General features: G+C 32.3%; 5 protein-coding genes, 1 long non-coding RNA gene and 1 pseudogene across 6 annotated transcripts; 1 reads left to right on the forward strand and 6 right to left on the reverse strand.

The window, feature by feature from the left end:
• Positions 1 to 49260: 49260 nt before the first annotated feature.
• On the reverse strand, positions 49261 to 50741 carry LOC132719046 (monocarboxylate transporter 6-like). The gene has a single exon (XM_060702785.1). The coding sequence runs from the start codon at positions 50594 to 50596 to the stop codon at positions 49793 to 49795; it is 804 nt and encodes a 267-aa protein (XP_060558768.1). The 5' UTR covers positions 50597 to 50741; the 3' UTR covers positions 49261 to 49792.
• A 12491-nt stretch (positions 50742 to 63232) lies between these two features.
• Positions 63233 to 64933, reverse strand: LOC132719047 (monocarboxylate transporter 6-like; annotated as a pseudogene).
• Positions 64934 to 77025: 12092 nt separating this feature from the next.
• Positions 77026 to 79322, reverse strand: LOC132719048 (monocarboxylate transporter 6-like). The gene has a single exon (XM_060702786.1). The coding sequence runs from the start codon at positions 78553 to 78555 to the stop codon at positions 77272 to 77274; it is 1284 nt and encodes a 427-aa protein (XP_060558769.1). The 5' UTR covers positions 78556 to 79322; the 3' UTR covers positions 77026 to 77271.
• A 6166-nt stretch (positions 79323 to 85488) lies between these two features.
• LOC132719053 (uncharacterized) lies at positions 85489 to 86546 on the forward strand. Its single transcript, XM_060702791.1, has 2 exons — positions 85489 to 85773; positions 86335 to 86546. The coding sequence occupies exons 1-2, from the start codon at positions 85509 to 85511 to the stop codon at positions 86544 to 86546; spliced, it is 477 nt and encodes a 158-aa protein (XP_060558774.1). The 5' UTR covers positions 85489 to 85508.
• Positions 86547 to 98547: 12001 nt separating this feature from the next.
• LOC132719051 (group XIIA secretory phospholipase A2-like) lies at positions 98548 to 101235 on the reverse strand. Its single transcript, XM_060702789.1, has 4 exons — positions 100860 to 101235; positions 100464 to 100531; positions 99575 to 99746; positions 98548 to 99117 (listed from the first exon to the last, which is right to left on the reverse strand). The coding sequence occupies exons 1-4, from the start codon at positions 101149 to 101151 to the stop codon at positions 98894 to 98896; spliced, it is 756 nt and encodes a 251-aa protein (XP_060558772.1). The 5' UTR covers positions 101152 to 101235; the 3' UTR covers positions 98548 to 98893.
• A 2305-nt stretch (positions 101236 to 103540) lies between these two features.
• LOC132719054 (tether containing UBX domain for GLUT4-like) lies at positions 103541 to 120992 on the reverse strand. Its single transcript, XM_060702792.1, is given in 20 exon segments — positions 103541 to 103994; positions 104336 to 104493; positions 105648 to 105720; positions 110032 to 110083; positions 110504 to 110556; positions 110832 to 110894; positions 111630 to 111778; positions 112722 to 112794; positions 113584 to 113662; positions 114709 to 114733; positions 115104 to 115150; positions 115607 to 115753; positions 116570 to 116691; positions 117984 to 118014; positions 118016 to 118443; positions 118741 to 118901; positions 119873 to 120021; positions 120023 to 120116; positions 120468 to 120526; positions 120829 to 120992. Coding segments are annotated over 20 exon segments (2052 nt in total). The 5' UTR covers positions 120907 to 120992; the 3' UTR covers positions 103541 to 103983.
• On the reverse strand, positions 106510 to 109115 carry LOC132719052 (uncharacterized). The gene is made up of 4 exons (XR_009624163.1): positions 109037 to 109115; positions 107928 to 108038; positions 107404 to 107577; positions 106510 to 107056 (listed from the first exon to the last, which is right to left on the reverse strand). It is a non-coding gene; the product is annotated as an uncharacterized LOC132719052 (long non-coding RNA).
• Positions 120993 to 125616: the final 4624 nt, after the last annotated feature.

Raw genomic sequence — 125616 nt, forward strand, 5'->3', positions numbered from 1 at the left:
AAGCCAACGTAAATATACTAGAATATTTAGGGATTTGGCGGCCATCTTTGACGCCATCTTGGATATCTTAGCTTCGCATCGGGGTTGGGCCAAATGAATATCCATTCCAGAAACTACAGATCCAGACGAACATTTTGGTATATGAAACTTGCTGTTGGCTGACATAGACCACTTACCCCTCTAAATAGGCTAGTAAAATAGGCTGATTTGCAGCACTAATTATATTATCTTCCTTTGTTGCAGTTTGTTGCAGTTCGTCCTATGTACATTGACAAAGATTCTGAAACATTCTTTATGACAGTAGCCCCGTTGAAGAGGTTTATACATTTTGTAAATACTCGTACGAGGTAGGTATTATTTGATGTGTTACATGTATCTGATTTGTATGGAATATAATATGAAAAACAAGATCAACAAGGAAAGGCGGCGTTCAATGAATGCAACCCCCATATGACCCAGCCACAAACTGCTTTTGAAGCCAATATAAAACCAATCGTCTGCCAACATTATGTACTCAGTATTGTGTCACTTAAACTAGATTTTAGACAAGTAATAAATTTTATTCCAGCATGCTTATTTTGTAAATTTAACATTCCCTGAAATAACTCTAAGACTTTTAGTTCATTTTAATTCTATGCGTCTAAAGCAATCCCTTGTTTAAGTTAAAGTAATTAATCAATATCGAAAATGTTAAAAGCAGAGCGGAGCACGAAAGTATATGGGACATTTCCTTGGAAATTATTATATAAAATGTCATATGTAATTGATCAATTGTATTCAATAATATTGCATAAAGACTGGCGAGGCAACTTGTAAAGCATATATGAGTTTAGTTCTGTCAAAGGGCTTAAAGTCACAGAAAGACGATAAAAGAAATTTAGATATACAGGCAAACATGTACAGGCAAATATATTAAGTAATTAGTAATTCAACATTATTCAAGTAGGAATAATGGGATTATTCATGGTCAATATAAATATTCAAAAGGAAGCAAACACAACAATTATGTCGTGCTGAACAATCAAAGTTTAATAGAAGAACTTTTAATTAGTTTGTTCGTATCGAAAACGCTAATTAGTCCCCTACCGGTTTACCGGAGGGGACTTTAGGTTTACCCTCCGTCTGTCTGTCCGTCTGTCCGTCCGTCTGTCTGTCAGTCCGTCAGTCCGTCCGTCCACAAAACTGGATCCCGCGATAACTTGAAAAGTACTGAAAATATTTTTATGAAACTTGGTATATGGATAGATGGCAGTATGGAGATTATGCACGTCTTTTTCTTTACTTCCTATGTTGAAAATTCTGGTTGCTATGGCAACAGATAGGCTGAAAATATGGCAAATTTTTACACATAAACTGGATCCCGCGATAACGCAAAAAGTACTGGAAATATTTTTATGACACTTGACATATGAGTAGATGGCAGTCTTGAGATTATGCACGTCTTTTTCTTTTCTTCCTATGATGAAAATTCTGGTTGCTATGGCAACACATAGACTGAAAATATGGCAAATTTTACACATAAACTGAATCCAGTGAAAACTCAAAAAGTACTGGAAATATTTTTATGAAACTTGACATATGGGTAGATAGCAGTTTTGAGATTATGCATGTCTTATCTGTTCTTCCTATTTTGAAAAAATATCAGTTGCCTTGGCAACAAATAGGCTTAAAACATGGCAAATATAACAATATTTGTGATTAGTCAAAAAGAGCTGAAAATTTTTATGAAATTGCATCTTTAATTCAAGAGATATCTCCTCTTTAAGAATTTTGCTTTTAAAATGTTATATTTTGGTAACAGGGATGTTTCAAATATTAACTTTAGAGTGTCCTTCAGTCCGTCTGTCTGTCTTTTCATAAAAACTGTTTCCTGTGATCACTTTTAAAGAACTTTTCCAACAAATTTACTTAAAATAGAGAAAAATTGAAACACTAGTGAATGGCCAATGGCCCATCAGAATGTTGATGGGGTTCTAACCGGTAGGGGACTTATGGATTGCTTGCAATACTATGATAATTGCTTGTTGTAATAGCAAACAATGTGTGTTTGATACAAGAGTACTACATAACCTTGTGACAAACTTTGTTTTTTGTTGTTTTTTGGGGGGAATGTTTTGTTGCTGTTGTTGTTGCTTTTAAATCGTTTGTAAAAAAAGTGAAATTACACATAAGAAGCCAATTAATTATTGTTAACAAACATTTTCATACGCACCAAACAACCTCATGAAAAAGTCTGGGAAAGTCTGTTAAAAAGTTGGAAAGGATATTTCATGTCTGTGTTTATTTTAGAAACATAAATTATTTATTACCTATGTTGTTCATTGAAGCATAAGTGTATTTTATATCGCTGTTGGTGGTTAAAATTTCTATTATCAAAAGGCGTAAGCATTCAGTCACTAAAACTTTATTTTCTCTTCAAGAAGCAGACACGTATAGGAGGGCAATTACTACGGTGTTTATCACTTGTTTAAATTAATTAAGAACTGTTTGAGAGATTTCATATCGATATTTAAATACACCCATGCGAGTGTATGTTAAACAAATACCCCACCTTCCATGCCCGAAGAGCGCCTGTTTTTTATGGGATATAGGAGAAAAACGAGTAATATCAAATGAATGTTAACACTAACAATGATTTGCCAAAACTGGTTCACATATTTTAAAACTAAGCTTAGAAAAATATTTCGTCTACCATCTGTTGCATCTATTTATTTATAACTCACGAACCTGTTATATTTAATGAGACAAAAGCCATCTTGTTATATGTGGATGAACTTGATTAACCCTGGAGCCGTCTGTTCTAAGAAATTATTATACTCTATAATTACTACCAAACATTTAATTAATAAAGCCGCAGATTGTATATCTATATCCCTAGAGCATTTCTGATTACTAGAACATCAATAACAACCCGACCAGACAGGCAGAAATTTCCCCTTTTCTATGTCATGGAGCTATGGTTGACCTATACGACAACAACTGTGCTTATTAAAAATGTGAAATAGAAACAAAACAACATAAATTGTTTAAAAGATAAAATAAAATAGACATACGTCAGATGAAAAGACTTAAAGATCCTGTAACACATTTTTTTCATGGTTTTATTTCATAAATATGATGCTCAAATTAAGATTTGTCAATATTGTAAGTTCCAATAAGCATTGAAAGTGTAGAAAGCCAAAAAAAATGCTTTGTATTTCTTTGTTGACAGAACATTGTAAATATTATATACATGAAGATTTAAAGGCCTGTTATGACAGAAACTTTTGTATAAAGAACAACATGTTTGTTCAACATAAATGTCCCCAGTCAGAAAAAAAAACAATCTAAAAGGTTTGCCCATTCAATCATTTTCACACAGTTTACAGAGTCAAGTCATTTCGTTGTTGTAAAAAGATGATATGTCATTGTTTCTTGATGAAGTTGGGAAAATATTCAACTTACCAATACAAGTTCGATAAAAAAATGCCTTGACGTTTAATCTAGTGATCAAAAACTCCACTTGAAATTGAAGACCACCTATGGTTATTCGTAAATCCGAAAATTGTTAGCAAAAGGTGACAGTGTGCTTGTGATTCCAACTCTGGTTCATTCTTTTCGAATATTTTCCTACGATTGCCAAAGGATTGGTATTGTTTCCGTAAAAACAACTCAACGTCATTTTGGTAGGTACTTGGTAGTCTATCTAAGCAATAATCGTGAACACATCGCAACAGCATGTGCACTTCTAAACCCATCAAAATTCGTAAATGGCTCAAAACTAAGTGAATAAAAGATGGTGTTGGAAATCATATTTCTACCGTTTGACTGAACTCATCGCAGGTTTACTTCTTCCAATATTGGTGATATGGATGTTCATATGAACCTACACTAAACTGAACCATCATCTACATACAGAAGATTGAAACACAATTAATCAGAGTCAGGAGTACGAAAGACCGATGAGGACATTTTATATTCATTATTCCCGATCTCATTCTCGTGAATTTACAACTTTATCCTCGTGAATTCACGATGAAGATGAAATCGGGAATTCATGAAGTTGAAATGTCAGTCCCTACCGGTCTTTTGCAAAGAAGGCTTCTGATTTTAAATTTTGGTATTTTACCTGGGTGCATATTGGTACCTTTGTGGGGGTCTAAAACTACCTGTACAACTGTAAAAATACTGTGCGACCTAACCTTGAATAGTGTTAAAAAATAACAATGGATTTCTTAACTTTATAGTTGTAAATAAGATTGAGTGAATACATGTATCTAGAAAAAAAATTTGTAAAATGGACGCTGCGGTTAATCAGACACAAACAGAAATGGTGGTACGAACGTAACAACAGCAAATACATGTAGTTTCAACTGTAATACTTAAGGCATCAGTACATCGAAAAGAAATGTTTATATGACTAATAAATTGTTTGGTATTTTTGAGCACAATAAGACTGTTTCCAAATATAATTTATTACCTTCTGTGGAAAACATTTTTATAAAACAATAATACAAGAAATATAAGTTAATGCATCTTCTTTTTATGTTCTTCCGTCGTTACAAATGTATCCAGCAGTTAAACGGAAATGGAAAATCGTGTGTCTATTATTTCATTCAAAGGTATTAGAAGATTATTAACGGTAACTTTACACTGTTTCAAACAAATAAATATGACATAAATACTCTCAGAAAGTTATAAATATTCTCCAAAGCTAAAATATATGCAAATAAAAATCGACATAAAACATTACGTCTTTGTACTTTTGTTATAAAACTTTCTGTGGAAATGAAAATCGACTTGACCGACTTTTCCGAAGTACAAAATCATTACTACTCTAACATAGTTAAGAAATTATGAAAAAGTGAAAGAACATGATATCAAATGAAAATATAATCATTTTCCAAACTAACAACTTTATGCACAAATGTGATATCAAAGCTAAGATGCACGCGCCGTAAAGTAAAGAAAATAATTAAAGTATAACAAACAATGTTGATTTTGGTATAATTTCAATTCTTTGAGTGAACTTAATATCTTAAATAGATAAAACGTTGCTGAAAATATTTGTAATTTATATAAATACACGTGAAAGATATAAAACAATTTAAACGGCTTTTAATGTTCTGAAGACATTTCTTGTCATTTAAAAGAGCTGTTCGAAACGAATTGCTCATTGTGCTGTAACAACGCGCTTTGAGGTCAATGTTTGTGGCCACAAATTAATTGCGGACATATTTATGTATAATGTAGAATACTTTAGATTTACTATTTGAATTTTTCGTAATTTTAATGAAATAACATGTTTGATACCTGACAAAACATAAAAATCATAAAGATTTCAAAACAACAGCTTTTTTCCAAGATAGTTACGGAAATATATTTACTTAAAGGCACTGATCGAGTGATCGTTGTCTTTCCGTAGATGTAAATTGCTTTACAAACAATATTTTCTTCTCAAATTTAAAGAGTTTGTGTACGTTTAAATGAACGATGTCATATGGTCAAGATATTTAGAAAAATCGAAAATTGTAAAATAAGGCTAAAAATGAATTCAAAGCCCTCACGCAACTTTACTCTGATGGATGTTACTTCTAACTTACCTGTTACAAGATTTTATATAGAAATTGAAATGTTTGAAAATAAGATGCAATGAGATGATATTTAATGCATTTTATTACATTCCTATCAAATTTAAATTTGTGGTTCAATATGGCACAAAGACATATCATATAAATGGCTGACAGAACATAATGCTTTTCGAAACATTTGTTATTTTAGGAATACATTTACAATTTAAGTAGTTTGTGATAAAGTCATAGTTTTTATGGTAAAATTCATAAAACATATATCACTTACATTTATTAAGCAATAAACACTTTTTAATTACTGCTAAATCAGAATTTAAATGGCACTTAGTAAAATTATTTGATTACACAGTAATGTAGCTAAGTATCGACCGTAATCTTAAACTCCATAAAATATTTCAAGGTTGCTGATCGAAAATATGTCAATAGACAGTATTTCAGCAGAACACAGTTGTCACCTTTCGAACTTTGGGACCCAAAGTGCGTTGATATGTAGCATAAACTTGGGGTTCATTTTTTCTATTTTAACCCCAAAGTGCGATGTGAAATGTATCCTTTGGAATTTATACTTTGGGTCTTGACCACAAACTACGGTTCACCCAAAAGCGAGTTGTTATATTGCGCTGTAGCTCGATATTCACGTCGAAATTTCGAGAATTCTTGGAATATACATGTACCGAATACATTTCTCAATGTGTAGCGAATTTGTGATTTGAATACACACAGTCATTGACTGCTGTATATGAAAATAATTGGCAAAACCATATATGAGACAAAAGAAATACGGGCTTATACAAAAACTCACACGTTACTTGGTTGTTCTTTGAAAAATATTTTCAGAAAAATTAAGGTTGTTTAAAGTAATGCTTTGCTGTTCGAAGGTAAAAAACGAAATTTGATCCCGGCCTTCAGTCTGTTGAAAATGCACCAAAATCAGACAGAACTAAGCGTGCGATCGCAAATGTAAACGCCGCAAAAGTGAAAGAAATCATTCATTTAAATAAAAGCGAGTAGACAAATACCATTATTGTGATGGCAGAGACCTTCAAATTTTTATAGGACATCGACCTTATTTCCAAGATTCTAAGACGAAAACACATCATGTACAAGTAAATGTCGTTTACAAAAGATTTATTTCGTTTGTCTCGAACAAATCTCTTACGTTTTCCTAAAAACAGAGAATACTATAGACTAAATATCAGAGAATTGTTAAAACAAAAACATTCCCATCGTTGCTGACAGAACATAATGCTTTTCGAAACATTTGTTATTTTAGGAATTATATATCAGTTACATCAGTGACACATAAGACACGTCAGTTAAAGTGTATAAAGCTATGTATCTGCTAATAAATACTACTTTCAAAGATGCCTGTGAAAAAGAAATATGGTAGTACATTGCCTAAAAAGAGAATGGAGATTGTGATTTAATCATTGCTTAATGAATACAACCAACACCATTTTATTCTGTTTACGACAAGTTATGTGTGTCACATAACAGGGACATTTTATGTTACAATTCTTTCAAGAATGAACTGTAATATTATGGAAACAATATAATTTTAATGTTATGATAATTTTTATAAGAAAAATTTAAAAAATATATTTCTATATATTTTATATATTTATTTTATATATTTATATAATTTTTAATGTACATGTATCTTTATATCATTAAAATAAATGTCAAAAGACATGTTTGGTGGAGGGAAACAATAAAATATATTATAAACAAGATCAACAAGGAAAGGCGGCGTTCAATGAACGCAACGCCCACACGACCCAGCAACAAGAACCAGTGGCAAAGAGCCCAGGCGGACCCCAAACAAAAACAGGACAGGGCATAAGACAGAGCACGGACAGGTTAATCACTAAAATTATTATTTGTAACTGATAAGGAATTCAAAGAAAACAAATAAATGATTGAATAATAGGAAATAATTTGTAACTGATAAGGAATTTAAAGAAAACAAATAAATGATTGAATAATATTCCCATAAAGTCAAAGGGCACAGGGGAAGGGGACAGGAGACCCGGGGAAGGGGGGGGTAAAATTAAAGAAATAAAAACTAGGGGCAAAGGGGAAGATACTTACCGTAGACAAGAAAACAAACAACAAGGGACACAAGCAAAGTGTCACCAAAACAGTATGAAAAAACATAGACATACATCTGAGGAACACAAGGGGGCGCCGCCTTGAAACGGTCAGCAGCACAAGTACTGCCGGGGAGTTTAAACCGGTTAATGGTGCACCAAACCTCACTCTTAGCCCCACCATGTTCCTATAAACGAGACAGTATAAATAAAATGAATCCCCGCCATGTGAAATTCTAACAGTTGTTATGGTAACAAAAGGTTAGATAAGTAAAACACCAAAACGATCTTATAGAAACATATAAAAGTAAACACAATGACCATAACAAAAGTACTCAATGTCCTAAAGGAAGACAGGGCAACAAGAGAATTACCTACAAGGGCCCGACGAAGCAAGACAAGTTTGTTCTGAAAAGAAAATATGCAACTTTCAATCCGATCTGTCAGAGGTTGCATTTTTATGGTCTTAAACATTTCAATTTAGTTAAGCTAGCGATAAATGTATGAATGCTAGAAAAAGAAACTCAAATATCCTTACTTTAATTATCAATTGAGTTAAAATAGCATTGTTTCATTTTAATTAATTTACTTTTTACGTCTCTTTCATTAGAGCATGTTAATTATGAAATTTCGTTAACTTTCTTTCATAACATTTCATTACTAATAATTATGTGTTTTAAAATATATATCAAACATGGATTAAAAAGATCTTATTAAATATTATTAATAATATTTAATAGTATTTAATGAACTTATCCGTCTTTACTCTTGACAGAACCATTCTATACCATTTTAGGGCAAATTTCAAAATATGTCCTAGCTGAAAAGCGAACGGTACAGACCATGATCAGAAACTGTAGAAATATATCACCGGTCAGCTTATTTGTTGTAAGAAATCTTACGTGCAAGTATCCGCTTTTTCTTGATAGTATCCTATGAAAGCCATCTCATCTTTATATTGATATATCAACACTTCAAAAAATCCTCTCATAGTGTCATGCATTCCTAATTGTTATAAATTGAGTGTGATGGTTATAAAATCAAATAAATAATTCGTATTATTTATTATCTATGTTTAAATCACGCCTATTTATGAAAATATATTGAGTACTTGCTAATTTTACTGGACGGCATTTTATCTTCTGTAAACAGTTGGTATTACATTTCATTGATTACAATGAATGTTGACAAAATTTTGATAACGTTATCAATCAAGTAAAACATATGTTACTTCCGGTACACATTTTGTACTTTCATTTTCGACTATTGGGCAATATTTGACAGAAATACATTTCTTTCAATTGTCCTTTAGAATGTCGCATTCGACAAGATGTCTATTTTTTATTGATGTTAGTGTTTTTCGATGAAGTGTCGAGATGTCGAATATTCACCTAGAGACATATAATCTAACGTCTCTGATGCACCGCATTAGGACTTCACCGCACGAGTATGACAGCCGAGAATATTCAATAGACAAAACAACGTGGTGAAGAGGGTATGCTGAGTTCTTAAATACTCAAAGTTCAATTACTGGACTTGTGGGCCAAATTGTTAAATTAATAATGACATTGACTGTACAAAATTTTAACGTTCAAATATTCTAAGATAAAATACAACAAAAACATGATTTAATGGTCATTTGTTTATTATAGCATCTGTCTATCGACACTTGCCGTTTCAAGGACACTGTACAATGTACTTATAGAAAATTGTCCTCATTTTATACCAACAACACTAAAAACAACAGAGAACAGGTTTGAATATTCAAAGCAAAAACGGAAATGGAGAGGCGCCTTGTTGTTGTTAATTGTGTATACTCCTTCATTTGAAGGCCCATAAATCATTGTTTACAGTACTATTACACCATTCTAAGCAGTTATGTAGTTATAGATCATTAAACATGACATTAATATTGGGAAAACCCATAAAAATTGCAATAAAAAATCACGTTATGTTATTTACTAATCTGTAGGATTACCACGAAATGTACAGAGAACATGTACAGAGAACATTTCTTGACTAATTTTGTTATAATACTGGTAAAATATGCTGTATATTTGGTGTTATTGTGTCATCATGGGCTATGTAGACCAATTGGATTAAAATAAAATTTGTATGATTTTGTGCCATGGTGGCTGAGTAACGCCTTGTCGGATGTTTGTGTTTTCGCAGCGAAAATGCAAACACACGTAGATAAAAATAAAATTTAATTTTAAATGTGTTTTTGCCTCTAATGTATCTGTCATATTTTTGCATTTTCGCATATTTTACATTTCTGATTTTAGTTTTTATCGCATTGTTAGAATTTCGCTTTTCATTATACATGTAGTTGCTTTGTCGTAAAACTTTTTGCATGGATGTATTTTTACTTTTTTCCTTGTTTTTCACATCTATGCGTCACGGTAACACATCAGCAGATATATTACACATATGACATCGACCGCAGTTGACAACTGATATCCGTCCAAAACATTAACGGTAAAGTTTGCTTTTATTTAATTATCAATTTTTCGACATTTTCACATTTGTTTAAAATGAACCACTATTTTAACAAGTTTTAACAAATTTTATTTACCTCATAGAGGGATACAACTATCTTAAACTAGATCAAATCCTGTACAATAATTTAAAAAAAAAATGTGATCCATATTTAAACAATTAATACTCATGAGTCGTAAATGGCATTAATGTACACTGATATATTTTATCATTTTTCCCCTTTAAAATCTTAATCTACAGTTTGTCGGCCGCTCGTTCGACAACGAAGCAGCCGAGTCTTATATGATTTTTAATATGTCGCATGATTTACTGCGGAATGACACGATTTATTTTGCGTCCTCAATTAAAACACAAATACATAAAACATTCACGTATATCAGCTTTACACTTCAGAACCAATTTTGAATTTCAGGCTTTGTTGTAAAACATTTTTATTTACATCATTTTCAAATGGAAAGACAAGTTCTTCTTGATATCAGACTGGCGTTTCATTAGTTTTACCCATGCTGGCACTCAAAAGAAAACAATCTAAACGGTAAGTTACAATAACAGAAGAGTAAAAGTACAAATATATTAACAATTTGTGCACATCTCAAACTTCTTGATTTATCAATCGTTTTCATCATATTTACCAGAACGCTTTTAAGCCACTGAAACAATAATTTATCGGCGCACTGCACGTGCATCTACATATATTTCGGATCTAATAATATAGGAGTTCTTTGCATCTGTGCCAGACACGGTATTGTGTAAATAGGTTTATTTCAATGAACTATACAAGAATGTAAAACAAAATAAAATGTCTTTTTTACGAAGGCACATACTTTGCAAATGATTGTTTTCAAAGTAAATTTAGCATGCTTCAGAGTGAATTTTCTATTTTTATTTGATATAGCACAAATTGTTCGCTTCCACATTGACAGATATTTTCAGTTTTTTTTCAAGATTTCATTTCCTTGAAACGATGTTGTCCTATAGCAAAACGATGATATATTCAAGCTTCACTTGGCTGAAAAAGACGAAGATTACTTTTTTCAGACAACTTCATATGGGACACGCTGCTATGTTTTACAGAATTATCAAACAAACCATATAATTTAATTTGACAACCAGCCTACTTAATGTGGATGGCAGACTTTAAAAGCTTTAATCTTATTATTCAGAAAAGAATCCATGTACCACATGAAATTGAATATTTTATTGCTCATTTGACTGTAGACTTTTCTTGTTACAACATTAAAAATACTAAACTGGAAGGTTAAGATAGTTCAATGTCATAAAAATATTCAAAAATGTAAGTGATCCTTCTTGAATGAATTTATTGGCATAGATTTGATGATACAATGCCCGTGTCCTATTTCTTGCGTTACAAAGTCAAGGTAAGAGGTCATTGTATCCTAAATTCCAATCAAATTACAGGATAATGTTCACTGTATTATGCAAATTGGAATTTAATGAGAATATTCTTTTTGCAAAAGTCCTATCAAAAACATAAAGAAGAACTTAAATGAAAAACGAATAACCCCATAAAAACATTTTGTCTAAAAATGACAGATATAGTCACTTCACTTATACACATTAAACATTACTACTAGATTAAAAGATAGTGAACTTTTAATATACTTTTGGATTTAGGTATACTAATGATTTATACATTTTTCTGAATGATTTTGAAAGGGACATTGTGACGTAGGGATCCTTTATAAAAATTTAATCAATAATCTACATGATAAACGAAATTTTCTACAAATATTCTTCGGACTGTATCTGTAACGTCCAATTTTACAAAGCCGGGCACTCTTTTTATTATATAAGTCATTTTTAATTATTATAAACATTCTCATTTATCAATTTCGGTCAATCACCATTATAATAGTAAATCTTTTGAAATATAAAACCATCTAATTCAACTCAGTAGAACAGCGAAAACATTGACCATACATACACCCTCAAATATTAAATAATCTGAATCACTAGTAAGAAATAAAATTTATTTTTAATACGAAAAAAAAATTTCTATTAATAACAATATATAAAAGAAGGTAATCTAAGACATAGAGTAATATCATCGTACAAAAAAATAAGAAGGTCTTATTTTAGATTTGACATTTTGAACAATAACAAACCATAAATATATAAACCTCATTGGAGTCTGTTGTTTTAGTATTATCAAACATTTGTTGCATTTTCAAATATTGAATCGATAAAAGGTGGAAGGAAATCCCGATAGCGCCAGGAATTTGGATGGAATTCAACAAATGAACAGTTTTTGTTTCGACAGTTTGGGGCAATAAAATAATAAGAAAAATATTTAATTTTAGGAATGGACGAAAGTAAAATATGTATACATAAAAATAATGTACTTTACTTGACTGCATACATCCTAACTTGTTTCACTTTCGTATTGCAATCAAATGGTTTAAATATAAGCTCGCTCTGTAAATAATAGAACTGACGGTCGGGAATGATAATAACAAACTAATAAGATGTTTGCCCTTTTTGTTCGACTTTCCGGGATAATACGGATTTTCTTTCTAAAATATTCAACAGATGTGTTAGTTACAAGAATGAGAGGGTTATACACTTTAACAATTAAAATGATCAATCCACATGTAACATTAAGAACTGAAAAAAGAAAATCAAATAATCGGTAGCGACCTTTAGGCCAACTTCACAAACATCTTTAGATTAAGCCTTTATCATTTGAAGTTTAACTTATCAAAAGCTACAGTTTGTTTATAAACAATACTATTAACATTTTCAGTAAAAAATAGGAGTGTTACTTATTTCAAATATAGATATTGTAATTTATTTTTACGTTGAAAGATAACTTAATGTGTTTGATACACCACAGTGTACACAATCACGCATACGATATTCACGTAAAAGAAGAACCACCTGTTTCCGGTTAATTGAACAATAACTCTCTGAAGGTATGTTTATAGTTTCCTAAAAAGACTCTTTTAATACTGCAAATGTTATGGAACATTTAACTTGCTTGAATCATGCTGGGAGTAGCTATATTTACCACCACACAATGCGTCGTTTACAGAACTGTATGAATTATATTTCATGTTCTTAAAAGGATTAATGAATGCGGAGCTGATCTGACATCGTGTGAGCTTAAATTAAAACAAATAAAAATTACTAAATTCATTCATGAGTCAGTAATAAAGAAACTTATCTATTTTTTTTAAATATCGTACTTCATCGTTCATACTTAGTAAAGTTTCTTCGCCCTTGAGTACAGACCCCGTGTATGTCACCTGCCATTTTCTTATAAAGACATTATAGAATCCCAAACGATTAATCTGAAAATGTTTTTCAAATGTCAGATACTATCCGTAACATCTTTCTGTATCTGAAGATTTGTCCTCAGTAAGTCAATGGTTAATTGATAATAAGATATCGTTGCACTTAGGTAAAACTGAGTCCATTGTGTTTGGGTCTGAACAAAAACTCAGGTCACATTCCAAATTAAACATAAATTGTAACGGCACTGCAATAGAAGCGTCCACATCCATCAAATATCTTGGGGTTACTATTGATCAGTACCTGTCTTTTGGTTACATGGCAGACTCAGTAATTCAGAAGGCTAACGCCAGGTTAAAGTTCCTTTACCGTAAGAAAGACTTCCTTACACAGCATACCAAAAAACTGCTTGTCAGTTCCTTAATTCAGTGCCACTTTGACTATGCCTGCTGTGTCTGGTATAATGGTTTAACTCAGGTCTTGAAAAATAAATTACAGACAACACAAAATAAAATGATGAGATTTGTTCTAAACCTTGATTCCAGAGTTCATATTGGCCCTTCCCATTTTAAATCCCTTAATTGGTTACCAGTTTGTAAAAGAGTTGAACACATTATGTTATGTCATGTTTTTAAGGTTAAAAACCAAATGGCCCCAGAGTACTTAAGTGATTGTTTTGTTTCTCAGGAATCTATGCATTCTTATTGCACCAGACTGAGTTAAAAAGGAGGGTATTGTCTTCCTAAGGTTAAAGGTTCTGGGTCAAAGTCTTATAGTTTTATTGGTGCTAAACTATGGAAAAGTCTTCCAACTTGTATAACTGAAATTAACAAATTTCATCGTTTTAAGGTAGCCATCAAAAGTCACTTTTTAAGTAGCATGTTAGTGTTTTATATGTTTTCATTTTTTTATTGAATTTTTTTCGGCTCAGGTTTACTGTTTCATTTTTTGAAATTTGTTTTAAATTTTTATTAAGACTTTAAAATCTTTATCTATTTTTGAATAGCGTAATCTATGGCATGTTCTTTCCTAACATACTGTGATATTTTTTTTTAATGTAATCTTTTCTTAATATGTACATGATTATTTCTTAATGTGATACTGACTTTTTATGAATTACATTACTTTACATTTTAAATTGTGATAATTATAAATGAAATCCTTCATTGATGTGATTTTTCTTTTAATTAGTGATATTTTTTTTCTTTTATGAAATACCTCTCTTTGTCATGCCACCAAATGCTAAGGACCAGCTTGCTCTTTATTTATGTTATCCTTGGTTTTGGGAACATGTCATGGTTTACATAATATAGTATTTATTCAATAAATTATTTATTTATTTATTCATTTATTTGTAATTGTTTTAATCTATATTGTGTTTGTTTATCATGTAACATGTTTAACTTGTTGCCGAAATAAATCTATCTATCTACCTATCTATCATAGAAATTGAAGCTAAAATTAGGTAGTAAAGGCTAACATTTAACTACGCTATACATAATGTAAGTACTAAATTTTAGGAATACCATCCATGTTTCTTTAAAAAAAATGTTATGTGTAAAGTTAGAATTTTTACTGGATTATATTATACTCGTGTGCTTTATTCAAATATACTGCGAGCGTATTATGTGTAAATAGGTTTAAATATATAAATCGTTGAAAGCGCTTGTTGAATAAACGTTCACTCAAATAATAATAATAATAATAATAATAATAATAATAATGATGATGATGATGATGATGATGATAACTTTATTTATTTAATAGGAAATTTTCCAGAGTCGTCTTTTTATTTAATTCTAGATCAGCACAAGGAAGCAAACTTTATTTTAGGAAGATTTTAACTATGTATAATCCACTCTGTGAGGGGATGTTAATTAAATAAAATTTCATCATTTCCTTCAACATTTATTTTTATGTTGCCCAAAAGAATCTAATAAATTAATTATATCAAATACTATTAGATCGAAAGGCGAGTAAATTGAATAAAATTGTAACCAAAACAATGTTCAGAGATTTACTTTACACTCCAAATTGATGCTACCTTCCCATTGGACCTCTGCTTCAAAATACTCAAATACAATTTAAGATAATGGTGATATTTATAAGTCTCTCACGAACTAGATCATGTTATTGCAATGCAATTACATTCATAAAATGAACATAATTATTGTCTTTCCTATTAATATTCGGAGAACATTACGATTGTGCCTTTGACCATGATAAAATGTTTACACTGTAACAAAACCCACATTAAAACAGGAACATTTCCACAAATTCATACAATAAACGAATAAAACAGCGGTCAGCTTCCTTTTTATATGAAATCATATTTTGACACTGGTCTATTCTTAGACAATTTATCTGTCTTATATTTCTATAATAATCTTAATGGTGACGTATAAACATTTAAATATCATTTTCACATACTGGGATACATTTCTAAAAGCAATAAAGCATGCCATTATTGCCCTCTTAGAATCATAAAATATATCAAAGAGGGTGATATCATTACACTTGTTAAACCATAAAACAAAGAGGTTTTGGTATTTGATCAAATCATTTTGTTGATACCAAGTTTAACATTTTTCGTTAACTGAAAATACATTATTAATTCTCAATTATTAACGATAAATGTTTGTAGGAGCGAAAGTAAAGGTTGTACGATCAGTTCATTCTTTGCAATACAATTTCCCCTTACTACAGTGAGCCTTGAGAATGTTAAAAATATCAGTACAGTGTATTTAAAGTAAGCTTTATGTTCAAAATAATAAATATGTAGCTTACTTTTACATGATTGATAAAGACTCGAGTCGAGTATTTGAAAATGTCTGAACACAAGTTAAAAAAACACGTGTTTTTAAAGGGACAACAGTAAGATTAATTTTTCAACATGACGTAAGAGGAAATATTTTTCGAGATTTGATACCATTTAATGAAGGTTTATACCTGTAACTTTTGAACAAAATTTCATATCATTCCGTCACTCGGTTTCACAAGAACAATCATTCTTATTATACAAAAAACATAAAATTGAAAAGAGTTTAAACGCTTTTAAGTCAAAGCAGATTTTAGCACCAAACTAAATATCGATTTTTAATTTATTTTTGATAATATTTCTTTATTGTCTTTTTCATATTTTTCCGTTTTAACGCCAAAGTTGCTCAATGTAAGATTTTCTATTTTTATGTTGAAGGATTTTTGGAACTTATTAGAGTTCCTTTAAAGTATTTATTATTTCTATGAGCTGAATCAGAAAGACCATCGTAGACAGTTTGTTGCAATAAAACAATTAAAGATACATGCAAAATTATATATGACGAACACGTACATTTAACTATGTCACGCTCACAAACAAACAACAGTTAATGTAATTGTGTACTCACCAAAACAAGTTCTTTGCTTTTCACTGAAGTTGCTATTTCTTACATTTTTAACGTTTCCGTTGAGTTGACCATATTTTTTCTTAATATTTCATTCATGCAATAACGAGGAGTTAACTCAGTTTAAGATAGAAAATACACGTCTTTATGTTCCTTGGTTTTTCTTGAGCAATAAAATGCAAGGAAATGTTACGATATACGAACAATAAATGTTGTCATTATCCTGATGAAGATGGTACAAATTTTAAATGGCTTTACATTATTGGATATACCGCATTACTTTTGATTGTATTTGATGCAATGAAACAATATCTAGTATAGTTCATACTAGTCTAGAATGGTGCTATTTCAGTTTTGGAGGTAAACACATGTTTTAAAGGAATATCCTGAATTGTGTTTATGGATCTGTGTTTTATACTGACGACGTTGAAAATCTTATTTTGTTTAATTTGACAGTAGTCCAAGGTGCGAGAGATAAGAACATTTAAATGAAATATATTTTGTACAAATAAATATATGCCTCAAGGTTTCATCTGATGAAAAATGATATAACTTTCCTCCTCTGCTTCGCATAAACTAAATCAGGGAATTCAAGATATAAGTATAGCTAGAAATATTCATCAAACGAAATGAAACGTTCGTTTTATCCATTCCACTCAGATTCTTAATTGAAAACATGTCTTGTTTAATCATAAAGTTCCGCTGAAAATGCTTTATTTAGAGTAAACAATTTGAACAAGTCTCGAGGACAGTCTTTAAATGGATTCTTAATCTTTTTCAGTGATAGAACTCATCTTAAATCTAATATAGACTGTCTGTCGTTTATCTTTAGGAGACTTTCGCAACATTTTATACATTTGGATTGTACAAAAGAGTCCCCGAGTGAAAATTGGAAATTTGTCAAATTGAAGAACGTCTAAAATCGCTCGAAGTCATACAGACAAATAAAATTCGTCTGAAACACACACACACAATTATATATATATATATATATATATATATATATATATATATATATATATATATATATATATATGTATATATATATATATATATATATATATATATAGATCTTGGCCATCTTTATACAACAGCTTTTGTTATTTGCAAACATTATTTTTAACGCCTGAAACACGATGTGAATAAAATGTTGCCTTTTTATATCTTAAAAAATGAAAGTCATTTCCAGAGAAATAGCTTGTTGGCTACAACTGTTTGGTAAAATAGAAAACAAGAGGGTCATGGTGACATTATAGGCCACTTGTGGTCAATTGCCAGATAATGTGTAAGCGTCACATTTAAGACAGGAGGAAAATGTAAGTTTTGAGCCATGTAATTTTACACAAAAATTTTTAAAAAGGGGTTTTTTGTGGTAATTAAAAAAAATTTTCAAAACTAGTAGTTGAAATTTTTGAAATAACAAAAAAAATAAAAAAAAATTTCAAAAACCCGTATACCAAAAACACAAAAAAAACTTGAATACGTTAAAAATTTTTTCCAAAAGTGAAAAAAAACGAAAACCAAAACCAGCAACGCACATCAAAAAATGACGCACCACCCTTTTCCGAATTTTTAAAAAACAAGGGGGTACAGACTTGCCACAAAACCCTTTTTTTTAAAAGAAAACAAAAATATGAATTTTTGTTTCTTGCCCTTTAAACAAAGAAACACAAATATCAGAAAAAATAACCAAAAAAAATAAAAAATAAGCAGGGAAAAAACTATAAAAAATATTGAAGACCTTAAAAAAATTTTTCCCCAAAAAAGAAAGTTCGGGGCAAAAATTTTTTGCTTTAAAACTCAAAGGAAATTTTTTTCAATAAATACACCCAAATCAAACCCGGGATAAAACCCAAGTTTTTAATTTCATACTGGGAACAAAACCAAGTTCGTTTTAAACAAAAGCCTTAATAACCAAAAGGTTTTTTAAAAATTTTTCAAAAAACCCAAAGTAAACAGTGTAAAGGGGTTTTAAACAGCAATTTTCAAACACTGGGGATTTTAAATAGATTTTTGGGGCCCGTTTTTAAAACATTTTGCGTGGAAAAACTTTCAGGGAAAAAAACCTAGACATTTTAAAAATTCGGGTGCGGAATAGTCTTTTAGGGGGGGAACCCTTAAAAAAAGTTTTTTTTTGGGGTGAAATAAAAACTGATAATCTTTGACATTTTGATAGGAAAGGCAGAACTAAAACTACATATATCCCATCGATACTGATAAATTTTTTTTAAAAAAGTGTTGATAACTAACCAAATGAATTACTTAAACATCGCATGTGACGGGCCACAAAAAAGTTTAATGAAAAAATATGTTTAAGATCGGCGTAAAAAAACAACAACAAAAAAGTGCTTGGGCCAGCAATTCCCAAACCGGTTTAGAATGCCTGATTACATACTTTTGAACGTCAAATTAATTTTAGAGTTTTTGAAAACATAACTAGGGACCTTTAAAAATGTTCACTCGAATAATTACAAGAGAAAAGTTCGATTTAGAAATATACATGACCCCAAAATGAAAACTTTTCTCTCCATTTTTTTTTTAATATTGATGACTTCATATTTTGTGATTATGTTTTACTTTAAAAGCAATAATTAACGTCTTGCTTATGGGTTTGAAGAGATTTATCTATTGCAGACATCAGTAAAATGCATAATTTAAAAAACAGTTAAGTGAAGGGTTAAAAATGAAAAAATCCAAACGTAAACTATCAGCACATCAATTCGGAGTAAAATAGGAACTAACTGTTACAAAAAAATGCAAAACCCAAAGGAAACCCTTTAGTTTAAAAATTTTAAAAACAATTTCCGAATATATCGCCTCAAAGAAAAAGACGTAAATTGTTTTGTGGGTTTGGGGAAACGTTGCCAATTTTGGGGTGCCCTTTTGGGGGTAATTAACCCAAACCCTTTAAAAATTTTTCTTTTGTTAGAAAGTCATCTAAGCAGCAAAAAAAAGGCCAAAAAAAAAACCCGCCCATCCGCAACCCTAAAAGGGTCCTTTCGAATTTTACACAAAAGTGCACGTTTTGAAGGTTTTCCAAAAATAGAAAGGGCCCAGAAGACTTTCCCACCCCTTTTCCCAAAAACGGGCAAAAATTTCCCGGGGGCTCTTGTGGAAAGAAAACATTATCTGATACAAAATAAAATGCTTTTTATTGAGTAAAAAAACAGAAGAAAAAATACCCAAAATTTTTAAAAGCAAATTGGGAATAAAATTTTTTTGTTTTTCAAAACAAAATTTTTGTTTTGCTTTTCTGTCCGTTTACCGTCCTTTCCGGGGCCCCAATCTGTTTAACCCTCCGTCTTTTTTTTTGCTATTGGCCCGAAAATTATGCTTTTGTTCCCTCTCTCCATTTTCTTCTCCCTACCCTCCCCTTTTTGCAAAAAAATTTTATACATTTTTGGGGATTCATTTTAGATTTTTTTTTTAGCCTTGTAGAAAAATAATCATTTGGGGGATATTTTTCCCCCTGTTTTTAGTCCTGACTTAAAGTAATTTTTTTATGATTCCTTAAAAGCAATAACCCCAAAATTTTAGAAAGAGAACGTTCCCCCCGAAGGGGGAAAATTTTAAAAAAACAAAACAATCCGGATGGGGCAAAAATTAATTGAACCCGGGCCCCAAAATTTTAAAAAAACCCCACAAGGGGAAAGCTGACCTTTTATCTCAGGGTTTTTACTTTTGGGGCGGTTGGGTTTCAATTGGAAAATCGTGTTTACTTCCCAAAATCCCCTTTAATAAGGCTTAAATTAAAGGGCGGACACGGGACTAAAGGGCAACAGACAGAGACATTTTTTTAAAACCTTTTTTTGGGAAAGGGGGACAATAACATAATTTCCGGGCCTTCAAATCAAAGAAAGATGTATTTTTCGGAGGCCCCCCCCCTTTATTTGACACAACATTTTAAAAGTCCCCCTTTCATGAGCAAAAAGGCGGGCCCTTACAAAGTGTAAAATTTTAAAAAAAAGGTTTTTTTCTCCAACAATTTTAAAAATGCCGGTTTAAATTGGAAATGAATCGGGGCCAAACCCCGTTTAGCCTGCAAAAAAAGAAAAATTTTAACCCATAAAGGGGGAAGGGAGAAATTCGTCAATGCAACGAACGTTCCACAAACAAAAAATTTTAAATTTAAAAAATTTGTGTAAAGGTCAGTGCAGTGCGGATAGAAACAATAGATTATATACTAAATACAATATGCAAGTTATTGACAATGAGTATCATTTTAGTTAGTATGTCCATTTTAAATTTCAAATCACGTCGTTTACGAAAATTGATTCCGCTTCTGCATTCATTACATCGTATGAACCCTTAATTACTGAAATTGTTACTATATTCATCACATTATTTGAGCCAAGGAGTTCTGATTCCACTTACTATATTCATCAAATCGTCAAGAAAAAAAAAGGTAACTGATTTGGCTAACTTATATTTTTACCACATCGTTGGAACTCAAGGATACTGATTCCGCTTACTAACATTCTTCACATTGTCGAAACTAACGGCTGAGAGCAGTGTACACGTAACGAGTACGCCTAGGTTACCGAGGATGTTTTTAAATTTTATCCTGCAAACATCATAAGACAGATGTCTGAAGATGGTTCTAATTAAATAAAGTCCATGTCAGACAGTGAAAACAGATATAAATATATTTTTGATCATTCCACATAAGCCTAAAACCTTTGATATTACCTATTTTTACCATTTTATCTACATGGTAACCACAGACTGATTTTAACGTCCCGAAGCTGTGTGTACTCAAAAAGTACTTTGTAAAATTGTACCAGATTTCATACAGTTCCTAGCCCGACCTCAATGTTTTGTTAAAAACTGGAAAGTCAATACTGGAGATTTAAGAAAAAGAACATATGGAGCATTGCCTTGAAGCTTCATCATTACTAAAATCAAGCACGAAATGCATTTAGTTGAATTCAATGTATTGAACGTGTCATGTGAGAAAATGAAGAAGACATTCTAGCAAATTGATTCAAGAATTATCATTTTATTTCGTCAAAAGACTCTTGAAACAAAAATAGAATTTTCTAAAATTACCGATACTCACTGCCATTACATGAAATAAGAAATAGGGTTTTTTGTATTTCAGATAGGCAGTATGTGGTCATCAGCAATACATTATCTTCAAACTTTTCACTTGTCTAAAAGCCATTGACTTACGGTTCATCATCTACAAATAAAACGTTCCTATTGCTAAACAAGCACTTCACTCACCTTGGTTTAAAATCAATTGAATTTAAAAACTAATGTTAATTGCAATACGGTGTTTACTGTTTTGTATCATTTGCGTAACGCCAGCAAAGATCTCAAACTTCTTCAAAAATATCTTTGTAGGTTTCACAAAATTCATTCACAACTTTAACGTTTAAACAGTTTTTCCTTCAACAAACTTTTTGTCTGTGCTCTGTTATGTATACTACTTTCGGGCGAAATTTGTCCAAATTATTTTGTATGTGTGTTTTCTTTTCATGTTTTTTTTTTTTGTTTTTTTTTTGTTCATTTCACCAATTCTACAAATTTCTTTCTTTCCTTACCTTGTATTTCTGCTGTATTATTTATGCGAAATTTATTCAATTATGCCTTGGGTACCGATATTAGCACTATTGTTTCAAGTTAACATATACGTATATATATAGATTTGACCCGTTAAAGCTGCTTTAATGTTCCTCTTGCAGCCCAATCGCCATTTTAAATTGAACTGTGCAACAAATTCCATCATAATAATTTCCATTGCTTTTTTCGAAATATGTTTCAAAGCGCAAGAGAAACATGTTGTAAACATATTTCAATAAATTTTCCATACTTTGATTAGCTTAATATTTCAAACAAAGTCTATAGTGCAAAACATTAAATTCAGTGCAAATATTCAAGAAAGAATTTCACTTGATTATTTTCATTAACAATAAAAAGTGTTCTAATATCAATCTTTGAATGTCTGCTTTCTGGTTCATGAAATTTGTTAATGTCTCATTATAAACCAGCCATCTGTTTCTTGTTTGATAGAACCCATCACCTCTAGTTTTTCTTCCGACAACACATTTTTACCATTGCAAAACAGGATTTTAGTCAATTATTATGAATATACAAGAACTATTTATTAGTATAATATTAAGAAAGAAAATCAACTACATGTATGTTTCGTTTACAGTGTTGTAAACGTTTTTTCATGAGATTTAAAACTTAACAAAAAGAAATTCAAAATATGTGCGAAAAACATGAATAGAATCCCTGTTATTAATATATAATAATATAATGCCTATTTACGTACTTTGTGAATGTACATTGACAGCTGCATTCACATTAATTAATTTATGAATTTACATTGACAACATAATGATCAATTCAATGACAGAATCCCTATAATTTAATATGTGAAAGTACATCCTAAATTATCCAAACATTTCTGCTGTTGAATAATTTACTATAGTATACCTGTTCTGGAAAAGGCTGAGAATGTAAATTAATCAAGTCTGATATTGTCTGTGGTTATCTTAGAAACATTAATTCTCACCTTTGTAAGTATAATTTGCCGAAACCAAAGTATCTATCATTGTTGGTGGTAAAGTCTTACTCTATTAACAGTAAGTACTTCAGTAATTCAGGTAATTGCAACATCGAATATAACGGGTCAAACCGCTTAAGTACACATTACATTGCGGATGAGATTTCATCTAAGCCTGTCTTTTACCTTCTCAAAACACTCTCTGTGGGAATAAGAACTTCCATCTTGAAAAGTAAACCTATCTAAGTACCACTCCCTATAAATACACATAAAAACAGGTGTTTTCGCTTTTACACCGATTAAGTCCCACATTATGGTCAAATTTAGGCAGTCAAACCACCAAGTCAGCTTTCCTGAATATAAAGCCAGTAATCACCTTCTCCGCAAGTAGCCGACTACTTATCTCAGGATTTCTGATTTAGCGGTGGGAGACAAATGACTATTAGACTCAATGTCATGGAGAAATTTCGCTTCGCCCTAGAAAATTTCACTGTGCTTCACCTGGAAAAATTCTTTGTAAGTTCGTTATTAATTTTGTTTAGCAAAAAATACGAAGTTTTCGAAATCAATTGAAAACAAGCTACACTTAGTTATATTATCAAACACTATCATAGAGTGGTCTGACAGACAAAGATGCTAAATGACACTAATAATATAGCGAAATCGTAACGTCATAAATTAATCTTTCAATGACAAAAAATTGAACCAACATTTTTTAGATACTTTAATTTCTTATCTTTTGCTGTACAATGCTTAAATAAACTACCTCTAGATTTTAAAACCGTTATAAAGTTAAACATGAAAGTCTGCAACTTTATTTCTCTACTTACTTTGATTTTTAAGTCATACAAAACTAATAAGATTAAACAACATGTGCAGAATTCACATACGCTAGTATTGGTGCTAAAAGTTAACAATAATATGATATTCTAACGGTTTAATATGTTGAGATTTGACCTTGCATCACTTCACTTCGATAGCTGGTTCAAAAATGTTCTCCTTGCAGGCTAACCATCTGTTTCTATTGAAGTGTGTAACAAATACCATTGCCTTTATATCAAAATAGTTTCATACCGCATCGCAACTCCAACGAGCAATAACTGCTGCACACTTTCATTAGCTTGTTTTTTCAAACGAATAATTTAGTACGAAAACATCTTATATTTAGTGAAAACATCCAAGAAAGCATACCGCTTGATTACTTTCATTAACAATAGAAATATTCCAACATCAATCTTTGAATGTCTGCTTTCTGGCTCATTATTTTTTTGAAAAATGTTTAGGTATTTTGAAGTGAATTCATATAAATCAGCCATCTGTTTCTGGTTGATAAGACCCCATCCTCTCTCTTTTTTCCTCCTCCCAAAAAATTACTTGTATACATGTATTTGTTATTGCAAAACAGTTGATTAGTCAAAAATCATTATTATTTTACCAAAAATATTTATAGGCATCTCAGATAAGAAAAAAATAACAGTTTTTTTGTTTAAAATGCTTTGTAAGTTTTTCATGATATTTAAGAATAAAAAAAATTCAAATAATTTGTGAAGGTACATGAATTGTTTGCTTTCAATAAAGAGTAACAGAATTCTTATTTAATTAATTTGTTTTAGAAAAAAGAAATAACCTCAAAATACGTCATTTCTTTTCTTGCTATGATAAGCTCATCAGTAACTGACATAAATAACAGATATCAAAATAATACTACACTGACATGAACATTACAGTTGTATATCTCTTGTATATCTGTAATCAGACATCTTAAAAGAAATAGAATATATTCTGTAAGCTTGTGAAGCCTTGACTTAATTCCCTTACATTGCAGATAATTTATTGTCTCACTTGTTACGTACAATATAAACTACACGTGCACAAGCTATTCTTTTAAATACTTCAATGGTTGTACGTGTTATACAATATCAAGTTTCAAAGATTGTTCAAGAATGTACAATTTTTAACACGTCACAGAGATAAAAGTAAAAAAAGATTTATATGCAAAATACATTTCTTTTTTGCACATATGTCAAAAGAAAGACACTTCCAATGATGTTCATTAATACAAAATTTATAACATTGTCAAAATTCACGTGAATAAAACGTATAATTGATCAGTTGATTATGTTTACAAATTATATTTTACATGCTCTGCTGTTGACATGTGATGGTCACATAAATTGTGGGAAAAAAGACACACACCAGAAACCAGAATCTTTTCGTACATGTCGTATAACATTCTTTGTTTAATAATACAAACTAATCTAATTAACACCTTCAATATCTGTAGAAACTGAGTGACATGGTTATTAAATCAGAAAGATAAATTATATTATTATCTTTCCCATGTTTAGGTCACGCATATTTATGACGTGCTAATTTTACTGACAGAAATACATTTCTATCAATTGTCCTTTAAAATGCCGCATTCGACAAGATGTCTATTTTTTTATTGTCGTATTCTGGTACGAAGTGTCGAGCTGTCGAATATGCACCGCATAAAGATTTCACCGCCGAGAAGTTTCAATAGACAAAACAACGTGTTGAAAAGGGTATGATAAAATCGCAAACAAATAATATTTTGAGTTCTTACATGCTCAAAGTTCAAATGCTGCGACTTGTGGGGGACAAATTGTTAAATTAATAATGACAATTGAATGTACAAAATTTCAATGTTGTAATTTTCTATGATAAGAAACATTAAAACATGGTTTAATGGTCATTTGTTTATAACATCTTCCTTTTTAAGGACACTGTGCAACGTACGTATGGTAAACTGCCCTCATTCTATACCAACACCAATAATAACAACAGAAAACAGGTTTGAATATTCAAAGCAAAAACGGAAATGGATGTTTGTTAATTGTGTGTACTTCTTCATTTCAAGACCCATAAATCATTGTTTACAGTAATATTACACCATTCTAAGCAAGTAAGGTAGTTATAAATTATTAAACGTGGCATTAATATTGGGAAAACCCATAAAAATTGCAATAAAAAATCACGTTATGTTATTTACTAATCTGTAGGATTACCATGAAATGTACAGAGAACATTTGTTAATACTGGTAAAATATGCTGTATATTTGATATTATTATGTCATCCTGGGATAAGTAGCCCAGTTGAATTGAAATAAAATATGTATGATTTCGTGGCCTTGTTTGAACCACGGTGGCTGAGTGACGCCTTGTCGGATTTTTGTGTTTTAGCCGCATAAAAATGAGAACACACGAAGATACGACAATGTCTAACTTAAAATGTGTTTTTGCCTCTAAATTTTCTGTCGTATCTTTGCATTTTCGCATATTTTACATTTCTTATTTTAGTTTTTATTGCATTGTTAGAATTTCGCTTTTCATAATAGTCGCTTTGTCGTAAAGCTTTTTGCATGGATGTATTTTTACTTTTTTTACTGTTTTTTTTTCACATCTTTGCGTCATGGTTTCACATCAGCAGATATATTACACATATGTCATATCTCACATTATTGACCTAAGTTGACTACAAAAATCCGTCCAAAACCTTAACGGTAAATTTTGCTTTAAAATTTATTTAATTATCAATCTTTCGACATTTTCAATTTTGTTTAAAATGAACCACTATATATCTTTACAAGTTTTATTTACCTAATAGAAGGATACAACTATCTTAAACTAGATCAAATCCTGCACAAGAATTTTTTTAAAATGTGATCCATATTTAAACAATTAATACTCATGAGTCGTAAATGGCATAAATGTACTCTTATATATCTAATCAATTTTTCCCCTTTAAAATCTTAATCTCAATTCCTAATCTACAGTTTGCCGGCCTCTTGTTCGACTGCGATAAAGCCGAGTTTTATATGATTTTGAATAAGTCGCATGATTTACTGCGGAATGACACGATTTATTTTGCGTCGTCAATAAAAACAAAAGTATATAAAACATTCACTTATATCAGCTTTACACTTTAGGATCAATTTTAAATTTCTGGCTTTGTTGAAAATCATTTTTATTTACATTTTCTTCGATGGAAAGACGATGTGTTATTGATATCAGACTGGCGTTTCGTTAGTTTTTTCCCATGCTGGCATCGGGGCGGGGATGCCAGAAGACTCGCCTGCTGTACACACGCTTAGGATGACGTAATTTGACCGTAATAAATAAAGTTGTACTTTCATAGACTGTTATAAGAAAATAGTTACGGGTGTAATGACATAAATTTCCATAGACAATTGTTTTAGTAAGGTAAAAAGTTAAGAATATAATGTAATATGGTAGAACATGTAAGAAAGAAATATCTGACATGTTTGCGGTTCGGATCGGAATATTCGGAAAATTCCCCTCGGGACCTCGCTTTATCAGTTGTTATGGCGTTGTTTCATTTTTTCGCAGCTATTTTACACGTACGTAGTTCAAAAGCCCGCTACTTGCAGAGATATTTGGTATTACTGATAAGTTATCCAGGAAAGCCGAAATCCAGGAAAACGGTAAGTTGCAATAACAGAAGAGAAAAATTACAAACATATTAGCAATTTGTGCACATCTCAAACTTCTTGATTTATCAATCGTTTTCATCATATTTACCAGAACACTTTTACGCCACCGAAACAATTATTTATCAGTGCAGTACACGTGCATCCACATACGTTTCGGATCTAATAATATAAGAGTTCTTTACATCTGTGCCAGACACGGTATTGTGTAAATAGTTTTATTTCAATGAACTCTACAAGAATGTAGAACAAAATAAAATGCATTTTTTACAAACGCACATACTTTTGCAAATGATTGTTTTCAAAGTAAATTTAGCATGCTTCAGAGTAAATTTTTCTTTTTATTTGATAAAGCACAAATTGTTCGCTTCCACATTGATAGAAATTTTCAGTTATTTCAAGATTTCCTTTCCTAGAAACGGAGTTGTCCTATAGCAAAACGATGATATTCAAATTTCACTTGGTTGAAGAAGTCGTGGGGACCTTCATATGGGACATGCTGCAAAATTATCAAACCATAGAATTTAATGTACATATTCGACAACCAGCCTATTTAATGTGGATGGGAGACTTTAAAAGCTTTAATCATATCATTCAGAAAAGAATCAATCTACCACATGAAATTGAATATTTCATTTGCTCATTTGGCTGAAGACTTTCCTAGTTGCATCATTAAATAAAACTAAATTGGAAGGTCAATATTATCAATCTCGTAAAAATATAAATGATCCTTTTTTGAGAGAATTATATGGGATAGATCAACGTGTCCAATTTCTTACGTTTCTTGTGCCCCATTGTATTGATCTTTGTTAATGTACAAACTTACAAATGCATGGTTTTACAAGAGGACATTGCATCCTGAATTCCTATCATATTACAGGATAATGTTCATGATTATGCAAATTGAAATTTAATGAGACGGTTTTTTTCCTGCGAAAGTCCTATCAAAAACATCAAGAAACTCTAAAATGAAAAGTGAATAAACCCATAAAACATCATGTCTAAATATGAAAGATATAGTCACATGCTTTATACACTGCTACTAGATATTAATCTTTTTATATAGTTTTGTATTTAGATATAAACATGACCTATACATTTTTCTGAATGATTTTGAAAGGGGCATTGTGACGAAAGGATCTTTTCCTTTATAACAATTTAATCAATAATCTACGTGACCAACGAAAATTTCTATAAATATCAAAATGTATCAGGAAATACCGATAACAGAAGTCAGGAATCGGGATAGAATTCAACAACTGAACAGTTTTTATTTTGACAATTTTGGGCAATAAAATAATAAGAAAATGATTATTTCGGAAAATGTCGAGAGTAAAACATGAAAAAAATTACTTTATTTGGCAAAAAGTATTGAAGGTCGGAATGATTATTTATTTATTTATTTATTTATTATTTTACTTTAACTTAGTCTTTTGTGATCTGCGTAGGGCAAAAAACCAATCCAAAAGACGGTCCAGGTTTAATTTTCTGCCATAACTTAAAAAGGATAAAGTGTAGTGCCCGCTCATTCTAGTGAGGTACCTATACAAAAAGTGTTGTTGTTTTTTTTCCTTAAAGGCTAACATTTAACTATGCTATAGATAAAGTAGGAATACCATCAATGTTTAATAAAAAAAGTGTTATGTTTTAAGTTAGGAATTTTTACTGGATTATATTATTTTCTTTCTGTCCAGTAGTGTTTTCCAATATACTGCGAGCGCATTATGTTCAAATAGGTTTATATATGTGAATCATTGAAAGCGCTTGTTGAATAAACGTTCTTTCAAATAATAATAATAATAATAATGATATGTGCTAGCACAAGGAAGCAAACTTTATTTCTGTTTATAATATAATGAAGATTTTAACTATGTATAATCCTATAATATGTTTAATTTGTGAGGGGATGTTATTTTTTTCATGTTTTGTTCCAATTATCATTAGTAAGCTAATTATAAAATTTGATAAGCCAAACATAAGAAAATAAATAAAATTTTCAAAATACTCGAAATGCATGCCAGGATGAATTATCGTACCGTGCTTTTTGTATTGTGTTCTTGGTATCGTTTGGTATTGGTACATTCATTATTTGAAATAAACATTTTTGTGAAATAAACTAAATCCAACATTCACACAATCACATAATTTAGTTGAATAAACTTGTACTTTGCTTTAAACATTTGTCCGTTATGTTGCCCAAATGAACTTTATTTCATACTATCAAAAGGCAAAGTAAATAGAATTAAAATCTGACCGAAATAAAATTTCCAAATAATAATATTTGGAGACATTACCATTGTGCCTTTGAACGTGATATAAAACATTTACATTGTAACAAGACCAATATTATAACAGGAACATTTCAACAAATTCATTCAATAAACGAATAAAACAGCGGTCAGCTTCCTTTTATATGAAATCATATTTTAACACTGGTCTATTCTTAGACAATTTATCTTTCTTATATTCCTGTAATAATCTTAATGGTGACGTATAAACACTTAAATATCATCTTCACCTACAGAGATACATTTCTTAAAGCAATAAAGCACGCCATTATTGGCCTCTTAGAATCATAAAAAAACATCAAACAGAATGATTACATTACACTAGTTAAATCATAAAACAAAGAGGTTTAGGTATTTCATCAAATCATTTTGTTGATACCAAGCTTAACATTTTTAGATCTTTATTTATTTGCTCAATTGTATGGTCAGTCCATTCTTTGCATTACCTTTTATTCTTTACTATAGTGAGCTTTGAGTACAGTATAAATACCAGTACACTATATTCGAAGTAAGCTTCATGAACAAAATAATGAATGTGTAGAATCGAGTTTTTGAAAAGGTATGAAAATAAGATAAAAATGAAACACGTGCACTGTAAAGGGACAACACTAAGATAAACATTTTTACATGACGGGAGAGGAAATATTTTTCAAGATTTTAATAGCATATAATAAAGGTTTAAACCTATAACTTCTGAGCAAAAAAAAAAAACAACATATTATTCCGTCACTCGGTTTCACCAGAATACCATTTTATCATTTTTATTGGACAAAATAGTTTAAAGATCTGTTTTCAGGTTGTTACTACAATTAGGTGAAATGTTATATTATGTTTATAATTATGTTATAAAACAATTTTCAAACATCGAAGAATATGTAAAACATGTACTGCAAATATTTGTTAACATTCAATGTAACCATTAAAATATATGCATTAATTTCGTATCATAATATTTGACTTAGACTTTATAGAAAATAAATTTCTAATTACCTCCCTTTATTTACATGAAATGTTAAATTCGGTAATATCTTTATAAATAATGCTTTTGTGAACTTACAATATTGGTAAATCTTAATTTGCGCGTCATATTTATAGTATAAAACTATTAAAAAAATTGTGTTACAGGATCTTTAAACCCTTCTAAATCAAAACAAATATTAGCACAACACTAGATATCGATTTTTAATTTCTGATGATGTTTCTCTATTACCTTTTTCGTATTTTTCCTTTTTTAACGCCAAAGTTGCTCGATGATAATTTTTTAAAATTCGATGTTTTAGGATTTTCGGTCCTTATTGGAGTTTTTTTTTTCAGTCCTATGATAAACATCTATATAAATATTGTAATAAAAACATTGTATATAGTTGAATCAGAAAGACCATCGGAGACAGTTGTTGCAATAAAACAATAAAAGATGCATGTAAATATTGTATATGACGAACACATACATTTTACTACACTCAGAAGCACTTACGGAATGCCGTTAGGGCCATTGCCTATGAATGTGTTGATCTGAAACGCGATAGTCGATAGTACGATGGTGAAAACGCGAAATCACGAAACTACGATGGTGAAAACGCGAAAGCACGATGATGAAAACGCGAAAGTACGATGATGAAAACGCGACAGTACAATACTACGATGATGAAAGCGCGATAAACTATCGTGTTTTCACCATCGTACTGTCGCGTTTTCACCATCGTAGTTTCGTGATTTCGCGTTTTCATCATCGTACTGTCGTGTTTTCATCATCGTACTATCGCGTTTTCACCATCGTACTATCGCGTTTTCACCATCGTACTATCGCGTTTTCACCATCGTACTATCGCGTTTTCATCATCGTACTGTCGTGTTTTCATCATCGTACTATCGCGTTTTCACCATCGTACTGTCGTGATTTCATCATCGTACTATCGCGTTTTCATCATCGTACTATCGCGTTTTCACCATCGTAGTTTCGTGATTTCGTGTTTTCACCATCGTACTATCGACTATCGCGTTTCAGATTAACACATTCATAGGCGATGGCCCTAACGGCATTCCGGAATGCCGTTAAAGGCCATCGCCTACGAATGGTTTAATCTGAAACGCTATACTCGACAGTACGATGATGAAAACGCGAAATCACGAAACTACGATGGTGAAAACGCGACAGTACGATGGTGAAAACACGATAGTTTATCTCGTTTTCATCATCGTAGTATCGTACTGTCGCGATTTCATCATCGTACTATCGCGTTTTCATCATCGTGCTTTCGCGTTTTCACCATCGTAGTTTCGTGATTTCGCGTTTTCACCATCGTACTATCGACTATCGCGTTTTAGACCAACACATTCATAGGCGATGGCCCTAACGTCATTCCGTACTTATATAACCCGACACTTACATTATTCGGTATAAATTGGTTATCTGTGAACGGATTTTGTTCAACTTTGGACATACAAAGTATTAGAACTGGTTAACATACTGATTAAGTGCGATTCAGAGACTTTTCATTTTATTACGATATTTACAGCCATTCTGTGATTTTTCATTTCGCAGTAGCATATTTGTCTTGTTATTTTCTCTATTTTCTTATCAATAAATTGTAATATATAATTCTAAGTAGTAAGTATGATATGTTTAATTTTGTATGGTACAAAATTGAACAAAATCCGTCAACAAATAACTTATTTATACAGAAAAATGTAAGTGTTGGGTTATCTGTAACACAAAAAAAACAATAAATTTAATTGTGTACTCACCATTTTCTCTGTCGTTACTATTTCTTACAAATTTGGTTGAGTTGACCGTGTTTTCTTAATATTTCATGCATGCATTTTTGTTTAGCTTAAAATATAAAGTACAATTCTTTGGGTTCCTTGTTTTTTCTTAAACAATAAAATGTAAGGGAAATTTACGATATATGTACATTGAATGTTGTCATTTTTTAATTACGTTATTGGATATACTGCTTTACTTTTGATTATATTTGATGCAATTAAAATATCTAGTATAGTTCATCTTAGTCTACCAATGGACCTATTTTAGTTTTGAGTGTAAACACGTTTTATAAAAGAATGTCCTATTTTAATGGCATGATTTTACAAATAAGTATATGCTTCAAGGTTTCATCTGATGGAAAATGATATAACTTTCCTTCCCTGCTTCGCATAAACTAAATCAGGGAATTCAAGATGTAAGTATAGATAGAAATACGATATTCATCTAAAAAAACGTTCGTTTTATCCATTCCACTCAGATACTTAATTGAAAACATGTCTCGTTTAATCATAAAGTTTCGCTGAAAATGCTTTATGTAGAGTTAACAATTTGAATTAGTTTCGAGGACAGACTTTAAATGGATTCTTAATCATTTCAGTGATAGAACTCATCTTAAATCTAATAAAGACTGTCTGTCGTCTATCTTTAGGAGACTTTCGCGACATTCTATTCCTTTGGATTTATCAAAGTGTCCCTGATTAAAACTTGGAAATTTGTCACATTGAACAACGTCTAAATTGCTCGAAGTCATACAGACAAATATAATTCGTCTGGAATATAGAACTTTACATGAGCTTTAGGGATTTTCGCAGAAGAACTCGTTTAAAATATAATAAAAGATTGTCTGTCGTTTCTCTCTAGATATTATCTGAAAACATTGGAAAAAATGGTTTTTAAATATATAATAAACAACTTGGCCTTCTTTACAACAATAGCTTTTGATATTGGCAAACAATGTTTTAACGCCTATAAACACAATGTGGATAAAATGTTGTCTTTTTATATTCTAAGAAATGAAAGTCATTTTCAGAGGAAAAGCTTGTTACCTACAATTATTTGGTATTAAGAGAAATAAAATAAAAACTAGAGGATCATGGTGGCCTTATATCGCCTACTTGTGGTCAATTGCCAGCTAATGTTTATACATTTTGTACCTTTCTTTCTTTTCCTATTCGTTTTTTTATAAAAACGACAGTATTGGTATTATAATAAATGTATGCCTTTATTGTAAAACACGACACAATAATATTACAATAACTTGATTACTGACAGATAAATTATGTAAGGCATGATACCTAGCACGGGGAAATAAACAGGGTTACCCAGTTGGGCCTAAAAAACTTTTTTTTATTGCATAATCATTTGTAAGCGTCACATTTAGACAGAGAAGATATATATGTTTTGAGTCACCTTATTTTAAACAAGATTTAAGAGGATTTATGTGTAAACTAGAAAAACCAGAAATCGCCCAATATAGTAGTTGACACTTTTTACAAAATTATCAAATATGAGAATTTCTATATATCCTCTATACATGAAAACGTATTCAAGAACTCGGCATACGCTGGAAGAAAAACACTCAAAGCTAAATTTCTAGCTTGAGGACGTCATCATGATCGCGCCATCTTGATTCTGAGATGTGGCAAACATGTGAGTTGTGATACAGAACTTGCCAAGAACTCGATTGTGACAGTAACATGTAAGTACATGCGTATGCTTTTTGTATAAACTCGCAGTTATCATAACACACCAGATTTAGATTAAAAAATAACCAAAAAATAAAAATTACGGAGAGGATAAAATGCAATAAATAAAAGAAATGTTCAGCAAAAAGTCTTGTTTAATATCTCAAAGGAACTTCTGTCAATAAAATACATCCAAATCAAGCCCGCATGAAATCCTCAGGTATTAATTACATACTAAATCAGCCAGTCTCGTTTTATGTAAAAGCTTTTTTATAACCAAGAGGTTTTATTTTTATTTTTGGACAAAACCACAAAGTGGTATAACAGTAAATGATTTCAGAGACAGCATGTTGTATAACATCTGCGTAGAATTGAACTAGATTTTGTACATTTTAACACATTCAGCTGAGGAATGTACTGTCAAGACAAGTTTTGTACGTGAAGTGAAATAAATTAATGCTAATCTTTTTGACATTTTGATAAGAAAGGGCAGAAACAGAAGCTTAAACGTCTGTCAGATACTGACTATTCTATATATTTGTTGAAAACGAAACAATTATTACTTAAACCCCGCATGTGACGGGCCACAAAGATATGACAAAATGTTTAAGATCGGCGTAAAGAAACATAGAACAAAGAAGTGCTTGCCACAGACAATGTAGCAATCCCCAACCGGTTTACATACTTTGACGTCAAAGAATTTGTTTCATATATTTTAGAGTTGAAAATAACTAGGACTTCAGACTTAAGTGTGACGATTGTTCTATTCTGCCTAGATTCTCTATAATGATATTTAGTGGTTTTATACATAATTGCCGATAAGTTAAATTGTTAAAAAATATGTAATCTTGTGTTAAAGTTGTATAGTTTAATCTTTATAAATAAGAAAAAAAACATAAGAATTAAATGATTAGATTTAACAACTTATTCGTAGCAATTATTTGATATAACGGGCATATTTTTATTATTTCTAAAATATCAGAACAATTCGTCCATAAAATCGTTCGAACTTAATGCCATTCGTACCAAAATTCTACCCATTATCTCTTGGATGCTTGATTTCTTCAACTACAGTAAACGATCATTAAATATAACTACATTATTGGGTATAAATAGAGCTCAAAGCTGCGGACAGTCAGTCTCTGCCCAGCTGCCAAAGTGTCAACATCACATAAATAATTAAATAATATTTTAGTTTAATTACTTGGATTCTTGCACTATTTACGAAGTATAACAATTGCATCAATTTAACATTGCGTTAGGTGTAATTGTTATTACTAAAGTATTGAAAACTCGATATCCATTTTTTTTATATATATATTAAATAGCCTAAAAAGTGTCACCCTAATTTTATATAAAGTTCAAGTAAAGCACATCAACTATATAGGCACGTTACTATTATAAACAACAGTTAATTAAACTTGATTCCAAAGTTTGAATAAATCGTTTTATAATCATTTGTAACCAATCAACTGGCAAAGTAGCCATAAGAAAAATTTACATATAAAAGCTAGCCCGTGCACGTTACATTAGTTATACGGGTAGGTCGACTTAGAAATATACAAAATGAAAACCTTACTCTCCATTCGTTTGTTTTTCAAATATTGATGAATACACATTTTGCGGTTATGTTTATTTTAACAATTATTAAATGTCTTGCTAATAGGTTGTGTGGGTTTTTATCCCTGCAGACATAAGCAAAATGCATATTTGTTTAACAGTTAGTGCCAAGGGTTAAAATGTAAAATCTTGAAAAGATAATTTTAACAGCACATTATTTGGACAAAAATAGAACTTACTGTATACACCTGAATGCTAACCATTGTGACCTTCAATTTAAAAGAATATTGCCTCATAGAAATGACCTAATGTTGTATGAGTGTGTTTGGAAGACGTTGCCAATAGGATTGCATTTCAGAGGTCATTACAACCGTATTAAACCTATGCATTAAGTTATGAATAGTCTGTCTAGAGAAGCTAAAGTAATAACTGTTGAACCTGCTTGCAGCACTGTCATACCATATATATTTTCCGCCGGTTAAGTGAAGCGAATTAGGCGGTAAATAATTTCCTTTGGATTGGATAGATCTTTTGAATGTACCAATCAGAAGTTGTTTTGTTCAATTACGTATGCACGAGTTACTGTGCATTATGAATTGTAATTGAAAGTCATTCAGCTTTGGGTATCGATACTTTATAGTCGCATTAATTTTTAACATGGATCTAACTTGTTGATAAACAAAAGTTCGGGGAAAATATGTTTACTAGTAACAATACGAATGCTTACATGTTTACGGTTTTATATATATTGGTATTAGTTGTTTGAATTGAAACTGTATCATTTATGAAAGTGATGGATGCATTTATTAATAGATTTACTAGTATACTGGTATATGTTTATATATATGTTTGTTGGATTGTAATGGATTGTAAAATCTTTACCCAAGTGCTCGGTACAATATATACTATATATTCAGAATTTTGGTTTTGTTGTTGTTCTATTTAGTTGATACAAATAGATCAGTAAAGGTCAAAGGAAATAGTGATCCTTTCGATTTGAGCACAAAGAGGTGCACTGTTCGAAGTTATTGTCGTATAGAGCTCCTCGAAGATATCTATTCGACGTATATCATCGAGTAGAGCTTCATAATTTGATGAGGCACTGTATCTGGGGCTGTTGTTTTTTGTCGGATAGAGTCCTTAACTATCTGATACAATGCAAAATGCGTTTTTATTGTAGTACAAACACATGAAGACAAGATAAAAAGTTTCGATGCAATCAGATTTTCTGTTTGTTTTACAACAAATTATTTTTCGTCTGACCGTCTTTTGTTTATCGTCCGAGTACCACTCAAGTCGCTGCTAGGGGGCGTGAGGGATATTGCACTTATTCCTTATCCCTCATGGACAGACTCAATCAAACCGAGTCTGAAATTTTCATGTTATTTTGTTGTGATTAATGCTTCCGATAGATCACTTTGTTTCAAGATTGATTTTTATACTTCACAACAGCAGGTGTCAAGTGCAGTGTGGCAGCTGTAAAAAGTTGCCCCGTACTTCACTTCAGTGTTTTTTTATTTTTCTGGTCCTTCGGGATCATTGATGCCAACACCATTAAGTGTTGAGAATTGAGTACCACTCAATCCGGTGCTGTTGCACTTATTCATTATCCCTCATGGACAGACTCCATCAAACCGAGTCTGCAATGTTCATGAATTTTTGTTGTGAATAATGCTTCCGAGGGATCATTTTGTTTCCAGATGTTTTTCTATTTGTCTACCTGGCTGAATATCTGCCTTCTGTCCGTATGTCCGTCTCTCTCTATCTGTCTTTGAAAAAATGATATGACATTTTGGACTTATTCATCCTGAGATATTCTAAGCCTTATGAGAACATATATCTATTCGACTTTTATTATTTGTCCGTCTGTCAATAGTCTTGACTTAAACCTATTAAATTCTTTGAAACGTATCGGAATCGTGATCCTTAACGAGCAGATAATTCGTACTTTCTTAGAATGAATGAGTTGTTTTAACGTTCCCCCGCCTAAAAGAAATTTACATAAATTATACAATTATGCATTGATGAAAAAGATATGGTCCGGATACGAATTATACACTTTGACCTAAGCGATAGGGGTCTATTGTTGCGCATAATATTGATGATAAGTTGTTCCAAAATCCCTTGATGAAAGGCTGAATGAGTAGTAATGGACTAGAAACGTATGACGTATGGACGGACGGACAGACAGTCAGAGCCCGTTTCTATACCTTCTTTTTTCGAAAAGGTGGTGTTTCAATAACATTTTCTGTTGCTATTATTAATATAAACGAGAATTCTTTTGGACGATGATCATGCTTATCGACGTATAGTGCGCCAGAATTTACGGTGGTGTAAACTCCACTACACTTTTCGAAAGGATCCCTATAGTGTGTGACAAAACAGTATATCAAGAGCCCTGATTTCTCTGAGCTTTAGAAAGGCATGTCATAATCATATGTGTAATTATTTGTAAAATATATATTTTTTATCTCTGCTAGCAGGCTATCATAAAAAGTCTTTGTTGACATTGTAAATGAAGCATATTCTGTTGTGCACTTGCAAAGCAAGACAAATATTTCTACCGCTTAATGCCATTATGCACGAAAGCGATTGCATAATCGTCAATGCTAACGAAAAAAATGCTAATACTGTGAAAACATCTTACCAATAACCGTTCAGACAACACAATATCAAAATAAATAAAGTGTAAAGTTACTTTGGTCAGTGCGGTGCGGAACAATAGATAATATACTAAATGCAAAATGCAAGTTATTGACAATGAGTATCATTTTGTGTTAGTATTTCCATTTTAATCTGATTTCAAATCATTCCGTTTACGGATACTGATTCCGCTTACTACATTCATCTCATCGTTTGAACCCTTGATTACTGAAAGTGTTACTATATTCATCACATTGTTTGAGCCAACCGGTTCTGATTCCACTTAATATATTCATCAAATTGTCAGAAAAAAGGTTTACTGATTTAGCTAACTAATATTTTACCACATGGTTGGAACTCAAGGATACTGATTCCATTTACTAATATTCTTGACATCGCTAAATTCATCAGTGAGCACAGTGTACGCGTAACGAGTACGCCTTGATTACCGACGATGTTTTCCAATTATTCCCTGCAAACATCACAAGACAGATGTCTGAAGATGATTGTTATTAAAATGTCAGACAGTGAAAACAGATATAAATATATTCTCGATAATTCCACATAAGCCTGAAACATTTGGTGTATTACCTATTTGTACCATTTTAGCTACATGGAAACCACAGACTGGTGTTAACGTCCCGAAGCTGTGTGTACCATATTGTACCATATTGCATACAATTCCTAGTCCGGCCTCAATGTTTTGTTAAAAACGGGAAAGTCAAAACTGAATATTTAATAAAAAGAGCATATGGAGCATTGCCTTGAAGCTTCATCATTACTAAAATCAAGCACAAAATGTGTTTAGTTGAAACGTATTGAACGTGTCGTGTGAGATGATGAAGAAGACATTCTAGAAAATTGATTCAAGAATTATCATTTTATTTCGTCAAAAGACTCTTGAAACAAAAATAGAATTTTCTAAAATTACCGATACTCACTGCCTTTACATGAAATAATAAATAGTTTTTTTTGTATTTCAGAAACGCAATCTGTGGTCATCAGCAATACATTATCTTCAAACTTAACACTTGTCTAAAAGCCATTGACTTACGGTTCATCATCTACAAATAAAATGTTCCTATTGCTTAACAAGCATTTCACTCACCTTGGTTTAAAAATCAATTAAATTAAAAAAATTATGTTAATTGTAATACAATGTTTACTGTTTTGTATCATTTTCCCTCAATAAAACATTTTTCCTATGTCCTTTTATGTATACTATTTTCGGGCGATTGCTTCTATATTTCTTTGAATTGAATTTCAATCACATTTAAATGAAATATGCTTTAAAATAAAAAAGTTTATGTTCGTTTAATAAGCAAATGCCCTGTTTTTTGTTGTTGTTTTTTCCCATGCCTTTGTTGTTTTTTTTTGCCTTTTTTTTTTTTTGTTTGTTTTTTTCATTTCATGTTTGTTTTTTAAATTCTGAAATTCTACGGATTTCTTTCTTTCTTTACCTTATACTTCTGCTGTATCATTCAAGCGAAATGTATTCAATTATGCTATGGGTACCGATAATAGCATTGGTGCTACAAGTTAACGTATACGTATATATGATGTAATAACGGGTTAATATCTAGAAAATTGACCTTTCATAGCTGTTTTAATGTTCCTCTAGCAGCCAAATCGCCATTTTAATGGAAGTGTGCAACAAATTCAATCGTAATAATTTCCATTGCTTTTTTCAAAATATGTTTCGAAGCGCAAAAGAAACATGATGTAAACATATATCAATAACTGCTCCATACGTTAAAATGCTTAATATTTCATACGAAGTTTATAGTACAAAACATTAAATTCAGTGCAAATACTCAAGAAAGAATTCATCTAGATTATTTTCAGTAACAATAAAAATGTTCCAATATCAATCTTTAAATGTCTGATTTCTGGTTCATGAAATTTGTTAATGTATTTTTATAAAGCAGTCATCTGTTTCTTGTTTGATAGCACCCATCACCTCTTGTTTTTCTTCCGACAACGAATTTGTACCATTGCAAAACAGTACATTAGTCAATTATTATGAATATACTATTTATTGGTATCGCAGTTAAGAGATAAAATAATCTATGTTTCGTTTACAGTGTTGTAAACGTTTTCGATGAAATTTAAAACTAAACAAAAATAAATTCAAGATATATGCGAAGGTACATGAATAGAATCCCTGTTATTAATATATAATAACAGATTGCCTATTTACTTAATTTGTTAATATACATTGACAGCTGCATCCGCATTAATAAATTTATGAATTTACATTGACAACTGAATTATATCAATCTATTTGCACATGCACAATGACAGCATCCCTATCATTTAATTTGTGAAAGTACATCCTAAATTATCCAAACATTTCTTCTGTTTAATAATTTACTATGATATACCTGTTCTAGAAAAGGCTCGGAATGTAAATTAATCTAGTCTGATATTGTCTGTGATTATCTTAGAAACATTAATTCTCACCTTTGTAAGTATAATTTGCCGAAACCAAAGAATGAATCATTTTTAGAGGTAAAGTGATACTCTATCAACAGTAAGTACTTCAGTAATTCAGGTAATTGCAACATCGAATATAACGGGTCAAACCGCTAAGTACACATTACATTGCGGATGAGATTTCATCTAAGCCTGTCTTTTACCTTCTCAAAACACTCTCTGTGGGAATAAGAACTTCCATCTTGAAAAGTAAACCTATCTAAGTACCACTCCCTATAAATACACATAAAAACAGGTGTTTCGCTTTTACACCGATTAAGTCCCACATTATGGTCAAATTTAGGCAGTCAAACCACCAAGTCAGCTTTCCTGAATATAAAGCCAGTAATCACCTTCTCCGCAAGTAGCCGACTACTTATCTCAGAATTTCTGATGTAGCGGTGGGAGACAAATGACTATTAGACTCAATGTCATGGAGAAATTTTGCTTCGCCCTAGAAAATTTCACTGTGCTTCACCTGGAAAATTCTTGTAAGTTCGTTATTAATTTTGTATAGCAATTGATACGATATTTTCGAAATCAATTGAAAACAAGCTACACTTAGTTATATTATCAAACACTATCATAGAGTGGTCTGACAGACAAAGATGCTAAATGACACTAATAATATAGCGAAATCGTAACGTCATAAATTAATCTTTCAATGACAAAAAATTGAACCAACATTTTTTAGATACTTTTATTTCTCATCTTTTGCTGTACAATGCTTAAATGTAAGAACTACCTCTAGATTCTAAAACCGTTATAATGTGAAACATGAAAGTCTGCAACTTTATTTTTACCTTACTTTTTTTTTAAGCCATACAAACCTTATAAAGATTAAACAACATGTGCGGAGTTCACATACGCTAGTATTGGTGCTAAAAGTTAACATAATTATATGAAATTCTAACGGTCTTATGTGTTGAGATTTGACCTAACATCACTTTGATAGCTGGTTCAAAAATGTTCTCCTTGCAGACTAACCATCTGTTTCTATTGAAGAGTGTAAAAATACCATTGCTTTTGTATCAAAATAGTTTTCATTCCGCATCGCAAGTCCAACGAGCAGTAAAAATCTTGCAATAACTGCTGCACACTTTGTTTAGCTTGTTACTTGAAACGAATAATTTAGTACGAAAACATCTAATATTTAGTGCAAATATTCAAGAAAGCTTGATTACTTTCATTAACAATAGAAATATTCCAACATCAATCTTTGGATGTCTGCTTTCTGGTTCATTATTGTTTTGAATTGTTTTAGGTATTTCAAAGTGAATTCATATAAAACAGCCATCTGTTTTTTGTTGATAAGACCTCATCCTCTCTCTTTTTTCTTCCTCCCAACAATTCACTTGTAAACATGTACTTGTTATTGCGAAACAGTGGATTAGTCAAAAATCGTTATCATTCAAAATATTTATAGGTATCTCAAATCAGAAAAAATTATTATTATTATTGAAGAAGGCGAAAGTACAAAACGTTTACCTACTGACATTACTTTGTATTTGTATATCAGTGGGCTTTTATTGTCAGACATATTCATCTTAATTTTACAGAAAAAAAAATTCTAATGTATTCGTTATACACTTCACAAAGATTACACTCTCCGCTTTTGTTTACATGTACATCTATAACTACGCGGTAGAAATACTTTTAAATCGTATAAAGTAAGAGATTATTATGAATATTCGGCGAGGAGTTCCGATTGTCAATTTAAAACAATCACTGAGGTAGTCCTGACAGACAAAGATGCTAAATGACACGACATCATATGGCAAAACGTAACGTCTTTAATTTTCAATGACCAGAAATGGAACCAAAATTTCATAAGATACTTTCCTTATTTTTTTCTGTTGCAATTTATTACTTAAATGTAGAAACTACCACTGTTATAAAGGGAAACATGAAAGTCTGCAACTTTATTTCTCTCCTTACTTTTTCTTATTTTTACGTCATACAAAACTTATAAGATTATACCACATGTGCAGAGTTCACATTCGCTAGAATTGGTGCTAAAAGTTCACATATATAATATAACGGTTTATATGTTGAAATTTGACCTTGAATCAGTCAAGAATGTTCTCCATGCAGACTAACAATCTGTTTCTATTGAAGTGTGTAACAAATACCATCGCCTTTATATCAAAATAGTTTCATATCCAACGACTAGTTAACATCTTGCAATAACTGCTGCACACTTTGATGTTTTTCAAACGAAAAACATAGTACAAAATCATTTTATATTTAGTGCTCATTTTCAAGAAAGAACGCCGCTTAATTATTTTCATTAACAATAGAAAAGTTCCGAATGTCTGCTTTCTGGTTCATTATTGTTTTTGAAAATTGTTTATGTTTTCAACGTGTTTTCATTATAAAGCAGCCATCTGTTTCTTGTTGATAAGACCCAATCCTCTCTCGTTTTCTTTCCTTCGACAAATTACAAGTAATTTTGCGAAACATCGGATTAGTCAAATATCATTATCATTTTACATGAAATATTTATCTCAGTTAAAACAAACGTTTAGTTTCAACTACTGTGTAAGTTTTTCATTAAATTTAAAAGTAAAATTAATTCAAATAATATGCGAAGGTCCATGAATTACCTGCTATAAATAAAGACCAGCAGAAGTTCTGGTTGGTTCAAAGAACGGATTCGAGAGTGTTTCAATACGTTTATAGTTTCCAACACAACCAAACTAAAATAAGTTTGTATAAATTTGTATAAACTAAACATCTAAACGAAACGAAATATATTCTATATGCTTGTGAAGCCTTGACTTTATTCATTTACATTATTGTCCAACTTGATATGTACGATATTAACTACACGTGCACAAGCCATTGTTTTAAATACTTGAATAATTGCACCAATGCTTACACGTGTTATGCAAAAATATTTTAATATATAAGGAAATATTCCATTCGACAACTACAAAATTAACAATTTGACAATAAAGTAATAGTGTAAAGAACAATCTATTTCTCTAGCCAAAATATTTTCTTGCGTTGTGAAAACTTTAAATGATGCCTGCATTTTAAAGTTGTCCTTAAATCAGTAATATGCAGGCTTCGTAAGATCTGACCCCCTTTCAAAATTCCATTGTATTTATTTCCGCCCATTCTTTTTTCTCGTTAAGCACACATGCATTCTTATTTTGGGGGATCATACCCTGCTTTTCATGGAATGGCAAGAAAGTGTCACATTGAACGTTCCATGATAACAGCCGTATGAATACATCTGCAAATGTTTCTAAATTCATAATTTCACAGTTGTTTAAATGTTTAGTCCTGCTAAAACCTGTGCTAGGTTACGTTGATAGTAGCTTGCAAATACCACTGCCGTCCATGAACATTCACAATCAAACCGAGCCTGCAACATTTTCAATTTGGCGGTTGTTTTTTTTTTTTTGGGGGGGGGGGGGGGGGGGTTAAATTGTCTGTCTGTTTCTTTCTCTTTCAGTGTTCCGAGCCAATGCTCTTTACTTTTCATGTAAATGAATTTTGATAACAAAAAAGATAAAAAAAATCTTTATGAATGGTAAGAGCTTCATATTCGTTGAATTCTATAAAAAAAATACTTCGTGAAATATTAAATATTTGAAAACAACTTAACTTTTTCTGATAATCCTGGAGCGTAAGTCAACATTTAGAGAAACCTAACATTTTGTGATTCACCTGTGAAGTATATAGTTGTAACCACATATTAAGTGCCAGTTTGCTTCAGTTTACATCTTTTCTACTCGTACCAAGCAACCCAATAAAGTCTGGGAATGTCTGTAAATACAGGAATCAATTTTGTCGGATATTGTCTGTGGTTACTTGAGAAACATTAATTCTCACCTTTGCGGTTCATGAAAGTATAATTTGCCGAAACCAAAGTATGTATCACTGTTGGTGGCAAAGTTTTACTTTATAAAAAAAAGTAAGTACTCTACTCGTATCACGAATTCATTTAGTTACAAGATCGAATATAAAAGGTCAAACCGCAGAGTATACATTAAGTTGCGGATGAATTTTCATGTCATTCTCCCTTGTACCCTTTAGTCTCGGTAGAACTATCTAAGGACTACTTCCTATGAATACACACAAAAACAGATTTGTCTTCTTTACGCCCATTTTAACACACTTTTAAGTCATATCTTTCCGGTCGGACCTGCTAGTCGGCTTTCCTGGATAAATAATATGCAGCCATCATCAATTTCTCCGCAAATGACCGACTACTTATCACATGATTTCTAAACAAGCGGGGAGATAAAAAAAAATGACTATTAGATTCAATGTCACGGAAAATGTCGCTTCGCCATATAAAATAGCAAACAATCCCATAAGTTAAAAAAAAGTGTCAATAAGTCTTCGGATAAGGACCTCGAGCACAATAGTATGAAAACACAGAACGGATACAGTATTTAAGTCTAACCTTAGCTTAGAAACTAAACATGTTAATAAATATTCTAACACTCCTCGTGATTTTGTCACTATAGACAAAGAAGAAGAAAAACCGGTGTTAAACTGCCAATAAACACTGGTTAAGGACTACTTGTATATGCGGCTGTTATGTATTCTCCCTTGATTATATAGATTACAAAGCCTTTTAAAGCAACAATAAACTTCGTATTTAGTTATAATTGTACATCTATGGGCGTTTTGAAATTGATTATGATTGACAGACATATTTTTACCGAAAAAAATAATTTATTTTCTTTTGGGTATCAAATTTATATTCGTTATACACTATACAAAGATTACACTCCGCGTTTGTTTACATGTACATCTGAAACCACACGGTAGAACTATTTTCTAACAGTATAAAGTCAGAGATTATTAAGAATTTTCGAAGAATATTTGTCGATGAGTTCCGCAAGTTAAAACAAGCTTTACCTAGTTATATTATCATACACTATCATTGAGGTGGTTTTTGACATACAAAGATGCTAAATGTCACTGATTTATACGGCGAAAACGTAACGTCATAAAAATCTGTTTTCCGTTTTAATCTGTTTTATCTTTCAATGACCAGAACTAGGACCAAAATACTAATTCCCTCCTCTCTCTCTCTCTCTCTCTCTCTCCCTCTCTCTCTCTCTCTCTCTCTCTCTCTCTCTCTCTCTCTCTCTCTCTCTCTCTCTCTCTCCATCGTCATATAAAACTTTAATTAAAACACAAGTGTTAAGGTCACATACCTTAGTATTAGTGCTAAAAGTTCACATATATGATATCATAGTTTGACTTTGCAGCACTTCGATAGCTTGTTCAAGAATGTTCCACTTGCAAACTAACCATCTGCTTCTATTGGAGTGTGCAACAAATACCACCATAATCATTTCCCTTGCCTTTGTATCCAAATATTTTTCATACCGTACCGAAAGTCCAACATGCTGTAAACATCTTTCAATAACTGCTGCACACTTTGATTAGCTTATTATTTCAAAGGAAGAATATAGTACGAAAACATTATTCTTTAGTATAAATGTTTAACAAAAACCAACGCCGTTTGAATATTTTCATTAACAATAGAAAAGTTCCGACATCAATCTTTGAATGTCTGTTTCTGTTCATGTTTTTGAAAATTGTTTATGCATTCGTAAGTGTTTTCATTTTAAAGCAGCCATCTGTTTCTTGTTGATTAGACCCCATCCTCTCTCGTTTTTCTTCCTACAATATTTTCCTACAATAAACGACTTGTACTATTGCGAAACAGGGCATTAGTCAATTATAATTACTATATATAATACCAGAAATATTTAAAGGTATCTCAGATAAATAAAATCAACAGCGTTTCGATTACACTTCTCGGTAAGTTTGTTCATGAGATTCAATATTACGAAATGAATTCAAATGATACGCAAATGTTGAGACTTTGTTAATTTATTTGTGAATGTACTATATTTCAGTTGTATTATTTTGCGAATGTGCATTGACAATAACCCTTTGAATTAATTCGTAAATGTACATTTACGACATCCCTATATCAATTAATTTGTAAATATACATTGATAACTTTTTTTAAAGTACATTGATATAATTAATATTAACTAATTTGTAAATGTACATAAAATTTGATAAATTCCGTCTTTTCTAAAATAATTAAAGATCCTGTATGTTTTGTGATTGATATTGTTACTGTGTGTATACTATCTATCTATAGTCTATGTTTAATGAGGGTCCATCCGCCCGCAACGGCACAAAATGCAGCTTTCGCTGTCGAGTACGGACCCCGGACATGTTACCAGTCATGCCCTTAAAGAGTTAATTTTGAAGCACAAAAGTGGTGATAATTTACCTCCAGAGTATTAGCCAAATATATGAATTTTGAGCCAAAAGTAGGTCAATGTACGGCGGTCAATGAGAACCTAAATGTACAGTAACCTGTGACAATATGAAAGGTAAGCCCTGACAAGGGCTGTTTGTGCCAGCAAAAGGCCTGCCATTCAAGCCGTCTAACCGTGCTAAGGGCTCACGCACTTAAGCACACCATTCTCGTCGACCCAAGGGCCTGCTTTGTAGGGCCACTCCCCTCGGCATTAGTCAGGACACCGGCAGCTAGTCCGCAGTTGTTGACGAAGTAGCGGTCCACGGTGGCTTCATTTTAAGTTTACTACCAGCCAAGCTGTAAATCTTCTGCCGATGCCCTCTCAGCGCCGTGCACGCTCCGAGGGGAAGTGAGATGGTCAGTAACTGTGTGTATACCTTTTTTAATGCGTTTATTTAAGGTCGCCGCCGGAAAAAAAGCCCATATGGGCGACCGTACACTCAAGTCGGGCCATCCTAGAGCGTCCCGCCGAGATTTTTTTGTCGATTTTTTTCCAGCTTTTATTGGTGGAGGAAGACCCCAGGTGCCCATCCGGGCAGTATTTCAGACACGAGCGGGCACCTGGGTAGAACCACCGACCTTCCGTAAGCCAACTGGGTGGCTTTCTCACATGAAAGATTTCGACCCGAGTGAGGATCGAACCTACAGCGGTGAGGGACCTGTGATCTCAAGTCAGCGACCACACTTGCAAAACAATTATATATGTATATAATTATGCAAATAAAACAATTTTCAAACATCGAAGAATATGTAAAATGTGTACTGCAAATATTTGTGCACATTATATTTAATCAATGAATTACATGCATTCATTTCTTCTTGAAAAAATTTGACTTAGAATGTATAGAAAATAAATTTCTAATTACCTCCCTTTATTTACATAAACTGTTAAATTGGGTAATATCTTTATAAATAATGCTTATAGGAACTTACAATATTGACAAATCTTAATTTGAGCATCATATTTATGGAAAAAAAAATGAAAAAATTGTGTTACAGGATCTTTAAGGCATAACTAATTTGAATAAAAAAAGTGACGCAGATCACAAATGAATTATTTTATGTTTCGAATGGCTGTATTATTTCCATTTATGATCACAATATCAATGTTTAATGCAAAATTGTGTAAGTCTTACATGTTTTGTGTTTTGTTATGATAAAGACCTTTCTTTACTCGTTTGTTGTAGCAACTTTTTCAAGAATCATACCCATGTTTTGTCACACATTGAAGTAAGTATTGAAATGATTTTCTCTTTAAAATGACTTTTTTCAACATATCATTAACTTGTCACACAAACAGATCTAAATAGCATTTGAATCAGATTCTTAGTATTGAATATATTCATATTTAGTTTCAGGACAATCAAACAAACTTGATATAAAATAAAACTCGAAAATGCAAATTTTCCAAAACGAAGGGCCATAACTCTTAAATCAAAGATTGAATGATTTTTTCTTGCACTTGGTGAACCTCATTTTAGTATAAATATACTTTTATGCAAAGGTTTGATAAAATTTGAACATTTGAGATATTGATCCGTAAGGACGCATGAACAACGCCATTTTCAATATCTCGCTTCGCTTTTAAATGGGCCAGATTAATGAATTCATTGTCATAATCACGGTTTATTAAATAATAATCATATCTTAAGATTTTGGACAAATTTTATCACAATAAACGTGACATTACTATTTTGATTAACATTATCATTTTTGAGGACCACAACGGAAATACATGATAAATTTACGTCCTTCAAACATATGCTGCTTGTTTATTAAAAATCAATACTGGACTTCGTACATCTATTCAAGTTTCTGTAAACACTTAATAATCGCCATCAACACTCCACATAGTAATGCTACCCCAATGGCGATATAAAACGCTAAATCATATCCACCAGTCCAGTCAGCAATCAATCCACCAAAATATCCACAGACAACTAACCCAACTCCACTCACCACGTTACATATCGCTACAGTTCGAGGGAACCTTTTAATACCACGTAGTTCAAGCTGCATCCCTGGTAACAAGCACCAAACCATTCCAATAGAAATTCCACGAACAAATATTCCACCTAACATCCCGTAGAAGTCTAAAAGGTAAACTACGAGAAAATGTCCAAGTGCAAGAAACACGAAAAGATAACGCCAAAGGTATTGCTATCCTAACTTTCGTCCAAACTTTCAGTAAAATAGTTCCAAGCAATCTTCCGCACAATCCGAAGGCGCCGACTAGTGATAACAAAATAGTTTCCTTGTTGACGGTCTAATCCTCTAAGTTCACTCATATCCACTGTAACCAACTCTCTACGGCATTTGTTCCCGGAAATATAAAAGACACTAATATAAGTATTGCATAAGTAACATCTTGTACTGAATTACATTGACACATCTTCTCCTTAACCGAATCTCTATTTACATTTTGGTTTGTTTCTTTAAAGAAAAAATCTTGTGAAAAATGTAAAAGTAGACCACAGGGAATACTATTGAGGACAAGCCCGCCGGATACCATAAATGTTCCTGTCCATCCATATACGTTTATCAAATAGTTTGCAAGATTAGGGAGTAATGTTTGTCCAACAGCAGTTGCCATTGTAAGGAAAGCAAGAGCAGAACGTCTGTTTGAAACAAACATCCAACCTACTGCAACGAATGCACATAAGTAGTTAATACTCATGGCCATCCCTCCAACAAATCCCACAAGAACAATAACCATATAGATATTCACGGAGAATGCGCTGAAAAACAATGCCAGACCACCTAACGCCGATGCAATCATAACAGGTGGGCCTACACCTTTTTTCGTGACAATGCCTGAAAACAAAATCCCTCCGACGTAAGTGAGTCCTTGGAACATACTTTGCATGACAGCTGTTACTGATCGCGCAGAGTTAAATTGACGTATAAGTTCCACGTATATTACTCCAAGAACTGGGACAAATCCGAGTGACATGAAGTGTAAATACATGCATGCTATGAGAACCAAGCATTGACGCCATTTTGAAGGCTGAATCCGAGCTACCCGTAAAGATTCTGATAAAAGAGGTTTTCTTTCGGAAGTCTCCATAAGATCCGGATTAGACGTCATCTCTTTTATGTGATAGTCACAAAAAACGCTATTTGTTTACAACAATATTTAGACTTATACCTATGTTTCTTCCCCCATACCGTTCGTAAGTACGATCTTTGACATAGTGGAACGGTTTGTACGGGTCATCATTATATATGTGGCAAAACATTAGATTTGCAATGTGAGAATTCATGTCACGTTCAGGTACTAAACAAACGTTTTGCAATCTATGTAAACATATGCAACTACATTTTTATATAATTCCTACATATATAAATAGTCATTTTGTATTAAGTTACGCGGACACTATTATATTTGATGAAGATCTGAGGGTCCCTTCGTTCATAGCTCATTTACGAGCGAGCGCCTGCAAAGAACCACTGACCATCTGAAGCTTGATGGGTAACTTTCTCTCATGAAAGAAACCAAAGATCTTGATGGAATTCGAATCTTCAACCGTGAGGGGCAAATAATTTCAAGTCGGCGCTCTAAAACAATCTATTGATTTGAAAATATAACATATTAAAAAGTTATGATATATTATGCAAATTTTAAAAATACAAATTCATAATTACAGGTATAGCAATTAAGAGTACACTAGCCTACTCAAACATTCTACCTAATTGTTTAATCATCACATGACTTCATGCCTTTGCATGTAATTTTACAAGTGTTACAATTCGTTCGTTCCTTTATATTACTAGTTACTTTATCATAAACATGTGAAATATGTATCTGTCTATGTTTTTGTTTTACATTTAATTTATTGCATTGTTCATCTTTAAGAATGACTTTGATGGCCATTATTGGAAGGAAATATGTTATCAGGTGTGTTAATAAAAGAGTTCCATCACCAAGTTATGGTATTTAGATATAACCGTGTCACTTGCTTGCACATGTTTTGATTAAAGAGAAAATTTAGATTAAACGTCAGGTTGACTTTATCGGTTATTAAGGTTATTGGCCGTAAACAAAAACACAAATAAAGGTCATTGTCACATTGCCTTTGATATTGTGATTAAACATGAATATGGAGGTTAGGACTCATTAAGCTGCATCTATGAACCAAGTTCATCGATAATTGATTAACTGGTCAGTTTTATGTTTAGTTATTGTAGATCAAAGTTATCTTGACCTTTGACATGAAAACAGTAGTGGGAGGTCCAATCCATAGATAAATTTCAATGCATAGTACATTTATTGACGTTTATGATCATAAACAAAAACTTAACCAAAAGAGTTCATCAAAGCAGACGTTGCTGCCGCCGAGTAAGTCGCGGCAAGAGCTCTTCTTTCTTATTTTCTTATGATAAAAATGAGATTAAAATAGCAACTTGTGTTGCTATCTTCTTCAAACTTGAAAAATATGTATCTTATTTCAAGCCGCAAGGATCAAGATCAGTTTTACAAAGATTTAAGAAAATCTTTAAATGAATTAAAAGAGATTAAGGAATGTATGAATAATCACATTTAATATAACACTGTACAAGCTATAATGAAAAATAAAATTATATTAACTACAATATAACCTCTGAAAAGTGGTCATTTATAGTGAAATGACTTTGCAGAAACAATATTATTTCTTCCCAAAGTAAATATTTCTAATTTTTTAACATCTGTACAGCAACACCTCCAAGCAACAATCAAAATATATTTGTCTCACAGAATGTGCTTAAACTATAGCTGTATCACCAAATTCCTTTCCATTACTTACGGGGAAATGTCAATTTGAATCATAATTTTTCACATTTTATGCCATTTATTTAAAATTCCTTACATTAGACTAACTTTTGTTCTGGATTTGTGAATAGTCGTAAAGATTAGTATGAATTTGGAGGTTTGTTTCTTAAAATAGATTGAAACATTCATTTTTATCATATTTATATCGTTCCGAAATCTAATATTCTTTGTCCCCAGGACAAATTACGTTATCTTGAATAAGAAAACCTCAGTCGATCTCTAGAATAGAATATTACCGGCTTCTTAAGATACGCAAATAATTCCTAAATTAATTTAAATGTAAAAAGGAAACTCTGATATTCTGTTTCAGAAAATACAAAATCATCAAATTTCTAGACAAATAATCTAATAAGAGATTACATAAGACAGCGCGCTCGACTGCTATTGATACTTGATAGTGGAATATGAACAGGGTCTAAAAGCTCCACTTAATAGGACAATATAAATGGTCTTAAAATCTACATTTGAAAGTGGTAAAACGACAGTACTTTTTAAAAGGTATAAATTTATGTTGGAAAGAAACAGAAAAGACGAAATTATGTCAAAATCTGACAGAGTAATTTCTCTTAACTGGAACTGGTGATGATGGTTATTACTTTACCATGATTCGAATAAAATAAAAAGGTCCGTCAATTTGTTTTAGACAGATCTATGTCCTCTTGCTGAGTGTCAAAGCATATCTCAAAAGGTATAGAAAAGGTGACCCCCGCACACGACTTATCCACAATTGTAACGCCGACGTCCGGTGAGCTCAACAACTTAAATAAATAATTATAACAGTCGAGCCAGAAAACGGAATAAAGATGTAGGCGTTGGGCGAGTTAGGATAAATTTAGAGACAGACATATCCTCAGAATATCGTGTATGTATAATCATCCGCGGGCAATTTAATTACTGCTAAGTGAATGAATCAATTTAAAAAATAAATGATTATTAATGGCCGAGAAGTTTCAACTTGAAGATGAAATGAAAGCTATTTTTAGATGAAATCAGTTGTAATCAGATGAAGATAGTGCCTGTGATTTTTCAAAACAAACGTATTTTGATAAGGTAGGGAAATTTTTAAAAAAATATTTTTTTAAAAAATCAATTTTCAGTAATCATGTCTAATGTGACATTTCAATGTTTCCACAATTATCATAAGATTATTTAGAAATAAAAGCAGCAACAAAAAATTTACATGTACATGTATATCATTTTGGCATATCTATACAACAAGAGTTCAAACACACACTTTCACATGAACGTCATTTGGTTATTTTCATTATTTTCAGTAAAATAGAAATGTTTGAACATCTTCTTTCTGGTAAATGATAGTGCAGTTGTTTGGAAATTAATGCAAAAAGGGTAGAATGGGCAAAAAAAATTAGTTTCATCATATTGTAATAATGTGAATTGCTTAATAGCGCTGAATTGAAACAATTTGTGGTAAAGATAGCAAAATATTAAGAAACTGGTACTTTGACTTACAAAAGATTAAATCACTGTAACAGTACTTATTGCCAAAACGCTAAAAAAGATAGCTCGTGTGAATGATCAATAGGTTACTTTTTACTTAAAAAAAGGAAAATTATAGCGCATTTAGGCCTAATTGACATCATAGTACTTATTGATTCAATCTAATCAGAGTAATAAATTTATCATGCCATTACTATGACAACTGCCTGATAAAGCCTGTCTGAGAACAGCAACCTTTCTCAGTCAGTGACTTGAGAACACTATGTTCCTACGCCAGATCAGCACTGATGATGTTTACTGTTGGTATTGTTTAATTGACTTTGCTGAATATTTATGATAATACACAGTAACACAGTAAATAAATTGTTAAAGCAAATTGTACCAAAAATTGTGTTGTGTTATAAAATTATTGGTAAAAACCCTCGGACTACTTTTTTGGCGTATAACCCTCTTGTGGTTACCATACTTTCAGAAATTAGCGCCCCGAATTAAAAAACTAAGATGCAAAATCATAATAGAGGCATGATAAAAAGAATAACAGGTTACTGTCTTTTGAGAAAGGGATTTCTCAGACTCGGCTAGATATGGTCCGGAAGGGGCTCGGCAAGCCTCGCCCCTTCCAGGACCATATCTAACCTCGTCTGAGACACCCTTTCTCAAAAGACAGTAACCTGTTATTCTCTATATATAAGTTTATACTTAAATCTGTAAGTCGCGATCTTAAACATATTAGATCAAGTAGTTATCGAATTCTTTATCTATTCTCATAACAATCAATTATGATGTCATAAAACTGTGCAGTTAATTGCAGAATAAACATAAAAATACTTTCTATATTTGGAAGGATGAGAGGATGAGTATTCCTTTCTTCAAATATTATCAATCACTTACAAACATGGACACATATCAGTTATATCAGGATACATGTATATGAAAAGGCACTTATGTAGGACTAATTTTGGACCATATTTATATAAAAAAAGAACTTATGCATTAACTTTGTAAGCTTTAAATCTTTTATGTTCAACATTGTTTTCAAATATGTGCAATGAAATATATTTAACGTGTTCTTCGTTTATAGAAAATTATGATAAAATTTAAGCGTATGTTGTAACATACATATAGGATATATCGTGAGAATACTGTTTTTAAAGCCCACTCGATGAAATAAAATTACATCTTACACAACAAACAAACAAATTTTCTTTTTATTTTATGCTTAAAAACAAGTTAAAAAGAAATTTCCATAATATTCACGTTAATATTAAAATCTGTTTTCCCCATTGAGAGCCCCATTTAGTCGGAATTTCTTATTAAATACAAGAAGTCTTGAGCTGAAAAAATAAGTTCGGCAATCAACGTTAAATGACGGTGATATTATTCATTTTATTAAAAAAATTATGAATGTTCGCTTGTTTTAATAATAAAAACAAACAATTCTTGTAGGAGAAAAAGTGCAGTCATCCATCCAAATTTCTGTTACTTACTGCGAATTTATATTAGACCTGGCTTTGTTAAATGTAAGCGGCAGTCATTTTTTAAAGTTGTTTATTTCACGGGAGGAAAATAATTGTGTTTGATTCAGAGGAATATCATTTGGATTTGTTAGTCATACACCTTTTTAAAAGAAAAAAAAATATTTGAGGATTGTAACAGACAAAAAATAAGTGTTGACAGATGTGAAAACATTAAAAAAAAACAGCTAGGAAAATGGAAAACTTGGAAGCTGACTCAGGAACGCTGGGTTGTTTACTTATTCTTCGGCTGATGGCTGTCAATGCTTTTCAATTTTTAATAAAGCATACGGCAGTTATTGCTCGTAGGATACTTTAATATGCCCAAATGTCATCAAGACACGCCCGTTTAACTCACAACGAGTGAAAAATGTCCATCGGTTAAAATGTTGTGAGCAACTTCCGTTCCTCGTTGTGAGCACCCATCTTTGACGTTTGACACGATAAACAAGGTGAGTTTTTCATAATTTTTGAAGATTACAGACATTAATGTAAAAATATCGAAATGCAGTTAGCTAGCGATGTGTTTTCTGAGTATGCACGTGTAAAGATATTGCCTGTTGGTGGACAATTTGATGGAAATACCGTGCGACGCAGTCACTCGGGGTAGCTGGAAAACTGGAGACAACTTCTCTTTGGACCTAATTTAACATTGAAAACGTCGATTCTGGTGACGTTCTGTGCATTCTAACCTAAAACAGATGCCCACAAGTCTTCAGCGTAAATTATTATCTGAAAGTCTTCGTAGAAACGAAGATATACCCTTTTTTGCTTTAATCCTCGTTGTGAGCACCATAACCTCGTTGTGAGCAAGACAAGCCTAGTGCTTGTCTTGTTTTAATATGTAATTCAAATGGCAAGAATACAATTTTCAATCTACCAAAAGCAATCAAAACGTTTTTGTACAATAGTTTTTCTTTGCAATAGTTCTTCTTTTTCTTTTTTTTTAAAAATTATTCTTCATATTCACAAGTCATCAGATTAACAGAAAAACTAATCAGTGGAGGTAAATAAGGTATTTCATTTCGTATACTCTAGTGTGGCACGAGTGAACATCAGGGGTAGTTTATGAATATTTCAACAATTTCACAATCTGTGTGATACACACATACATGTGTTTATCCTGAGCTGAAGACTGACCAAATAATGTCAAACAAGAACTATCACGGTAAGTTGACAAGGCTCCTGACGTGTTGCTTTGTCCTTTGATTTATGCACCAGATAGATTATTTGTTTTTGGATTAGATCTTCAATGTAAAGGTAATTCAAGGTCAAGGTAAAATAAATATAGGTCAGTTGGAAGGTCTTGTCCAAAGGGGCATTGTGTCAAAATATGAATTAATTCCACTTACTTATAATGAAGTTATGACCATTGTTAAAGTTTTTGGATGTTCTAGAAAGTCATTCACGGTACAAGGTAAAAAAAAACAGATCAGTTTGAAGGTCTTGCCTAAAGGGGTGCTGTTTCAAAATATGAGTAGAATCCGTTTACCAATAAGGAAGTTATGACCAATTTTTAAGTTTTTGGACAATTTGACCTTCAAGGTGAAGGTCATTCAGGGGTCGAGGTCAAAAGAATATAGGATAGTTGAAAGGCCTTGTCCAAAAATGTGTTGTGCCTTAACATTATGCCAGGACATTATGGCCAATCTTAAATATTTTTGGAAAATTTGACCTTCAAGGTAAATGCCATTCAGGGGTCAAGGTAAAAAAAATACAGGTCCGTAGGAAGGTGCTAAGGGATGTTGTGTTCAAATATGAATCAACCTTGTTTACTAATAAGGAAGTTATGGCCAATGTTAAAGTTTTCGGACAGCTTGACGGACTGACGGACTGACAGACGGACATTTCAAAACTAATATGCCCCCATTTGGAATATGCATAACGCCTTGCAAAGAAATGCTGCTGTGCAAAAACGTTTTAATTGCTGTGGAAGATTGAAAATTATATTTTCACCATCTGAATTACATATTACAACCATACACGCACTGCTCTTGTCTTGCTCACAACGAGGTTATGGTGCTCACAACGAGGATTAAAGCAAAACAGGGTATATCTTCGTTTCTATGAAGACTTTCACATAATAAGTTACGCTGAAGATTTGTGGGCATCTGTTTTAGGTTAAAATGCACAGAACGTCACCAGAATCGACGTTTTCAATGTTGAATAAGGTCCAAAGAGAAGTTGTCTCCAGTTTTCCAGCTACCCCGAGTGACTGCGTCGCATGGTATTTCCATCAAATTGTCCACCAACAGGCAATATCTTTACAGGTGCATACTCGGAAAACACATCGCTAACTAACTGCATTTCGATATTTTTACATAAATGTCAGTAATCTTCAAAAATTATGAAAAACTCACCTTGTTTATCGTGTCACACGTCAAAGATGGGTGCTCACAACGAGGAACGGAAGTTGCTCACAACATTTTAACCGATGGACATTTTTCACTCGTTGTGAGTTAAACGGGCGTGCAAGAGCAGTTTTGCATGTGGAAGAAATGTATTTTTCAGACTGTAAAAATGAAACAAAAAAATTTAGAGACGAAATTTGGTGATTGGAATTTGAAGGAATAGAAGTAAGTTTTCTTCTTTTTATTACTTTTGACATTTAAGTTATTTATCAATTTCAGCTTTGCTTTTTCTTTGAACAGCCTGACATTGTCAGAATTGTCAGTAAAAATAAAATTGAGGTACCACATGGGGAAAATCTTAAAAAAGTAGTTTCGTCATTGAAAAGTGTGAAATACTATTTTGATAATTTTCACTGTGAAATTATCAAATATAATTTTCACGGATAAATCAGTAATCCGCTGAAAAGCATAAAATAAAATATTTCATATCAAGTCGCTAAAGTTTAAGTATGAGAACAAAAGACATCAGCATGATATTATTTAAACATATTATTTCAAATACATTTAGATTTTGTATCTAAATATAGGAACAATTCACGTCATATCACAATATCATCATACGGCATGCAGCAATATATCCCAAACAAACAACTATAGGCAAACATATTAATTTTTTTAAATAAAAGTCTATCTTTATTTATAATTATAATGAATTATACAGAAATTGGCAAAACATTGAAAAAGAGTGATAATTATAGTAGATAAAGTAACAATGGCTAAAAAGCAAGCACATTACAAAGGTATGATAAAAATTTCTTAATTGACGCTTTGTTCAGCCTTTTAGAAGTATGTGAATTTGGTATGTTTACGCTATCTAAGAATACAATGTCTATAAATTTTAGCAGTGTCAAGCAAAATTACTCTTACAGTAAATGACAACCTTTATTTAGATATTGTATAATGTCATATTGGTCATAAATTGAGAAATGCTACTAACAATTACAATTATAAGATTCAACTGTAGTGAAACATTCTTTATCCTTAAATGTGAATCCAATTAGGCCTACAATGAACATAAATGAAATGATAAATCTGATTTATTTTACTGAACGAAAGGAAAAAAATAAAGTACACCAAACCAAAATAAAACCTTACACATTCAGCTGTTGATAAATTCATATTATGTGTTTGTTTTGTTGCTGTTTTTTATCAATTGTTTAATGGATTGCTTACGGTCTGTGTGGGGTTTTTGCGGGACAGAGCCTTAATTGGTCACGATCATGTCTCTTCATATGACTTATATAATTTACTTACTTCCACGCGAATTGATTAATATACGTAACTAACACGTGTGTTTCAATCGAGCTGAAGTAAATTACATTATCAAAGAAAGTACAAATGTCATCAAAATAAGCGTTTAATTATTGTTATGTTTAACATTTTTATGTACGTATTTACTTTCGTATAAGAGGTAGGTCCATCGCAGCGAAAGTGGAGCATAGGTCGCAGAAGCAATGGATAATTATGGCTTGCAATTTATCTTTCGCTGTAACCGAGTAGTTCAATACCGAGTTATGAAACGTACTTTAATATAAGGTCGTCGGTTCAGCGCGATCATCCGATCCGGTTTGCCAAGTACATCCACCGATCGCAATTCGTGACTTTTCATCTGTGAACCCCGCAAGATCTAATTCACTTGTTATAAACCCTTAACCTTTATTGAAAACTTCAAAGTTAGTCCGAAGAAGTGACTAGTGATAATGAATAACAAAGGAGTACACCTGACGACTATACATACGAGTACATCTTTATTTAAGGTCGTCAGTGACATGCATACATAGTCGTCAGATGGATGTAAAGTCGTCATGGCATTTTTGCTGATTGTGTGCGTGCGTGCGTGCGTGCATGTGTCTGTATGTTGGGGGTGGCTGTTTTTTTTTTCTTTTTCTTTTTTTTTTTTTTTTTTGGGGGGGGGTCTATTTTTTGTAAAATGTACATGATATTGTGTAAATAACAACTCTGCACATTTACACTGCTGAAACGGAATTTAATTTACCAGCATAGAGATACATATAAGCCAGGATGCACATCCGTGCAAACTGAACCGGCTCTGTACTTATGGTTGACTTACTTTAGAAATTTCTATCTTAATATTCTCAGATTGATAGACAGTTCTTAAAAGATGGAAGCTTGAAAAGTGTATTTTACAAATTCAGCATTTTGAGATTAGGCTTGCAAATATGTACAGTCCAAATATTGTCAGAATTGTCGGCTGCTCTAGTCTCTTTGAATTTTTGCAGCCAATTACATTACCCTTTCTATTACAAGTAGGAAAAGCACTGGTGTACAGCGTTCACCGGAAATAGTCCATCAAAACACTGAAAATGAAAGTACATGAAATAAAAAGGCTAATGTAAGGTAATGTGTTATCTTATTTCTCCGTCATAATAGCATTGGTTTTTGTGATGCTGAATGCACCTGGTTTTAGTGCAGTATTTGCTTTTCTCTGCAAATTGAATACTTTTTGTAAAATTGGCGATAAAGTGTAGCGTATTTGTTGACACTAAATCAAGCTTAAAACGCATTTGCTGTTTGAAATTCCGTCTTTTATACAAAATATGTCTTCCATTACTTGAAAATTGAGTTGTCACCGTTCAACTAGAACTGCTGTAAGCAAACTGCGACAAACGGCCTTCCCAGTGTACAGAGTCTAGCAAGAAAAACAAATTTAAGTGAACGGGATGCAGTGGTTGAATGTACAGGGTTTAGTAGAATGTGTACGCAGTCTACTTATTTCCAGTGAACGCTGTATGACAGTGGAAGTCGAATATGCCCTGAGGTAATATTTGCAAACAAAGTGTGAAATATATCTCACATATCGAAATGCCTTTAAAACGTTTTTGAAACGTTTCTGTTTTGCAAACTATAAAATCATTACCGGGTATATTATATACATAAAATGAAAAGTAGAAAAAACTGTAAACTCAAACTTCCCAGGAAATTATATATATATATATATTATAATCTGTTTATAATTTCATAGCGAATTTAAAAACTGATACCCGCTTGGTTTGCGTTACTATTGTTGTATATGCACCATTTCAAGACATACCTGTGAAAATTAGCCTCCTTATCAACAATAAGAAAGATAGTCTGCCCTTTAATGATAGAGAGGACAGCTCCTTGTGCCTTTCTCGTAGGAGAAAGGGAAACCTGTGATGCGTGCATGTGGTCGCACGGTCACTTTCCTTACAGCATGTCCTCGATGCATGTATGTGGTCGCATGATCGCATGATATAATGACAACCTTTTCAAAGTGTTTTTGTACTAAACAGTCTGGTGCAAAACCTTTATTTTCTAAAAGAAATCTGTTTAGCTCATATTAGGAGTTTTAAAATCCTGATAAGGAACTTTTACTTTTATTTAGGAGTAATAAAAGCCTCATTAGGACCTTGTTTCTCCCAATTACAACAAATTATGAATGTTTACAAATAAACCTAATTACAACTTTGCAACTCTTAATAAGGAGACATAAAATCTTAAAAATGACATTGTAAGTCCGTATGAGGAGATTCAAGAGCCTATAATTTGAGTAAATATAACCTAAACATCTACTTTGGACTCTGTAACATCTTATTAGGTTTTTATACAAAATAAATAAGAGTTTTATTTCTCGTAATAAGTTTTAGAATCTACTAATTTGGACATGCAAGGTCCTTATTATTTTTAAAAGTTTAATTTCCGTCTAACGTTTTGCATCAGCAACTTCTTTCACCATTTTTTCGTTTTACTTCATCGACCTTTCTTTGTTGCTTCGCTTTCTTTACTTCTTCCCGCCTTTTTTCTTGCGTTGCGCCTCTTGACCTGTTTATACTCTAGCTTTTGAAGTGTTGCTATTTATCCTTGATTTCTGCTGCCAAATGACAATAAATTTCAAACCTGGAAATCCCTGAAAACCGAAAACCCGATAGAAAAATGTCAAATTATCATCGGCGATGTAGCTGCCCTGCAGCGTTTTCACAGCAGTGGCCCGTTATATGCTCAATGGTGGCGACAAACAAATGGTACGATTGCTAGTCTTAGGGACGACCAGAATGTCAACAATATCTGGTGATATCAATCCGGCACGCACATAAGGATGGAATCAGTAACCTCTTTGGATGAAGGTGTTTTTGTAGTCTGGACAGTGCCCGTTTTGCTAGGCAGACGGAAAGATGTACGGATAGCCAATGACTTTTTTCATTCGGATTTTCGGTTTTCAGTTGGAAATACATTGTCATTTGGCAGATCAAATCCAAGAGGAAACTCATTTTCTTTTTGTTGTCAAATTTAAGTCTAATGCAGAAAGAGCTAACTCTGAAAGACACTCCTGCTCAAAGAGAGAATCATGATATGCAATAGACATTGATTCAGCGTTGTGAAGTATACCTTCGTCGTTGTCAACAATACATATTCTTGGAGAATCGGTAGCATATACTTATCTGTTGACGTACCGGATGCGTGCATGTTTTCGGACACCGTATTACGTCCATGACTTAAGCAATGTACTCATTACAATCAAAATCACCAAATTTTGATGTTTGCTGCACGGGGGATTAAGAGAAGTCTAGGTAAACAGGACATACGATTCCTCTGGTAAAAAATCACATTCTTTTCCATTCTTTTCTATAGAAAGGCCAGTAAACTAACGAAACTTAGGATAGCATTAAATGTCAGTTTCTGCACTTCATCTCGGAAGAAGGGACTAATCGATAGCATTGGAGTCAAGGGGATTAATGCCATATTTTCAAAAGCCCTCTGTGATATATCACATTGTGAAAATAGTCTCAAATATAAGTTTAAACAAGGCACCGACATTTTTCTCAGCGAACCACAAGTCCGATTTAATCTTTTTTGCAGAGTTTATGAATTAAGAGGTTTTAATTTTTGTCTTACGGAATACTGCTACGTCAAATGGTTGGGTAATGTGGGAAGTTTTTGGCGGAAGGGAAATAATATCGTTTGCAATGGTAGATCGAATTAGCGGGCCACTCATGTGGCAAGTTAAGAAGCAATGGGCGGTATTTCACCGCGTGCGGGTTGAACTTTCTCAAACCACTGTTTATAGGGTCTGTGGTCCATGAAACCATTTTCGGAGAATATGTGACTCGCATTTATTGGCCCCTGACGGTGATAAGGCCCACCAGGCAAAATTTTGCTGAATATATTTTCATAGGCGATTTAACTACATTTGCAGCGTTTACACAGCAGTGGATCGTTATATGCTAATTAGTGGCGAATAAACAAAGAATGTACATGTTTATTTCGGACCGAAAGTATTACTTTCTGTCATGCCTTATAAAGGAACAGGGCCGCCTCATCACATACATCTTGGCTTTCACAAGAGACCACAACTTTCTAGTGCATCTTAAAGCAAGAGGAAAAAAATCCTGTAACGCCTCAACATTTGATTTAGTTGCGTGGCCTTTGACCACTGCATTTGGTAACGTCATTTTGCTTCATATGGCCAGTTTTAATTCAACACTTAACTTAATTTAAGGAATTTAAATCTCACTTTGAAGCAAAAAAAATGAAATCTTGAAATTAAGTTATGTGATAAAACACTTATAATTTACAAGTCAATTTCATTTACATTTACTAAAGGCAGAAAATGGTCATTATCAAGATAATGTCAGATAAAAAGAACGTTATGTCAAGTTGAATGTTTATAACAGACATTAACAATTTAACATAAGTGTAACATGAGTATACATGTATATTCAGATTCCTGACTCACTAGGAGTAGATGTATCCAGTAAATTTTTCAAACATGAAGTAAAACTCGATTTTTATCCGTTGCTGGGATTAAGCCATAACTTCTGGGGAACTCTATGACCAACGTGATTAATAAACATTGTTTAACTATCCCACGTGTTTATAGAAGATCCTAAGATTTGTATATCTATTCAAGTTTCTGTAAGCACCTAATAATTGCCATCAACACTCCACATAGTAATGACACTCCAATGGCGATATAGAACGCTAAATCATATCCACCAGTCCAGTCAGCAACTAATCCACCAAGGTATCCGCAGACAACTATCCCCACCCCACTCAAAACGTTACATAGCGCTACTGTCCGAGGAAACCTTTTAATTCCACGCAGTTCAAGCTGCATCCCTGGTAACAAGCACCAAACCATTCCAATAGAAATTCCACGAACAAATATTCCACCTAACATCCCGTAGAAGTCTAAAAGGTAAACTACGAGAAAATGTCCAAGTGCAAGAAACACGAAAGATAACGCCAAAGGTATTGCTATCCTAACTTTCGTCCAAACTTTCAGTAAAATAGTTCCAAGCAATCTTCCGCACAATCCGAAGGCGCCGACTAGTGATAACAAAATAGTTCCTTGTTGACGGTCTAATCCTCTAAGTTCACTCATATCCACTGTAAACCAACTCTCTACGGCATTTGTTCCCGGAAATATAAAAGACACTAATATAAGTATTGCATAAGTAACATCTTGTACTGAATTACATTGACACATCTTCTCCTTAACCGAATCTCTATTTAAATTTTGGTTTGTTTCTTTAAAGAAAAAATCTTGTGAAAAATGTAAAAGTAGGCCACAGGGAATGCTATTGAGGACAAGCCCACCGGCTACCATAAATGTTCCTGTCCATCCATATACGTTTATCAAATAGTTTGCAAGATTAGGGAGTAATGTTTGTCCAACAGCAGTTGCCATTGTAAGGAAAGCAAGAGCAGAACGTCTGTTTGAAACAAACATCCAACCTACTGCAACGAATGCACATAAGTAGTTAATACTCATGGCCATCCCTCCAACAAATCCCACAAGAATAAGAACCATATAGATATTCACCGAGAATGCACTGAAAAACAATGCCAGACCACCTAACGCCGATGCAATCATAACAGGTGGGCCTACACCTTATTTCGTGACAATGCCTGAAAACAAAATCCCTCCGACGTAAGTGAGTCCTTGGAACATACTTTGCATGACAGCTGTTACTGATCGCGCAGAGTTAAATTGACGTATAAGTTCCACGTATATTACTCCAAGAACTGGGACAAATCCGAGTGACATGAAGTGTAAATACATGCATGCTATTAGAACCAAGCATTGACGCCATTTTGAAGGCTGAATCCGAGCTACCCGTAAAGATTCTGACAAAAGAGGTTTTCTTTCGGAAGTCTCCATAAGATCCGGATTAGACGTCATCTCTTTTATGTGATAGTCACAAAAAACGCTATTTGTTTACAACAATATTTAGACTTATACCTATGTTTCTTCCTCAGTATCGTTCGTAAGTACGATCTTTGACATAGTGAAACGGTTTGTACGGGTCATCATTATATATGTGGCAAAACATTAGATTTGCAATGTGAGAATTCATGTCACGTTCAGGTACTAAACAAACGTTTTGCAATCTATGTAAACATATGCAACTACATTTTTATATAATTCCTACATATATAAATAGTCATTTTGTATTAAGTTACGCGGAAACTATTATATTTGATGAAGATCTCAGGGTCCCTTCGTTCATAGCTCATTTACGAGCGAGCGCCTGCGAAAAACCACTGACCATCTGAAGCTTGATGGGTAACTTTCTATCATGAAAGAAACCAAAGATCTTGATGGAATTCGAATCTTCAACCGTGAGGGGCAAATAATTTCAAGTCGGCGCTCTAAAACAATCTATTGATTTAAAAATATAACATATTAAAAAGTTATGATATATTATGCAAATTTTAAAAATACAAATTCATTATAGTATAGCAATTAAACTAGTCTTCCCAAACATTCTACCTAAATGTTTAATCATCACATGACTTCATGCCTTTGCATGTAATTTTACAAGTGTTACAATTCGTTCGTTCCTTTATATTACTAGTTACTTTATCATAAACATGTGAAATATGTATCTGTCTATGTTTTTTTTACATTTAATTTATTGCATTGTTCATCTTTAAGAATAACTTTGATGGCCATTATTGGAAGGAAATATGTTATCAGGTGTGTTAATAAAAGAGTTCCATCATCAAGTTATGGTATTTAGATATCACCGTGTCACTTGCTTGCACATGTTTGAATTAAAGAGAAATTTAGATTAAACGTCAGGTTGACTTTATCGGTTATTGGCCGTAAACAAAAACACAAATAAAGGTCATTGTCACATTGCCTTTGATATTGTGATTAAAAATGAATATGGAGGTAAGGACTCATTAAGCTGCATCTATGTGCCAAGTTCATCGTATATTGATTAACTGGTCAGTTTTATGTTTGGTTATTATAGATCAAAGTGATCTTGACCTTTGACCTGAAAATAGGTGAGGGAGGTCTAACTCCATAAGATACATCCATAGATAAATTTCAATGCATAGCTTTGTAAATACATTTATTGACGTTTATGATCATAAACAAAAAACTTAACCAAAAGTGTTCACCAAAGCAGACGTTGCCGCAGCCGAGTTGCGTTAAGAGCTCTTCTTTCTTATTTTCTTATGATAAAAATGGAGCTTACAATAGCAACTTGTGTTGCTATCTTCTGCAAACTTGAAAAATATATATCTTATTTCAAGCCGCAAGCCTCAAGATCAGTTTTAACAAAGATTTAAGAAAATCTTTAAATGAATTAAAAAAGATTAAGGAATGTATGAATAATCACATTTAATATAACACTGTACAAGCTATAATGAAAAATAAAATTATATTAAACTACAATATAACCTCTGAAAAGTGGTCATTTATAGAGAAATGACTTTGCAGAAACAATATCATTTCTTCCCAAAGTAAATATTTCTAATTTTTTAACATCTGTAGAGCAACACCTCCAAGCAACAATCAAAATATATTTGTCTCACAGAATGTGCTTAAACTATAGCTGTATCACCAATTTCCTTTCCATTACTAACGGGGAAATGTCAATTTGATTCATAATTTTTCACATTTTATGCCATTTATTTAAAATTCCTTACATTAGACTAACTTTTGTTCTGGATTTGTGAATAGTCGTAAAGTTTAGTATGAATTTGGAGGTTTGTTTCTTAAAATAGATTGAAACATTCATTTTTATCCTATTTATATCGTTCCGAAATCTAATATTCTTTGTCCCCCAGACAAATTACGTTATCTTGAATAAGAAAACCTCAGTCGATCTCTAGAATAGAATATTACCGGCTTCTTAAGATACGCAAATAATTCCTAAATTAATTTAAATGTAAAAAGGAAACTCTGATATTCTGTTTCAGAAAATACAAAATCATCAAATTTCTAGACAAATAATCTAATAAGAGATTACATAAGACAGCGCGCTCGACTGCTATTGATACTTGATAGTGGAATATGAACAGGGTCTAAAAGCTCCACTTAATAGGACAATATAAATGGTCTTAAAATCTACATTTGAAAGTGGTAAAACGACAGTACTTTTTAAAAGGTATACATTATGTTGGAAAGAAACAGAAAAGACGAAATTATGTCAAAATCTGACAGAGTAATTTCTCTTAACTGGAAACTGGTGATGATGGTTATTTACTTTACCATGATTCGAATAAAATAAAAAGGTCCGTCAATTTGTTTTAGACAGATCTATGTCCTCTTGCTGAGGATAGGAATGATAGAAACTATTCTAAGTGTCAAAGCATATCTCAAAAGGTATAGAAAAGGTGACCCCCGCACACGACTTATCCACAATTGTAACGCCGACGTCCGGTGAGAAGGATAGCTCAACAAAAATAGCGTTGGGCGAGTTAGGATAAATTTAGAGACAGACATATCCTCAGAATATCGTGTATGTATAATCATCCGCGGGCAATTTAATTACTGCTAAGTGAATGAATCAATTTAAAAAATAAATGATTATTAATGGCCGAGAAGTTTCAACTTGAAGATGAAATGAAAGCTATTTTTAGATGAAATCCGTTGTAATCAGATGAAGATAGTGTCACTGTGTATTTGTCAATATCAATGCTGTATTTTTGATAAGGGCTAGGAAATTGTAAAAAAGTATTTTTATAGAATCAATTTACAGTAATCATGTCTAATAGTGATGCATTGTCAAATGTTCCAGCAATTATCATAAGATTATTTAGAAATAAAAGCAGCAACAAAAAATTTACATGTACATGTATATCATTTTGGCATATCTATACAACAAGAGTTCAGACGGTTATTTTCATTATTTTCAGTAAAATAGAAATGTTTGAATGTCTTCTTTCTGGTACATGACAGTGCAGTTGTTTGGAAATTAATGGAAAAAAGGGTAGAATGGGCAAAAATTAGTTTCATCATGTTGTAATAATGTGAATTGCTTAATAGCGCTGAATTGAAACAATTTGTGGTAAAGATGGCAAAATATTAAGAAACTGGTACTTTGACTTACAAAAGATTAAATCACTATAACAGTACTTATTGCCAAAACGCTAAAAAAGATAGCTCGTGTGAATGATCAATAGGTTACTTTTTACTTTAAAAAAAAGGAAAATTATAGCACATTTAGGCCTAATTGACATCTTAGTACTTGTTGATTCAATCTAATCAGAGTAATAAATATATACGTTTATACTTAAATCTGTAAGTCACGATCTTAAACATATTAAATCAAGTAGTTATCGAATTCTTTATCTATTCTCATAACAATCAATTATGAAGTCATAAAACTGTGCAGTTAATTTGCAGAATAAACATAAAAATACTTTCTATATTTGGAAGGATGAGAGGATGAGTATTCCTTTCTTCAAATATTATCAATCACTTACAAACATGGACACATATCAGTTATATCAGGATACATGTATATGAAAAGGCACTTATGTAGGACTAATGTTGGACCATATTTATATAAAAAAAGAACTTATGCATTAACTTTGTAAGCTTTAAATCCTTTATGTTCAACATTGTTTTCAAATATGTGCAATGAACTTTATTTAACGTGTTCTTCGTTTATAGAAAATTATGATAAAATTTAAGCGTATGTTGTAAAATACATATAGGATATATCGTGAGAATACTGTTTTTAAAGCCGATTCGATGAAATAAAATTACATCTTACACAACAAACAAACAAATTTTCTTTTTATTTTATGCTTAATACAAGTTAAAAAGAAATTTCCATAATATTAACGTTAATATTAAAATCTGTTTTCCCCATTGAGAGCCCCATTTAGTCGGAATTTCTCATTAAATACAAGAAGTCTTGAGCTGAAAAAATAAGTTCGGCAATCAACGTTAAATGACGGTGATATTATTCATTTTATTCAAAAAATTATGAATGTTCGCTTGTTTTAATAATAAAAACAAACAATTCTTGTAGGAGAAAAAGTCCAGTCATCCATCCAAATTTCTGTTACTTACTGCGAATTTATATTAGACCTGGCTTTGTTAAATGTAAGCGGCAGCCATTTTTTAAAGTTGTTTATTTCACGGGAGGAAAATAATTGTGTTTGATTCAGAGGGATATCATTTGGATTTGTTAGTCATACACCTTTTTAAAAGAAAAAAAAATATTTGAGGATTGTAACAGACAAAAAATAAGTGTTGACAGATGTGAAAACAATAAAAAAAAAACAGCTAGGAAAATGGAAAACTGGGGAAGCTGACTCAGGAACGCTGGGTTGTTTACTTATTCTTCGGCTGATGGCTGTCAATGCTTTTCAATTATTAATAAAGCATACGGCAGTTATTGCTCGTAGGATACTTTAATATGCCCAAATGTCACCAAGAGCAGTTTTGCATGTGGAAGAAATGTATTTTTCAGACTGTAAAAATGAAACAAAAAAATTTAGAGACGAAATTTGGTGATTGGAATTTGAAGGAATAGAAGTAAGTTTTCTTCTTTTTATTACTTTTGACATTTAAGTTATTTATCAATTTCAGCTTTGCTTTTTCTTTGAACAGTCTGACATTGTCAGAATTGTCAGTAAAAATAAAATTGAGGTACCACATGGGGAAAATCTTAAAAAAGTAGTTTCGTCATTGAAAAGTGTGAAATTATATTTTGATAATTTTCTCTGTGAAATTATCAAATATAATTTTCACGGATAAATCAGTAATCCGCTGAAAAGCATATAATAAAGTATTTCATATCAAGTCGCTAAAGTTTAAGTATGAGAACAAAAGACATCAGCATGATATTATTTAAACATATTATATCAAATACATGTAGATTTTGTATCTAAATATAGGAACAATTCACGTCATATCACAATATCATCATACGGCATGCAGCAATATATCCCAAACAAACAACTATAGGCAAACATATTTTTTTTAATAAAAGTCTATCTTTAATTATATAATGAATTATACAGAAATTGGCAAAACATTGAAAAAGAGTGATAATTAGATAATTATAGTAGATAAAGTAACAATGGCTAAAAAGCAAGCACATTGCAAAGGTATGATAAAAATTTCTTAATTGACGCTTTGTTCAGCCTTTTAGAAGTATGTGAATTTGGTATGTTTACGCTATCTAAGAATACAATGTCTATAAATTTTAGCAGTGTCAAGCAAAATTACTCTTACAGTAAATGACAACCTTTATTTAGATATTGTATGGTCATAAATTGAGAAATGCTACTAACAATTACAATTATAAGATTCAACTGTAGTGAAACATTCTTTATCCTTAAATGTGAATCCAATTAGGCCTACAATGAACATAAATGAAATGATAAATCTGATTTATTTTACTGAACGAAAGGAAAAAAAATAAAGTACACCAAACCAAAATAAAACCTTACACATTCAGCTGTTGATAAATTCATATTATGTGTTTGTTTTTGTTGCTGTTTTTTTTATCAATTGTTTAATGGGTTGCTTACGGTCTGTGTGGGGTTTTCGCGGGACAGAGCCTTAATTGGTCACGATCATGTCTCTTCATATGACTTATATAATTTACTTACTTCCACGCGAATTGATTAATATACGTAACTAGCACGTGTATGGAACGCCGTGACTGTCTTATGTAATCAATGTTTTTGTTATCTTGTGAAACGATGATATTAACATGTGCAATTTACATCATGTCTTGTCAAAGGAACATGCTGACTTGTACAAACAGCATGTTAACTTGTCAAATTATTATGATAACATGTGCAGTCAACATGCTTACTTGACAAAATATCGTGATGACTTGTGCAAACAACATGTTAACTTGTCAAAGTATAATTATGACTTGTGCAAATGATATGGTAACTTGTCAAAATGTAATGATGACTTGTGCAAACAACATGTTAACTTGTCGAATTATTGTGATGACATGTGCAAACAACTTGTTAACTTGTCAAAGTGACATGATGACTTGTGCAAATGCCATGTTAACTTGTCAAAGTATAATGATGACTTGTGCAAACGACATGTTAACTTGTCAAAGTATCATGATGACTTGTGCAAACAGCATGTTAACATGTCAAATTACCATGATGACTTGTGAAGGCAACATGTGAACTTGTCAAAGAACCGTAATGACTTGTGCAAATGACATGTTACCTTGTATCATGCTGACATGTCAAAACGTACTGTTAACTTGTCAAAGTATTATGATTACTTGTGCAAATGCCATGCTAACATGTCAAATTCCATGATGACATGTGTAAACAGCATGTTAACTTGTCGAATTATCGTTATGACATGTACATACAGCATGTTAACTTGTCCAAGTATCATGATGACTTGTGCAAACGACATGTTAACTTGTCAAAGTATAATGATGACTTGTGCAAATGCCATGCTAACTTGTTAAAATTTCATGATGACATGTGCAAACAGTATGTTAACTTGTCAAATCATCGTGATAACATGTGCAAACAACATGCTAACTTGTCAAAGTATCATGGTGACTTGTGAAAGCGACATGTTGTCTTGTCAAAATTTCATGATGACATGTGCAAACAGCATGTTAACTTGTCACGGTATCGTGATGACTTGTGCAAACTCCATTCTAACTTGTCAATGTATCGTGATGACTTGTGCAAATGCCATGTTAACTTTTCAAATTATTCTGATGACTTGTGCAAACAACATATTAATTTGTCAAAGAATCTTGATGACTTGTGCAAAACACATGTTAACTTGTCAAGGTATTATGAGCATGTCATCACGATAATTCGACAAGTTAACATGCTGTTTGCACATGTCATCATAAAATTTCGACAAGTTACCATGTCATTTGCACAAGTCATCATGATATTTTGACAAGTTAACATGTCGTTTGCACAAGTCATCATGATACTTTGACAAGTTAACATGTTGTCTGCACATGTCATAATGATTATTTGACAAGTTAACATGCTGTTTGAACAAGTCAGCATTGCCTGTAGACAAGATATGATGTACATTGCACATGTTAATATGCTTAAATGACAAAATAATATCATCATTTCAGAAGATAGCAAAAATATTGATAGCATAAGACAGTCACGGCGTTCCATACACGTGTGTTTCAATCGAGCTGAAGTAAATTACATTATCAAAGAAAGTACAAATGTCATCAAAATAAGCGTTTAATTATTGTTATGTTTAACATTTTTATGTACGTATTTACTTTCGTATAAGAGGTAGGTCCATCGCAGCGAAAATGGAGCATTAGGTCGCAGAAGCAATGGATAATTATGGCTTGCAATTTATCTTTTCGCTGTAACCGAGTAGTTCAATACCGAGTTATGAAACGTACTTTAATATAAGGTCGTCGGTTCAGCGCGATCATCCGATCCGGTTTGCCAAGTACATCCACCGATCGCAATTCGTGACTTTTCATCTGTGAACCCCGCAAGATCTATTTCACTTGTTATAAACCCTTAACCTTTATTGAAAACTTCAAAGTTAGTCCGAAGAAGTGACTAGTGATTATGAATAACAAAGGAGTACACCTGACGACTATACATACGAGTACATCTTTATTTAAGGTCGCCAGTGACATGCATACATAGTCGTCAGATGGATGTAAAGTCGTCATGGCATTTTTGCTGATTGTATGCGTGCGTTCGTGCGTGCGTGCGTGCATGTGTCTATATGTTGGGGGTGGCTGTTTTGTTTGTTTTTTTTTCTTTTTTGTTTGGGGGGGGGTGTCTATTTTTTTGATAAATGTACATGATATTGTGTAAATAACAACTCTGCACATTTACACTGCTGAAACGGAATTTAATTTACCAGCATAGAGATACATATAAGCCAGGATGCACATCCGTGCAAACTGAACCGGCTCTGTACTTATGGTTGACTTACTTTAGAAATTTCTATCTTAATATTCTCAGATTGATAGACAGTTCTTAAAAGATGGAAGCTTGAAAAGTGTATTTTACAAATTCAGCATTTTGAGATTAGGCTTGCAAATATGTACAGTCTTAACATTGTCAGAATTGTCGGCTGCTCTAGTCTCTTTGCATTTTTGCAGCCAATTACATTACCCTTTCTATTACAAGTAGGAAAAGCACTGGTGTACAGCGTTCACCGGAAATAGTCCATCAAAACACTGAAAATGAAAGTACATGTAGTAAAAAGGCTCACATCAAATTAACCAAAGGTAATGTTTTATCTTATTTCTCCGTCATAATAGCATTGGTTTTTGTGATGCTTTTTGTGCAGTATTTGCTTTTCTCTGCAAATTGAATACTTTTTGTAAAATTGGCGATAAAGTGTAGCGTATTTGTTGACACTAAATCAAGCTTAAAACGCATTTGCTGTTTGAAATTCCGTCTTTTATACAAAATATGTCTTCCATTACTTGAAAATTGAGTTGTCACCGTTCAACTAGAACTGCGATAAGCAAACTGCGACAAACGGCCTTCCCAGTGTACAGAGTCCAGCAAGAAAAACAAATTTAAGTGAACGGGATGCAGTGGTTGAATGTACAGGGTTTAGTAGAATGTGTACGCAGTCTACTTATTTCCGGTGAACGCTGTATGACAGTGCAAGTCGAATATGCTCTGAGGTAATATTTGCAAACAAAGTGTGAAATATATCTCACATATTGAAATGCCTTTTAAACGTTTTTGAAACGTTTCTGTTTTGCAAACTATAAAATCATTACCGGGTATATTATATACATAAAATGAAAAGTAGAAAAAACTGTAAACTCAAACTTCCCAGGAAATTATATATACATGTATATATATGATCTGTTTATAATTTCATAGCGAATTTAAAAACTGATACCCGCTTGGTTTGCGTTACTATTGTTGTATATGCACCATTTCAAGAAATACCTGTAAAAATTAGCCTCCTTATCAACAATAAGAAAGATAGTCTGCCCTTTAATAATAGAGAGGACAGCTCCTTGTGCCTTTCTCGTAGGAGAAAGGGAATGATGTCTTTCAATCCCAGCAAATGTGAAGTCATACACATCACCAAGAAAAGAAGCCCCATCATTTATGCTTACAAGGTCCATCAATCAACTCTTCAATCTGTCAAAAGTGGAAAGTACCTTGGTGTCAACATCGCTAATAATCTTTCATGGAACATACATACAGAATCTACCATCAAAAAGGCCAACAACTCTCTATCATTCCTCAGAAGAAACATCACAAGCTGCCCACAAGACATCAAGGCCCAGGCCTACAAGACCCTTGTTAGACCAATCCTGGAGTACGCAGGCACAGTCTGGGACCCACACACAGCCACCAACATCAACCAGCTTGAAGCTGTCCAAAGGCGAGCTGCCCGATTTGTAAAAGGCAACTACAAAACTACCAGCAGCACCACTGCAATGATGGCAGACCTAGGCTGGCCAACTCTACAGCATCGCCGCTCCAATGCCAAGCTAGTGATGGTCTACAGGATCACGCACAACCTCATAGCCATCCCAGCAGCACAGTACTTCCACCCCCTGACACTTGGTGGCCATGGCTATGGACACAGATTCCATGTCCCATTCTGCAGAACAGACACCATGAAGTTCTCCTTTGTACCTTCGGCCATCCGCCTGTGGAACCAGCTTCCAGAGCACCTAGCCACAGCAGTCAACCTTGAGGCCTTCAAGGGAGGACTAGTCATGGGGCCCTAATATGCCGGAGTTGATTTTATTTTTAACATGTTCTTCTTTTAAATCTGCACTTATTCGCCGCACAACACTTTGTACATACACCCTGTACGTCAATGCTCCAGAGTGGGTTATGTACAGTATTGGAAGAAGAAGAAGAAGAAGAAACCTGTGATGCGTGCATGTGGTCGCACGGTCACTTTCCTTACAACATGTCCTCGATGCATATATGTGGTCGCATGATCGAACATCTCAAATATAATGACAACATTTTCAAAGTGTTTTTGTACTAAACAGTTTGGTGCAATACCTTAATTTTCTAAAAGAAATCTGTTTAGCTCATATAAGGAGTTTTAAAAACCTGATAAGGAACTTTCAGTTTTATTTAGGAGTAATAAAAGCCTCATTAGGACTTTGATACTCATAAGTAGAAGAGATAAAAAAACCTTATTAGAACTTTGTTTCTCCCAGTTTCAACAAATTATGAATGTTTACTCATAACAGGGTCTTTCAAATAGAAATTTATTTGAAATCTATTTGAAAGACCCTGCTCATAATAAGGAGAAATAAACCTAATTTTAACTTTGCAAATCTTAATAAGGAGACATAAAATCTTAAAAATGACATTGTAAGTCCGTATGAGGAGATTCAAGAGCCTATAATTTGAGTAAATATAATAAGTTTTAGAAACTAATAATTTGGACATGCAAGGTCCTTATTATTTCTAAAAGTTAAATTTCCGTCTAACGTTTTGCCTTAGCAACTTCTTTCACCATTTTTCGTTTTACTTCATCGACCTTTCTTTGTTGCTTCGCTTCTTTTCTTCTTCTCGCCTTTTTTCTTGCGTTGCGCCTCTTCTTCTTGAAGTGTTGCTATTTATCCTTGATTTCTGCTGCCAGATGACAATAAATTTCAAATCTGGAAATCCCTGAAAACCGAAAACCCGATAGAAAAAATGTCATATTATCATAGGCGATGTAGCTGCCCTGCAGCGTTTTCACAGCAGTGGACCGTTATATGCTCAATGGTGGCGACAACAAATGGTACGATTGCTAGTCTTAGGGACGACCAGAATGCTCAAAGAGAGAGTCATGATATACAATGGACATTGATTCAGCGTTGTGAAGTATACCTTCGTCGCTGTCAACAATACATATTCTTGGATAATCGGTAGCATATACTCATCTGTTGATGTACCGGACGCGTGCATGTTTTCGGACACCGTATTACGTCCATGGCTTAAGCAATGTACTCATTTCAATCAAAATCACCAAAATTTGATGTTTGCTGCACGGGGGATTAGGAGAAGTCTAGGACATACGATTCCTCTGGTAAAAAATCACATTCTTTTTCATTCTTTTCGATAGAAATGCCAGTAAACTAACGAAACTTAGCATTTAGCTGATAGTTCATTTCATTAAATGTCAGTTTCTGCACTTCATCTCGGAAGAAGGGACTAATCGATAGCATTGGAGTCAAGGGGATTAATGCCATATTTTCAAAAGCCCTCTGTGATATATCACATTGTGAAAATATTCTCAAATATAAGTTTAAACAAGGCACCGACATTTTTCTCAGCGAACCACAAGTCCGATTTAGTCTTTTTTGCAGAGTTTATGAATTAAGAGGGTTTTAATTTTTGTCTTACGGAATTCTGCTACGTCAAATGGTTGGGTAATGTGGGAAGTTTTTGGCGGAAGGGAAATGATATCGTTTGCAATGGTAGATCGAATTAGCGGGCCACTCATTTGACAAGTTAAGAAGCAATGGGCGGTATTTCACCGCGTTTGCGGGTTGAACTTTCTCAAACCAACTGTTTATAGGGTCTGTGGTCCATGAAACCATTTTCGGAGAATATGTGACTCGCATTTATTGGCCCCTGACGGTGATAAGGCCCACCAGGCAAAATTTTGCTGAATATATTTTCATAGGCGATTAAACTACATTTGCAGCGTTTACACAGCAGTGGATCGTTATATGCTAATTAGTGGCGAATAAACAAAGAATGTACATGTTTATTTCGGACCGAAAGTATTACTTTCTGTCATGCCTTATTAAGGAACAGGGCCGCCTCATCACATACATCTTGGCTTTCACAAGAGACCACAACTTTCTAGTGCATCTTTAAGCAAGAGGAAAAAAATCCTGTGACGCCTCAACATTTGATTTAGTTGCGTGGCCTTTGACCACTGCATTTGGTAACGTCATTTTGCTTCATATGGCCAGTTTTAATTCAACACTTAACTTAATTTAAGGAATTTAAATCTCACTTTGAAGCAAAAAAATGAAATTTTGAAATTAAGTTATGTGATAAAACACTTGTATAATTAACAAGTCAATTTCATTTACATTTACTAAAGTCAGAAAATGGTCATTATCAAGATAATGTCAGATAAAAAGAACGTTATGTTAAGTTGAATGTTTATAACAGACATTAATAGAAATGTAACATGTGTATATATACGGATTCCTGACTCACTATGAGTAGGTGTATCCAGTAAAATGTTTCAAACATGAAGTAAAACTCGATTTTTATCCGTTGCTAGGATTAAGCCATAACTTCTGGGGAACTCTATGACCAACGTGATTAATAAACATTGTTTAACTATCCCACGTGTTTATAGAAGATCCTAAGATTCGTATATCTATTCAAGTTTCTGTAAGCACCTAATGATTGCCATCAACACTCCACATAGTAATGACACTCCAATGGCGATATAGAACGCTAAATCATATCCACCAGTCCAGTCAGCAACTAATCCACCAAGGTATCCGCAGACAACTATCCCCACCCCACTCAAAACGTTACATAGCGCTACTGTCCGAGGAAACCTTTTAATTCCACGCAGTTCAAGCTGCATCCCTGGTATCAAGCACATTACCATTCCTATAGAAATTCCACGAACAAATATTCCACCTAACATTCCGTAGAAGTCTATAAAGTAAACAACGAGGAAATGGGCAAGTGCAAGAAACACGAAAGATATTGCCAAAGGTATTGCTATCTTAACTTTCGCCCAAATTTTCAGTAAAGTAGTCCCAAGCAATCTTCCGCACAAGCCGAAGGCACCGACTAGTGATAACAAAATAGTTCCTTGTTGACGGTCAAATCCTCTAAGTTCACTCAAATCAACTGTAAACCAACTCTCCACAGCACTTGTTCCCGGAAATATAAAACACACAACTACAAAAAGTATATAAGCAATATCTTGTTTTGAATTACATTGACACATCTTCTCCTTAACCGGATCTATTTTTGAGCTTTGAGTAGTTTCTTTCGAGAAAAAATCTTGTGAAAAATGTAAAAGTAGGCCACATGGAATACTGTTGAGGATAAGCCCGCCAAATATCATAAATGCTCCAGTCCATCCATATACGTCTATCAAATAGTCGGCAAAATTAGGTAAAAATGTTTGTCCAACGGCAGTTGCCATTGTAAGGAAAGCAAGAGCAGAACGTCTGTTTGAAACAAACATCCAACCTACAGCAACGAATGCACATAAGTAGTTAATACTCATAGCCAACCCTCCAACAAATCCCACAAGTACAATAACCATATAGATATTCACCGAGAATGCACTGAAAAACACTGCCAGGCCACTTAACACCGATGCAATCATAACAGGTGCACCTACTCCTATTTTCGTCACAATGCCCGAAAATAAGATCCCTCCGACGTAAGTGAGTCCTTGAAACATACTTTGCACGATAGCCGTTACTGATCGCGCAGAATTAAATTGACGTATAAGTTCCACGTATATTACTCCAAGAACTGGAGCAAATCCTAGTGACATGAAGTGTAAATACATGCATGCTATGAGAACAGAGCATTGACGCCATTTTGATGGCTGAATCCGAACTATCGTTGAAGATTCTGACAAAAGAGGTATTCTCTCGGAAGTCTCCATAATATCCCGATTAGACGCCATATTTTTATGTGATAGTCACAAGAGCACTATTTTTACTGCAACAATATCAAACTCGTACCATACACTGTTCTTGTATATGATCTTTGCCAGAATTGTAAAGTTTATAATTAGATATATTACAATACATCTTTATATAAACACACATGTAGTGATATACATTTATATATACGTAAAAATTGTAGAATTCATGTCACGTTCTGTTCAGCTAATAAGCAATATTTTGCAATAACCAAACGCTTATATTTAACCTGAAGTTTGTGATGCGATAAGATATGCAATTAAATTCTAGTGAAAAATTCTATATTTTTATTCCTTTTAAGGGAAATATCTTTTTTTAAAAATTACCATACACAAATATAAGCATACACAAATATTGGTAAGATCTAAATACATGTACATCGTTTTAAAACCACGCTTGTATGTACTGCATATTAGTCATAATCTATTTCAGCGTTTCATCATCCGGTCAAAATGAGGAACACTTCATGTTTCTGCATGCAATTTAATAAAATGGCATTACATTACATTGCATTGAATCACTTAATCATATGAACACGAATCTGTCATTTCAGTTTGTAGCATAATTTTTTCTATTTAACTGATTTAACTAGTTTATTTTTGTTTTTCTTCATTTTGTAAAAACAAAACATTTAATATGTAAAAAATATATAAAATCGGAAACAACATAAAAACGAAACATTCAAACAATAATGCATGGCCTGGACATTTGATTAATTTATGTTCATTTTCTTGATACATTTTAAACAAATTAATACGGAATTCCATAAACGACAGCCTACTGTTTACTGTCAACTGCCTACTGTCAACTGCTTCCCAGCAAACATGCATATATGGGACCCATATGGGCTATATCTAGGCAAGCCCATATGAGTATGCCCATATTGGACCTATATGGGACCAATATGGGCAAGTCCATTTGGGTACGCCCATATTGGACCCATATGGGTCCCATATTACAGCACTATAAGGAAAAACGATTTTTCGTTTATTTATTTCTTTAGAACTTGAGCTATAGTGTGACCACCTTGGCATAAATTGCTATTATCTTTTATAAAAATCGTAGCATTAACATATATACAAGCCATGAGGGACCCATATGGGTCCCATTCGGGCAACCCAATAAATATTAGCATGCCTGAGCAGGTGCGAGAAATTAATTTGTTTAGTTTTTATATTGGTTTTAATTTTTATAATCTAAATATAAAAATGTGTTTTTAGACTATTAATTCAGAAATAATTTATTAAAATCAGCATTTGATTAAAAAATTATTTCGAGCATGCGCAGACGTGATTTCCGCTGCCGCTTAATATCAAATTGTGTATTGAAACGTTAAATTGTAAAATTGTACACGGAAACAATATTTCATTTCAATTCGGAACATTTAACGACGATTTCGTATAACGACCTTTCATACAATATCCTTACAGATTTATTGTGTGTGTAGGTAAGTGTAAACGTCACTTCCGGTTCCGGTTTGGCAGATGGTCGCAATTCAGCATGGAGCTATAAAATTAAATCGTTCTAAGTTTAAATAACCCCCTCCCTACTAACTGACACCCCTAAATGAGTTTTTGAACTATCACTCTACGTACTAATCAAACAATTGTTGTGAATTTATCCTTATCATTGTTTAATCTGAAAAAGACTTCAAGAGCACATGGTTCGTCTGCTCAAGTTCAAAATGGCCGCCAATTATTTTTCAAATAAAATTGCTATTTTGAAGTATATATATTAATTATGGCAGGTAGAAGAAAAGGACTAGTTTCAAATAAGACTGCCAACAAGTCTGCCACAAGTGTTCAATCTACAAATGAGAAAAGTAAATTATCTGATGTAAATTCGGAAGATTTGCACAAGTCACATGATCATAGTTATAGCATAGCTGATGAAAATTCCTGTTCAATATGTAAGATTGAAGTCATCAATGATGGTATTCAATGTGAACTGTGTGATGGATGGTACTGTATTAGTTGCTCTGGTTTGTCGTCAAGCTTTTATAAGGAATTAACAAAATCTAAAATCAGTGAAAACATAATATGGTATTGTGATGGGTGTAAGAAGGCAGTTCCAGGTGTACGGAAAGTGCTCCAAATTGTTAATAACTTAAAAAGAATCACAGGACTCTATTAATCAAAAGGTTAAGCAAAGTGGAGGGGAAGATTAGACAAAATGCAAATGGAACAAAACTCTAACCTCTTAAATGAAATTAAAGTTGATCAGGCCATAATGGATTTCAAGGAGCGTGAAAAGAGAAAAAATAGTGCTATAGTATTTAGTCTCCCTGAAGCAGATGAAAGTTTTGAAGATTATGAAAATAGAGATCTTGAGAATGTTAAAAAGATGTGTGAATTGGCATCTGTTCAGCAAGGCATAAATATAATAAGGCTTGGTAAAAAAAAGTCAGGTCCTAGGCCCCGACCAAGGCCCCTTAAAGTAAGTTTTTCAAATGAAACTGAAAAACACAGATTTGTCACAAATGGTAAAATTGTCAAAAGAAATACTGAATTTAAAAATGTTATCATAACTCCAGACTATACCATGCGTCAGAGGGAACAGAATAATTTAATGAAGGCCGAAGTTGCCAAACGTCGAGAGATAGATCCCTCCTTCACTTTTCGAAAACTTAAAGATGAACTCTTTAAAAGAAACACAGATATGACAGGAAGTCTAAATAACAATTCCTATACATCTGAAACTCAAACATTAATGCATAGTTCCCCTTTAGGGGAAGGCTCCAGCAGGAGTGTATTTGCATAGACAGTAATAAAAACAGTTCGTGTTTACATAGTTCAAGTTTTGTTAATATTAATTTTTCTTCTTCTTTGAAACAAGTTTCTAGTACCTCTAGTAATGAAGTTGTATATAGTAAAAATGACTTTATCTTGAAGCATTCTGATTGCACTAATCATGATGTATCATTTGTTGTTAACAGTGTAAGTGCTATTCATGACACTTCTTCAAACATTTTATTAGATCATAAAATAGATTTTAGATTTGTCTTCTGAAGTGGATACAGATTATAGTGGTAATAGTATGGACTCTTTTTCTTCAGATAGTGATATAACAGATTCTTCAAATTCATCACAAACTACTGTTAACTTTAGTGTAGAAAATATTGATGGTTTTAAAATGCTTATATACCAATGCTGACAGTATAGCTAATAAATGGACAGAAATGGAAGCTCTTGTGTTTATACATCAGCCAGATGTTATTGGTTTAACGGAAGCTTTTTCTAAAACAGCAGATGTTATTGACTTGTTGAGTTATAATATTAAAGGATATCAGTTATTTTGCAATCCTAAATTTACTGACAAAGGTAACAGAGGAACCTTATTATTTATTCGCTTAGGTATAGGGGCATCTCTCTATGAAAGACTTAATAGCATTTCTTGTAAAGAAGCAGTATGGTGTGAAGTTGAAATTAATAAACATGAAAATATCTAATTGGTATAGTATATAGATCTCCAAATTCATGTGATATAAATAACAAAGAATTAAATACTATGTTTAGCTGTATAAAAGACAGTTTTCACAGTAGAATAGTTGTGATGGGTGACTTTAATTATCGTGAGATTGATTGGATCAACTGGATTTCTAATATGCCTGAAAATCATAGTAGTCATGAATTCATCGAAGCAGTACGTGATAGTTTTTTATATCAAATAGTGAATTTTCACACAAGATTTCGAAATGGCCAGAATCCTAGCACCTTGGACCTCATATTTACTAATGAAGAGTTTTTTTAATTGAAAAATTGGAACACTTTCCACCAGTTGGTAAAAGTGATCATATACTGCTGACTTTTAAACATTATATGTAATGTAGAGCAAATTGAAGAACCAAATAAATTGAACTTTATGTATGATAGAGGTGATTACGCTCTCCCATAAATTTTGAAATGAGTTCAATCAATTGGAGTATTGAATTTCAGCACAAAAGTCTGGAGGATAAATGGTTAATTTTTAAAGAAAAAATTCAAAATAGTGTAAATAAACACATACCTAGAAGAAATTTTAAACGTGTGTTCAATAAACGGAGGCCCTTGTGGATGACAAATATAGCCTTGAAAGCTGTAAAGAGAAAACATAAATCATGGAATAGATATCAACAAACAAAAGAACTTAGATACTATTTGAACTATTGTAACAATAGAAATATTGCAACAAAGGAATGTAGAAAAGCAAGGTCAGATTTTGAAAAGAAAATATCAGAAAATATCAGAAGGCTTTTTATAAATATGCAAACTCCAAGAAGAAAGTAAAAAGTGGTATTTCTCATTTAAAATGTGAAAATGGCACTTATACAGAAAGTGACCTAGATAAAGCTAATGAACTTAATAAATTCTTCAAAAGTGTATTTCAAATTGAAGATAACAACAATCTTCCAGATATTACAAATCGCAGTGGTGGAAATACATTAAATGACATTTATTTCAGTGGAGAAGTATTGTCTAAGCTACTTGAGAATTTAAATGTTAATAAATCTTGTGGTCCAGATTTGCTTCACCCAAGGGTTTTAAAAGAGTTGAGAAACATCAATTGTTTTCTCCTTTAACACTTATATTTACTGAATCTGTAGAAACTGGAATATTGCCTATGGATTGGAAGACTGCGAACATCAAAGCTTTATTTAAAAAAGGAAGTAAAGATTCACCAGGAAATTATAGACCAATTAGTTTGACATGTATACCCTGTAAATTGTTGGAAAAAATAGTAAGGAATAATATTGTAGACTATATGAATGTTAACAACTTTTTCTCTGCAGCCTAATATGGTTTAGATCGCTTAGATCATGTGCCCTTCAGTTACTAGAAGTCATGGAAAAGTGGACAGATTGGTTAGATGAAGGCAGAAATTTTGATTGTTTGTATTATGACTTTAAAAAAAGCATTTGATATGGTTCCACATTCTAGACTAATACTTAAATTGCAATCTTATGGTATTGGTGGTGCACTTTTATCATGGATCAAAGCATTCCTTACAAACAGAACTCAGTGTGTTGTTGTTAATAATAGTAAAATCTGACTATTGTAGTGTAACAAGTGGTGTTCCACAGGGAAGTGTTTTAGGACCAATATTGTTTCTATATTCATTAATGACATTGAAAGTCAAATTAAAAGTACCTTGCGTCTTGCGGATGACATCAAATTATTTAACCTGGCAAATGTAAATGAAGACTTTAACCAAATACAAAATGACAATGATAGTTTAATACAATGGAGTGAAAAGTGGTTAATGCAATTTAATGTAGACAAATGCTGTGTTATTCATTATGGACACAATAACACGGAACATCAATATTTTATGAAAAGTGACTTTACAACTAAACAATTGAGGTCTAGTGAGGAAAAAAGAGATTTAGGTATATTATATGATAAAGATTTGAAATTTCGACATCACATAAGTAATTGTATCAATAAAGCAAATAAAATAACTGGATTGGTCAGAAATACCTTCTTGCATGTTAATATCAAGCAATTTCGGAAACTTTATAAAAACACTTATAAGACCGCACCTTGAATATGGAAATATTATTTGGAGTCCAAGATTTAAAAAAGATATTGAAGCAATCGAAAGAGTTCAAAAAAGAGCAACAAAAATGGTTCAATGTATCAGAAATTTATCGTATGTAGAAAGATTAAAAATTCTGGAAATTCCTACTTTGGCTTACAGAAGATTTAGAGGTGATATCATACAAGCATGGAAATTATTAAATGGGAAGGAAGAATATAGATTATAATGTATTTTTTGAAAAAGCACAACTTGATAACTATCACATCAGAGGAAATTCCATGAAGTTGAAAATAAAATCATGTAAAAAGGAATTAAGAAAACATTTTTTCTCATTAAGAGTAATACCAGAATGGAATAAATTACCAAATTCTGTAGTATGTTCACCAACGCTGAATTCGCTAAAAAACAGACTCGATAAGGTTATGAAAAAAAAATTATATACTGTTATACCGGATAATAATCATTGGGTGTCAGACCTCGAGAGGGTTATAGAGATTTCTGATCTCGCGACCCTACGCTGGATAAAGTAAAGTAAAAGTCATTTATTTTTTTGTTTTTGCCTTTGCCATGTAATTTCGCGATAGTTTTTGTCAGTTTAATTTGCGACATTTTCTAGAATTTACGCCCACTATTAGGCACTTTAGCTGACCTATGGATGTGTATAGTTGTTTTTGTTGAATAACTTAACTGTGACGGAGTCGAACACTAACATTTTAATAATATTGTTTCTATCTAGACTAAATTTTAAGAGATCCTTTTTTAAAGGGACACCATCATTTGAAATCCAGTGACCCCTCCTAGCCTTAGAAGTCCCTTCCATTTTGTGTACCAATATTTCATTCATAAGCATTTTAAAAATATTAAATGCAAATACTTATTATTACAAATTCAAGTATTTTTTTCAAGTACCAACCAAGCCCTATGTTGCACAGGCACGAGTATCGGACCTGGGAAGAAAAAATATGACCCGATAGATAATTAAACCTGTGTTCATCTTTAAAAAGTCAAAAACCGAAAAAAAATTGTAAATTATACCGCCCTTTAAAAGCATACTTTAAGTTAAAGCGAAGGCCAGAAACTCCAGATTCGAGCCTGCAAGCAAGGGATTCACTTCCCGGGCCGTTGTGAAAACAATTGTCCAGACAATTAAAAAAATCTTTTATCACTTTCACGTTTGTATTAAGCTTCCAAATGGACCGACCCCAAGTCTTTAGCCTTCCCGTTCATGAAATATCTATCGGGGAAACAAACGCATTCGTGCTAAAAATCCTTGGTAGACAAAATTGCGGCACAACAATTTGGTACGTAAACATAGAATAGTACATGTTTGCCAGCCGGTCATAATCATATTGTCACTTGGCGCAATAACTCACTTAATGAATAATGTATTATATATGTATTTTATAATTACTTATTAATGTATTTTCATTTTATTGTAAATAGGCCATCAAAAAGGCTGTATGAATCGGATAGTGGCACTGATGAGAATGAGACAGACACAGAGAGTAGGCCACCACAAGTTATTGACCAAGCAACAACGCCCAAAGAGTCACAAAGCCTACTTTCATCTCCGCCTCGCTTATCTGCACAGGCATTGCGAGAGGCCAGCAGTGATGTGCAAAGTGCTTCTCCAATACAAGGTGCTTCTGATACACCCTTCCGTGGGCAGATTATTGGGCCCAGTAAGTATAAACTTCGGAGCTATAAATATATTTATTATTACAGTACATACTTATTAAATGTTATAATTATTCTCAAAACAAGTCAATAAATGTTATAACAAGCTGGATTGAGTGACACAGCCAAAAATGGAAAGTTTCACCTTGTGACGCCCCTAGTTCAAAAAAAAATATTCAAAAGAAATTGATGATTACTTGTGTTAGTCTTTATCATGATGTGAATTTGTGCGCATATTCTTGCCTGACCCCACTACTGTTATCCAAAGGAAGAGTCAAGAATATTAATTTTCACCAAATGACATGCCTAGGCTCAAAAATATGTTAAGTTTAATTCATGATTTCTTATCATTTTCACATTTTGTGACCTTGCACACTCAACAATCCTTTTGAGATTTTAGCGTTAATTACTGTTAAAGCCAAGGAAAAATTTAAAATACTGGATTTTTTTTCATTTGAGCCGGGTCATGACAAAACCAACATAATGGGTTTGCGACCAGCATGGATCCAGACCACACATAGCTTCTAAAAGTATATGGCCTAGAATTTATGAATCCTTTTTTTCAGCTGCTGTTACACAGATTCTCCGAGTCTTGGAGACAATGCGAGAGAAGAATCGTGAAATTAAGAGGATGGTGCAGCGAATGCTGTTAAGGTCAGCAGCAGATGACCAACCGCTGCAACTTCCGAAAGATATCTCATTCCCTATTCGTTATCCTGAGCAGATGGAAGCATTCGATAAGCTTCTGGAGATCAGACAATGCTCTCATCTGTGGTAAGCATAGTGTTAGTCATGTATGTTGCTCCATTAGTAACTGAAAAAGTATACCCCATATCCACTGGCCTAAAAAGCGAAATAACATAATGGTCTGTGGTGAGCACTTGATGATAATGTATAATCATTCTGCTATATTTATGTTGGAAAATATTGCACAGTGGACAAACAGTTTGCTGCATTAATTTCAGAATTAAAAACTGGCATGTTTTTAATTTTTTGATTCATATTGACACAGTTATGTTATTTATATATGCTATAATAGCCATGAGCACAAGACATGGGCAGTTGGCCTCGTTTTCAAACATTAATTATTAATTAGGACAAGACAGTCAATTCATTAATCAAAATGCTGGCAGCTTTCAAAATACCAGGAAAATGACTAGTACCCGCAAAATCCAGGAATTAAGCTGTTATTATATTATCAAAAATTATTCTGTTGATATTGAATAAAACTCTTGTAAAAAAAAACAATGATAATGTGCCCCATAACACTCGGTGGAGGGGACAAACATAAAGGCACAAGTCACTAAGGTGTTGTCCTAGGCTGTAAATATATGAGGAAAGATCTTTTAATTTGTCAATCCAAACAGTTTTTCTTGGCAGATCATGTTTTTGAGGTCCAGTTGACAATTATTTGTCATTTGGTGACTTGCAGCCCATCACTTAGTAGTGTTAAAATTAATATTAAAAAAAAGTTTATGTTCTGCTTTATTTAAGGTGCGGTTCCTCTCAATGTTTGGTATGGCAGAGATGTACGGGAAACTGTTGACAGCTTGATGAAAGAAACCATGTCAAATGAACTGGCAAGAAATGTACAATATGAAGTGGCTGAAGGGGGAAGAAAAAGTTTGTGGGCCTCTAGATACTGAATGTATTGTATAGGAAGTGATATTTTACAAATTTGCAAAGTGGTGTCTTCAAAATAGATATATTATCCAAGATCTTGTTATTGTGTCTTCGGGTATTGCTTTAATGAAGGAAAATGCTTGACTAGCTTTTATGGAAATTAATAAGAGAGAGAATATTTTACATGCTGTGTGGTTTTGATCCCATGCATTGTGTTTTGATGCATAATATAAACAGAAATCACCTTCCTGTAAAGCAAGTTATTTGCTTACCTTAACATTCTTTACTGATACACCGATAAGATGATCTCAGCTTACAAACTGACTGCAGCGATATCACAGAAATATTTTGAAAAGCTATGTAAAACCAGGAAACAAACATCTATATTTGGTAAAACATACCAGAATTAGTTTATATTCCAATTTATACTGCTCAAAATGCTACAAGGTGGCTTTATGACCTTTGAATGGTTTCAATACCTTCATTTCACTTCATTTCATTCTTTAAGGATAAGAATGCTTGTTTTGTAGAATGTGTCCAAAGGAACTTGCCGACAAAGGCTGCAACGAGGACGGATGTTGAAATAGAGGTTTCAAAAGTGGCTGGCTGGGGCGCGGACTGCGATGGGGGAAGGAAAGCAAGAAACAAAGTGTCAGAGACCTTACCTGAAAGAAAATGAAGGAAGTGACTAGACATGTTTTTAATTTAAAAATGCAAAATTTATAGAGGATATTGTTTGCTTGTGTGTAAGATGAAATTTTATATCATCAAGAGAGCTTTAAAAACAGTATTCTCATGAGTGGCTATGCGCTCGTGAGAAACACTGTTTTTTAAAGTTCCTTCAATGATATAAAATTACATCTTACACAACAAACAATAAAGTGTCTTTTTATTTTATGCTAATGAAATTTCCTCAATATTAACGTTAATATTAAATCTGTTTTCCCCACTGTTAACATCAATTTTAGTTGAATTTAAGTCCAATTTCTCATAAATACAGGAAGTCTTGGGCTGAAAAATAAAGTTTGACAATCAACGTTGAATAGCCATGATATTATTTATTGAATTCAAAAAATTTGAATGATGATAAAATCTTTAAAAAGTAGTCTCGTCATAAAAAGTTTGAAATTTTAATCATTTTACTGTGAAATTATCAAATATATTTTTCACGGATACATCAGTAAAAACACTCAAAGGCATAAAATAAATGACTTTTATTTTACATTTTCAAACCTTTACTTCATCTGCATATAAGTTATTCCACTGATTGAAAGTCAATATGTATCAAGGTATTTTTAAAATGTGATAAGGGTCAGAACTTACAGTAAGCGGCTCATTTGTTTATCTTGTTATATTTTTTGTTGCTAATTTTAATGTTTGAGGTCATCAGCATAGCATGTCTTTCTTGTAAATGCAAAATTCTTGTCTAGTCAAATTTTGCCTTCTAGTCAGTATATTCTGCTGCTATGTTATGTTTGTTGTTGACATTATATGCTGTTTTTCTGTTGTCTATATGCTGTTGTTTTTTTTCCATTAAACATTGTTACTGTACGGAGGAAGGTAGTGTAGTACTGGTGTAACTCTCCAGAAACGATGGTTAGGAAACTACCCGCCTATATGACGTAAAAGGCGTAAAATGAAACAAACAAACAAAAAACATTGTTACTATTTAAATCAAGACATTAAATGCTTGGGGAATGTTTTTGATACTGATCAATACAATTATATAACATCTTGTCAAAACTTGACACTGACAGGGAACACATGTATTGATATGGTATTAACCTTTAAATTAAGTTGAAATACTTTACAATGATGATTCTTGTAATCTTTATTGTTGTTATTGTTGAAACTTTGATAATATCGGAGAAATTACTGAAACCAACTATTTTTACTGACAATTTTTTTAATGAATTTCTTCACAACAAATTTGATCTTTGTGTAATATCACATTTTAATTATTATTGATTTTTACAAACTTGTACAAACTATTTTTTACTTTTCATCAGCTGCATATTTTGTTTACATGTCTATAAACAGTATTTCAATGTGCCAAGATTTTGTGTTTTATATTTGTTACTTTTCATTAGCTGCATATTTTGTGTACACGTCTATTAACAGAATTACAACCGTGCCAACCTTTTGTGTATCATATTTGTTACTTTAGCTGCATATTTTGTTAACACGTCTCTATAAACAGTATTACAACCGTGCCAACCTTTTTTGTATTACTTTTTGTTACTTTTCATTAGCTGCATATTTTGTTGACAATTACAACAGTGCCAACCTTTTTGTGTATTATATTTGTTACTTTTCATTAGCTGCATATTTTGTTAACACGTCTCTATAAACAGTATTACAACAGTGCCAACCTTTTTTGTATTACTTTTTGTTACTTTTCATTAGCTGCATATTTTGTTGACAATTACAACAGTGCCAACCTTTTTGTGTATTATATTTGTTACTTTTCATTAGCTGCATATTTTGTCCACACGTCTATAAACAGTATTACAACCGTGCCAAGGTTTTGTTAATTATATTAATTTTTTTTCATCAGCTGCATAATATTTTGTTTACACATCTATGAACAGTATTACAACCGTGCCAATTAAGGTTTTGTTAATTATATTAATTTTTTTTCATCAGCTGCATAATATTTTGTTTACACATCTATGAACAGTATTACAACTGTGCCAAGGTTTTGTTTTATTATATTTGTTACTTTTCACGAGCCTAACATTTTTTTCTTCAGCACTACCATACCAAAGTGTAATACATGGTTGTAATGAACAACTTTTTATATTAATTGATGTAGATCTATATCATTTGAAAATGAAAGTAATTGGTAGATAGAAATTTGTAATGAATTACAGTAAATGTATAATACTTTTTCTATGAATTATGTAGAAAGTTAAAAAGACATTTGGGGTCATACTGTTGATTCACTGAAATTTAAACATTATACACTTATATTTCTTGGAGTTCCAAAGACCTTCTGTAAAGTTTTACCAGTGTCTAGCATAAGATTAATTTTTCCTTATAGTGATCTGTAAGGTATCTAATGTTATAAAACTGCATTTTTAATTATTTTGTTCGTACATTATAAACAGTTTTCCATTACATGTTGCTTATTTAGTGTACCAAAGTAATATTTACTACATAGGACTTTTTGAAATAATAATTAATATTTCTGTATTTTTGAATTAAAAACTATGTAGTCAAAATGAAATGCTGTGGATTTACAAATATGTACAGTTTACTCGGATTTTTATATTGTACACTTTTCTAAGTTTATTTACATAAGTAAAGGTTTCTTTGTTGACATCAGGCGTCCACAGAATGTATTGAGAATCTGTATATATATATGATATACACTTACCATAAGTGAGATTACTAAATAAAGTTACATTGTTAAAGCATATACATTGTGTATTGTTTTCTTGCATGATCATAAAGGCTTTGTGCCATAATCTGTCTGTTCCAGGAAACAGAATGAGTTAAAACATCACTTGAATATTTAATGCAAGTACAAGAATCATGCCCTGTAGCAAGCGGTTGCTATCTTAACGTCCAGCAAACTTATAATTGAAGTAATTGAAAATAGATCTACCCAGAATTCAAAATCTACCCAGAATGGAAGTATCTGGGCTGCCCATTTGAAACCCATATTTAGTACAAGGGCTGCCATGTGGGGCCCATATTGTGTACATGGGCTGCCCAGATGGGGCCCATGTGAATCCCATATTGAGTATAAGGGCTGCCCAGATGGGACCCATTTGGAACCCGGTTGCACTTCCTATATGGGGCCCATATGGGCAGCCCAAATGGGACCCATATAGGTGCCCATATGGGCCCCACATGGGTCCCATATAGAATGCTATCTGGGTTACTGTCAACTGCCTACTGTCAACTGCTTACTTTAAATCTTAATGCTTACAGCGACTGTTTAATGCTTACTGTTAATTGATAAATGCCTACTGCTACACCTGTCTAATACCCGATTAATTGCCTGAAAGTAAATGTTGACTTTTTATGTCCTTCTTCCAATGTGTTTATATGTTACAATGAGGCCGTTTGAAACAGTATTGGTCAAGGAATTACTCAGTATCATTTATGAAGACTTTGCCTGAAACCTTGGAACTTGTTACATTTATACATGTACATGTATAATTCTCGTTTTACTAAGCAGAAAAATAAGTATATATCTTTGTAGGCATCTGGAACTTTTCCAAATCATAGACCTGTGAACTTTATAGAAATGTTAAACTAACCAAATATTACAATTTTTTTCTGTCATTAAATCTTGTTCGGTAATTTTGAGCTACCAAAAATAACAGCTTGCTTAATTATTTATACATATGTATATCCCTGTTCAAGCTTAGATACATCTACCATATAACATGTATATTATAATATTTGTTCATTAAATGATATTGACCCTACCCTATAACTAAAGAGCATAATGGTATTTTTAAACGGATGCCTTGTAATGTAATGAACGTCTTTGTTTTTACATTTAAATCACAATGGTCAGTTTTAAGTTCGCATTTTGAAAATAATGCTATGTTTTGTTAAAAAATAATCTAGGTAATGGTTCTCAAAACATAGATATATAGATTTTCTCGAATTACCAGTAGTTTATTCTGATAAACGTTAAACGTACTGGGAGAGTATACACACTTCATGGTCCAAATCATACATGGAACCATGGTTTATTTCTATCTAAAAATGTTAATACTTGTTCTGGTGATTGTAGACCGTACATTTATACCTTAATTATACAAAGCCTTAGATTTGACTCAAGAAAATGTTACTTTAGTAGATATTAAAAAAGCATGATGAGTAACATGTCAATTATTGTGTTATAATTGGAACGTCGATGCATAATAAAATCATTGAAAGATCTTTGAGTTACTTGGGCATTATCAATACAAAGTGTTGTTAGTATTTGTTTATCGATATGATGAACTGCGGTATCCTAAATTTGAGTCACTGTAATGCCTTCCGCATGTAATTTCTTAGTTTTTGCAGTATTGCCTGTGTTACATTCTGATTTTTTATTATTTATGATAAAGGCATTAAAACCACATGATAGAAAACAGATTAATCAATATATTGCTGTACGGCCGTCTTTATATTTCATTGCCTTAAGAAAAGAATGTTTAGGTTAACTTGTAAAGCTGTTTTGAAGAAATATATTCAATTAACTTTCCAGATATTGGAGCTTCAGATGTATTTCTTATGGAGCTAATGATATAACGTAATCTTCATCTTCCTAATACATACTTTTCGCGATTCCATCCATTTAAAATTGATGGACTAAGACACTGTATAATTCATTACCCGATATACACGCCTTTTAACGCCTTTTTCACCCCCTTTTTGTTGTCTCAAATGGTGAAAAAATACCTTATTTAGGCCCCCAACACTTGTTTTTGTTTGAGAAATGCTGTTGAAAAAAAATGACCACATTTTCGGCGCGGCCCCCAACCAAAATATACATCAGGGGGGTTAATCTGCCAGAAGGAGGCACAAGAAAATTTTGGACTTTTGAGAGGCTAAAAATGACCCCAGATCGATCATAAGGTAACGTGTAACCAACGCTGAAAAGCATTTGACTCTATCTCAATCCATTTAGAAGTTGCAGCATTTTGAAATCAATTTTGATGGAAAAAATCAACAACGCAAAATAGTGATTTTTGGCAATTTTCAGATGTCCCCTCGTTGCCATGGTAACAGGAAATTTAAGCCTGGGCATGTTGTTACAAAGGCAATGGTTTAGTCATCATTTGTGCCAAGTTTGATTAGTATTGAAGCAGTTTTTATAGTTTTATAGCAACTTGTAAATGGAGACTTTTCAATGAAAACAGCCATTTTTCACAAAATGCTCATTAAGTAATGGGTTAAATGTGGACAATGTTGAATATTGTTTTTTTCAAATTGGTCATGTTACAACATTCAACAAACAAACTTTACTTTATGGTTAACATATATATATAACCATTTTCAATTCATTTTGTCATAATTTTGTTTTCCGGGGAGCTAAACATAAACAAAATTACAAGAAAATTATGATATTTTATTTTTAAAGAACTTTTTTATTTACAATTAAAACGAAAACAAAATACACCACATAAAAAGTATGTTTAGTCCCAATAATGAGACCAGTAAGCTAATATTTTCTTGTATACACCGTTATTTAAAATAAAAATTATGACACGCCTGTAAAAAATCAAAATCTATATAAAATATTTGTAAAGTTTCGGGGAAAGCAATTAATATAAAAGCAGAATTATAATTAAAAGTTCTGTTATGAATTATATACATGTAGTTGTTATGAAATTATATTAATGTAAATATACTCTGCAATGTAAAGTGATATACACGTTGTAAGAAAGGTAACTTAAAACTGCTTCATATCATATCATAGAAGCTCTACACTATCACGATATCTTAGAACTGTTTACCATTGTCTTGTAAATTGAACTTGTCAAACCTCTAGAACCCCGATAGAAATAGTAATGACTTTCATTGGATGATTCTAGCAAATACGAAGGCAGATTTGCTCATTGGTTTTACTTGCGGTAATTGCAAAAAGAAATAGAAAAAAAATAACCAACCTACAAGTTCACTTTTAAGTGTGTTTGTTAACAAGATAATTATAAAAATTATATAAAAGATGGATTTTAAACAAACACGTCAAAAAAAAATATTGTAACATTAACATGATCATTTTGTCTATCAGAAATTTTTAAGTAAATTTAAATAGTTAAGAAATCTATTATTTCTCATAGTTTTTCAATAGCACAATTGAATTTAAACAAGAGAATAACGATGGCTTTTCATAAAAGTAAAAAACTGTAATTTATCATTCATGTTTGCACTCTTTATGTCATTGAAATATTGAACGTTTTTGAAACAATATGAATACAGTCAAGTTTTGTCTTTGTTTATGCTTTCAGAAGGAAGCCGAGTTAAACTCGCCTTTAAGATCCAATACATTTATAGTAGTCTTTTCCTCTTCCACTGTAATTTCAATATTTTCATACAGGTGTATTGTCTGTGAAGTCAATGAAAGTATAAGGCTGTTCCTCCATTGAAATGTTTCTGTAAGATTTATCATCCTCTGTACTAGAATAAAATTGATACTAACAATTGTATTATTAACCTTCAAAGCACATATCTTTGCAACATAAACTATCAAGAGTGCAACCAACTTAACAAAAATGCATTACATAACATCTTAAAAGGAATTACACATTTATAAGCTATAACTAACAGCCAATGAAAACTGAACCTAAATGATCTCGTAAATGAACTCACACATTTTGATTATGAGAGAATGTTTAGCCTAAATTTCACCAGTGACTTCACCAGTATATTACAGATATTCTTCTAGAAATTATTACATTGTCAAATGAAAGTTTAATAAACTGTGAAATTCTAAATAAAATAAGGGAGTGTTGACATAATGGCCCAGATCTCCGCCTCTCAACCGAGGAATAGTGGTGGGCTCAAGCCCATCCATGTTGATTGTTGAACACAGATTCTTTGTGAATAAGTTATTATTAAGTTGATTTACCCTAAATGAGTCCTATATTTTGACAATTTATCAATCACCTGTGCAAGAGGCACGTGGAACCATTTCATAACATAATCAATGCAGTGTGCAATGGTGGGACATACACAAGTTATTGCAATGAATTCGCAAATTACAAAATTATTAGGCTTAATTATAAGATAATCCTTTTTAATTTACTAACCATTGTTTTCCCCGCAAGCTTTTTTTCAACAAAATGGCGGAGGCACATGTGTGTACATTTGGAATACTTCTATTTGATCCATACATAGACTTAGACTGTCAAAAAGCAGTAAGCAGTAGGCAGTGAGCAGCAGGCTGTCCAGTTAGCAGTAGGCAGTGAGCAGTAGGCTGTCGTTTATGGAATTCCGTAAATTAAAGTTATTTCGTTCACTTTCTTAAATAATATAATTACCTACGTCACTAAGTATAAAATACTTTGTCTCCCAGACATCAACTCAGTCGATTTAAAGCATCTTATGGGCTTTTTCAGATTTTTTTCATTATTTTCTTAATAAGAATAGAATTTCTTATATTCTGCTTCAGAAAATACGAAATTGTCAATTTTCGATAGAAACTATCTTTCAAAATCCAAAAGAATGGGAGTTGGCAATATAAATGAGCCGTGTCACGACAAAACCAACATAATGGGTTTGCGACCAGCATGGATCCAGACCAGCCCGCGCATCCGCGCAGTCTGATCAGGATCCATGTTGTTCGCTATCAGTTTCTCTACTTGTAATAGGGTTTGTAAGCGAACAGCATGGATCCTGATCAGACTGCGCGGATGCGAAGGCTGGTCTGGATCCATGCTGGTCGCAAACACATTACGTTGGTTTTGTCGTGACGCGGCTCTAATGATTAATTTGGAGACAGACAGATGCCTAGAAAAACCTTCAACATGTCTTGTATGTAAAATCACCAGCGGGCAATTTAATTATTGGTGAGTGAATGAATCAATTTGAAAAATAATTTCATATTAACTGCCGAGCAGTTTTAAAGTTTTTATAGAAGATGAAATCAATGTTTTTAAAACAGATGAAGATAATGTCACTGTATATTTGTCAATACTCACGAATAATAAATAAGGGTTGGGATATTGCTAATACTATTGTCATAGAATAAATGTACAATTATTTCTAATAGTTTAATATTTCTATTTTAAAGATTCCTGCAATTATCATAAGAATATGTATCAATAATATATTTCTGAAAACAAAAATACATCCAAATTACATAACGCAAAATAACGATACTCGTTTCTGCAAAAAAAGCAAGAAAGTGATACTTATGGTACTATAATATGTGACATACGGTTTGCCCGAGTTATCTACATATACGATTCTATTCCTGTCATAACATACAATTTACTTGTAAATCGAAGAAACAGATATGTTACTAACCATAATGTATTGCCATGAAACACATATTTAACAAAAAAGTGCAGTACTCTATTAATACATATTCTTGACAAAAGAAAAGTAAAAAATTCCTTCAGACATACTCATAATGCCGCTATAGGACAAAGATTTCTTTAAAATTATGAATTCTTTAACATACAAATATGGTTACGCCTTTGTATACCGAAAGTTCGGTACGAAAATCATAAACCCATATATACTAATATACTATGTTTTTTTAAACAAAACAAGTTGTGCATGAACAATTTGAGTTTTAAACATGTTACACTGTGCGGACAAAGCTGGTCAAAGGGTAGCAACATCATTTTCCTTATTTTCCTATAAAAGTGTCGCAAATAAAATTGCTTTCCCATTTGTTCCTTCATGCGCTATATTTTCATAACAAAAAGAAACATTATTAGGACTGAAGGTTACTAGTATTACTTTTTATTTCCATTGAGATAACAAAACCAACCTTTTGAATCATTTAAGTTAGGCCCTGCAGGTAACGTTGTTGAATTTTGCTTTTATTCTCACTTTGTTTTAATGGACATATTTGATTCATACTTAAACAAACCGGCACTTATTACAACATCAATATAGAATAATATGTAATATGTAATTTATAAATGACACAGACAAATATGAAATGGTAGAACAATACAGGACACCCTTCTTACCAAAATAGGTGACTCTTGTTTATTAAATCACATTTTGGGACTATGGTAAATTATTGTTTTCTGGGTGACATTACTTGAAATCGCTTAAACCTTTGAGAGTAAGAGTAAAAATGAGCCGTGTCATGACAAAACCAACATAATGGGTTTGCGACCAGCATGGATCCAGACGAGCCTGCGCATCCGCGCAGTCTGATCAGGATCCATGCTGTTCGCTATCAGTTTCTCTACTTATTATTGGGTTTGTAAGCGAACAGCATGGATCCTGATCAGACTGCGCAGGCTGGTCTGGATCCATGCTGGTCGCAAACCCACTTAGTTGGTTTTGTCGTGACGCGGGTCATAAATCGACCATAGTAGAACCCGCATTCACGACCTCTAAATTAGGAGTTCAGTGCTTTATAGCTTTAGCCAACTTTTATAGAACTTTACAGTGTATTTTGAAAAGAGTTATCGAGGTTTCTTAATTTCAAGCACACTTAGATGCAATAGATATTTTCATTTGAATGTTCGGGTACGTTTCACTTCAGATGAAAAGCACCCAGAAATAATACGAGTAAACAATACAATATGTATAGGTTAGAGTGCATATTGGGTGTTCTTCGTAAATAAGAAAGCTAAAAGGGAGCGGAGCTTGCGAAGCGACTGTAGCTTTCTTATTTACGAAGAACATCCAATATGCACTCTAACCGGCTTAGTGCTCCGCCCACTTGCGTTTTATAATATAAAACGTCCAGTTTATATAAAATCTGTTCTATTAAGATTTGTAACCTGAAAATTTGAAAAATCCTCGTCGGTGATTGGCTTAAAAAATTGGCGAGCACTAATTATAAATAGGTTATTTTGGTGTATGATTTTACCAATAATTAATCCTGTTTGGGGTGTATCGTTATAACATTCGTTTAAACTTCATGTATGATGGTGCCATCCAGTTATGAAATTTGGAAATAGTTCCTTAAAAATTTGATGTGCCCCATTTTAAGTCATTTAAAAACTGGTCAGAATTTCAGGTGCATTTCTTGCATCTGTGAAGTTGTTGCCCGAAATTTGGTAAATGTTTTTCCGATCTTATACAAACAAAATTTACCGATATAGCTTCATAGTGCACTATCGTTCACAATATATTAGTCAACCCAAAGTAAGACTATTATGAATCAAAAGACTGATTTACTGCAAAATATACAGGATAAGAATTGAGTAGGCCAACAATAACAAATTACATAAACATTTTATTCAGATCCCTGGGGGAATATTTCGTTCTTGTGAAAATACCCGTGATGAAGTAGGATTTTCTCATTAAGAGTTCCTCACAATGTTTACCAACAGGAGCTTGATAATTGTGTCAATAAATAAAAATTAACGTCGAATATAAACCCCGTTCATTTATTGCATAGGAGGGTGTATACTCGTATTTGACATCAATTCTTATTTATTGACATGATATTAAGCTCCTGTGGCTTATCATGATACAGCTATGTTAATTACTATAATCTAGTAAAGTATATTAAAACAATTTTATTTAGATCTAACATGATGCTTCATCAGTCCCACATGTATCATAACTAAGAAACACAGAAGACAAAATAATTATAAATAAATCACAGTAAGTAAAATATATATTTGAAAAATGTATATACATACCTTTATAATATTTGGATTTCATGCAATGTATAATCTACTAACTGTACAAATACGTAAATCTAAACAGTATTATAATATTGAATAAAATTCTTAAGAAATATTACAATAATGACTAAGTTGATCATTGGTTTGGTCACTCAGTATCAGTTGCACGTAAAGCAAAAACTCAAGTTTGGAACAATCCTAGTCAGATTCGAGGAATTGGCTACAACTCGTCATTACGCCGTCCCGAAGTAGCCCGGTCCTTTTTACCTTTCTTTACACTAGCAGGTGGTGGAGTATGCTTTGGGTCACTTTTTCTCTTTGATTTTTGATTACTGTCACTTTGAGATTTACTACAGCTGCAAGCATTCTCTTGAGCTTTGAGGAAAGCATCACAGCCAAGGGCAACCGTGCCGCCGTACATTATATCAGCACTGCCTTTACAATCTGTAAGAATATACATATACCGTATAAATGCTCCAAATCATTTACAAATATCTCTTCGTGTGTGTAAAAACTTAAATTCCCAATTGATTACTTGAAAGGAACGTGCTATTTAAGTAATTTAGAATCTGCATAACCTATAATGCATTTTTACTAGTAACAGTTTATGTACAGTAGATTCGTACACAATAATGTAAAATACATGCTTTGTAATGGAAATAAAGGCTGTCGCAAAAATAGATCAATAATTTACACTATACCTTTTATGTAACGTTTCATTCAAGAAGATAAAATTGCATATATTTTTAAACAGCTGCAAAGGTTAAATATCTTAAGGCTCGATGTAACCCTAGTTGAAATGATGTACCAAATTTTTCCAAATAAAAGTGAACCAATGTTTTCCAAAAAATAAGAGAAGAAATCTTATACAAAAAATTAGTCAACAAAATCTTAACCAAACCTTTGTATGAAACCCTCGTTGTAGTTTTAAATGCCTTCATTTTATTGCATATGTCGTGTAAACACGTTTTAAAGGCTTTATCACAAGCGGCACGATCTTTGTTACACGTATCATAGCAATAATCATGCTCGTGACAGCAATCCTCCATGCCAGGTATATCATCAGTATCTACCTGAAAGTAAACGTTTAAATGACGAAATGGTAAAAGACCAAAAGAAAGGTGACGTGAGCTTTAATATATCCTGTTGGGTGTTCAAGTGTATATGATTTACTGTCTTAAAAATATTTACATTAAAAACTATACTGGATACTATAATACAGTGTGTATCACAACACTATGTTTATATAGTACGCACTTATAAACACTATTCAGGAATTATTTTAAAACCGAAAGCAGTGCATTAATATAATACATAAGTATTCAACTATAGCTAACTGGATATGTTCCTCACATGAAAGAATCCAAAGTCCCTTGCAGGATTCGAACCTACAGCGGTGAGGGGCAAGTGGTCTGAAGTCAACGACCTCACAAATCTCTTAAGTAGCGAATTGGTATTATCGAAATATTAGTAATATTATGTTATTGTTTTATATACAACACCATTATTACATTCCTGAACCAGTTTTTAAGCGCCTCCGTTTACCTTGTAAGATCAAATAAATTTACAGTAAAGTTTAAGTTTTAAAATACTGGGTTATTATTACTGATAAATGATTTTATTATCGAAACAAATCGATTTTTGGCTGTGTAAATAAGATAAAATCAGTCGTTGCAATTAGACTGGTCTCTGTAAAAAGAAAAATTACAACGGTAGCTAATTAAGGCCAACTATTTATGTGTTGCAAATTATACGATACCTAAATACATATTAGATTATGAATAGTTTACCTTTATTCCGCTTGAACCACACCCATTTGAAGTCGGCTTGTGCTCCGTCTTTGCTACAGGTTTATTGCCTAAAATTATTAGTAAGGAAAATACACATAGGAAATAAGTAAGGCGCGTTAAACATTTTGCATTATATATATTAAACCTGATGATTACTTATTACTGCAAGTAGGAGTAATATTATATATCAAATGAAACGCACGTGCGGGTGTTTCTAAATGCGCTCATTGGGTTCAAGTCCTATTTCAGTAAAACGACTGACAAATTCAATAATATATGATTTAATATTAAAATGAATTTCCATGCTTTGATACGAAAAAAATCGTGTTGACAGCACTATTCAACATCTGTAGATTTTATGTATTGATATTTTACCATGCGTAAAAAAGTACATACCATTTTTACACTGGTATTTACACTCGCCACCTCCAAACATGCCAGCCAGCATTTCTACCGCGGAGCCAAAGTCCTCCTCCTCCTTACTGCCATCCTCGGGGTTAGATTTCCTCCCTTTAGCACGAGGTTTGTCTATCACAGGATCTTCTCCCTTGCCAATGCCATTAATAGCCTTGTCTATTTCCCTGAGTTTTGCATCAATATCTAATTTTTCAATGTCGGAAAAGAAATCACCACTTACAAATGTTAAGTGAAATATTGAAATATATATTAAAGCTAAGCGCAAAGCCATTTTATGAAAAAATAATACAGATCTATATCTTAAATGTTAATAATACATGTTTCGATTAGCTTGTTTATGTTCTATTTTAAGAACAGGAAGTATGAACATGTGCATTTTATTCATGGTGTCACAGGCGCTTATTCTATTGACGAGCCAATGTCTGCTTCTACATAACTCAGATTTCCATAAGACGTAGCGTAAATCTATTGGTCTTTGTATATTTGCGATATTGGAATTTGTTAAATCTTTTAGTTTATTCAAGTGTATGTACTTTGACAGTGTATATTTATTACTTGTCAATGACATTTTAAACTACGTGCAGAAAATTGTAAACAATCAAGCAGACGATTTTTTAAGTGGGATTATTAAGCATTTTAGTTTTGTATCCTAGTATGGGGACCTTTATACATACATGCACAGTGCGTTAAGTGGAGTGGTTTCCCGAACTCCAGAGCATGCCCATTGATTGGCTCATTTTTGCTGGGGGTTTACTTATTGTGACGACAGAGAAAGGGAACGCCGTAGAAATATCATATTCTGATGCTCGTTCATTGGTTACTGTTTTTCTGGGGTTTCATATTGTGACAACAGGAAACCGGATTAATACTCGGGGCCTACGCCCCTCGTACAAATCAGATAGCCTCGTACGTTTTTCGATGCTCTTTCTATTACTTAATACAGTTTGCATCACGATTATTGCACGGCAATCATGGGAGTGATAATGTATATTTGTCTAAATTCTCTTTGTGTGAACTGTTCTAAAGCAGCAAATTTAAATTTATATGTGGGGGATGTTTGGTAGGGGTTTCCGTCGCACAAACACGGTATAGGTCATATGTCGACTTTCCAGCTTTACTGGCGGAGAAAGCCCTCAGGTGCCCTGTCGTGCATTATTTCAGGCACTCGTAGATAATTGAGTTGAGCCCTCAATCTTCTGTAAGCGAGATGAACAGCTGCGTCACATGAGAGAATCCAAAGTCCCTGTCGGGATTCGAACCCACTGCTGTGAGGGGCAAGTGGTTTGAAGCCAATAACCATGTTCGAGGGTGATTGAGAAATTTGCAGTCTCATATAAATATTTGATCAGCGTTTTCCTTTATTAGTCGTGCAGTTCATGCCAGGTCTTTCAATTTGGAAGGGCCTGTACAGTTGCAGTACAAACGCGTTTAAAATATCATTTTTTTATTCTCAATGTAGTGTTTTTAATTTTTATACAAGTATAGCACGCACTGCAAATAGAAAACGTCTTCATGCACGTGAAATAAATTTGCAGTTAGAGAACAAAGTTTCGTTTATCACAACAATTGTGCAAGGAGATCAATATGTACATTGAGTTCACGAACAACAAGTGGTTTCATTGTAATATTCAGAGTAACTAGCAGTTCATCCATATATATGAAAACCACATTCTATATATTTATATGTTCAGATCGACTAAACAAGTTCTTATAAAACAACAAAACCCAAAATGGAGTAACCAGTTTTTGTTCCTTTTTATTTATTCTCATTTATAACAAATGCACCAAGATTTCAAAATAATAACCATCTATAATAAATAATGAAAATAATAATGTACATAACCTTTCACTATATTACATACACACCATGACATCTTTATAATATTTTCTACTGCAATATTAATTAGCAAATTAATTTTAGTTATTTAACTCCTGTAGAGAATAAATACCAATGTTCACAGGATTTAGTTTAACTCCCCTATGTACATTGTAAATATCAATGTTATCATGAATTGATTCAACTTCCATAAACATTTTATAAATTTCGTTAACGTAAGGTAGTACACCCCTAATAAAGTACCTGAAAAATATTAACAACAATGTTGAGTCGCATTCTGAAGGCCACTTGTAGGCAAAATTGAAGCAAAATATATCTACTGTATTTTTTTACTTAATGGAAACTTTTCTGAATGTAACCATACAAGTTAAATTATTGTTTATACTCTAAAAAAAGTTTGAAATATATAAAAGAGCAACATTGTCAAAAAGTACGTCACAAATGCTCAGTCCCTTAATAGTGACCATTCACATTAAAATTTTTCAATTCATGATGACTGTATAGACAACAGGTTTTTTTCTGATCATGGACCACTGCATATGACTTTGGCCACAGGGAGGTGAATTTTATGCAGAATACTGTGTCTTGCAAATTAACAATGTTAAAAGTTTGTGCCAAGTCATATACATGTATTATTACCTCAATGCATGTATAAAGTTAAATTATCAAATACTCTTCAAAGTGGAGGTGATGTATTAGGTAATATACTAACTTAACAATAAGGAATTACAATACAGAACATTCATAGAGATAAAAGTTGTTACATACACATTGTACAAGCATTCCCTTGAAGTGAATATTGAAAATCGTACAAAACATCATATATCTTCAATAGTTAAGTATTTGAGATATTCCGAAAGAGGTTTTAGGTATATAGACTGAAAATCAAAGTGTTCACATATGGACAAACAATGGTATTACTTTATGCATTTTTGCTAATAGTAAAAGAACTATATGCCTGTTTTAAGCATTTGACTGACTTATATACATACATAGGTATAAGCAGATAATTATTCCCAGTTTTAACTTAACAACAAAAATCTTGGGTGTTCCTCTTGGCAGTGTTTAGGGTCACAAGGAGGTTGTTTGGTAGAAACCGACAACTAATTGTTTGGCTAAGATAACAAAAATGTAATGGAGCAATCACCATTTAACTTGTTGTTTGACTGAGAACACAGAAATGTAAATGGAACAACCCTATTGTTATTATGACAGTTAATTTATTTTCCACTGATGACATGACAGTGACATGATCCTATATCTTCATCATTTCTTCCCTGGAATACAATAAAATATCTTACAGCAACACGTTAACATTCATAATGTAAGCAAAATTATCCTTTCCTTAAACATGTCTTAACAATATTTGTAGAGATTTCACTCAGTTTCTGACATATTCAAACATATTTAATACTGAGCTATGAAAGAAGACTTCTTAAAAACTTTATTTTAAGATATTTTCCGAGTCCATTATCATACTTAATAAATTTACTGTTCCAAAATGCTAACATTCAATTTATAATCTTAATTATTTCTAGTTAATTTCTTAGAAGTATTTCAATACTTAAATTATTCTATTTATCCTTTATCTATTCAATATTATAAAAAATGCACTTACCAACTTTAAACCATTTAGGGACATTTTTATCTGGCTTTTGTCCTGATGATTTTGATGATGATGATGATGATGAATAGTTGGCTGGTTTCTTTCCTTTCGATGATGATGACTGTTCAGATGATGATGATAATTCAACCTCATTATTCAGTCCATTTAAACTGTAACAAGTTCATAAAAACAAGCTTTTCACTTAAAATGACATTTGCCAAAGGAGTATTCTAAAAACACAAGAAACAAGGCTGGAAATTGTCCCTAAATCGCTCACCTGAGAACATCATGATATTGTTTAAAATGCAAGCTAATGAAAACTGTAACCAGGACTAGTAAATTTTCAAAGTTAACAGGACATATTGTTCTGTGAATAAAATCCACAATCCCTGTATCACAAATTGAACAGCAAAGAATAACCAGATCTTTTTTACAGTTTTCCTTATAGAAACCTATTTAACACTGATTACCCTGAGACGGGGCCAATTTTGATATTTTGCATTACAGAGGAGTAGAGTTATAACTATATTCAAACATGTATAATGGGTACTACATCTCCCTCCATCCCAGGGCCAAACAGTGTAAGATGTCCACTAGACAATGTTTCATGACATATTATAGTTGTAGCCCTTGTGATTTCAGAAAAGAAGATTTTTTTTAAGTTTTTACCACATACACAAAAGGAAAACACAATCATGTCCCTTCAGGCATAGCATTTTTGACACCAGGATCAATATTTGTAAAATTTTCGTAGAGTTCCGCAAGATAATGTGTCAAGCTAAATATCTAAGCTTTGTACTTAAGGGTTTCAGAAAAGTTTTTACTATACATACATCTAAAGAAAACCCATCACCTTCAGGTCGGGGCCAATTAAAAGGACCTCTAGATGATGTGACATACAATGCATCAATTCGCAGCCCTGGGCCGTGTAAAATTAAACATTAAGATTACAATTTTAACCCATTTTTGGCCCTGTGACCAAATTTGAAAAATTTGGATCACTTAGAATAGTTCCTATGAAGTTTGGTCAAAGTCATTAAACAGTTTTTCAGAGGAGATGCTGTTAAAAAGAAATTGTTCAGAATGCATGACAACCATAGTCTAAGGGAGATCACAAAAGATCACCATAGGCTTGTTGTGTAGATATATTGAGATAGCCTAATAAATGTTATATATACAAAGTGTATATAAGAATTATACAATTAACATAGGAACTGCTTTCATTACATACTAGTAACACATTGTTTTCCACATAAAAAATCAAGAATTGGTGAATTATTTAACAAAAATTATCTAAACAATTATGAAAATTCTTAAGGCTTACCACTCTGCCACTAGTATGTCAGCTTGTAATTTAGGTGATATCTCGGACAAGACTGCCTCAGATAAATAATGATCTGAAATTATGATATATATTATTAATTATTATTATTATTATTATTAATATATGTGACAAGCTCAGCGATTTTTGGCCCAAATGTGATATTTGGGCGAAAATGAGTTATGACTAGTTTGTGGTAGAACAACATCTGCTGAATAGCTGGAAACAATTATTTTTAAAAAATACTTGATATTTTATGAAATATTCTAATTTGTATGACATCACCATAACAACAAAAAATACATTTTTAACTTTTATTGGTATATACAAATTAGAAATAATTCCATAGTTATACACAATAAAATAAAATAAAAAAAAAGTGAACATTCATCTTAGTGTAATATAATGTAATATCTTGATATAAAAACAATCGTTTGTTTTCAAAAAATCGGTTGCCATGGCAACAAAAATATAAAAAAATCAAATGCAATATTTTTGCACTTAACATGATTAATTCATCACCAAAATAATGCATATATTATATTAAAAGACAATAATATTAAAGACTTTTCAGAAAAAAAAAGGATTTTTCTTTTTACCCTTTAATAGCTATTGATATTAACTTTAAACATCAGAATTAAATTCTCAGAATTACAGTAACTTTTCCATGATTAAGGTTAATATCATAACTTTAGTTAGTCAACTTTAAAATGCACATCTATAACATGATAGCATATAAAATATGAATCCAATGCAAAACAAATATTCTTTAATGCACTGATTGCAAAAATGGTGTATTTTGGTTGCCATGGTAACAAAAATAATGCAAAAATAACTGAATGATTTAAAATAATTGCATTTTATAAAAAAATATTCCTTTTCACAATAACTTCAAAAGTCTTTCAGAATTTTAACCAAAAAAAAAAAATAGAAAGGGCTTGCACTAGTTATGTTCCTGACTAAATTTTCAGTTACAGATATTGACAGTGTAATCATATTCTGATTAGTGTGTTTTAAATTGTATAATATGAATAACATATTAGTATATTTTTAAATTGAAATAATTTCAATTAATTTAAAACAATTACAATAATAGATTCTAGCAATCACATGGGAAGTCACAAATGAGAGTTCATTTATGTCCTTGAATTATAGTCTTGCAACCCCATGTTGAGGGTTTGACCCAAACAGGGTAATAGCAACAATGTCTCCTCATATGTCTTCAGTTTTTGTAAGCAAAAAGTGATTCATATATAAAACTTGTTTCACAATTAAGTAAAAATATTGTAACACCTCCCACAGTAGTATTCAGCTTTTTTAGGGATACTTCTAAAGACAAATTCTATGAGAATGTAATTCACTTTTGGTATACTGTCAAACATAGACAAATCATTGACTTCTCACATGCCATCCTGAAATAACAAAAACCTGAATAAGTATAAATGAAACAATATAGTGTATATGATGATTTGACTACAAGATAGTGTATATGATATTTGACTGAACAGAAATGAACTATAAGTAAATTGTTGTATAGTGTTGCACAGCTATTGGGTTCATATAATGTCTTGTTCATCATGTAAGTTCTTGTGTAATATATTACAGTCTATATATCATGTACAAATGGCAGTAACATTCATCTTGAACATGACTAAAATAATCTAAATCTACATATGTGCATGTATTGTGGTTGGAACACCGCACTCTTTATTTCAAAAGTAAAGAGAATGTGGAATATTGCATAAATAAACATGCTTACCCAATTGAAGTGTTTTTTATCTTGACCATTACAGTACAGTTGATACAAGTGATTGTCTTTTTTACTCCATAACCCTGGTGCTCAATAGGGCATAGAACTATGTCACACATTGTGCCTCATTTCCAACAATAGTTTAGTATATTCATCCGCAAATAGGTGAACTATCTATGTGTTCTGAAAATTATGTATATATTTTTTAAGAGCTTAACATTATTGACAGAGTATTTGCATAAAACAATACAGCATTATTTTTAAATATAAACTTAAAATTTAGTTCATGTTACTGTACAGAGTTATGTAATTTTAAAACAATATTTTTAAGATCTCATCTGACATCATATATAAAATGCTAAATTGCAAATAAGTTACATTACTTTCAACTGCATTTCAGGAAATTAATCAATATCATTATTTGATAAAAAGGGTTGAGAATGGTCAGTTTATGATGATTATTTACATATGTATACAAAGATTACATTCATAGTAAATCATTTGATCTTTAAACCAAGTATCAAAACACTTACAAGTACATTTCCTTGAAGAATATGGCTCCAACATGCTGGATAATCATATCATCTACTTCAAAACTCTGATGAACTAAGTTGAAGATCTTAAATGTATGTTGGCTGTCAGACCTAAAACAAAAACACAAAATATTTCATCAGCAAAAAGTGCTGGCTCATGAATGTTAAAAATATCCTGGTAGCAGGGCTTCTGTTATTAAAGTTTTGGAGTCATTTACACCTTGATTTTGACTTCAAAAATGTAATGCTTTTCCTTCTTTGCCTACAAAGTGACTTCCAATTACATACATTTTATAGTCTTTGACTGCCAATGTTTGGAATTTAATGGAAACCCTGCTGGTAGAATATGCTATGTGGTATGAGTAATGTGAATATAATATGATTTATTGTAGATACTACCAAAGGCAAAGGGCTAATAAAAATAATTGCATTTTAATATTTATCTATGGTCAGTGGTCAAATCTTCAATCACAGTACTAGATCTATTATTTGTATTTCAAAAGCAGCATGCAGTACAGGAATAACATTTCCTTTACTAAATTGATCTTGAATTGTAATAGAAATTCATTTGTCAATAATTACAGTACTGTACTGAAGCCTTGTCATATATTTCCTTTTTTAAAAATATCTTATACAGTATAAATCTACTTGATGTAGATCTAGATTCTATGTCAAGCTCATTCATTGTAAACAAATTGCAAAATATGTTATGTGTCCAATTACATTTTTTGTCAGTGATGTAGAAAAGATAATGTAAACAAAAATGAAGTGGCAACTTTTGTTTTATTTTTTCTTTTATTGCAGCCTTGACTTCAATTTATTTTGTAATGTAATCAATGTCTTATTTAGAAAAAAAGTTAACAATAACTTTCTATAAAGACCATGACAAATACAAATCGAGTGCAATATACAATGTATCCCCAAAAAATTTGTCTGCCATGACCTGACCCAGATGCCGGCCATGTTTTTTTTTAATATATAAACCAGTGCAAGAGTCATGGTCCCATTTATTTAATTGTTTAAAGTTAAAATACGATGATTATTCATATTCAACATATCAGAAAAAAATAATGAACAGAAAAAGCATAAATAATAAAATATGCACATACCTTTATATTTATTTAAACCTCCAAATATGCAGTAACATGACGTAAAAGGTAGTGAATCTACATGTGTTTACTCGCTGACCTTTGGGAAATGTTTATCGTGGAAGCTGAGAAGGGCTGTTCAAAAAGTATTTTTTATTTCTTTCTAGTTTATTTTATTCTTTCTACTTTCAAAGATACTCTGTTTTGAAGGGAAACCCTAAAATTAAGACATGAAAACTCGCGTGACTTTACAAGCGTTTTTCTCACAATGATTAAAAACTCAATTGGGCCAAAAATCGCTGAGCGCGTCACATATATATTAAAGGATTCATGCTAATTTTCATGATAATTTTGGAAATGTATTTTTAAAAGCGAACTAAGAAAGTAATGAACATATTGCAAACAACCCAAATAAATTACCAAAATGAGGTCAACATATGAAAATGATGTCCTTACTGCAATAGTCACACAATAGTATGGTGATAAATACTATAAAATCAGTCTCAAATCACACTTAACATGTAAAATATTTTGCTTGAATCTTGAATTATCCTTTCACTTTTCTAAAGACCTTAGTACATTTTTGTTAAGTGTGATTTTCTTGAAATATTATGGTTCATCTGGAGACATGCAGCTTCAAGGTTTGAAGAAGCCAGAATTATTTACTACAGTAATTTCTGAAATATTCTAAATGATCTACTGATAACATACAGTATACATGAACTTGTGTGATCTGACTGAAGTGCTTTGAAACAAGTAAGATAAGTAATATAGCTTAACCCTTAACCTTCTGAATTTGTTTAAAAATTTAGCCTTCCTTGAATTTGGCACAGTCCATTCAAAGTTTAAGAGATTTCAATAAAGAAACAAGGCTACCAACAGTAAAGAGCCTGGTCAGATTGCCCGGTCTATATATTGGTGGCAAAAATTGATCACTTCTAGACTCAGTAGGTTAAGGTTTTATTACATAAGTAAAAGTGTTACGGAATCATTTACTACTATAGATATTTATTTACCTTTTTGCTGTTCACTGCCGAAGTAAATCACAGTTGCTGGTACAAGACGTGCCTGAAATCACAATTTATTACATTACATAATATTGATCACATGAATGCAAGATCTGCATAAATATTACAATAACTTTTTCCATGGGAAATAAATTTAAAATTCTCATAATAACACCTAACATTTATAACAAGACTAGAAAATACATCCGTAGAAGCTCCACTGTTAAACACTGTTAAACAATTTTTAAATGTAAGTCAATAATCAATTTTATCCTCTGTAATCTGGACCCTATCAACTGAAAGTCCATTCTGAGAAACTGAATAATATTTTATTTTTACTTTATTATTAATAAAGAACAGTACTAGAGAAGAGAGGTAAGTAAGTTGAACAGAAGGAATATCTTTAATTACATAACCTAATGGAGTATAAAACAATGAGAAGTTGTCAATATAGAAATAAAGCCACAGGTACGACTCTTACCTCTATCAATGTGGCTGTATCATCTTTGAGAACATTTTTGGGTGGGGCAGTATCTGGACAAATAAAAATACAAAGTTTAAGAAGTGATTTTGTTGGTACAAATCTTGAAGACATGATTTTATACCTCTTTTGTAGAGGACCACAAGGTGATGCTAAATATCTAAGCTCTCCAAGTTGTAGTTTCTGAGAAGAAGGTTTTTATAGTTAGTTTCCAATGCAAGTCCATGTAACAAAAATAACCTAAATCAAATAATTTTTAAAAGGTTTAAACAAAAAATATATTATATGTAAATAATTATGTGCAATGAAATGATGAAAAGTAACTTACACAGGTAAAATGGCATACTTTTATCTTCTAGGTGTTCTTTAACAAACTTTTTGATAGCAAAAACTGAAATGCAAATGTAAATAAACACCTTTATACAGTCTTATTAATAGGGATGGCAATGAATACCAAAATCAATACTCGAGTACTCAGTCATTTTTCCGATCGAGTACTCGGTTACTCTGATAATTTCCAATGATCTTCAAAGTTTTATCCCCACCTGTATGCTACTTTGTTTTCTATATAAATTCATAGAATTTGTAAATATAACAAAGACTGCAAGGGAGGTAACTTAGAATTTACCAATAAACTAATTAAAATGAAATCAACATTATATTTTACAATGTAATAATTAATGCAATATCAAGTACACCAATCTTTCTAAATCGCAAAAATAAAGAAATTATATATTTTTTTCTGAATAAGCGTATATCAATTTTGTTAACTGATATATTTTGGCGTTTGATCGAGTACTCGGTTAATCAGTTACTCGTTGCCATCCCTACTTATTATTAAGCAAAAACGTAATAAAAAAATACAATTGAAAAAGCCTAAATTGTTATAAAAACTGCATATATTAAACCCTTAACCTCCTTGAACTGTAAGTTATAATCCTTTGACACTAGTATAACACCAGGTAATCCTAGAAATCCTTGCAGTTCGACCAGACGCTACTGGTTGTATATTTTTTCTATAACTGAAAACCCTTAAACTTTAAATAGACTGTTCCAAATTCAAATCAAGGCAAACTCATTTCTCTAAATCAGCATGTTAAAGGTGTAAGACAATATCATAGTGTACCTGTTTCTCTAGGTCTAAAGAGGCCCTGTAGTGTAAGTTTATCATGAAACTGTATACGTATTATAACTGTCTCATATTTACTGTACTCCGACTCAAATTTAGCCTTTCTCATAGCTGATGTCATCAGTGGCTGATCCTCCATTTCTTGTCTATAAATAGTAACAAGAACAATATATCAATAATGTCAGGAAAAGGAGACTTGCTTAACTGGACTTTCCTTACTATTTGAACCCATTCACCTCTAGTTCAAACACTGATAGAAAAAAGCAAATCATCAAAGTATTGCAAGCAGTACAAAAGTCCCTTACTGGTTAGAACCCCAGCAACATTCTGCAGGGCCATGGCCATTCAATTATGCAATTGTCGAAAACATGAATGAACTTTAATCTTTTGAGTTCTTAGTTTGTCTGTACCATATTAATGTGTTAAGTTTCCCTGCCTAGTTAGGAAATTATGTTTATACAACAGATAATCAAAAGATCCAATTTTGTCAGGATGAGTATGTAAAACTTATGTTTCAACTTTTCTCTATTTCAAGTAAATTTACTAAAGATGCTAGACTTTTAAACATTGTCAAACATGATGTGAGTGATGACAAAGAATCTAAAAAAGATACCATTTATAGTAAGAAAGAAGAAACGTGAAAAAAAACCCACAACTTTCAAATAAATTCAAAGGTCAAAATGAAAATAATCATAGAAACCCAAGAGCAAGACTTACAAGTCTAATCAAATTTGATGTAGGAGTTGATAATGATTATATATTTGAGATTTGAAGTAAATCCATGAAGAATTAATAAAGTTATAGAATAAATAAGGAAAATTCAATGTTTAAGTGCGAGATAATTCTAGAAATAATGGACTTTAGATTTATAAACCTTATTATTATGATGTGGGAGTTTGAAATTTGAAGAAAATCCTATAAGAAATGAAAAAAAAAATATAATATAAAAATCTAAGTGGGACATAATTTGAGAAATAGTCAAACATGATTTGAGTAATAAAGATCATAAACTTGAGGTTTGAAGTAGATACCTTAAAAAAAATAAGTTATTGGAACCAAACAATAACTCTCTTAAGAATAAGTACTTACAAGCGTTTTTGTTGAGCTGTAAACAGACTCTTTAAATCAGCATCTGTATGCTCGAAGAAATCATCTGGTAAATCTATGTTTAACAAAAAATATACATTTATAATAAAACAATTCACTCTACATTTTAACATTTGATTGTCTTAAAATCATGTTTATACCAAAGGAAGGTACATTAATTTATAATGTCTCTATATAAAAGTTCATGTTAAATCACAATAACATGGCACTTACTGTTATACAAAATCTTCATTCTTGAATGCATGAAACATGATAATTTATTTAAATTCAATTATAATCAAAGCTTAAAGCTTATTTGTCTAGTGCTTTACTACTCGTTCTGGAAAAAAACAGAACTGGTGACTTGTGGGATAACATGCTTGCAAATCCAGTAGGACTTAATACAGTGGTCCAAGAGTTTTTTGAGATGCAGAGAAACAAAGCCGTTATTTCCAACTAAACAATCATAGGTCAATGCAATTTGCATACAATACGATTGATCCACTACAACAATCATGGATTTACTTATCTTTTGGGGTTTTTTTGGTTTGGCTTAACATTGCATCAATACAGTAGAAGTCACATGGAGACTTTCCAGCTTACTGGGGGAGGCAGATCTTAGGTGCCCTCCTGTACATTTTTTACAGGCACAAACAAGCACCAGAGTAGAACGATCAACATTCTGTAAGCTAGTTGGATAGCATTCTCTCATGAAGAATCCAAAGAATCTGGCATGGCTCAAACCTACAGCGGTGAGAGGTAAGTGGCTTGAAGTCAAGAACATAAACCACTGTGCCAAGGATGCCCCCTTCACACATCTACAGGGTACCACTTAGTAAATTAAGTGTAACAAGAAGCAACTTACCGCTATCTTGTTGTTCACTAGCTTCTTTCGTCACAACACGCTCTTCAAAATTGAACACTTTGATTTTTCTATCACATGGCTGTAATGTAATGTTTTGACACCCATTATAATATAGAATATTTTACAGGTATAATATATTCCAGCATATTGATAATTTACCTTAATTGTATACCAAAAACAGTTTGGAGAAGGCTATACTGGAATCACTTTGTTGTCTGTTTGTCCATCTTCATTGTGTACGTCTTTCAGATCTCTTAAATCGCAACAGCCAATCAGCATGTCTCTACCGTGTTTGCCTTTCAAATTTCTTGAATCCTTAACCTCTCAGAGGACTTTGAAACTCAGCTCAAATGTCAAAACTCGACAAGATAATGTGCAGGGCCTTTGACATCTAAGTCCCCACTCAAGGTCAAAGTCACACTTGAAAGTTAAATGTCAGATAGCCAATTTCTCAGTGAGCGTGATTTTCTTCAAACTTGGCTCAAATGTCCACCTGAACAAGGTGACTGGCAGAACTCATGCCATACTTGTGTTAGCTCAAGTTCAAGGTCACATTGAAAGTTAAATGCAAGAGAGCAAATTCCGCCTTGTCTGCTTAGTAACTCCTATACCATTTGAAGAGAGCTAAAATATTCACATCAAAACGGTTATGTGCAGAACCTGCTGTGCTGGCACAATGCCAAGATCACAACTGAAGGTCAAATGTTTGGGAAAAATCCCATGAGGAGTATAGTAGTTATACAGAGGAAACAAAATTATATGACATATGACCATCAAAAATGACCTTGACTTTCAAGGTTGACTTTGAGCCAGCATAGTGGCAGCAATGGTTTCACACATCACCTTGTTGAGGTGATCATTGACAAGTTTGAAGAAAATCTTTCAGAATAGGATCTATAGAGCAGAATCAAAATTCTCTAACATTTGGGTTGAAACCTTGACCTTGGGCTGGCACATTGTCTTGTAAAGGTGGACATTTGAGTCAAGTTCAAGGAAAATCCTTCAATGGGTATAGGATTTATGGAGCAGGCACAAAATTTGGTCACAGACTGACCGTTGCAAAGTGATTCCAGTGTCAAGCTTCCCACCTCCTTAATCTTGTGGTGTGTGTCTATAATTACCTACCTGAAATTCTTCCTTTCTCACAGCACTGAAATAGAAAATAAATGATTTACATATATATCTAAATAATATTTAAATTTCCTCTACAAATGTGTTAATTATTTCATTTTCATCTACAAAGTATTTTGTGGAGGTGTGCTGCTTTTAAATTGCACCAACACTGGTCAGATTACTAAGAAACTTTAGAAGACCATGCAAAAATGGTTGATCAGAAAACTAAATTGCTACCATCAACCATTTGCAAGATGCCTTTCATCAATGTTCTTCAATGAAAACAATTAACCATCCCTAGAGATACTAGAACATACAGTGGTACAGGGTGAAATAATTGAAACATCTACCTTGCCTACACTTATTAATAATGTTATAACATTATACAAAACAACAACGGAGATTACCTCATTTCATTATTGTAAAGATTCTGTCCCTTTGTTGATTCAGGAAACTGTAGGAAATATCAAAGAATATCATTATCTTTTAGTCAGAAGTGATTTCTAGCAATGGAAATGTACATTTTTCTGTCTGTAATATTAACAAATAATATCAACAAAAACTCAGCAATTTCGTTTTTTTATAATAAAAAAATTTTAAATAAATAAATCTACAGCTAACTCATGTTATCTCAGTCGCCGGGATCTAAGAAAAAATGCAGGGTAATGAAATGTCAAGATAAACAATGGCAGACAAAAAATAATGGACGAGAATTAATTACTTGAGATAAACGAAGGATTATAGTATGAAAGTAACAAAGTAACTAATGGGTCTGAAATTTCACTTCAAGATACTGAAAAAAAAAAAATCTATATAGATAAAGAAGGAAACAAACTGGTCACTTTTAAACTTTGATCCGAGAAATTTGATGTCAAGATAACAATAGTTAACTGTATTACAAAGGTAAGACCTTGAAATTAGAAAATTGTTGTTGTTGTTGTTGTTGTCTTGGTTTGATTTGTTTCTGTTTAGCAGCACCTGGAGGTTGCTGTTGGTTCATAGTAAGTCCCTGTGCTCCCATGTTTGCGAAGAATGACTGCGCAAGCCTCCTTGCAACCTAAAATATATGTATATGACATACATTTATTGTATATTACATAAATCTGTTGTATATGACATACATTTGTTGTATATTACATAAATCTGTTGTATATGACATAAATCTGTTGTATATGACATACATTTGTTGTATATTACATAAATCTGTTGTATATGACATAAATCTGTTGTATATATCATACATTTCTTGTATATGACATACATTTGTAGTATATGACATACATTTGTTGTATATTACATATATCTGTTGTATATGACATAAATCTGTTGTATATGACATACATTTGTTGTATATTACACAAATCTGTTGTATATGACATAAATCTGTTGTATATATCATACATTTCTTGTATATGACATACATTTGTAGTATATGACATACATTTGTTGTATATGACATAAATCTGTTGTATATGACATAAATCTGTTGTATATGACATACATTTGTTGTATATTACATAAATCTGTTGTATATGACATAAATCTGTTGTATATGACATACATTTGTTGTATATTACATAAATCTGTTGTATATGACATAAATCTGTTGTATATGACATACATTTGTTGTATATTACATAAATCTGTTGTATATGACATAAATCTGTTGTATATGACATACATTTGTTGTATATTACATAAATCTGTTGTATATGACATAAATATGTTGTATATGACATACATTTGTTGTATATTACATAAATCTGTTGTATATTACATACATTTGTTGTATATTACATACATTTGTTGTATATTACATACATTTGTTGTATATTACATACATTTGTTGTATAAAAAAGATCTTAATTTATACCTGCTGTTGCTCTGGTGATAAATCATTGAAGTCATCTGGAGTGAACACCTCTATACCTGGTACACTTCTTAAATACTCGATATTTGATTGGCTGGGTGGCACTGGTTCCAACTGTCTTGAACCTATAAATATACAAAGAGATATATAAATTCTAAAGAAAGTGTCCAAACTAAACTATTTTTTTTTCCAATGCAAGAGGCTGCTGTAGGTTTCCATAATTTATCATTAAAAATTAATGCATCCAACACTTAAAATTAAACAATGGTTTAGTTTCTATTTTAAAAGTCAACAACTTTTCCAATCTGTGATAATCACATTAGCTAGGAAAAATTAATGCTATTTTTATGAAGAAAAACAGATTATCTTTAACCCGACAAATGTAAAGAAAAAAATTAAATAACTTATAAACTAAAAACCTAAGCACAAGATTGCATTTTTGTCCCCATAGCATTTCATCTGATTTTTATTTTTCTTGGGTCAGTGTTAACCCTTTCGCTGCCAGAGGTTTATTCATTTATTGACCACCTATTTGCCAGAAGGTTTTCTAAGAAATTACTATATCATTAATTAATATAATTATTATTATTTGTTATAAGTATTATAATTATTATATATGTTTCCAAATTTGCTAGTATATAATAATTATTGTCGATGGTATAATTATCTTTATATTTATTATTATATATTATTATTATTATAGAAACGGCAAAAGCCGTCCATATGGCAAATACGCCGAAAATAATAGGGACGGCATATGCCGTCCCTATGGCAGTGAAAGGGTTAATTTCAAATGGCAATTTTCAACTGTTCCTTTTTAAGATGGTAACAGGTACTGTATGTATTATCTAAGACTAATGAGCAGAACTAATTATCTGAGAGCTACATATACAACTTGTCAGTGTCACTGTGAAAACAGCAAATTACTTTAAAATGAAAACTGCATCAAAGACAATTGTTGTAGTCAAACAAGAGCTATTACCCAGCAGAGCCCATTCTTGAGTTTTTTCTTTTTTCTGTATAGTCAGGGGAAGAATATTATAGTAAAGATAAATTCACCAAAGCATTTTTTGTAACAAATGAAATTCAAACTTTAAATTTTATCTTGATGGGCATTGGCATTTAAAGGTCAAAGTCACATTTGAATTAATCAGTATGTCTGTTGCATGTGTTATTTTGCCCAAAAATGAATCAAATCCACAAATAAATAGCAAAGTTATGAGAATTTAAGCAAATTTCAATTATTGTGACTTTGACAGTCAAGGTCAATTAAGGGTCAAGGTCACATCAGAATAATTCAACATGTTGGTTTCGTCATATGTGTTATTTTGTCCAAGTATGAATCAAATCTTTAAATAAATTATAACAAAGTTATGACAAACTTAATTTGACCTCCTACTATGAAGATGATTGTTACCTGCTTGAATAGTTTCAGTACTTGATGACACAGCATCTTCAGTTTCCATTACATTCTCTCCAGCCTTGAGGCTGCTCAACTTCCATTGGTTCAGAGAGATCATGTGACACAACAGTCTCCTCCTCCAACTTCACTACTTTGGGAGAAGGTTCTTCAGGGCTTGCTTTAGGACTTGTTTTCTGTGCTGTGGTTGGTTTATTGTCATTTTGAATGTTTACATTGATATTTAGAGATATTGTGGTATTCTCGGTTTTCACCTGAGCACTAGTCTCGTTACCTAGGTTACTTTGTGATTCAACTGACATGGATGATTGAACATTGGTTGAAGAGTTAGAGGAGGAGGAGGACATTGGACTGTTCTGTTTTGATGAGGCCTGGTCAAGTCTAGCTTTACGCAGTTTCTCTTTTTCAAACTTGTTAGCTATGTCTGTCAGAGTTTTGTCATCTACAGGCCTGTGAAAGCAATCTGTGTGGACACAATAAGATAATGACCAATATTGTAAACATATTAAAAATAGCAACATAATATTTTGTTTCGAAACATTTTATTCAGTTCACATATAATATTCAAAAGAATCATGCATATTAAATTACAGAGACATTCTATGTCATCATCTTTCAAGAAATAGGTTCATGAAAACAACCTTATTTTTTTCTGTTTTTAAATTGTTTTTTAAATAATTAATTAGATATAGCTAGTAATTAATCAGATATAGCTTTATAAACTTTAAAAATCACAATGAGAAATGATGGAAGACAAACCTTATCGCAGCTTTTCCACCAGTCAGACCGAGGGTTCGCAGTTTGGTCTCTCGTAAAGCTAGTTCACCAACTACCTCCTCTCTCATATAAATACACACTGGATGTAAGGCGGGGCTTTGTGTACTGTCTACAAATGTCAGCTTTCCTTTATGGCCACTAAAGTAAAAAAACAAGCATAATAAATTTATTTAACACTCATTCTCTTGACTTTTCTTCCAACTTCTCACTTCACTTTACCTTTCCATTTTTTTTAAATCCCTTTGCAAGTAGTTATCCAAGTGTGCCCTGAGGAAAGTTTTGAAAATGTAACATTAGATCACCTCAGATACATTGCTAGAAAAGATTAAAGCCACCCCTCCACCACAAAAAAACCCGCAAACTTTTTAAATTTATCTTAACATAAAAGAGGTAAATAAACAAAACTTTGTATATAACGATTAGACATGATATACGTGTGGTATAATTTATAATAAGATGGATTGTTGTCTCTGTTCCCAAATTTTCACCTCTACATGTGTACATGTGTATCAGTTTGACAGTTTTCCGCCATGTTAAACTGTACAGTGATTTTTTTCACTGTATTTTACAGCCGAATAAAGGCTGTTTCCCCTAGCCCAAAATAAATATATTTTCCACTAAAAATGCTAATATTTTCCCCTAAAATGCCTTGTGCTCTTCCATACCAGAACCATGACTTAACAGCATCTGACTTATATCATCTAGAAGACAGAAATCTGTCCCTATATATAGCCTCTGCTATGTACCATGCATGTTAAATTGAATTGATACTATTTTTTTCATAAAATGTGTGGATTAATTGGATTTTCAGTTGCTGGAATTTGATTTCAGGGTTTCCCCCTTTTTTGATTTATCACGCTGTACATGTATTTTCCCCTTCAGAAAGCCAAAGGTTGTTTTGAAAATTGGAAAAAAAATCACTGCTGTAAATAAATCGCTTAAGGTGAGAATGCTCTCCAAACTTACACATTCATTGTATGTCAATAAATAATGATTTTATTAGAAAAGTTTAAATATCTATTCATATTTTTTTAGCGTAAATTACCTTGACCTAGACCCTAGTGAACCAAGGAGCATGAAACAAAATTATGATTAGAAACCAAAACTACCTTTGTTTTATATAGTAAATACATGTACCTATCAGTCCTGGTTCTCCCAGTGCAGTAATAATCCCATAGACTGGTTCCTGAAAAATGAGTGTTGCAAGCTGTTCCCGTCCCCTTAACTGAAGAGCAATCAGTACCTCAGTTTTCACACGAAGATTTCTCTGCTTTCACTAACTCAAGTTTGGCATTGTTAGGCAAATTTGCATACCTTACAGATAATGTTAAATCTAGAGTGTTTCTACCATGTCTGAAAATAAAGATAAATAGTTATACAATTTCAAGACAATACTAGTACATTGACTATGAATGAATGATTATATAATCTTATTTAATAATTTTGATATTAAATTTTTTAATACTTAAGATGTTGAAATAATTATGCTGTTTTTTTTTTTTCAAAATGTTGTACATGTATATTTTTTATAGCTTTTTATTTATATGATAAGAGTATATGCTGGGATTGACAAATATACAATTAAGTTTGATTTTAAGGCATTTCGAGCTCCACACTTCAAGTGTCTGTGAAATGATGTACATTTTGTAATTTACTAACTAGTAGATCTAGACAGAAATAAAATCACACATTTAACAGCCTTACATTAGTTTATAGTCCTCTGGTGGAAGAAATTTCTGTTTCTGACAAACTTCCTCTAGCACCTATAAATATAACAGAAGTACAAGCCTACATAGAGGAAATTGATATATCAATAAATTTGGGGTTTACTGTAAACAGTTTGTGAACTGCTAATAATTTCTTCCCTTCTTTAAAAACACCCAAGCCTGACGTCAGGAAATGTCTATTTTTATATATAACAATATGTGATTACATTTGAGAAACATTTAACTTAGACAGATCTACATAGATCAACAGGAAACTAACAACGCATTTTTATCCGAAATAAAACTATCCGAAATGCATAAGTTTGATTAATATAAGTTGTATACTAAAAGAAAGTTACCTGCAGAAGTTTTGAATTTGGTGTAATTTTGATATTTTGTCTTCTTCCGTTAGGACATAATACCTGCAGTGTCGACATATTTAAGAAGAAATAATGTGAAAATTTCGTCTTCAATTTCAGTACGGTGTCGTTTAAAGTTGATTTCGTGAGAACTGCACAAAACGAATCCCACGAATTCATCATAAAGGGAGGTAAGACAGTGCTTTTTTTAACTAAGTTCGTATTGAGTGACGTACCTTAGATTCGCAACATGTTCAACAAGCTTCACATTTGTGTCATGTTAATTTTAAAATCACTGTTGACTTGTGGGCCGCACAAGATTTTCTTACTTCTGACCTTTGACCTTTAAGAGTTACATTGACCTTGTTGAAAATGGTAATGGAAATTGGGGAGGCACACTTAATGTGTATATTCTAGTTGTGGTAGACTAACTGCGTCCCGGAAAGTGAACTATGAAATCCATCAATTTCCTATTCGTGAAATGTCCGGACTGAAAAAAAGGACATTGACCATTATTTTTTCAAGTACATTGCGTACTTATGACCTATGACCTATTTATGGCCTATGACCTGGTATGTATACATTTAAATTAGGCCTAATTCCAATGAAAAAAAATAATAGAACCGTTTCCAGTTTGAGAAATTAAAACAGGATAGATCTTACACTTAGATATTTTACGTAGTTTTGATATCGTAGTTGGTGTTAACAAGTGTTCATAATTAAACATCGACTGAATTAAGCACGTGCATTCATAAAACGTTGTGGGATAGGTGGTGTGGTTTAGTTACTAATGATGCACTACCCTCTGGACAAGGTATGTGGCTACAGTTTCACTGCTTTCTAATCATTTACCGTATATATTATATTAATTAACTCGACGTTATAATAGTGTTGTCAACAAGATTTCTAAAACTAGCTTGCAACGGAGGTAAAAGATCGAAATGACGTCTCTTTCAAATTCATTATATTTGTTATATTTTTATTTATAATTCATTTCTTTTCCCTGAGGGAAGCTCGTTTAAAATGTTTGCCATATAGGCCGGGTAGCTTTTAAAAGGTCTTCAGCATACCCGTTTATATACTAAGACATTGTATAAGTTATTCTGGTTAAGTTTTGTAACGGGTCTGATCCAAAACTTAAATGCCGCATCAGACGAAAAACAAACATGTTAAAATGCGGCTTAGCCAGAACTAGCCACAGGGGGTCCAGAAGTGTTCAACAGGTTTTGAATTTCTTCAGTACACATGGCCTACCATATTTCTCCGCTCCCTAGATTGATAATTAACGATGCATGCGACTAATTATCATCATACCGTATCGTAATTTTGAAACTGATAAGTTAGTCCAGACATGGTACATGCTTGTTCAAAAAACTTTTTTCCATAACCATCATTTTTACCATATTTTCCGTGTTGAACGCAGTCAAAACAAATTTCATGAATCACCCGATTATAGTTTATCGTAATTATGTTCCGTGGTTTATTTAATTAGAATAAAAAATTCTGTTTTAGTATAATAGTTTCCCAGTCTCGGGAAAAAAAACATTCGTTCATCACAAAAACAGCTATATTTACCGGAAGTGACATGATAACTATATCATTGCCCAATTGCCAATTGGCATTTCCAATGCATTGTACATAATTATGATATATATTTTACTTTTGAGAAATTCAAAAAATGGTATTGCAGCCTGTTTATTACAAAACAGAGTATGTTGGGTTTTTTTCAATTCGACCACATCACTCCTCGTCAAAATACCTATGTTGTTTATGAGGAGACCATATACACAAGTTTTCCATATTAACAATAAATTTGATATGTCTGTGTTTGATGCACGTGTTATAACATATGTTATAAATACAGTAAAACCTGTTTGCCAAAGACCAGTGTGATCATCCGGAGTTATATGATGTCTAAACATACATTAAAGATACATTAATACATGTAGGATCTGGTGGTTCTTGGCATAATATAGATATACAGTCTGGAATACAATATTTGTTCTTCTAGACACATCAGGGCTAATTAAACCACATTATTCGGAATCGAAACGGGAATAAATAAAAAGATCACATGACTTTTTGAGGCGGTACGTAATTAAGATCGCAATGTGCTAAATTGTTTTAAATACTGTTCTTTTCTTCTTACTTTTGCTTGTAAAGTATCAGAATTTCCATTAAAAAGCAATGCACAGCGTTAATATCTCTATAATTTCTAACTTATGTTCTTACGTTTATTTAGTACGAAAAAAATCAATACAGGTGAGTTTTATTCTCGAGGAGATCAAAGTTATTCAGAGAGGAACGCCGATATAAACCTGTCTGCGATGGAATCCTCTTATAAGTTCTATATTGTTATTCATTTATTGTTTTACAGAGTTTTTGTTTCATATAGATTTTAACCATTTTGTAGACAAAATATACATGCATAACATGGAATTGATTTTTCAGTCTTTCGACCCGAAAATCGATACTAGTTGGATACGGCATTTTATTAGGAAAAGTACGGTAGCTGATAAAAAAAGATAAATTGATGAGTCTATGAAAAAGAAGTGGAGTGTATATATACCTCATAAATACGCTCTTCCTGTATATCTTGTAACCTTTCCGGAGTTTTTTCGTTAATGGATTATATATTCAAACATTAGGTAAGTTTTTTTACTCTTAAATTACGCTAAATTTGTATTGTGTTGTAAGACTTATATTTTTCATTTTCACAGCAGACGAAAAATTCATTTACAGCAGACGAGATTCATTTTCACAATAAGTATGTGATATTTCTAATACTAGCATCAGCATCATATTGAAGCCTGCTCACATATGGTATATGTTTCTATGATTAAGGCTAATCAGGGTCTCAATTTTACCTCGCTTCTGTCTTGGTATAGTCCCAAATCGTATATTAACCGATTAGTAGGCTCATATTGTCAAAACTTAACCCCAGTATTTTAGTATCAAGTAACTTCAACGCCCTTTCGTCATGTTTTGTTAATATCAACTTAAAACCAGCTTTTAATATAGCAGTTTCGTAAGTGATATAAAATATGCCTTTGATCAGATATGTAGTTTATCTTAAAATAAAACATGGAAATCGAATTTGCAGATGATAAGTTTCACGTGTTACAAAAACCGTCATATGTAAGAGTAATTTAATAATAAATGTGGAAATGTACTGGGTTAAAATTCGTGAAAAGTGCATCACAAGAAAAGAGAAAAATGTGAATTGAATGTAACTCGTGCAAGTTTCCCTCCATTCTGCAGACGACCGGAAAAGTAAGGTTGTTAACAGGTCTGGATTTTATGAAACCACCTGCTTACTTCCCAACAGTTAATTAAAACGAAATGAAATGTGTTAGTATTTCAAAAATAAATTATGATATTATAAAATTGAAGTATAATGTGTTGTGAAAGCCAAGTTGAAAGCCATCCTAAATCACGTGTGTAGCAAGGGAAACAAAATACCCCCATCTTCAATTCACGTAAAAGTTTTTATTTATTCCTTTCCATTGTTTTTTATTTGAACTTTGCACTGTAACTAACGTTAAAACGAATTTGCTCGGGTGATACGTTACCCAAGACGCTGACCTGTTTCCATGATGTATAAAAAAACAACATCCTAGCTAACATTCAAGCAATTTTATCTAATTTCCTTACTATCCATGCAATTCCAGGCTCCATTTCGTCTTATAAATATTGATGTCGTTGTCGTCGATGGGTGGAATATAGTTTCTGAATAGTCCGCTCGTCTGTTTGTTTGTCAGTTTATATTTAAAGATAACTTAAATGTGCTGCACGTCACTCATAAGAATTAGGACTTCAGCTCAAAGGTCAAGGTCACACTTGTGCGTTATACAAGAATACAAGTCATGATTGTCAACAGATGATGGTGTTTGTGCATAACTTTGTTAGCATAAATTTGCAGACGGCATATAGTGAACAAGATCCAGCTCTACAGGCAAAAGGTCAAGGTCAAATTTGAATGTCGGAAGTCAAACGCATTGGTCTTATTGCGAGTCATATCCCAACCATTCCCTTGATAGAAGCCGACATGGATAACTTGTGCAGAAGAAGAAAGCATTTACATATAAAAATTGTCTCTGATTAAAAGAAAGACAACATTATACAGGCACAAGTAAAAGTATTAGATGATTTTAAATCTTCAAAATAATTTGAAAAAAAAGGTTTTTCAATATGTGTTTTTGCCAATTTAGAGAAGTTAAGATAGGGGCACAACTATGTGCATTAAAATCCCTTATAATCGTAATTTACCGTGGAACCCTTTTCCATCGTAATCAATACGTGCTTTGAGTAGATAAAACTAAACTCTATAGCATTCAAAATCTTGATATATAAGCTTAATCTGTATTAATAGAATAGATAAAAGGAGACAATTTGATCGATTTGGTCTGTCATTCTTTATTCATTCTAGGATTTTAAAATCACTAAATCACAAATATGCGTTATATAATTCCACGGTGTGTCAATTTGTTTGTATGTCGGTTTGCTAAACCAAAAATAAAATTCAAAATATTGCGCATCACATATAACATGCATATTATTGAAAGTAAAAGAGGAAGAATTTTTAAGTTCAAATAGAAAAAACAATGCAAAGGAATAAATAAAAACTTTTACGTGAATTGAAGATGGGCGTATTTTGTTTCCCATTGCTACACAAGTGATTTCTTATGTATTCGAAGAGAGGATAACTCTGTTACAAACTTTAAGTTGAAGACTTACTAGCCTTTACAACATACATGACATACCTCGAGATGAGTGTTTTAAGTTTTA

Source organism: Ruditapes philippinarum, unplaced genomic scaffold (genome assembly GCF_026571515.1).
Source record: "Ruditapes philippinarum isolate M1 unplaced genomic scaffold, ASM2657151v2 ctg7299_1_1_1_1, whole genome shotgun sequence".
In the NCBI taxonomy this organism is placed as follows: Eukaryota; Metazoa; Mollusca; class Bivalvia; order Venerida; family Veneridae; genus Ruditapes; species Ruditapes philippinarum.

What these genes read in the sequence shown, in the direction of transcription:
- LOC132719053 (XM_060702791.1), top strand. Translation starts at nt 85,509, where the DNA reads ATGTATTTTCATTTTATTGTAAATAGGCCATCAAAAAGGCTGTATGAA. An exon ending in TGGGCAGATTATTGGGCCCA is followed by an intron (nt 85,774 to 86,334) that starts GTAAGTATAAAC and finishes CCTTTTTTTCAG; the next exon opens with CTGCTGTTACACAGATTCTC.
- LOC132719048 (XM_060702786.1), bottom strand. Translation starts at nt 78,555, where the DNA reads ATGGCGTCTAATCGGGATATTATGGAGACTTCCGAGAGAATACCTCTT.
- LOC132719051 (XM_060702789.1), bottom strand. Translation starts at nt 101,151, where the DNA reads ATGGCTTTGCGCTTAGCTTTAATATATATTTCAATATTTCACTTAACA. An exon ending in TAAATACCAGTGTAAAAATG is followed by an intron (nt 100,532 to 100,859) that starts GTATGTACTTTT and finishes TAATAATTTTAG; the next exon opens with GCAATAAACCTGTAGCAAAG. An exon ending in GTGGTTCAAGCGGAATAAAG is followed by an intron (nt 99,747 to 100,463) that starts GTAAACTATTCA and finishes GTTTACTTTCAG; the next exon opens with GTAGATACTGATGATATACC.
- LOC132719046 (XM_060702785.1), bottom strand. Translation starts at nt 50,596, where the DNA reads ATGACGTCTAATCCGGATCTTATGGAGACTTCCGAAAGAAAACCTCTT.